This window comes from Cornus florida, unplaced genomic scaffold (genome assembly GCF_030987335.1).
Source record: "Cornus florida cultivar Cherokee Brave unplaced genomic scaffold, ASM3098733v1 CherokeeBrave_3.0.0_Hap2_Chr11, whole genome shotgun sequence".
In the NCBI taxonomy this organism is placed as follows: Eukaryota; Viridiplantae; Streptophyta; class Magnoliopsida; order Cornales; family Cornaceae; genus Cornus; species Cornus florida.
The window spans coordinates 128,844,944-128,989,122 of NW_026775581.1; the positions used below are offsets into that span (position 1 = coordinate 128,844,944).

At 34.5% G+C, this 144,179-nt stretch overlaps 8 protein-coding genes and 1 pseudogene across 8 annotated transcripts; 4 read left to right on the forward strand and 5 right to left on the reverse strand.

Moving 5' to 3' along the window:
• Nucleotides 1-11,049: 11,049 nt before the first annotated feature.
• On the reverse strand, nucleotides 11,050-16,439 carry LOC132285376 (probable prolyl 4-hydroxylase 10). Its single transcript, XM_059787556.1, has 8 exons — nucleotides 16,012-16,439; nucleotides 15,839-15,920; nucleotides 15,058-15,155; nucleotides 14,828-14,925; nucleotides 13,319-13,448; nucleotides 13,033-13,220; nucleotides 12,602-12,690; nucleotides 11,050-11,340 (listed from the first exon to the last, which is right to left on the reverse strand). The coding sequence occupies exons 1-7, from the start codon at nucleotides 16,206-16,208 to the stop codon at nucleotides 12,617-12,619; spliced, it is 867 nt and encodes a 288-aa protein (XP_059643539.1). The 5' UTR covers nucleotides 16,209-16,439; the 3' UTR covers nucleotides 11,050-11,340; nucleotides 12,602-12,616.
• A 3,564-nt stretch (nucleotides 16,440-20,003) lies between these two features.
• LOC132284771 (uncharacterized) lies at nucleotides 20,004-22,080 on the reverse strand. Its single transcript, XM_059786899.1, has 3 exons — nucleotides 21,797-22,080; nucleotides 20,539-20,669; nucleotides 20,004-20,443 (listed from the first exon to the last, which is right to left on the reverse strand). Exons 1-3 carry the CDS (start codon nucleotides 22,004-22,006, stop codon nucleotides 20,299-20,301), a joined length of 486 nt encoding a protein of 161 aa, XP_059642882.1. The 5' UTR covers nucleotides 22,007-22,080; the 3' UTR covers nucleotides 20,004-20,298.
• A 12,362-nt stretch (nucleotides 22,081-34,442) lies between these two features.
• LOC132282116 (uncharacterized) lies at nucleotides 34,443-34,820 on the reverse strand. The gene has a single exon (XM_059783739.1). It carries the CDS (start codon nucleotides 34,818-34,820, stop codon nucleotides 34,443-34,445), a length of 378 nt encoding a protein of 125 aa, XP_059639722.1.
• A 9,008-nt stretch (nucleotides 34,821-43,828) lies between these two features.
• LOC132286217 (phospholipase D delta-like) lies at nucleotides 43,829-54,117 on the forward strand. The gene is made up of 10 exons (XM_059788490.1): nucleotides 43,829-45,160; nucleotides 46,814-46,930; nucleotides 48,819-49,013; nucleotides 50,073-50,372; nucleotides 50,453-50,521; nucleotides 50,748-50,895; nucleotides 51,367-51,515; nucleotides 51,839-52,000; nucleotides 52,891-53,091; nucleotides 53,652-54,117. The coding sequence occupies exons 1-10, from the start codon at nucleotides 44,243-44,245 to the stop codon at nucleotides 53,946-53,948; spliced, it is 2,556 nt and encodes an 851-aa protein (XP_059644473.1). The 5' UTR covers nucleotides 43,829-44,242; the 3' UTR covers nucleotides 53,949-54,117.
• Nucleotides 54,118-68,425: 14,308 nt separating this feature from the next.
• Nucleotides 68,426-68,879, reverse strand: LOC132282118 (uncharacterized). Its single transcript, XM_059783740.1, has 2 exons — nucleotides 68,568-68,879; nucleotides 68,426-68,473 (listed from the first exon to the last, which is right to left on the reverse strand). Exons 1-2 carry the CDS (start codon nucleotides 68,877-68,879, stop codon nucleotides 68,426-68,428), a joined length of 360 nt encoding a protein of 119 aa, XP_059639723.1.
• Nucleotides 68,880-76,258: 7,379 nt separating this feature from the next.
• On the forward strand, nucleotides 76,259-86,465 carry LOC132282478 (phospholipase D delta-like). The gene is made up of 10 exons (XM_059784182.1): nucleotides 76,259-77,526; nucleotides 79,442-79,558; nucleotides 81,151-81,345; nucleotides 82,259-82,558; nucleotides 82,637-82,705; nucleotides 82,915-83,062; nucleotides 83,531-83,679; nucleotides 84,093-84,254; nucleotides 85,163-85,363; nucleotides 85,989-86,465. The coding sequence occupies exons 1-10, from the start codon at nucleotides 76,609-76,611 to the stop codon at nucleotides 86,283-86,285; spliced, it is 2,556 nt and encodes an 851-aa protein (XP_059640165.1). The 5' UTR covers nucleotides 76,259-76,608; the 3' UTR covers nucleotides 86,286-86,465.
• A 1,033-nt stretch (nucleotides 86,466-87,498) lies between these two features.
• Nucleotides 87,499-92,220, forward strand: LOC132283194 (serine/arginine-rich splicing factor SR45a). Its single transcript, XM_059785120.1, has 7 exons — nucleotides 87,499-87,569; nucleotides 87,699-87,718; nucleotides 89,980-90,102; nucleotides 90,221-90,320; nucleotides 90,819-90,968; nucleotides 91,533-91,602; nucleotides 91,706-92,220. Exons 1-7 carry the CDS (start codon nucleotides 87,567-87,569, stop codon nucleotides 91,927-91,929), a joined length of 690 nt encoding a protein of 229 aa, XP_059641103.1. The 5' UTR covers nucleotides 87,499-87,566; the 3' UTR covers nucleotides 91,930-92,220.
• Nucleotides 92,221-93,110: 890 nt separating this feature from the next.
• Nucleotides 93,111-95,583, reverse strand: LOC132282119 (ammonium transporter 2 member 3-like). The gene is made up of 2 exons (XM_059783741.1): nucleotides 94,969-95,583; nucleotides 93,111-93,926 (listed from the first exon to the last, which is right to left on the reverse strand). The coding sequence occupies exons 1-2, from the start codon at nucleotides 95,575-95,577 to the stop codon at nucleotides 93,111-93,113; spliced, it is 1,425 nt and encodes a 474-aa protein (XP_059639724.1). The 5' UTR covers nucleotides 95,578-95,583.
• A 44,168-nt stretch (nucleotides 95,584-139,751) lies between these two features.
• LOC132287375 (small nucleolar RNA R71) lies at nucleotides 139,752-139,850 on the forward strand (annotated as a pseudogene).
• Nucleotides 139,851-144,179: the final 4,329 nt, after the last annotated feature.

The window sequence follows — 144,179 nt, forward strand, 5'->3', positions numbered from 1 at the left end:
GATGCTCTAATGAAAAATAAAATATTAAATATCTTGTCATTATAATCTAGACTCTTTAAATCATGCGTAGGGCCTTATTTTTAAAGATCTAATTACAATGAACATTTAATATTATTATTTTCATGAGACAACCATTCTTGTAATATTAAGACTCTTCAAATCATGCGTGGGGCCTTATTTTTGAGGATCTAATTACAATGGTTTTAATAACGAAGGCCATGGGGTAATGTATAAAAATCCCCGCTCCCACTCAATTTTTAATCATTCATAATTAGGGTTTTCATTTTATTCAAATACATGATATGATGCATGCAAAACGTCTTGATTTTAATCCAATTAAATTTAGAAAATATTTGGACTTTAAACGATTCACTAATATTTAACTTGAGGCACACTTCAAAAATAATTTATAAAAATAATTTTTCGTTTCCCAATAAGTGCCCTCTAATTAATTAGTAATCAAATCCAATTAATTTTCATAATTTAACTAATATAAATCAAGCCATTTAAATAAATATCATGGATCCAATGCATGAATAATAATTAATTAACAATTATATATTCTATGCATTTCATACATCGCATAAATAAATAAATGACAGATAAAGCAAATAAAATGGCCAATGGAATCAGCTTTTAACATTTAATTGCTCTAATCACTGCGCGAAGATCTTCCATCAGCTTGCAAACACCCACATAAGGCTGGTACGCACCAGGAGAAGCAAAACACCGCTTGGAACGCGCCTGGAGGGCCCCACACGAGCTCACAGCGCCTGGGGCATGCTGCAGGTCTTTGCACGCGCTCCCACGCGTCCCCACGCGCCGACACGCGTTTGGGGCGCGTGGGACGCGCCCTCACGCGCTCCCACGCGCCTGGGGCGAGTGGGACGCGCCTCCACGCGCCTTCACACGCGTGGAGGACAAAACCTCCATGGCTGGCGCGTGAGATCCACGCGCCAGCTTGCCCATTGACTAGTCCACTCCTGGCGCGTGTGGAACACGCGCCAGGCTCACCTAACCGCTGCCACACCTGATCCGGGCCACCTCCGACGCCTCTTCTCGCCGCCGGTGAAGCTCCGGCCACCGGAAAAACGCCGAAAAAATTCCAAAAAATCCGGAAAAATCCCAGAAAATTAAATTAAGCCTCAAAAAATTCCAGAAAAATTCCAAAAAATTCGAAAAAATTCCAGAAAATTACTGAAGCCTAATTTAATCCTCTTGAACCTTCTTGAAGCTTCATAACATCATTTGATGAAAATTACATGGCTTTAAAAATATTTACAATTTGAAATACAATGGAAAAAATTAAATTACATCATTGAACTTTCAAACGGCTAAATCAAAACCTTAATTACATTCATCCAAAGATAAAATTACATTCAATATTCCTATAAGCTTCATCCATGGCCCATACATACATCATCATTCATTCACAATTATTTATACATCATCATGTATCAATATATATCAACATATTAAATCATACATCAACATATATCAATAATTTTATATATGTATATATAATTTGGATCCATGAATATGATTTTTATAAACACATGTTCTCTAGTAATGAATCAAACCATGTGCTCTGATACCACTGTTGGGAAACGTGCAAGTTTTAAAAACTTTTCGAGGGATTTTGATTCATAAATCTTGATTCATCACATAGAGACAAGTTTTATGTAAAAATAAAAATATGATGTATCATTCAATTAATGGATTGAATACTTACATCAAAGGTCTGAGTAAACCTTTAAAACTTTCCTCTAAAGTGAATGTTCTCACTTATTGTAGATCCCTTAGCAAGATGCCTTCTCCTTGGATCTCCATCTTCTTGGTAATTATTTTGCCTTTAGGAATCACTCATAAGCCTCCATGAATTACCTTGAAAAACTATGCTTGTGGGAGCCTCTATTAGATGAGACCATAAACCCTAATTTTCTAGAGAGAGAAAATTTATTCCTTTTTCCTTCTCATAAAAATCACCCCCTAAAATATACATAGACCATGTATATTTATAGGCAACATAAAAATAAAGAAAAGGAAACAACAAATCCTTCTCCATCTCTAATTCATATGTCTCAAATCTAATATGATTCCAATATCAAGTTGGGCTATGAGTGAGAATCCATTGGGCCTATTATTTTATTGGCTACAATGAATTAATAATTGGCCCGGTCCATGGACCCAATTCAATTAATTCATAAATTAATTTCTACTCCACTAAAAGAAATTAATTGAACTCCAATTAAATAATAAATAACCTCTAAGTCAATATTGCACTTTGACCCCTCTATGCATAATTAGTTATCGGATAAATATAACCATCAATCCGACTACTTAATTAATATATTTATTTTGGTACCTTTGATTATTTCTGGCTCGATCACAATAAAACATTTGTTTGACAAAAATAATAATTTAAATAAATAAATATATAATAAATCATTTTGTCTAAAAACACACGAAGGCCTTCGAATTTACTTTGTGATCAACCATAATCAATACAAAATAAATACAAGTAGCAATAATGCAAATATTGAAAATATAACCCTCTAACTATTAATTACATAACTACCCAAAGTGTCGGTCTAAGGATCCCGAAGAATCCGTCGAACAAATCAAAGTAATTATTAATTAATAAAAGAGTCTATACTTTTCTCATGCTTAAGAGTCAAATGCCATGACGGTGATAGGGAGTAATTGCATACGACGGCTCTCGCAATATATCTCAACCTAACGCGGATCCAGTTCAAGTCTTTATTAATTATGAGTCCATCCATAATTACCGACTATGAACAATTTATAATTACTATTTATATATCATGCATTGATTGTCATCACATACATATATATAAATATTTCTTGTAATTAAATGGACACTATCAATTTCATAGTGAATCGAAACATAATACATTGAATTCACCAATTATATAAATCATAAATATTTCAGATATGTCAGGAACATATGTCACTACAATCCAGATAGGAATTTGCTATGCCAGGGCATATAAATCCCAACATAAACATGGTGGGTGGTCTACAAGTTGTATGACATGACATGTTTGTAACTGTTGGATTTGGCTCGTTAATGCTTGGAGAGAGAGGCTTGGAGGCAATCAGTTCTGCGTACATATTTGGGTAAAAATTCATAAATCCACTTATTTAATTCCTTTCTTTACCATTTATTAGTCTTAATTCATTTCACAATTACTCATTATGTAAATAGTTGTCTAAAATGGTGGGTTATATAATTGGCTTTTTTTTTTTTTTTTTTTTGGTACATCTAGTCTAAATTTTGATGTAATTTTACATTGAATTTATTTTAATAGATAATTGAGAGTTCTTCGATAAATTTTTTGAAAACTAGCTAAAGGCCCTGCTCTTTTACTAATATATGCATTAGGGTACTTTTGCCGCAAGGACTTGAAATGGAAGGATTGAAATTGATTGATTATTGGTATATATAAGATCAATATATTATATTAAAAAAAATTAGTTACTGTACTTGTATATGCAGTACTTATGCTAATCATCTGTTCTCTTCCTTTATTATTGTACTGAATTTGTATTTTACCTCTAGTCTAATGTTACTTTTTGTATAATTTTATTTTGTATTTGGTTGCTATTCTATGAAGAACTTTACAGTTTCAAAACTTACAGTGTTACTTCTGAAATATAAGTTGCATTTGAAAAAATGCCATCTACATTTTCAAATGTGGACATTTTTAGAGTTGACAAGATTTTTTGCTGATCTTTTGTTGTATTATTTGAAAATTGTTTTAATTACTCTTAAACAACTATATGCTGGAGAACAGTTCTTGACAACTTTTACAAGAAGACTATTTTTAAAATGTTTTTAAACTCTATTTTTGGAGTTTCTCTCTCTCTCTGAGTGTGCGTGTGTCTAATAGCATTCTGGACAATCCTTGCTACCTTTACTGCAAGTGTGTTATGAACTCATTTTAAGTTTACTGCAGGGTTTTTTCTTTTTTTGCTAAATCACTAAACTGCAGGTCTCTCATTGGAAATGCAAAAAGTTTTGTTTTTGTTTTTGTTTTTTAGGACAGACAAACAACTAAGCCAATGATGTGGTACTTCATTGTAATGTATGTTGAACTTATGAGCTCAACCTGTATAGACATCATTGTCAACATCTGAAATTTGTGGAGGTTGCTTGTAAAGTTTGGTGGAATGAATTCCAATTATTTCGTAATTCAACTAAATTGTTGTCAAGATGCTGTCTGGATGTGGTCGGCCAGGCTCAATTATGAAATGAGGTAGGGAAAGTTCAATTTTGAAATGACTCTCCTTTAATTACTTATTTTTGGGGGGGTAAATTCTTTACTTGCAGGTTTATTTAATGAGGTGATTCGGCGTAGTTTGTGCTTATCGCATTATCTTTTTACACAAGCGGTTCCAAAGAGGAGGGTTGTGCTAGGTGTAGTAACTTGACAGGCCGCTTTGAACTTGTCTATATCACTGAAACAGTTTTCTTCCCAACATACTCTTGCAATTCACAGGTATAGGTTTTTGCATGTTGGATGGTTGTTGGTGAGGCGAAGAATAATGATTGTTTCCTTGGGAGGTTGAAATCTTGTAAGAAGCTTCTTATCCTTTTTCTGTTTCTTTTTTTCTTTTTGGATTTGCTGCCAGATTTTTTCCATTGTTTGTAGTTATTTGATAGTGTTTTCCCCCCTCTTTTCCTTTGTGGCATTACGGTATTTGCTTCAACTTTTGACGTTGTTTGCAGTTTGATTACATGTTTACATAAAGAGGCTCAAGTAAAGCTCCTGCATGGATGTTCTATGAACAATAACGGAAACGTTTCGAAATTAATTCTGCATGTTAATCATGGAGGAAAGGTTTGATACTTCTCTGCATTTCCCTCCACCCTAAATGCAATGAAGAAACTTTGAATTAGATTGCAGATAGTTTTGTATGGGCCCCTTCCTATTCAATGACCCCAACACCACTTGAACTTATCCCCCTAAATTTGAGTAATGCTATTTAGGCCTATTTGTCTGGCCGAATATTGTAACTCATGGGGTTTTTATCTACTTGATGTAGTGGATAAGTTCAAGTGTGGGTCCTATCCACTGCATCGAAACCCTTATTATATATAGATCAGAGAAATCGGTCAAAGAATCATTCTCCTTTTAGTATGGTTGATTTAATTCCTCAATTACAATGTCATACCAAGGCAGAGAATACTCAGCAACGTTTGAAATGCCAAATGAGGATCAACCTGAGTCTTTTGTCTTCTTTTCTTCCTTTTCTTTCAACCCCCACCCCACAGACACGCATTTTTCTTTTTCTTTTTTGTTTGTTGATCTCTCATCCATGTATTTGTCTTTTGATCTTCTAGTATCTTGATGTCTTCATGGTGCATTCTTTTGTATATTAGCAATTTGAGGCTACTTTTACTTCTTTATTCTACTTGCGAGGATCTCGGACTATAAACTTCCTTTTCCTGTATTTGCATTCCAATAATGATTTATGGTCCTTGTTTCTTTTGATAAACGGTGGGTGGAGGCCACACAAATTCACTTTGAGTGAAATCACAGTCTTATTGTTTGTTCTCCTTTTCCAACACACTTCAATAAAAAATAAGGGAAAAAAGTGAAGGAGCTAAATGAGATATGTTTACATATATGTATACATATATATTTAAAATAAAGAACTTTAAATATGTGAACGCATGATTATACAGTACTTTTCATTGATGGACTCACTCTCTCTCACACTCTCACACATACACGCGCATGAGGACACTACCACATGCGTAGAACACAAATGAAATACAGTGTACACAAATACTATCCAATGATTATATGTCTTCAATCTTACACGAAGTCAGTATTAAGACTGTCAAATAATTACCTTTCTCAAATCACCTCATTTCTACCTGTACTGCTCCTGATTCTATTGAAGTTGTAGAATGTCACTTTACCAATTGACTGAAAGGGGTGTTCCCAGCAGGGACGGACCTACAAAGGGCACAGTGGGGGCGGATAGCCCTTGGTTATTTACATTACTATTTATGATTTTTGTTAAAAATTTAAAAATGCCCCACTCATTTTTTTAAAATACTCCACTATATATTCTTGTCCCTGCTGATAATTTTGATCCAAAAGGTAGTAATCGTCTCGATCTCTTCTTCACTCTCTACTGCCCTATATCCATACCCCCCGCCCCCCCAACATTTGGAGGAGGTGTTGGCAGTTCTCAAGTTTTATTTGCTGTTTTGATCGCTGGACTCCTAAGGTATTGGCATTCTGGGCTTTCTCAACTCTCTCACTCTCTCGTTTTCTCACTCATAGTAATCCCCCATCCATCCCCCCTCTCTGTCTGGATTTTGTAAATGTAATAAACAAATTATTGTCAATAAAAATTACATTTTTATATTTATTATTTTAGAAGAATAATTTATGGGTACATCACTGGTTGCCACCATAACATCTAAAACGGTATAACAACTATATGTTAACCAATTCTTGGGTCTGTATTATGATCGAAACAGATTACTAAATAGAGAAGGGAAAAAAACGAGACTAAGTGGTCTAGAAAAAGCCATGATGGTCTTACATATCAATTATGACTCATGACTCAAAAATCTAATTTAACTCTATCAATTATGCGCAACTTGGGTGCTTTGCAAAATTTTAATTTATTATATTCTTTTTCTGATTGATTTCTAGCCTTTGTCTGAATTCTCTGCAATTCTGAAAAGGATTTGAATGGTTGGAAGAAAGTCTCAACTTGTTCGTGTTGTTAGTTTCCCCATCTATTTTCTCTTTAGGTGGAATATTATTCAGAGAATTATGTTAAGGATATCCGTTTACTATTTGTGAGAAAACGAGAGAGTGAGAGAAACATGATTTCTTTTGGAGAATTTTGGAGATAAATGCTACTTTCTTCCGTGAATGTAATTAACTTTTCTCTGTGCTCCTGATTCCGTTCATTTCTTGATTTTTGTTTTAGTTTCGGATAACTTGTTTTAATTCTAAGCATACTTGCCATTACAAGTTTTACTTTGCCATTCAGTGTTATGTTTCATTTGTATCGAAATGACCTATGTATCGGTTCTTGCATGATACTTTATACAACTAGATAACACTAGATTTTTGTGGTGTTATCATTTTTAATTATAGAATAATGTCTCTGCTTTATTCCCCCTCTATATGGGTTATTTAATTTAGGGAGCTTTGTTTCGTTCTCACATGGCTGCACTATGTAGAATGCGTTTAATGCCTCATTGTTATTTGGGAATCACGTGGTTTGATATTTTTGAATGTGTATTTTCAGAAAATTTGATTCGTGTTGACGACAAACCCTAGTGATTGAAAGTGAGTGCGGAGGATTAGGATTTAGAAGTTGCAGAACACATGGGAGAGCAGGTGTATGAATGGTTTCCTTATCCTTTTAATGTTTTAGATTAATTAATCTCGGTCATCCAACTAAGGTCATTCATAATTCGGTAACTAAATTCAGGTGGTGACTTACCGTAACGTGGTACCAATGCCTTTGGCCCAGCAGTATTTCCTCTCATTTCAAATTGGAGGGTGGAGGGTTCAAGTATCAATTACCCAAGTGCAGGGATTTTCTTGCTAGGAGGAAAATAAATAAATAAATAAATAAATTAAAGGACTTACTGTAAGGTGGTGAGTTCAACCCTTTCCCAATAGCTCATAGGGTCAATTCCTGCTGTTCTTTTCAATGGATGATGACATGGAGAGTGGTAATTTATTGCCTTACCAAGATTAGCAGTGGACTTTAGTCACTTTACCCCACATGCGTAGTAATTCTTACACCCCTTTGGTAAGAACTACTAAGAACCATATCTGCATCTTCTCATTTTATCTTTGATATGCGTCTTATTTTGCTCTTTGATGCATGCTTTTTGACTCTTATTAAGTACTTCTATGATATTTTTCCCATTCCCGTTGAGGCAAACTTTATAGCCTAATGTTATTATCAACCGTTTCTGATTTAAGTATGGTAGTGGACCCATGTTGCACTAGCTTAATGTGAACTTTAGGACATGGTTTACAATGAATTTTGAAGGACTTACAAATTTCATATGAAACTTTAGGACAGGTTACAATGATTTGTTTGCACCTATAGAATCATTGTAGTATAAAATTACCATGTTTCTAGCGAATAAGAGAGAAATTGGAAACAATGACATGCATTTTTAGCCATACAGGTTGCATCCAGAACATCAATGATATTCTGTACACTGTTAAAAGGGACACCTAAGGCAGAAGAAAGTCTTTCTTTTGCAGTTTTTTTTTTTTATTTATTTTTTTCGTCGTTCCTTCTTTTTTTTTTTTTTTTTTTTTTTTTTTCGTGACTTGGGTGTGGGGCTTTCAGATTTCAGTCTCTTTTCATCTATGAAGATGCCCAAAAGGTAAAGAATTTCAATTTTGATTAGATTTCTCATTATTCATTGGAATGGAGTTGATTTTATTATTCTAGTTTGGCATGGAGAAAAACTATGTAACTACTGTATTATGTTGCCACAAATACCCCAATTTCCATCCCATTGATAGTTTGCTGATATTTTAAGTTTCATGTTCTTGTCCCTCGTAGATGCATATAAGTTATATAACCATCTTTTGTTTGCTTTTTAATAAATAAATAAATAACTAGATACAAATTACATGGTTTATATTAGATGAATAACAATTCTGATTGAGTAATGATATTTTGTCTTACCTAAATGGCCGACTAATTGTTCCAATTCCATATGGCAATGCCATGTCATTGCCTGTGTAGTGTGTATATCTATTTATATCTCTTTGTTTTTTCTTCCCTCTTCATTTCTGACATTGTCAATCTCTATGTATATTTTTAATCTTCTCACAAAATTGATTCAATGCTCAAAACTACATCAAATCGAATGGATTTGATCTTTTACTGAAGATTATAAGAGATTGCAAAGAAGAGAGAAGAGACCTAATTTGATGGTATGATTGTAGATTTATGAAACATCAGATTTTGGGAGTTTTGGTTGAAACTAATTAAGATTCCCAAATTCCTTATAAAATTTTATTTTTCCATTTGATTTTTTATCATCAAAGAAGGAACATAGTAATCTAAGAATTCGCATATCTATATATAAAATCATAAGAAAATATCAATTCAGATTTAGTGAAAGAAAAATTTAGTGATAGAGAAATTCAAATTCTGTTAGAGAATAGTAGAAAGTAGAAACAAAAAATACAATACAGACTAATAGAGGAGAGAGGATTCGTGTTTTAGTTTCTTTAGCCTATGTGGCTGTGTCACGTCAGATTCGGACAAGTATTCGGTCGTTTGGATCGGACTGACAGATATTCGACATTAGACCGAATATCATTACTCATTCTGATTAATGCAATACATGAATGACGTTAAAGAACATGTAGTTTAAGATTAATTAAATGTACATGTGTAAAACGGGTTGGGCAGGACTGGTCGTAAAGTATCTGGGACCAAGGCGTGGACAGTCTCGTTATTATTTGGGTCAGGCGGAGTTATGATGAAATTAAAATCAATCTGTCAAATTGGACTGCCCGCAAAGCCCTGTACACGTAGGGGTGTCCGTTCGTTGTGGAGGCCCCATTTGGATGAACAAAGCAAAACCCTCAATGCAAGGTCACATAAATTAAATATAATAAAAGGATAAAAAATTAGGTAATCTGCTTGCAAAATAAATTAAAAAGCTAGAGTGATAAAGTAAGGTAGTCAAACGGGTGGAGTACAAAAAACACTCCCTTGTAGTTCAAATTCTATTTTTGTGGTATGAAAAATAAACAAAAAAAATGACTCATGATCTCAAAAAGTGACAGGGTCATGTGACTAAAAAATGCTCTTTAATATTAATACTATCCTTTTGGACTTTCCAAACTATCCCTAGTTCATTTCTCCCTCATTTCTATATATAACACTCCAATTTTATTATATCTCTCTATAAATACTCTCTCTCTCTCTCTCTCTCTCTCTCTCTATATATATATATATATATATTTGGCCCTCTCTCACGTATATAAATTCTATTTCTTGGATACTAATAATAAATAAATTAAATTTATCTTTCTTCAAAAATTCTACTTACATCCTAGTGTGTATCAAAGGCTCTTTACGTGTCCGTATGTGATATGTTGTGTCGCGCGTGGAAGGTCTCAAGTTTTGGGCATGGGTGAAATTTGGGCTGGGCTGTTTAAGGAATAAGTAAAAAATAATTATATGGGCTAAATGAAAAAATAAAATAAATTGGGCGGGGCCACTTATCTTCAACCATCGGCTTCAACCAAGAGAAAATATGGGGACTGTACCGAGAATAACTTTTGCAGCACTAAAACTGGGTCAACTGGGAATGGGCTTAGTGTCTGCAGTGGCATTTTTATTCTGAATTTGATCTTTTGATTTATTAATTAATTAAAATAAATATAATAAGTCTTATTGACTATCCAGTTATAGGAGAAGTTTTTCAAAATTGAAATTGATTGATCAAATCTTAGTCGATGATGCCACCAGAGAGAATGAATTAATTGGCTAGCATATCTATTGAAAAAAATACATTGGAAAAACTTGATTGGAGAGCTTTAATTGATTTTTGTGTGTTTTCAACGTTAATATATTTTTTGTGTAATTATATATGTAATTTTTCATTAAATTGATTTAACAAATACTGTAATTGAAAATATTTGATAAAGCTTTACTTTTGTAGTAAGTATTAGATTCGGAACTGGTTAGTCATAAAAATCACAATGACTTTACATGTATATACAAAAAAAAAAATTTATAAAAGTTGGCAATTGTTTTTTCTGCAAAATAGTAACAAAATTGCATCACTGCGGACCTTTGCCCGTGATACAACTGTCCTGGCTTTTTCAGTGCCCTCTGCCGATTAAATTTTTTTATTATTATTTTGGGCCTCTGAATCACACGACAAAACAGGGACTTGGTAGAACTCATGTTAGAAAAGATTCATGACGGCCAAGGGCAATATTGAGCAATGATGCACCAACAGAAAAGAAACCAATTTCTTGGAAAAAAAAAAAAAAATTATGCTTAAATGCATATGAAAACACCCAATCTTTATTGTACGTGGTAATAAGATAGATGAATCATAAATGAGATCACCAACATGTCTATAACATCTCATTTGACTGTAATGAGCAAGAGTATAATTTGGCAGTGAAATAGTTGTACATCAAAATTGATTTGCATGAAGCATGAAAACATGTATAAGTTAGTCATATAGAGGATAGCTCAGGAGCTTCACCCGAGACTCTCGACACCGTTTGCTAAACAATACAGAATGAGCTCATGAAAACTTTTGCCTCAAACCTGCCAATAAAATAAATAAAAGGAAGAAAAATATGTAAAATGAGGAATTTCAGAGGATCGTTAATACGTAACGGTAACAACAATTTTATTATGAAACTATCATGAGTAGACTAAGAAAGAAAATGAATGGTTTCAAGGACACTAAGCATCATCAGCAGGGCTACATAAAAATACATTCACATATTATCTATATGCATAAGCCATAAACATATATCTACACACCCACTGTAGAGGTTTTTCACCCACCATTTACATATATATATATATATATATATTTTTACATTATGGACATGTTAGGAGTGTTGGGACGTGTGTCTAAGGAATGTAGGAGCTGTGCAACACAAACACCATATCTCATTCATAACAGGTCAACAGGCGACGGTATAAAAATTGAGAAATAGGCAGGTTATGAGCACAGTTATAGGCCAATTGTAAAGAATTTAAGAGGAGAGAGAGCTAGAGAAGAAAAAAAGAAAAAGTAAAGAACTAACATGCTGTAAATATAAAGTTGAGTAGGTGATCATCCCTAAACAGCAAAACCCTGGATATGTTAATGGAGACCATATAAAAGGCCAGTTCAGTATTTCATCCTCAATCAATCAGGTGCAGTAAATCATGTTTCAGTTTTCCTTGTATTAAAATTAGATATAATTTAAAATTAAAAGAAAAATAAGAAACAAATCTTCAGTCATATTATTAGCAAATTGTCTAAAAAGAATGAACCCATTAGGTTGTAGCATTCCTCAAATAAAAAAAATAAAATGCATTCCATAATTAAAGAAGAGTTATGCGGAGACATGTTCAGTAACATTGTTCATCAAATTATCACAAGGAACCATTTAGTTTGAGCGTCAATCCCATTACCCACGATAAAAACATGATTACGCTGTGCGAATTGCTTAAGAATATACATCTTAATAAGCATATATGGAATTAACACCCATAGAACTCAAGCAGTTGCCCTGCACTCTCGTTATAACTAGATAGAACTCTCATTTTTAACAGAAACAATTAATGTTGATTTTCAAACTATACTTACCAACAACCTGATAGCTTCATCTTTATTCTATGTCAATATATCCCAAAATATCCAACTCACTATAGTCCCACAACAATAAAGTTGAATTATATAACAGTACTAGGAGATATAAGCAAACAAAATGGGCTTATGTCAATAGAATCAATACTGACAGAGCAATAGTAACAACTCATAGAGGTAAATCATAAAATTTATGTGAACTCATCTAAGTACAGAAATTACCTTTGGCACAGTAAACTACGCATGATACTCATGTATACGTATCCATTTTGTAGACGACCACTTGTTCCCTTTAATAACAGGACAGCCACCTAAAATTAGGAAGAAGCAAAATTCAGCTAAAGAAATATGACACACTGGGGAATGAGCAAGTGAGAAGGGAATAAAGACTGTGTACAAGTTCCTTGGGAAACTCAAACTCAAGTAAATGGTTACATTATCAACATGCCTTTACATCTATGTTAGTTGGCACCTTACTTAAATGTTGCACATCTCAAACTTGATGACAAATGACAATGAACTCAAATGATTCTTTTAAGGCAGATGTGGTAAGCCTACACAACGAGATGGGTTTTGTCCCATGTCTGCATGGTCATTAACAAGACCTTACTACATATTTTTAACAGCCAATCAAACAATAAACTATAACTAACCATGCAAACTTGAAGGATCTGGAGTTGCATCAGGCTTCATGCTCCAGAAAAGCAACGCATCACCCATCTTTGGTTTAACAGAAAGTCCTCCTTTTCCGCATTCAGATAGCTCATTCCACCAAGGCACAGAACTATAATTTCCTTTGGCAACAGGAAATACCGTCTCACCCCCTTCTTCAACATCTGAGCTGTATCATGATAAAAGTGGCAAAAAATATTATATGGGCCTATGCAAATAAAAGAAGCAATATAACTTTAAAAAGAAGTGACTAAATTCATTACTTACAGGTACATTAGAACTGTAGCAATGCGTTGACCCCCATTCTTAGTGTTAAAGTCGTCAAGAAAGTAGTCGTAGTGAGGTTCATATTTTTGGCCCACTTCATAGTGGAGAATTTGAAGTCCTTCCCCATTTTCTGTAGATTACGGCATTGACCCAAATTAAAACCAAAGTTTATCATAACAAATATAAAATTTTAAATGAATCATAAAAATATTCTGGAGAAAGGAAAAAATATATATATAGCATCTTTTAAGGGTGTACTTGTTTGGAAGGAAATGGAATTGGTCTAGAGATCTGGATTCATCTGAATAAACTTCCAAAGAGGGGCAAAAAGAATCTGTTGAATATGAAATTCAGGTTTAAAATAGATATGAATGCAGGGCAAGAGGCAGTTCTGGTGACTCGGTGCCAAAAGAGCCAGAGGTGGTGGTAAAGGAGTTGATAGAGGTGCCAAAGAGAATGGAGATACTGCAAGATAAAAAGGAGTTTTAAGGAACATGTCACAAGGGAACGAGAAAGAGAAGTTATACAAGGACATAAAGGAGATTTTGTCATTCCAACACCACCAATAATAAAGCATTTACACATAAAAAGTAACATAAAACGCAAATATCAAGCATGCAAAGGCAGCCTGTAAATAGTAGTGAATCAGTGATCACCAAGAACTCAATTGCTAATAATTAGAAATGTTCTTAATAAACACCCTTGTAAAGTTAACTAACTTATAAATTGATGGATGTCTTCTTTCTCGAAACCCTTGCAACAAAATTCATGAAGTCAACTAGGAAAAAAAATATTCATGAAGTCCAGCTTAGGAAGTGCATTTATCAAATTAATCAGCAAATAACACAAGTGAAAAACTTGTTGCAAATTATTGTGCCACAGTAGCCATAGCAATGACCAACTAGCTGTCCAAAGGTACTAGCTAAAACATATTAGCAATCCCTTTCCAAAATTTTTATTTCATCAATCCAAGAAGAAAAAGACAATCCATGGGTTAGGTGATCAAATACCTAAGAGATGAATGCACTTTCCCATATAAAAATAAGCCTTATATCCTCCTCGTCCAAACTTGTTCCAAGTCTAGACAAATTTTATATTATTATTCGTTGGTTAAATGAGTTTTAACTTCATAACTATTACAATAAATTTCCCTACCCACCAACTGGCACCAACCAAGGTTCATAGCATGCCATAAGCCTGCCATCAATTGGACTTGACAACGTTGAGCTCCATTTGTAGAGGGATGAGGTCAGGCCGAAAGCCAGGAAAAATAATAATAATAATAATAATCTCAAGCATCCACAGATTACAATTTGATCCAAAATTGTAACACCAAATTAACAATTTGAGGCCTGTTCATTTCTGCTTTCACACATAAGTTTCATGCACACTAACTCTTATACACATGAAATTTAAAAATCAAAATAGAAGCCTGCCAAAAATGAAAAGAATCTTAAAAGGTGAGTTACTAAAATCTAAAGAATTAATAAGCAGTTCTCAACACCATACCTACAGGTATGAAGGTGAAATCTGCAATTCTTTTCTCAATGTTCCGGATTATTTTATCACGTCCTCTAGCCAGAAAAGTTCCAGAGCTAGTACGCACCCTGCATGTAAAAGATATGTCAAAAGTACTTAAATCAAGCACATAAAGAGAGATGAATTTGAAGGAAGAGAGAGTTTCATCTTCCAAATCTAGATTAAATGCAAAAAAGAGATTTTAGGTAAGAATTTCACACCTACTATCTTTACTCTTGCCAGTCTCACTATCAACAACTTCGGACTTTTGCATGTGAGGCTTAGCAAGATTGATCAGATAATCGCATTCAGCCTCAGACTGCAGATTAAAAATAAAAGGACATTCAATGTTTGATTACTTTAGATAACATCAAACTGGGCCTTGGTCGAGCATGAAATATTTTTCAATAGGAAACAAAAAACCATAACATGCTGTCCATTTGATTATAACAAACCAACAGACATACAAACTCGCTCCATAACAAGAATCTAACTGCATTTTATTAACAGATAAATAGCTAACAATCATGATGATAATGGAGTAGAAAAATTCATGATAATTGCAAATATATATATATATATATATAAAATAAAATAAAAAATGGGTGGAAAATCTCATACAAAGCTCATGCCTAAAAGATTAAACTCAGTGCCCCAAATACTAGATTGTTTAAAAGGTCAAAATCTTTCAATTAGAATGCATTTTTGTCCTGGCATCAATCCTAATGAGTCTCCGTAACTAAACGCTTTACATCCTTTTAAAATCCTTTTGCCGCTCAATATACCAAAAGAAGGTTTCTTATTTATAAATTGTTCACAAGATTTGAATGAACTCCAGAATTCGGAAATTTTTTGGGCAATTACACTTCATATAAGCGCAGCAATCAAACATAAAACCTTTCATTTTTGCTAAATTAAACAGTTTTAATAGGAATAATTTACAAGAGCAGGTTATAGGGGGAAAAAAATAGAGACAAAAATAAAAAAATAAATAAAACTAACCAAAAAATTATGATAAATGAAGGCTCTTGGCTCCCAAGAGATGACTTCGACCCATTGATCACCTCTGCCGTCATCTTCTTCACTTCAGACAAAAAAATTCCCACAAATCAAGTCAGATCACAATCGAATTTGACCAAATTACAAAAATTAAATCTCAAATCAACGCAACGTACCTGTCCAGAGTCTTGTGAACGATTGAGCTGAGATCAATGGCTTTCTGAGATTTGCGGGAACTGCTGGGAATGGAGAGGATTCCGAGAGCAAGAAGGATGAGAACAAGGAAGGAGAACATGATCAACATAGCTAAAACAAAGGTAGACGAAGACGATTTCCGAGACGGAGCGCGCGAGTGCCTCCCTTTCACCGGCATTGTTGCTCAGATTCAGAGCTTCGAAGAACAATTCAAATGCCTAGAAATCAACAGTTCAGAAAAGAAGAGAAAGAAGAAGAAGAAGAAGGAGATCTGAAGATTCGGTGAGAGAGAGACACGTAGACGCGCTTTTTAAAATTTCTTCTCACAGTGCATGGGGTTTTGGTAGTGAAACGGATTTTTATACCCACGAAAAATGAAACAAACTGCCGATAACACTGTATCGTCAAAGTTTTCTTTTCTTTATCGGATGTTGTCTTTTATTTTATTTTTTAAATTTTTTATTGAATAAAGAGACCTAGATAAAACTTATCTATTTTTTTTTTTTTTTGGAATAACACGCACTCACTCTTAATAAAATACAAAGACATCTTATAATAATAAATTGATTATATTACCCTTTGGCATAAAATTGACAAATATAACCATTTTATTGACTAAAATACCCCTTTAACAACTATACCAGTTTGGTCTTTCTTGACCAGATTCTCAGTTCATTAACACTTGCGTAGGCAAGGTCTGCAATTAGCTTCCCTTTCACCCTTTGTGTTAATTGTGAATATGCAGTGGATGATGTTGGTTCTCTTCTTCTACTGCAACTTTACTTCTGCTGTTTGGTACTGGTTCAGTCAGTTTCTTAATTGGTCATGGCATTTCTCAGATCCCAGTTGCGAGCTTGCTGATGTTGTGCCTTGATTTGGTCAAAATGTGAAATCAAAAATGAAGAAAACACGGTTGAGTCCGGCGAAGACAAACCCACTCCGGTGACGACGAACTAACATTAGTCTCGCCGGCTTCTATATTTTTCGCAATCTTCTTCCTTTCCCGGCCAAGACTATGTTTTCCATCCCTATACCATTTTTCCTTACAACTTTGCCACATATGTTAAATTACAGTGGGATAGTAAAGTTGGTAATAAAGCAAATGAAATTAACATTTTTTAATTGATACTGTGATAAGTAAGGATTCTATGAATTTCTAGATAAATTACCTAACTGAATGGAATATATGAAAGCACTGGGATGTAAAAAAAGGTTAATCCAAAACAACGGAAACTACGTACTCTGTCTCACCTTTGGCAGAAGAGGTCTTTCATATTGTTCAGCCAGAAGACAGCTTCACCTTCACTCCCTAAAGCCAATTGCAATTGTTACGACATGAACAGATGTTCAATCTATAAAACTTTAGGTTCTCACTTACTGTATGATTTGTGAAAATCGACATTTAAAATGCAGTGATCGATCTCATGTACACTACTTACAAAATGTTGATTCCAATCGCTTGGCTGAAGAATTCCACCCAATATCTGGTGTGATGATGATGCGCGTGAAGAGTGAACCCCGACGGCTGAGGTGTGATGATGATGCGGTGGCGGCGGCACCCTCTTCGATAGCGCAACCATCAATGATGTTGATTTAGATGGGTGGGCGGTGCCTGTGTGGTTATATATAAAGATGAAAAGGGTAATTTGGTCTTTTAATTATTTTGATATTTCATAATTAAAATTAATAAAAAAAATAAAGGATAAAATTGACTCTTCACATGTTTTCTGGGGTTAAGTATTTTATTTAATTTTCATTTATATTTAAGGTCGTAAGTTTTTTGTTTTTTTTTTTTTTTTTTTTTTTTTTTTGGTGAAAAGTAAGGTCGTAAGTTCATAAGCAGAAGTTATTATATCATTCTATACTAATAACCCTACTTGCATTCATTTTTGTCTTCTTTTTCCTTTAAGTATTACGGGAGAAGCACTTAAAAGTCGTCTTTTATTTTAACCCATTTTTTCTTATTTTATTTTTAATTTGTGCTACTTCAACTATTTCATGAATGTGATTATATTAAATTTTATTTTATTTTATTTTATTGCATATCTATCTCAACATTTCCATTTCTTTCACACTCATTTGATACTAAATGGACTCAGTAAAGTAAAAAATGACAATACTCTCACATTATATCATGAAGTTTGAATTTTTATTTCCCCCTTAATTAGTGTTCACACAACCCCTCCAAAAAATTATTTGCATTCAAGAGTTTTTAGTGAAAAATCATTTTATAAAAGACATATTGTTTTTAGTGAAAAATCATTTTATAACATCCATGTTCTTTCTTTTTCATATTCAAACCATTTTAACTGATTTTCTCTTGTTTTATCTTTAATTTGTGCTACTTCAATAACTATCTCCCTGGTGTCAAAATAAAAGGAACTATCTCCCGAATGTGATTGTTTCTATTATTATTATTTTTTTTTTTTGTAATCTTACTACAAATTCATCTCAACATTCACATTTCTGTCACACACTTGAGAAAAATGAAAACTATTATAAAAGACATGCTTTTTTTATTTATTGAAAAGTGAAAACTATTATAAAAGAAATGTTTATAGTTAAAAATTATTTTATAATTCACATAATACTTTGCCTGTTTGGAAAAATAAAAATAAAAATTCCCATAATACAATTTTATGAATTCTTGATAATTGTTTTTGAAAGGCTGAACCAATATAACATTATAAATATTACCAACATCTGATGTACAATATAACATTTTAACTCAACTACAAATTATACTTTTACCATGCTAATAGCCTAATATCAGCCTTTTTTTAATTTTATTTCCACTATTTATAGAAATTGAAAATTAATGGACAATGGGACTCTTTTGAAGGAAAAGCAATTTATAAAGGTGATATTGATTCGGCACACTCAATCAAATGGCAAAAAGCGTATACTCGTGATGAGAGCACTTCATAATAGATATGATTTTAAAATTTCATGAATTTCTAAATCCACGAGGGTCCCATGATTTAATGCTTGAAGAGCTTCAATTACAGAGGATGATTCGGTCATATATTAACAATTAATATCACTTGTTTTGGTAGTGGAGTAGACGTGCATGATGATATAAGATCAGATGATATTGCATAATTGATCCTCATCCAAAAAATGAATTGTATAATTGATCATGACCCTGTCAAAAACTATATATATATATATATATATATATATATATAGGTCAACTACTGCTCAGAGAGTTTGTAAAGTCTTTTTGGAGCTTTGGATAGCAGCAATTGAGCTGGTCTCATGTTATCCATTGCACCCTTCAGTATTAATTATAATGGGTTAAATAGATTGTAACCCTTTCTTTAATTTTATTTTGAATTTTTTATCCACTATCCTATCTGAGGAACACAAAACAACACAATGGCTGTTTTTATATGACAGTCATTGTCATTTTCTTACTCATTTAATATTTTTTTAAAGATAAATATCATGTGCATCACAATCTCGATTTTTTATGGCCGAGTTCCGCTACGTGAGATTCACAAGCTTCAAAATGTGAGATTGTGCAATCGTGATTGCACTTGACATTTCTTTTTAAATAAATTTCACAACAGTACAATTTTAACATTTTTATCTGTAAGCTTCTCAGTTCCGCTATGAGGCCGATACACAAGATTTCATAGATGAGATTGTAGAATGGTGACTGCACTTTACATTTCTCTTTAAATAAAATTCACAACAATACAATCTTAACTTTTTGATATGTGGGGTCCACTATGAGCATCATATATATGTGGACTCCACTGTGAAACTCATACGATCCAAGAACTGAATTTGTAGAATCGCGATTGTGTATAGATCAACTCTTATTTAAAGCATTGAAGTACCAAAGTTCCAACAAAATGAAACATTGGATTTGGTGGCTGGTGAATTGAATTGGCTACTAGGTATGTGGTTGGTAGATTTGGGGCTACCCAGTTAACCATATATAGTAAATGGCATTAAGAAGTGAAAATGATGCAACAAGTTCAAGATTATATATTGGCACCTTACTTCATTATTCATGCTAAAACCCATGTTCACAGCAAGCAGCTAAATTGATAAGCAAATGCCAAATAGGGCACAAGTACACACACACAAAGGCTTCTTAGTTTATACAACCAACCATGAATGTCCCAAACAAGGGTCTGTAAACTATAACATAGGCATCCTTATGACATTGTAAGAGGCCATTTTTGAAGTCCAGTTTGAAGATAAAAGTAGACTTGATGGCTTAAAATTTGAGCAGTTGAATCTGCAGCTTGAATCACTTAAAAAACACCAAATGAGGTGGTCGGCATGGGAGAGGGCTTATAGTTGCAGAAATTGGGAATATAAGTAGAGGTTCGACGTTTGGGTTTGTCCATGGACTGGATGGCTGGTTGGTTTAAATAAGCGTACTTGCTCTTCGTCCACCTGCACATGTTTAATAGAAAAACACATATTAATATATAAGTTGCCACCATAATCATCAGAACTACTGTATAATTTAATCGAGGGATTAAACTAACCAGTCCTTTATTCCCACATGAAGTTCTTCATTGTTCTCATCTGGTCTGATGGATTTATTGGCATTGGCATTGTTATCCTTACTTTCATCGTCCTCTTTCAACCACGCTTCAAAGCGCTTGTAATCATCCTCCTACACACACCATACACCTTCAGCTAGTTAATCAAATGTATACCAAATTCAAAAATGTGAAACGAGTTACAAGTTTTTAGTATGTGGACATGACCTGCACTGGCATGTGAAGCAAATGTGTAACACACACTTTATTAAACCATTATAAAGCTGCATACTGGTTATATACTAATCAATTATGGTAAAGATTCTAATCATCTCAGAGTCCAAACGAACAGGAGAGTGTAGAGATGGCTTCATATGGAGTGGGGTCCACTCTGCCATGAGAGGATCCTAATTCCCATTATAAAACTCATTCTCTTATAATTTGTTGGATCATAATTAGTTTTTATTTGAAACCAAGCCGTTAGAATTTTTTTCATTACAAGAGAGCCGTTGTGTTTTTTATTTATAAAAAGGAAACAAAGAAAAGTGGCTGCCTTTGGGCCCACATTGGGCTTGCTATGAATCTATAAACCATGGCCATCAATATGACTAGCTAAATGGGCTGGCCCACCATTGGCCAGCACCATACCGGATCCTTTGATTATGGTTAAATCAAAACTATTCTTCCTCAAAATTGATTTCACAACAGAAATCTGTAAATGGCTCTACCTCTCTTATGGTAAAACAAAAAACAAAAAACAAAAAACAAAAAAACAGTGTTTCTTGATTGAATGGTGGTTGAATTACCCACAAGGTGACCTATCAGACCAAGTCCACATCAATACAAGTTGGAACACACTTTGTATTTTTCTATACTTTCTTTCTTCACATGGCCCCAACAACACTACTAACATCATAAAGCATATAGCAGAAGAAAAGGAAAAGACAACCCTAAAAGGGAATCAATCATTCTTTCCTATTTCCTATATTTTTTTTATTTATTATTATATCTCTTTATAAATCCTGCAAGTTTCATATAGGTAGCATCAACAGCTCAGAACAAACTACAAAGATAAATTAGGCATACTTTTCAATGTGTATGTACAAATAGTTTCTTATTGTGGCATTGTCAAATTAAAGGGCTTGACTCAAAATGGTGAATTATTTTGGCAAGTTAATAGAATGCTCGTAACATTGAAAAAAAATGCTCAATCAATAAGCTAAAAAAAAAATGTGTTCTTGGTTATAACAATATGACTTACCGTGAGTTTACTTGCCCTAATACGAGCTGCAGCCTTAATAGCAGCTAGGAGATGATCTTCCTCATCGACGCGCTTCTGCCTCCAGAACTTAGCAATTTCCTGATTTGTGAAGCTCACCGGAACAAGCGTCTTTGGCAGCGGTGGTGGAGGTGGTGGTTGAGTGGTCTGTTTCAGCTTAACACTAGTGCTACCTTCTTTTTCCACCCCCATTTGCTTGGTCTTAAGAAACCCCCAATGCAATGTGTATATATATATAAATATACTGTTAGTGTAATTAGTATTAGCAGTGTGAGATTGCAAGATGGTAAGAAATATATAAAGATAAAAGTCTATGGAGCTACCAATCCAACCTAACTTTCACAGATGACTGATGGATTGAAACTCCTAGCACATGACTGTTAGATATGTGTTTCAAAATTAATTTTATTATATACGTAAATAACTTATATTAATTAACTTTTCAACTAGCAAAGTAATTTGATTTTTTTTTTTTTTATTATTTTTCTCATATTTGGTGCAAAATTGGAATACCGACTCGCACAGAACACAAACACAAAAAATAACCCAACCACTCGATCGGCTAACAAATTTTTAATAAGGTCAACTACTTAATATATATAGCTAGAAATGCCACCGCCTTGCATCTGACTGGTAGATGCAAACTGAAATTTCAAGTCATAATCAGAAAAAGGAGGATGTGGATAATACCATTAATCCATCCAAAAACAAAATAGTACTTCAAAGTTTCAAGACCATAACTATCGCACCTCTTTTTTTTTTTTTTTCATAAATGTAGCAATCAGACTTTTGTTTCAGTCTGCATTTTTTTAATTGGCAACCAATGAGCCCATCTACGATATAGTGAAATCGTATCTAGGAAATCTTGATAATCAATATAAGTAAATGATTAGATGCTTGAGTAAGGGTTAATTAATAAACGCTAAAGTGCAAAAAGTGCAAAAAAAAAAAAAAAAAAAAAAAAAAAAACAAACCCTCTGAATTATGTTTGAACATTTTAAATAATTTACTTAAAATATATTTTGTGTACAATACCTTCTGAACTATCATATTTTGTTACAAAATGTCCTTTTCATTAAATGACGATAATTAATGTCATTTTTTATTGAATTACACTTAATTTATTTTTCTTATTAAAATAAATTATGAAAAAAATACATACTAATTTGATGATATATTCTCCATTAAATTTTCATAAATTTAGCTTTAATTTTTGAAATTAATTATTTAAATAAAAATATTACATACAAAATTTTAAAACAATTTAAGTAATTTCTTAATTTTTCAAGAATATATTGCATGAAAATGAAGATATATTTTTTTTTGTTTAAGTAATTTTTAAATTTTTTAAAATTATATTTTACGAAAAATAGTAGTTACAACTCTATTTTCTTTTTCTTTTTTTATTTTATAATAAATTGATACTAATAATAAAATTAAAATAAATGATATAATTAATATTTAGATGAGAGAGTTGACCGAAATTATTTGTAAATGGGCAAGGCTTTGCCATGACTTTCCTTGAGCACCTTCTGATGATCAGATTGCTTTTGAAACAAAAACGGGCCAAACCTTTTTGGTTCAGGCTCCCTAGTGCCTCTTTAACTTTGCTGCTCACAGCTAGCTTTATACGAAGTAGCAAGTTTTGTTCATTATCATAGTGATTTTTATAATAAAAATATTAATATACGAGACCTTTTTTTTTTTCCCTCTCAAATATACGAGACTTTTGACTTGTTCTCCTACATTAGAAATTAACTAAGAGAATTGTTGCATATTAACGTCCTTGAAAATTACTTCAGCATTAAAAACGTTATAACCGTTATTTTCTCGTTTTCAAAAAAAAGGTGGTTGAAGATCTTCTCAAGAATATCATGACTGCGTTTTTTTTACTTAAAATAAATAAATACTCTTGACATTATTTTTTTTGACAAATATAAAAACTAGAACTATTAATCCCACTGAACTATAAATAAAAAAGACTCATTCCTTTCCAACATGAAACGATGGAGATTAAAAACAATAATAAAATAGTAATATCTTCGATTATTGTCAATTGTAAAAAATACTTTTAAAGTGTATATCACATCTCTTACGTGTAAAAAAATACTCCTAAAGTTTCAATTTCATGAAAATAGGTCATTCTGACAAATTTAACCATAAATTGACTAAATTACCCTCACCGAACCATTTTATGAAATATATAAAAATAAATAATTTTGTAAAATTACCGAAAAAGACATTATTGGAGAATGCCCCGTACAGAAAACACCCCAAACGACAGTCGTATCCTTTTTTTGGACCAAGTAATCATCATAAGCTTTGACATCATTAAGGATACAAAGAAAAAGTTCTTGTCGCATCCTGAATCATCTGTGAAAGTACCCTGGTGGATATATGCAACTCTCGTCAAAGTAATCTTTCATTAGCTGATAGTGGCTTCCCTCTCGGTCAAGATGTATGTACCACTTTTTATTATGGACTTGAAATACTTGTTCAACTATCTCTGCCCTCACTAAATTCATAATCTCATAGAATTCTTCTTGATCATGTTGAATCAACGCGGCAATAGAGTTGTTTTCCAAAGAGCATGACGAGGAAGATGAAGAATTAAAGTTAGACAAAGAAAAAACTTGTGATGACGAAGCCAATGGAATTTCAAAATTAAAAGAGAAGGATAATGATATTTTGTTACAATGGAGTGAGATAAATGTAGTAATGATTTTCAGATGACCAAATGAGTATTCATTATATAAGATGAAAAATATAGTCGTTAGAAATATAGCCGTTAGGAATATAGCTGTTAGAAATATAGCCGTTAGGAATATAGCTATTAGAAATATAGCCGTTAGGAAAAAGTTAATATATATATATTTGGAGAGCAAAAATATGGAGAGCCTGATGGAGTGTCTGTTTCTGGAGAGCGAATGATGCTGATATGGTTCTTGTAAATGCTGACGTGGCTCTTAGAAAAGCTTAAGGCTCAGTTTGGTAGAGTGAAAATGGGAGGAAATGGAAGGAAGGTGATGGAGGGTGATTAAAAAATTGTGTTTGGGTAAAATGGGTGGAAGGAAAGGAAATGAGAGGGAAGGGTTTGGAAGGTTATGTATAGCTTTGTACAGTAATTTGCTTGTCTTCCCAAAAATGGGAGGAAATGGAATGAAAGGGAAGGCAATGGTTGAAGCAATATTTGTGATGTCAATTTTACCCTCAAGATTATATATACATACAAGTTAGCAGCTGCAGAGAGAGTGAGAGACGGTAGGCCAACGACTGAAGCTTGTAACCAGCGAACCCGAACTGGAACAGCGGCGATGGAAATTGAAAGATATGAGTTTTGATTTTCTGAACAATCTAAAATGATATACTGATACGGGTTTTGAACTTTTGATTCTTGCAGACAGATAGATAAACTGAAATATATAGGTTTTGAACTTCTGATTCTTGTAGTGCACAGAGAGAGAGAGGGCAAGTTCAGACTGGAGAACGAGAAAGGAGATGGAGGCGAGATTGGGCAGGCTGAAATGAGTTGCCTTAAAACTTTTTTTTTTTCTTTTCTTGTAAGCCTGAGGAGACAATATAAATATATACATATATATATATATATATATATATATATATATATATGGAGGCGAGATTGGGGAGGCTGAAATGAGTTGCCCTAAATTTATTTATTTATTTATTTTCTTATGGGCCTGAGGAGACAATATAAATATAAATACACACACACACACACATATATATATATATATCAGAGTTGAGAACGAGAATATGGAGGCTGAAATGATTTGCCCTAATTTTTTTTTTTTCTTTTCTTGTGGGCCTAGAGACAGTATATATATATTTTAAAATATAATTCCCTTTCTTTTCTTTCCCCTTCTTTTCCCAAACGTGATTATTGTCCTTCCTTTTCTTTTCCTTCATTAATCAACCAAACACAATACCAAATTAAAATAATCCTTCCCTTTCCTTTCCTTGCCTTTCCTTCATAACTAATGTTATCCTTCCCCTTCAAACCCACCCTACCAAATATAGCCTAAGTGGTTTTTGGAAAGCCAAAATTCGAAGAGGTTGGTGCGGATGCTATTAGTTGGCCCACTTTGTCTGACCTTATGGACCACCGAGAGATTATTATAAATTAGGTAGTCTCGGGACCACCACGTCATTTTTGGTCCCGGGCAATCCTCGCCGTTTATTTAAGAAAATTTGCCTAGAAAGATTACACAGTAGCAAAATCTTTACACATCAACTTTTTTCTCTATCTACACCACTGATATATAAAGCGACATCACCGTTCTCTTCTTTACCAAGGCGGGACGAAAAATCTAAGGATTTTGGTATAGTTCAATCAATGATTCTTTACATCAAAGATTCTCCATAAGCATCGACGCCCCAGATCAATGAGCTCCGCCAACGAGCTGTTCTTGAATGGCCGGATATGGCCGATAAAACAACTGAGAAGGATTTTTAAAACAATTGAGGGGGATAGAGGTGTCAGTGAAGGGCAGTATCGACATGTTGACGGAGGAGATGATAGTCAGCTGTTCACCCCAACGTCCAGTCGATAAAGCGCACCTGACGTGAAGAAGGTCAGTGAAGATCAGAGTGGTGGCCGGCAAAGTCATCCTATCGTTGTCGTCAGAGACGTGAAGAAGGCCAGTGAAGATCAGTGGTGTAGAGAGAGAAAGTTGGGAGGAGAAAAAAGATGGAAATGCTAATACGTAAAGGTTTTGCTGATGTGTAATCTTTCTGGATAAATTATTTTAGATGGATGACTAGGATTGCCCGGGACCAGAAATGATGTGGTGGTACCGGAACTACCTAATAATTTCTCAACCCCGTGACATGACATCGAGAAATTATTAAATGGTTCAGGTCCATTTGACACGTGGTGGCCTAGTTAGATCAAGACCATTGTTGAAATTTCTTTATAATAGATTAATACACTTTTGTGGAGTCATTTTTTCAATCGAAGAGTCCTAATTGAATTGGTCCATCAAGTGTCCATGAACCTGGACCATCTATTAATTTTTGACATCCCAACTTCATTTATCATGCTTATCCAAATCCAACCGCTTTGAATTTGCAATTTCTTAGTTAAAGTTCACAAGAAAATACTCATAACGAAAAAGTAGGGCTGCAACTCGGGCGGGTTTAAGGTATAACTTGAGCCCAACCCACCATATGAAATGTTAAACCCTAACCCTATATTCAACTCTAACTACTCAACCAGAGCGTAACCCATCCTTATACTTTTAAATTCGGGCTACTCATTTGGCTAATCTTCACATAGAAAATTTAATATGATCTCGAATTAGTTTTTGATTAAATTACTCTTAAACAAAAAAATAAAGATATATATATTTTTTGTAAATTTTTAATAAATTACAAACAAATTGTTAGAAATTTAATTATCATAAATGTTAACCTACAATAAGTTAAGATTTAACAAAAGGAAGTTAGAAAAAAAAAAAAGAAAAAAAAAAAAAAAAAAAAAAAAAGAGATAATCATAATTTAAATATTATATATAATGTATTTAAAATTAAAAATATATATAAAATAATATTAGAATTCGGGTTCGGGTTAATTCAGGTTGCTAGCACCTCAACCCTAATTGTAAAAATAATTGCCCAAGCTTGCAAAAAATCGAGTTAAGCTCAGATTAAATTGGTTGCCCAACCTAGCAAAGAAGGCTATCTCTTTATCTTCAAAATATCTTCTTCAAATGACATTTCAAATAAATAACCTACAAATCTACAATTTAATTCACCTATGTAATAAATATATGTGTTTAAATATATATAGAGAGTAAGTAATAGTGAGAGCTTGCACAGAGAGAAAGAGAATATATGAGAGAGGAAGTGAAAAGCTTTTTTTATTAAGCACATCTCAAAGCAGTAGATACATGGCCTTTTATAGGCTCAAAAATGAGGCTTTCACAATACGCTGCTGGAAGCTTCCTTCATATGCCAACCAAAGATGTCTTCATGGATTGCATCATCAATTGTTTAATTACATGTGGACACTACACAAAACACATACATACATAACACTCCCCCTTGGGGTCCACAATACTACACTAAGAATATGCCTCATTAAAACCTTACTAAGGAAAACCCAGTGGGACAAAACCCTAGTGAAGGAAAAAAAGTACAGTATTCTTGTGTATGGTATTACATAGATTAAAACTGCCTCATTAAAACCTTGCTAGGAAAACCCAGTGGGAAAAACCATAGCGAAAGAAAAAGAGTACAGTATGCCAATACCTTTTCGATCACTTGCTCCCCCTCATTAGTTCAACCCTGAAGATCCTTTAGTTGATGCATTCCAATGTTGTCCACTAACTTCTTGGATGTTGTAGTTGGAAGTGCTTTAATGAATAAATCTGCTAGATTATCACTCGAGCGTATCTGTTGAACATCAATATCACGGCTTTTCTAGAGCTCGTGTGTGGAAAAGAATTTTGGTGAAATGTGCTTGGTTTTGTCACTTTTTATGTATCCCCCTCTTACCTGTGCAATACATGTTGTATTATCTTCATATAATATTGTAGGACTATCTTTGATTGAGGAAAGTCCACATAATTCTCGAATATGTTGTATAACAGATCTCAACCAAACACACTCTCTACCTGCTTCATGAATTACGAGTATCTCAGAGTGATTTGAGAAAGTTGCAGTCATGGTCTGTTTCATAGATCGCCATGATATAGCAGTATCACCACAAGTAAACAAGTACCCTGTTTGTGATCGAGCTGTATGTGGGTCAAAAAGATAACCTGCATCTGCATATCCGATCAACTGGGGCTTTAATTTTCTTAAATAAAACAACCCCATATCAGTCATTCCCCGAGGGTAACGCATAATGTGTTTGACCCCATTCCAATGTCTTCAAGTTATTGCAGAACTATACCGTGCTAGTAAGTTGACTGCAAATGTTATATCAGGTCTGGTACAATTCGCAAGGTACATTAGAGCACCGAGGGCATTAAGATATGGTACTTCAGGAGCAAGAACTTCATCGCCTTCTTCTTGAGGACGAAAAGGATCTTTCTTAACATCAAGTGATCGGACAATCAGTGGAGAACTCAACGGGTGAGCCTTATCCATATAAAAGCGCTTCAGGACTTTTTCAGTGTATGTTGATTGATAGATAAAAATTCCACTTGGTAAATGTTCAATCTGCAGGCCGAGACAAAAATTTGTTCTACCAAGATCTTTCATTTCGAATTCTTTCTTTAAATAATTAGCAGTCGTAGTGAGATTTTCAAGAGTTCCCACGAGATTTAGATCGTCAACATATACAGCTATAATGGTAAATCCAGATTTTGATTTCTTGATGAAAATGTATGGACAAACTTGATTATTCACATATCCTTCTTTTAGTAAATACTCGCTGAGACGATTGTACCACATGCGTCCGGATTGTTTCAATCCGTACAAGGATCGTTGTAACTTGATTGAATACATGGTACGTGGTTTCAAACTATTTGCTTCAGGCATTTTAAATCCTTCAAGGATTTTCATACATATGTCACTATATAGTGATCCATATAAATATGCTGTAACCACGTCCATCACACGCATATCCAGTACTTCTAAGATTGTCAAACTGATCAAGAAGCGAAATGTGATTGCATCCATCACAGTAGAGTATGTCTCCTCATAATCAATACCAGGTCTCTACAAGAAACCTTGGGCTACAAGTCGGGCTTTATATCTTATAATTTCATTTTTCTCATTATATTTCCTTACAAATACCCATTTGTACCCTACAGGAATGACATCTTCTGGTGTCTAGACCAGGGGCGGAGCCAGGATTCAATGTAAGGGGGGGGCAGAGTATTAACAGTTTTACTAATATAATATAATAATATTTTAAGTCAAAAGTACTTCATGATCGATTAGATGCATACAAAAATATATTTAGACAAAATTTGGCCAATTTGTTTACAAAATAATACTTCGTCTATATCTAGTCAAATATGACATAGATAAATACAAAAAGAAACCTGAAAGACCAAACAACTACTACAAAAGCTGAGCTCGACGATCTTTTAGAGAAGAAAAATCATCTATAATTGAATCTGTACTAAAAGTCTGAGCAATTTCTTTTTCAATACTGACACTCAAGTAATCTGCAAGAAACTCATCCTCCATCCTGTTGCGCAGTTATGTTTTGACAAGTTTCATAGTTGAAAATGCCCTTTCTGTAGTTGCCGTGGAAACGGGAAGAGTCAAGACAAGACAAATCAACCTATCAATCAAAAAGTAGATTTTTGACTTCTTTGTTTCCACTAATCCTCTACATAGTTCAGAAATCGTTGACATATTTTTCAAATATGAATGAACAAGCATTTCAACCTCATAATGTTGCAATTGGAATGTCAACATAATCCTCTCTTGGTCCGTGAAATCTTGAGGATAAAATTCATCTACAAGCGTGCAAATGTCTTTAACGTTAAAGAACTTGTAACCATCTCTAGGATCCAAAGCTGAGCTAAGAGTAACAAGTTTCATTGCCTTTTCACTAAATCTGTTATTCAACTCCTGCAATTGTGAATCAATTGTGCCATAAAATATATCAATCTGATAGTAGTGCTCAAGTGTAATATTCTCTTGTGGGTGACGTGACTGACCCTTAATTTTTTTGGTATAAGGAACACTCAAATCAGGCACATCAATGTTGTGGCACTCACAAAATGATTTAACAATATCAAGTAACTTGTTCCAACCATTTTCTCTCAATTTCAGAATGATTTGTTTTGTACTTGAAACCAATTGCATAACATTTACGATGTCTTGATCTTTTTGTTGTAAAGCTTGACAAAGGATATTAATTATTCCCATGATATCTTTTTATCAAATGCAAAATAAACACAAACTGAAATGATCTAAGAGTATTAAAAGCAGTATCAGCATCTCCCCGGATCTTGTAATTACATCCATCTTCAATGAGGTTGTTAAGAACTGAACATGTTGGACCAAATAACCTTATCAAACTACAAACAGAATCAAAATGGGAGCTCCAACGAGTATCTCCAGGTCATTGCAAGTTAGCAATCTGATTAGCTCCTCGACCGGTTTCAAGTTCATCAAGATATATCAAGTGGGAAATTTCCATAACTTGAGCAGAATGTAATTCATCAGTTCGTTTGCAAGAAGCTCCGATGTTATTGATAATGAAGTTCAAGTTTGAAAAGAATTGATGGACAATGATTACTTCTCTTGATGCGGCAACTAATGCTAGTTGTAGTTAGTGAGCTAAGCAATGCACATAATATGCATAAGGACAATCATTAAGAAATAATGCTTGCAAACCATTCCATTCACCACGCATATTGCTAGCACCATCATAACCTTGACCTCGGAGATTGTGAATATCAAGATTATAGTGAGAAAGAACTGCACAAAGATCCTTTTTAAATTCAATGAAGTTGTATCTTTGACATGCACAAGATCAAAGAAACTTTCTTGTAAAAAACCATCATTATCAACGTATCTTAAAACGAGAGCCATTTGCTCTCTTTTAGATTCATTACGAGCTTCATCAACAAGAATACAAAACTTGGCATCGCCGATATCTTCACGAATCTTATTTCTCACTTTTCTAGAAACAATATGCAAAATCTCTTTTTGAATTTGTGGCAAGGTATACTTGGCATTTTTTGGAGCATTTTCAAGAACAATTCTAGCGACATCATCATTATATGACGCAAAAGCCTTTACCATTTCAATGAAATTGCCTCGATTACTTGATTGAAGGGATTCATCATGCCTTCTAAATGCAGAAGCTTGATAAGTAAGTCATCGGACCACATCAATTGTGACATTCAATCTCAATCGATTATTTGAAACGTGTACGGAAGTTTGTCTAACCATCACTGTATCAATATGACAAGGTTGATTCATTAAGTCCTTACACGTTCTCTCAGCAATGCTATGAGTAGAACATGGACTTCCTCCCACATGATTTAAAAAAGCACACATATTGCCATCATTAACTTTCTTCCAACTTCGAAAGCCTTCACTAGTAAATGCATTGGTTCCAAGACGCCCGGTTGGTTCGCTCCAAAAAGAAAGCAAGGTAAGCAATATTGTGATACCTCTCGGATCCGAGACACGGGTTGATCAGGCCCAGGCCCAAACCCGAGGGAATATCAAACAATTAATATTTTATAATGAGCACGGAATACAAAATAAACTAAGAAATGAAATTAAAGCTGGAAGTAACTAAAAATAGAATCCGCAAAATATTATAATTATTAAAATCCATCAAACCCAAACTCCAAAACTCCATCAGTTTACAACTTGGGAATCCATCTCTAGTGGACCCCTATTAAACATCTAAACGGAAGATAGAACAACTGTAATAAACGTCCAGAAATAAAACTATAGAGAGAGCCCTACATCGTCGGAAGAGTGAAGAGAGACCTCTGCTCAGCACGAACACGTCTAAGCCTGGAACTGTCGTGTACCTGAAAAATAGAAGTGGGTCAGGCCCACGCGCAAGTTCTATACTACTACAATCCAAACAGAGGCCCGATACGCATGTACATCCTAAACAATTCAACAATAGCTGATAGTCCGTAAATATATATATAGTCACACTAAAGGACTCTCACTGGACTACAGGCCGGACTCAACCTGAATAGAGGTAACATGCTAAAACGCACACGAAGTGGGCATATGTACCTATACCTAAACAGGGTACACCTCCAACCATCGTAGCCAGCTACACATCCCGATACATATATGCTCCCTAGCCATCGGTCCTGAGGCTCAAACTCATACCGAGGCACCATAACATTACATATATAAAATCCATCCAAAATCCCTGGTATTGCCGCTTAACAAGTAGTTGCCATGACAATACAAATTCACGGGACTTAACTTTTAGTTAATCCCATCCTTATTCCAAGTAGGTGGATAATGGTATTGTTTTAAAAATCAAACCCATCCTTAGTATGCCACCATCCCATACCGGTGCCTACTTTCCAATCCTCCAGTAGTCAATAATACCAATAAATCAAGTATATATCAACTAAATTCCAACATCCAACATTCAATGTTAGCAGTGATAAAATAAGCATTGATAAACAGGGTCACAACAACAACATATACATGCCCAATTTAAGTTGTTCCCTTTAGTCTGATATAAAGACAGAATTAATTAAAACTTCCATTTAACACCTTACAAATGACATACACATATGTAGGGTATGTATCACAAAATCCTAACCTTCACAATTGATACTAACTGTGATAATGTAAGCATCAAAACAATATTCACAGTATGTATGTAGACATGCTCAAATTGTAGTGTTCCACAAAACCGATCTAGTGTTAAACTTAAATCCTCCTAGTATTTAAGTTCCAACAGTTGCTATTACAGAAGTTAAGATAGCTATCATCTAGACCCATCCTTCCAATAATTTACACTAGCAGTGGTAAGGAAAAACGTGAATCACAGAACCACAATGCATCCACAAACATGCTTAGTCTAGGTTGAACAAGCATACAACACTACTGTAACTATCAGTTTCATAGCAAAACAGATATCATTTTAGTTTGGTTTAATCTTCATTAATCCTGAAATCATGTAAGAGTGCAAAGAGTATGAAGCCTAAGGGAAAGAGTAAGGATAGAATCTTGCCTCAGAAACTTTTGTTCAAAGTTTCAACGTCGTCTTCTTAAAAAAAATCCCGGCGAGTTCCAAAACCCGGTTACTGTTTACGGGTACGAAATACTATTCCTGAACTCAAAATCTGATCTCCACCGTTCAGATTGTGCGACACTGAGTCATGAACCTATCCTCCAAATTTTAGCTCGATCGGACCACGGACGAAGCGGAATCGGATGTTTGATGAAATCTGGGCATAATGGAAAAAACCTGTGCGACCCAGTTACTGTTCACGAGTACGAATCACTGTTCCCGAGGTCAAACTCTGATCTGTACCATTCAGATTGTGCGTCACTGAGTCGTGAACCTCTCTTCCAAAATTCAGCTCGATCGGACCACGGACGAAGCGGGATCGGAGCTTTGATCAAACCTTGGCATAATGTGAAAAATTGCGTTTTTCCTTCTCCACTTCCACAAAATGTGTGCTTTGTTTTAAAAAAAACCCTACACAGACGTCTACCTTATACTTATAGAGTTTTCTTAAACCCTAGATTCATTTAAGTCCAACTCACAATCCTAACCGGCCCATCCAATTAACGTAGAAACCTACGACGGCTATAATATAAAACCCTAATTTATACTGTAATTAAAACCCTAGTTAAATGTATTTACCTAATTACCCTATTCACCATTAAATACTTAACAAATAATCTAGTTGAACAAAATAATAATTAGTAAACCCAATTAAACCAAATAAGACACACATAGAATAATTAAATCAATTACACTTAAACCATTTATGCCAATTAAATAATTAAAACACTAACAAGTAATTCCAATCAAATAACTAAAAATAAATATCATTTAAATAAATTAAATCACCACAAAAGAAAACAATTAAGCACCTAATAAAAAGAATAATGACACATAATCAAATAAAATGCACTTAAATAATAAATTAAATACCATTAAATACCAGGAATATCCTTTTTAAAATTAGGGGTATTACAAATATGCAGCATCCTTTGAAGGAGAATACTCTAACCAGGTAGGAAATAATTTAAACCAAGATGATTGAAATCGACGACGATGCTTTTCCGATCCAGAAAGCGGATATACTGAAAGCACAATTTGATATGGTTTCGCTTTAATATAAGCTCGTCGAACTTCATCACGTTCGTCAACAGGATAATCCCATATTTGACGACGTAATCCTGGATCACGTTCTAAAAAGGTAGGATCAACTTTTGTAAGTTCAACTCTTAGAGATTTTGAAGAACGCTGGTTATCATGAATCGAAACATCGACATTAGAGGCGGAAGCCACAGAATGCACATCATTTTTTTGAAAAAAACAATCAATAGTTCTTTTTGGCTTCACCATCGTCGTATAACACTGTACCTAAAGAGGGTAATTCAAATATAAACTTTTAATACCTAAGGTTTTACATTGTAATTTAAACCACCGATCCTAAATTCCTAATAAGCATAATTGAATAAAAATAATATTGCACCCTCATTGCATATAAAACAACTAATTTAAAATATAAAAAAGTTATCACCCACAATTGTGCACCTGTGCAGTGTCTAAAAAATAAATTGTGCGCCTGTGAAGTGTCTAAAAAATAAATTGTTTGCTTGTGAAGTGAGTTTAGAATTTGTATATATAACAACACTTGCATGACTAATTTCAAGTGAATTTCAGAAAAAATAGGAAAAGATAAGTTTTAGAATAAAAAAATGTGTACCAATTAAGATTTTCAAAGCCTCCGTGTTAGTCCGTGATAGTTTCCCTCAAAATATTATGCAGTTTTACTCCTGAGATGTAGAAAATTATAAACATCAGTACCATTGAGAAATTAGTAAAAGAAATAACAAAATTGCTTCCAAAATTTGTGGACAGTGGACAATAAAGCAAGATTTGTGGGCAGTGAACAATAAAGTTGGTAAGAGAAATAACAAAATTGCTTCCAAAATTTGTGGACAGTGGTCAGTGGACAATAAATTAATAAAGCAAGATTTGTGGACAGTGGACAATAAAGTAATTCAAGACTCAAGTCCAAAACAATCTCAAAGTCCCACAGTGAGTCCGATTAAACATTTAAACTCCTTCATTTTATCTATATATGCTGACATGCTGTCATTTAACTACAAATAAGAGGCAAAATACATGAATTCAACAAAGCAAACATCAAGATTGTGCGCTAAGAACAAGTGAACAATGCCCTAGACTTTGATGAAATAGCTATGCAAAATTTGTATACCGAACAAGATTCGAAAAATATTGAACAAACGGCCAGTAAACGGCTATGTAAAACAGAAACACTATCAAAGTATCAATTGAAAAAGAAAAATAACAGAATAAATTATAATGGATGTGAGTTCTCTGTGGAAATTGGAATTACCAGGTAATCAATCAAGATTCGAGAGTCTGACGAAGAGATAAATCGGAAAATGTGAAGATCAAGAGGCTAAGTAGTGTACCAATTCATCAATTCCTACAAACAGTCTAAGCGGAGGAGAAGGTGAAGAAAAGAGGGTTAGGGCAAGGCAAGAGGGGTGGGGGGGTGTAATACCCCTAATTTCAAAAGGATAGTCCTGGTATTTAATTTATGTTTTAATTGACTTTTTAATTATTTGACTTACTTGACTTATTTGTATTATTTGAATTAATTATTTGGTTTATTTACATTAATTGTGATTATTTGAGTTAATTGTTTTAATTATCCATTTGGCTTTAATTTTCTTTAAATTGTACTATTTGATTTAATTACCTGATAGAATTGTTTATTTTGCTTGTGTATTTGAATGTTTGAATTTATTTGAAATTATTAATTTATTTGCTTGTTATTTAGTTAATTGTATGTTAGTTTATTTAATTGTTTAGTTAATTGTATTTTTGGTATTTTAATTCTTTTAAATGCTTAATTGGTTTAATTTAGGGTTTTGTTTAGAAGTTAAGTCTTGGTAGCCGACGTAGATTTTAATTAGAATTCTCTATAGGACGGTTAGGATTCATTGTAGGGTTTGGCTTGATTTTAGGTTCTGTATAAACCTATAAATATAAGTATTAAGTCTGCTTAGGGTTTTAGAAAAAAAAACTATTCACGACAGTGGAGGCAGAGAGAGAACAGAGGAGGATTTCAGTAGGACGTTGCCGGAGAACGTAAGAAGACGACTGTGCAAGGCTAAAGGCAAAAGGCAAGTTCTATTCCTAACTCTTTCCCTTGGACTTGTGTTATTTACATGTTTAATGCAACTCCAGGACTAATAAAGATTAATATTAAACCAGATGGCTTGTCTGAATGAAAAAACAAAACTGGTCGTGGTTTCATGTTACGTATTGGTTGTTTCGGATTCTTTCTTGCGTAACTCCTGAATTAATTCATGTAAATTAATGTGAACAGAGTTTAGTTAGTCTGTAACACACTGGGAAGTAATAACAAAGATCTGGTTTGTATGGTAGGTTCGTTTGGAACTGTATGTGTTTACATGTTTTAAAATTTCTTGTTATAACTCGTCTTTGCTTATTTCCTGTTCTGATTCAAGTGGATTGAAGATTAAAGAGTTTTAAATTATCTAGAGCATTGGAAACCTAGTTTTAGTCGAGAGAAACCTTTAGAGTTAAGGACAGATCAAACTGGGGGTCGCTGGAGATGGAACTGAAGAAGGAACGCAAGTAGAGAGGGGAACAGGAGGAAGAGGCGGCTCCACACAAGGTGGAGCCAGCTCTAGGGTGTGTGGAGGCGTCTCCACATGGAGTGGAGCCGGCTCCACACAAGGGGGAGGCGGCTCCCCATGTGGGGGAGGCGGCTCCTTCCCCTTTTGATGCAATTTTTGCCGAATTTTGCTTCTGGGCTGAGTTTTTGATCTGTTTGGGACATTCAGGGACTGTGCATGGGAACCTTAATGAGTTTTAAGGTTATATTAAAGCTCCAGAGGGTGTGGGAATGGTTAATAAACCACTTGGGGTTTATAGGTTGAACAATAATCAATTCTAAACAAAGTTGTAAACTGTTAGGGAATGCAAGTGGTTTAAGTTGCTTAATTTGTTGTAGAAACTTTTTGTAAATGTTTATCAAATTCTAATCATGTATTAATGGTATAAAATAAGCATTGTATTTTTACTATGCTTGTTAAGGAGTAATTGATGTTTAAATTTCAGCATCTATCGCATCAATTGTTGGACGGGTGATATAAGCATGATAATTTGTCAATGTTTATTATACTTGCTATGAAATTAATTGAGGTAGACATTTATTCATGTTCTCTCAATAATATGGATTCTGGGATAAATTGATAATCACATATACTGTTGTATTGCCAATTGCTGGATTATGGTTACGTAGTTTAAAAGCAGCATATTAAATTACATAATTTTTGTATGCTCTTTATGGAACAATTGAATGTCTAGTTTAATATTTTTATTTTAAATTGTTGGACTTATGGATCAGTTGATATTTACATGCATGGTCTGTGTTATCAACTACTGGATGGATGAAATGTATGCACCGGTATGGGACGGTGGCATACAAGGGGGATTAGCTCAAAAACCGCTAAGTCCTACCTATTCTGGGATTAAGGAAATGGATTGACTAAAGGTTAAATCCTATGGATTTGTAGTGTCAAGGCAACATATAGTTGAGCGGCACTACTATGAATTCTGGATGGATTTTAAATATATTTTTATGGTACCTCGATATGAGCTTGAGTCTCAGGATCGACGGTTAGGGAGCGTATATGCATTGGGATGCATAGCTGGCTATGATGGTTGGAGGTGTACCCTGTTAGGCTTAGGTACACATGCCCACTTTGTGTGCGTTTTGCATGTTGCCTCTATTCAGGTTGAGACCGGCCTGTAGTCCAGTGAGAGTCCTTTAGTGTAATTATATATACATACGGACTATTAGCTATTGATGAGTTGGTTAGAATGTATATGCGTATCGAGTCTCTGCTTGGATTGTAGTAGGATAGAACTTGCGCGTGGGCCTGACCCACTTCTATTTTTCAGGTACACGACAGTTCCAGGCTTAGACGTGTTCGTGCTGAGCAGAGGTCTCTATTCCCTCTTCCGACGATGTAGGGCTCTCTCCATAGTTTTATTTCTGGATGTTTATTACAGTTGTTTTATCTTCCGTTTGGATGTTTAATAGGGGTCCACTAAAGATGGATTCCCGAGTTGTAAACTGATGGAGTTTTGGAATTTGGGTTTGATGGAATTTAATAATTATAATATTTTGCGGATTCTATTTTTAGTTCTTTTCAGTTTTAATTTCATTTCTTAATTCATTTTATATTCCGTGTTCATTATAAAATATTAATTGTTAGATATTCCCTCGGGTTTGGGGTCTGGGCCTGATCAACCCGTGTCTCGGATCCGAGGGGTATCACAGGGGGGCCAGTGTACTAATATATATATATATATATATATATATATATATATATATATATTTTATGTGTATACTAATAAAAAAAATTTTTTTTTTTTGGGGGGCCAGGCCCCGTTGGCCTACCCCTCCCTCCGCCTCTAGTCTGGACAATAGGTCCAAATACTTCACATTTTGTTAATGACTTTAGCTCTGCCTGTATTGCTTCTTTCCATTTTGGCCAATCATTTCTACATCGATACTCTTCGACATTTTAAGGTTCAAGATCCTTATTATCACCTGCAATATCAAGAGCAACTGCAAAGGAGAATATATCGCTAATAATAACTGTATTTTTATCCCACAATTCTCTATAGTTTATTGAAATCTCATTATTTTCAGGTACCAGTGCCTCTTCAGGGGCTTGTGCCACTTCCAAGACATGCATATCTTCTTGGGCTACTTGCTTATAAAATTTAGATTGATCAATCATTTTCTTTGTTTCTTTTGCAAGTGTGACCTCTTCAGGAGTGTCAATTTCTTTATTTGATTTCTCTTATGCTTTCCTCTTCCGGGGAACAGTATTTTTTGCACCGACTGGTCTACCATGCTTCTGGCGTGTCTTAGATGTATTTGCAATAAGACCGACAGATTGTCCTATAGGGACATTAATTCTTTGTTGGAATGTTTGCAGCTGGTATATGTGATTTCATCACTTTCTTTGTGACAGTGAATGCATCGGGTAATTGATTTACAATAGTTTGTAAATGAATGATCCTTTGAACTTCTAGTTTACATTGATTTGTGCGAGGATCGAAATGAGATAAAGTCGAGACATTCCAATTAATAACTCATTGCTCTTCTGGCTTTTTCTTCCCCCCGCCTAATGGAGGGAAAACAGCCTCATCGAAATGACAGTCAGCAAACCGCGCCTTAAAAACATCATCTGTCATAGGTTCAAGATATCTAATAATAGATGGAGAATGAAAACCTACATAAATACCAAGTCGTCATTGATGACCCATTTTGGTGCGTTGTGGGGGTGCAATGGGAACATATACAGCGCAACCGAAAACTCGTAAGTGAGAGATATTTGGTTGTTGACCAATCACAAGTTGTAGTGGTGAAAAACTATGATATGCAGTTGGTCTAATGCGAACTAGTGATGCTGCATGTAATATCGCATGTCCCCAAGCAAAAACAGGTAGTTTAGCTCTCATAAGTAATGGTCTAGCTATTAACTGAAGACGTTTAATAAAAGATTCTGCAAGACCATTTTGGGTGTGAGTATGTGTAACAGGATATTCAATAAGAATGCCAATTGACATGCAATAGTCATCAAATGATTGAGATGTGAATTCCCCGGCATTATCAAGATGAATAGTCTGGATTAGATAATCCGGAAATTGTGTTTGTAATCGGATTATTTGAGCAAGGAGTCGAACAAATGTAACATTACGAGTAGAAAGTAAACTTACGTGTGACCACCGTGTTGATGCATCAATTAAGACCATAAAATATCGAAATGGTCCTCACGCTGGATGAATTAGTCCACATATATCCCCTTGACTTCGTTGTAAAAATGGTGGGCATTCAATGACGACCTTGGAAGGTGATGGTCTGACTATTAATTTACCTTGTGAACAAGCGGTACAAGGATAATCATTTGCTAAAAGAATCTTCTGGTTCTTTAGTGGATGATCATGTGAATTTTCAATGATTCGGCGCATCATTGTTGACCCAGGATGACCAAGGCGATCATGCCAAAGTATAAAAATATTTGGGTCAGAGCATTTCTGGTGCATCACTGCATATGACTCAATTGCTCTTATATTTGTATAATATAATCCAGAAGATAAATCAGGGAGTTTTTCTAATACATGCTTCTGGCATGTAATACAGAGATATTCAATACCCCCTTCATTTATAGTCTTAATATGATAACCGTTGAGACGTATATCTTTAAAACTTAATAAATTTCTTTTGGATATGGTAGAGTATAGAGTATCACCAATATTCAATTTTGTTCCACATGGTAACACAATGATAGCTCTTTCGGAGCCTTCAATTAGATCTGCTGGACCTGATATTGTATTGACACGAGCTTCAACTAATGTTATACGCGAAAAATATTTTATATCTCGGAGTATAGTGTGTGTTGTTGCACTGTCTGCCAGACATATATCTTCACCATTTATCTTGGGTACAGTTAATGCCTTAGTTAGATCCATACTTTTTCATACACAAAATATATATTTCATTGCTTCAAACTTGAAATACAAACTAGATTTACATACAAAATAGCCAAAAAAAAATATATACTGGTACAACCTAGATAGAGACATATTGATACAATGAAAAGTTAAACATACTGAGACAGATAAGATAAAACACACAAGGGATAACATGATAAAGAAGGACACATTAATTGGTATAGACATTTCCATCACCAATCAAATGATTAATATTACTACTAAGATCAACAAAGAAGTCAGAAATATCAAGGTGAGTAATATCAACTGATAAGTCGTCATCCACAAAATTCATTTCAATTTCCTTCCCTTTTCCCTTATCATTCATTGAGGCACGGTAAATATCAACTAGATGTTTGGGCGTACAACAGGTACGCGATCAATGACCTTTCATTCCACATCTATAGCAAGGCTTATCATCATATATCTCAGGAGCTTTGTTTTGCAAAGCTTTTCCTTTTGCCTGCTTGGTCGCATTTGAATTCCACTTCTGGTGGGATGGTGTGGAGTTCCTTCTGGGAGTCAATGAGGAATTATGACCACCACGATTATTATAATTATTTCTATTGCGACCATATCCACGACCACCACTACGTCCGCGTCCGCATCCACGTCTACGTCCATGGTCGTGAAATGAGGACACATTCGTTTCTGGGAATGGTACAGATCCAGTTGGATAGGACTGGTGGATTTTAATCAAACACTCATTATTTTGTTCAGCCACTAACAAACAAGAAATCAGTTCAGAATATTTAGTAAATCTGCCCTCTATATTGCTGCTGCAGGAGCACATTTGAGGCATGAAATGTGGAGTATGTTTTTTCTAACATATCATCATCAGTAATTTTTTCTCCATATAATTTTAATTGTGAGTTGATTTTAAACAAGGCTGAATTGTACTCACTTACACTTTTAAAATCCTACAATCGCAGGTGGATCCAGTCATAGCGAGCTTTTGGAAGGATCACAGTTTTTTGATGCTCATATCATTCTTTCAAAATTTTTCACAGTGTAAGTGGATCCTTAACCGTGAGATACTCTGTTTTTAATTCCTCATGGAGGTGATAGCGAAGAAAAATCATAGTTTTCGCGCGGTCCTGCAGGGACGCATTATTTTCTTCCTTAATTAGATCTCGGCGCCAAGGATCCATGATAAGTAGTTTTTGCCCGAGATATCAAGTGCCACAAATTCAAGCTTGGTAAGATTTGACATTATGAACTATAAATGATAAAATAACATAATTAGAATTATTTCGCAAAAAGAATAATCAATTTGAGATTATAAAAATACTGCAGTCACTTTAATATGATTTGTCAGTAAATACACTATACAATGTCAAAAAGTTAATCATGTGTTTTAAGTAAACAAAACAATGGCAAAAAGACAAAATATGTTTACACTAAAAGACACATATAATTTATATTTCTACGTTTTCGGGCTCGCAAAGAGTACCAAATATTCTGAAACTTCAAGCTCACAAAGAGTATATTAATATATGCAAAACTTCAAGTTTGTAAATTAAATAATTTAGCATTTGCGAGACTTCGAGCTCAGCAATTTACTTTTCTATAAAGAATAGACAAAAATATTCTAATATAAATAAATAAATAAGTATTTGTGAGACTGTAGGCTCAATAATTTTAATTATATGTGAGACTTGAACAACAAAGTTTAATATAAATACTCATTTTTCTTACCCTTTGAAGTGAGAAAGAAAAATAGAATTTTCTTCTTAGTTGACAGAGTCCCATGCTTACCCTTTGAAGTGAGAAAGAAAAATAGAATTTTCTTCTCAGTTGACAGAGTCCCATGCTGATAACGCGTAATAAATATATGTATTTATATATATATATAGAGAGAGAGAGAGAGAGAGAGAGAGAGAGAGAGAGTACGATAGGAGAGAGGAAGTAAAAAGCTTTTTATTAAGCACATCTCAAAGTAGTAGATACATGGCTTTTTATAGGCTAAAAAATGTGGCTTTCGCAATAGGCTGCTGTAAGCTTCCTTCGTATGCCAACCAAAGATGCCCCCATGGATTGCATAATCAATTGTTTAATTACATGTGGACCTCACATAAAACACGTACATACATAACAACCTACATATATTTATTTTAGCTTTAGTTTGAGGCATTAATCATTTTATTTTTCAGATATTTGGGATCCACCAGATATTTTTCAGATATTTGGGTGCCTACCCCGTGAGCCACACATTTTGCCACACAAAATTTGAATAACTTCTTTAAAAACTCCCATCATTTTGCCACACAAAATTTGAACTAACTTAATCAAATCTAATTTTAAAGTATTATTAATTTCATAATTATTTGCCTGGGCCCTGCATTGTATTTTTACCTCTTATTTTAATTAAATATTTTCTAATCTATTTATAAAATCAACTCAACATGTAACAATTTATTTATTTTAACTATTTAACATTCATTAAATTAATTACTAAAAGTTTATAATTTATATTTTGATTAGGTAAAGATTAACATATTTAATAGAATGTTCGCGCCCGAGCCTCTTATACCATTAGATTAACTAATGGTCATTCATAAAATAATTCCTTATTCCTAGACTTTAATTTAAAATGAAAAAAATTGATTCCAAACTAACGATTTCATGCAATCCAATCTAACTTTATTCTGTGTTGAATATAAAATAAAAATCATAATATATTTGATTATAAGATAATGTCTTAATAATATGCATGACAGAAGAAGGATACTGTAAAATATAAATACAATAGTTTAGCTGGCTTTCCATTACAGGGAAGTTGTCCCCATACCAAAAGCAAATTGATTGTCGGGGACCAAACTTTTTGCAGTAGGTACAACAGCAATTGCTTCTCAAATTTCCACTTTCTCACTCCTCAGCCGTTACACTTCATTTTTCTACATCTCTCGACGTCGATATATATATATATATATAATTATATGCTCACATATAACATTATCTTGAGCAATCCAAGAGGTTGGATCTCTGCAACAAGTAGTCTTTGGAATTATTCGAAACTGTGATCCAACCGAAGAAGCAAACCGAAAGCCCTAATTATGCCTTCCCTCAACTTCTTCTCTGTTTTTGCTTCTCTCTGACGCTACTCTACATTCTCTCAGCTCGGTGTGTTTAAATCTCCGTGTGAACAGTTATTTTTCTGATCGATACAGTGCTCAATTTCAGTTCTAATGGCAGAGAATTCATCAAACCCAGAGGTGTATTTACATGGCGACCTAGATTTGAAGATTGTGAAAGCTCGTAGTTTACCCAACATGGACATGGTGTCCGAACACTTCCGCCGTTGCTTCACCACGTGCGACGCCTGCCGCGTACCTTCCAAATCTGAGTCCAAGCGAATCGAACACCACAAGAAAATCATCACCACCGACGCTTACGTCAAGGTCTGCGTCCCGCAAGCCACCATCGCCCGGACCCGTATCCTCCGCAACTCGCAAAACCCTGAGTGGAACGAACACTTCCACGTTGCATTGGCTCACCCGGTGGTGGAAATGGAGTTTCAGGTGAAGGATGATGACGTGTTCGGCGCTGAGATCATCGGATTTGTCCGTATACCGGCGGTGGATATCGCCACCGGCAAACACATCAGCGATTGGTTTCCGGTTCTTGCTTCAAACGGTACACCGCCGAAGCCGGATACGGCGTTGTACCTCGAAATGAAATTCACGACGTGTGATGAGAATCCGCGGTACAAGATGGGCATTGCCGGCGATCCGGAGAAAAGGGGCGTCCTGAACACCTATTTTCCGCTGAGAAAAGGCAGCTCTGTGACTTTGTACCAAGATGCTCACATTAGCCCTAATGTTAAGCTTCCTGAGATTGAATTGGATGGAGGAAGAGTCTACCAACACGAGAAATGTTGGGAAGATATATGCGATGCTATCTCAGAGGCCCATCATATGATATATATAGTTGGTTGGTCAATCTACCATAAGGTGAAGCTTATCAGAGAGCCAACTCGGCCGTTGCCGCGAGGCGGGGAATTGAATCTCGGTGACTTGCTCAAGTACAAGTCTCAAGAAGGAGTTCGAGTTTTGCTGTTGGTTTGGGATGACAAGACTTCACATGATAAGTTGCTTTTTAAAAAGGTGAGAATTTTCTAACACACCATTTTTTTTTTCTTTCCTTTTTTGACATTGTCTCTTTCGTGCATATCTGCTTTGTTTCTTTTCCTGTCAAATTCTCAGCATTGAAGAAAATATGCCAAGAGGGTTTCAATTTACTTGGTTATCATCTGAACAATTAATGAGATACTACGCATAGAGTATTCACCTATTATTTGAGTTTTACAGTAATCTTGTGGATGCAGTGTTGATTGCTATATAGTTCTGGATATTTTAACAATTTTTGGTTCTGTGCAAACCTGTTTGTTGAAAATGTGATTGTAGGAATGTTCAATTTGCATTGCAATCATACCAATGAAATTTATATTTGGTTTTTATTTCTATTTAAAGTAAAATGAAATTACTTCCTGCCAATCACAAAATTGCAAGGGCCAGACTTGGATTGCAATTTTTTTTATGAACTATCTTTGTATGGACCCTTCTAAATATGTGAAGTAGTTTATTGGACACATGACATCTTGGTATGTGTATGGGATATGTGTTTGGCATGTTTGTGTAGAGGACAATATCCGAAAAGTCGACACCATAAAATTTGTAAATAAAAACCGGGCATTATATTTCTTTTGTTACATTAATACTTCAAAACAAATGAGGTTTATAAGTTAAACACTTTATGATGAATAAAATTCCATTTTGTTGTAAAAATAAAGTAATAATATTAGAAAGCATGAATATTTAGATGTGCCCACATGTCCCTGTATTTGTGATTTTGGTTTGTTCTTAGGCACTTATACACATACCTGTCACGTATCTTGACTCTGACTAACAAAATTATGAAGCAGTTATCAGATGGAATATTTTAAAATATCAAGCTTATGGAATATTTTTATGTTAGCAATTTACGTAGCGACTGTTGTATTGATTACTTGCACAGGATAAATAGTGCAATGCTTTTCTATCAGAATAGTCCTACCATTACTGAAATGACTGTCAGATTCTAACAGGAACGTTTTGGGATAAGGCTCAGATGACAACAAAAGTTACATAACAAGAAAACTCAAATTGTGTTCCAACAAATTGTGTTTACCTTTGAAAGATGAGCCACCATTGACACAATTCTTTTTCATGATAACTGGTTATTAGTGTAACTCTGGAAAATGACGAACCTTATTGTCATTTTGTTTCAATGTTGCGATATTCGCACTCCACACTTGATTTTTATAATAGCAATTTTTGATACAGCTATGAAGTGCGAAAGTTTTTTTGAAGGACAATTGGGTCATTTCCTTTTTAAAGAAAAAGTAAGACCTGAAATGACACCTTTATAACAGGCTTATAGTCCCTAATGATATGTAATTATACTCTGTTCAGTTAACTCCCCACCAACATCCCCTTTTCCCCTCTTTTCATCCAAGGAAAAAAGAGAAGGTAAAGGAAACGTTACATTCAGAAATTTTGTGTACATATGATATGGTGGCGATCACCACTTCAATCGTGACATTCCATGATTTTGGTTCTTAAAATCATTCAAAAAAAATTTAGTCAATGTAACTTTCATGCTTAAGGGGTTACATTACCGATTTCTTTAATTTTGCACTTATGGTGTTCCTGTGCCAGTTACTAAGAAATTATTGTGGATTTGTACTTCAAGTAATTTTGAAATGGTGTATGATGCAGCAAGGACTAATGCAGACACATGATGAAGAGACCAGAAAGTTTTTCAAGCATTCATCTGTAACTTGTGTACTGTCACCTCGTTACGCCAGCAGTAAGCTTAGCTTTATCAAACGACAGGCAGGCTTGTTTTTACTCCCTCAGTAACATTCTTGTGCTAGAGATATATTACTCATCTTTGTTATAATGGACTATTGTTCCCTTTTTAAATTGGTTTGCTCTTTTTGTCTGAATTGTACAATGTCTGTATCAGGTTATGAACAAGGTTTTATGATACTGAAAATGAAGGGCCTGTTTGGCATTGTTGATCTAATGTAAAACATGCTTCTATTAGTAGAGCTGCCATAAAAAATTTCTCAGTAAAAAGCTTGTGTAAAATACTTTTCATAATTAAAGCACTTTTAGTAACAATATTGTTTAAAAAACTTCTACTACTAATTTTACAACAATGCTCTTTAATGGAGTGTTCTTATATTTGAAAAGAAGGGAGAATTTTTTTTAAGAAAAATAGTTATATAAAATATAATTACTCTACTCAGAATGTAGTTTTCAAAGTTAGAAATTTTAGTTTCATTCAAAAGGTGTAGTAAGCTAAAATCCCTACTATTTAAAAGTAGTTTTTTTTGTTTAACAAACACATTTAAAAGCAAAATTTTAAAATAAAAGCACTTTTAAGTGGTTCAACAGAAATCCCAAACAGGCTTGAAACATGGATACTTCTACAGGAGACTTGTATTCAGTATACTGATACTAATCAAATATTCGTGATTATGTGTCGAATAGTTCTTAAATACTTCTTAAATACTTCTTAAATATATCCATATTCATTTTCAATTTTTGAGCACACATCATATGCTCCTTGATAATTAGGTACATGTCTCCGACATATCTTGAACATTGACATGAGGCATTTCTAATGCAGCATAATAGTTAATAACTTTAATTATTGTTAGGAAACTATAACTAGGGTTTCAAATAGTAGGAGTATTTTTTAGAGAAGAAGACTTGTGATTTAGTAAGGTTAAATTGTATCAAATTCGGTCTTAAGTCAACATCCATGCAATTTGATCGTGGGTTGTCTTGTTAGAGCTTTATTATGAGTTAGAATGTTAAAATATTAGTTTATCTTTTAGTATGTATATATATGCTAAACAGTGATTTTTTGTATGTATAGCAACAAGAAACAAAGCCTTTCCCCAGCTACTTGTATCTAAGTTTATAGCCTCAGTCATGCCACATGAATCTTATTTTTAATATTTATGTATACATAAATATATATGTGTATAAAAACAAAGTCGTGTCCTTACCCCACCTGTTTATTACTATTTTAGAATTTGTTGTATAATTGTCTGTATCATGTTTGTTATTAATTCTTTAATCAAAGAATTTGTTCTGTGTGTGTGCGCAAAGGCGGATCCAGGATTTCTAGGTGGGGTGGGCTAACATTAAACATGAATACTAAGGAAGGAATTGGTTTGGGCCTTTATTTTAGTATGGTGGCTGAGTTTACTTGGGCTTCATTGGGTTTTTGGGGTGGGCTAATACTATTAAATTTTTTTTTTTTTGGGCTGGGCTAATATAATTAGTATAGTAAAAAAAAAAAATTTTTTTTTTTGGGGTGGGCTACAGCCCACCTTTGCCTACCCGTGTCCGCCCCTGTGTGTGTGTGATTGATGAATAGGAAAACATACTGGGTTACCGTAATGGTTTGGTGTTGAGTGATGATGATTTGCGTCATTTAACCAGCTCAAACCAGACATAGAGATGTTTATGCATATAATCTCTTTTTGCATATTAAGGATGTCATGTTTGTGTTGATTATGATTAAAAGAAGAATCCAAGCTGTTATGCAATCACTTATTTTCACAATGATCAATGTAAACAAATAAGATTCCTTCAGTGGTTTCCGATTCATCAATCATCTATACAATGTTGAGAACTTTTTGACTTTATGTAAATATACATGTGTTATTTTCAACTGAAGTTTCTTTTTGATAATTTTGTCCAGGTTGTTGGAAACGTCTTTACACACCATCAGAAATGTGTGCTTGTAGATACACAAGCATGGGGTAATAATAGAAAGATTACAGCTTTTTTAGGTGGCATTGATCTCTGTGATGGTCGCTATGATACACCTGAGCATCGATTATTTCGTGATCTTGACACTGTATTTAATGATGATTTTCATAACCCTACATTTCCTGTGAGTGGCGTATCCATTTTGATCCCCTATTTTTAGCAAGAGCAATTTTTTGAACATACTGTTTTTATTTATACATAGATTGACATAAGAATATATTCAGAATAGGTGCTGCTAATATTTTCCATATCATGTGTTGGACTCTGAAGTGAATTGGTCTTGTGCTAGTGTATATTTTTCTATGGTGGTTCATATGTAACCTTAACCGGCACCATCATCTACTCTTAAGGATATCTCCCTTTTGTCTTAGAACTAATTTCACTTGTGAATTTGCTTAGGTTTTAAATCCATAATGGTTTTTTTTTTTTTTTTTTTCCTGAATTTGCAACACAGGAAGTCCTTCCTGACCCATAAACACCTGCAACCTCATCTCTGATCTCCCTCTATCAGGGGTACCTGAACTAGATAGTCGGTGGTTGCTTATATTTAGAATTTCTAACATTTTGCGAATCCTTTTCTTAAATAGTAGTCAGTCATGATGAATCTATCAGCTTACTGTTTAAAATGTCTGTCCATAAAGGGCTCCAAAGATAAGATTCTATGTTATGCACATGTCAATTTGATTTGTTGAAAAAGAAAATATTACTGAGTGGTCTGTATTGCCAAAGATGAAATGACAAGTTTTGGGAAAGAGTTTTGCACGCCATGAAATTGCATCATAATTTTTTTTTTGATAAGTAGAAATTTGAAATTAGATGATTTAAATCAGATACTGATCTATGAGGCCTTGTTCACATAACGCTGTCTAAGAGAGTTGTTATTGACATGTCCTTGGAAGTCACTTTTTACTTGATTTACTTGTTGCTTGTACCACTGGAAGTGGGTATACCATTTTGAGATATCAAAACTTTTGTTATCGTATGTCATATCTAATTTGATGTTTCTATGTTGTATTATGTGGTCCACAATGGTAAAAACAATGTGTTTCTTGACTGTATTGTGAGTTAGTAAACTGACTTGCTACATTTTTATTCTTTTCCAAATATATTTATACTATACAAGTGGTTTTGACGCTTTTGTGCATGTTTGTTCTTTTTTATTTTTCTTCCTTGCTTATATTAGGCAGTAACCAAGGCTCCAAGGCAACCATGGCATGACTGGCACTGCAGAATTGAAGGTCCTGCTGCATATGATGTCCTCATAAACTTTGAACAGCGTTGGAGAAAAGCAACAAAGTGGTCAGAGTTTCTTAGGAGGAGAACTCACTGGCATGATGATTCTTTGATAAAAATCGAACGTATCTCATGGATACTTAGTCCTACCTTTGATGTTTCAAAGAAAGGAGTTTACAGATCTATTCCACAGGATGATCCCCAATTATATGTCTCCACTGAAGATAATCCTGAAAACTGGCATGTTCAGGTTTTATCTTGCTCTCTCTCTCTCTCTTGTAAATTCCCCTGTTTTGCCAAAACTTAACAAGTGTCTGTGATTTTTTACAGTTTTTTCGGTCCATCGATTCAGGATCTCTGAAGGGCTTTCCCAAAACTGTTGAACTTTCTGTGGCCCAGGTTGATTAAATAACTCTTTTTATTTTCATTTTATCTTTTTCTGTGTGTATGTATCTGTACGTGCCTGTTCATTTTTTTTCATAGATATCACAGTTTTTATGGGATGAAATTGCCAATGCTTCAAAGTAATAACAGGACTTTTGATTGATACTTTAGTTTATCTTAATACTCTGTATTTCTTTGTACGCTGATGTTCCCTGTTTTCTATGACATGGTTTTACTGTAGAACCTTGTCTGTTCAAAAAATTTGGTGATAGACCAAAGCATTCAAACAGCATATATCCAGGCAATCAGATCTGCTCAACATTTCATATACATTGAGAACCAGTATTTTATCGGATCATCATATGCATGGCCAGACTATAAATATGCAGGTCAGAATCACATTTTCCCAATATAATGCCACATTTGCATTACTCAAAATTTACAATAAATTATTGTGCAAGAGGAACATCGACTGCTTACAAATTAATGCATGCTTGGGATCTCTGTTTGAAGAAATTTATGTATGGAACTAGAATTTTCTGTTTTTGTTCAACTTATGGTTGGACCAGAAAATGACTCTGTTCCATGATTTTTCTTTTTCTTCATGTTTTTGTAATTAGACCAATGCTTATTCAACTGCATATAGCTCCCTAAGCTCAATAAAGATCATCACATAAAAGTTACAGCTTGTTCCTTTTTCCTTGTATTTTTGCCTTTTTGCCTTTTTCTCTTTTCTTTTTCCATTTGGGATCGCTGAGAACTTTTCTGTGCACCTATTTTTAGAAGAAACTATTCCAATAATGCTTTTTCCCCCCTTTTTTGGGGTTTTCTGAGGTTAATTGCTTCCATGTTGTGATTAGGTGCTGATAATCTTGTCCCAATGGAGTTGGCACTCAAAATCGCTAGTAAAATTAGAGCTAAGGAGAGATTTGCTGTGTATGTTGTCTTACCAATGTGGCCTGAGGGAGATCCAGCTTCTGCTCCCATGCAAGAAATTCTCTTTTGGCAGGTAGCGTGGCTTTGTATTCATGAACTAAATAAATTTGAAACAAATTAATTTTTTCAGAATCATATAGATATGGGTTTTTTTTATTATTATTATTTATTTATTTATAATAAATGATAACTCCGAATAGACATTTTACTTGTCTTGTTATTCACCCTCTCTCTAGCAGCTTATAATGTTCTCTTTACCACTTTTAACAAACAGTGCTGTGTTAATTGATACTCATCTGCTCAATTGGCTTAATTTGTTTATATTGATCACAAGTCCATAACATAGACAAGACATGAAGTTATTGTTAATGACTTGACTGTTGGCTTTTTTAACAGGGCCAAACGATACGAATGATGTATTCAGTTGTTGCACGGGAGCTTAAAGCGTTGCAGCTTGAGGACTCTCATCCTCTGGACTACCTAAATTTTTATTGCCTCGGAAATCGAGAAAAATTGCCTGAGGAAAAGTTGAGCGAAGTTAATCAATCTTCTGCTAATGTAAATCTCTTTTCAATGGATTTTAGTCTATTACAATATGAAATACAAACAGAACTAAAATATAAATATAAATCTCTTTTCAGTATATAATGCCCTTTTAAAAATATAAATCCGTAACAGCAGTAATGCTCTAACAAAGGAATCAGTAATAATATGTTCTTTTTTTCATATTCTTATTCCACTTGTTTTAGGTTTAATATGATTATTATTTATTTCCTTTGTAGCTTAAGGCATGGCACAATTTACTCTGTAAATAGTAAAAGTATATATATATATACATATATATATTATTTATGCACTTAGTTGTTTGTAGTTTATTATATCTTTGCTGGTCGTAAAAGCGCAAAAGAAGAGAGGTCATCGACTTTTCTTGTTGATATCTAATATTGGCAAACATCACATTATCTTATTTCATGCCGAACTCCCATAAGGTGCTGAGTTTAGTTATGTACTCCCTTAACCAAGGTATTTGAGGCCTGTAGATCCTTTATATTTGATTCTGCCACTATTTTGAAAGGGACATATAATTATTCAGTGGCTAAAGTAGTTGGGAAATTAACCCAAATACAGTTTTTGACATAATATTTTACAATAAGAAGCCACATCTGTATATTTTCTTTCTTCCACTCTGTGGCCATTTCTGCAGATGGAAAGGTATTTTCTATAGATATATGTTACAGATTGTTTATATTAACTTTCCTTTTATTGTGTAAATGTTGTTAATATATACATGTCCATGTTACTGGGTTCTTACCATTCATGCTATGGATGCAGTATAGTACTATAATCATAATTTTCTATGCGTGGAAGAGTTTATATATGTAGCATGAGTTCTGATTATAATATGCTAGAAATTTATGCAGTTGGTATTAACTCAAATGTACTACCAGGTCTCAAATTCATGGAAATTTCAGCGGTTTATGATTTACGTGCATGCTAAAGGAATGATAGTTGATGATGAATACACAATAATAGGATCAGCCAACATCAATCAAAGATCTTTAGCTGGTACAAAAGACACAGAAATAGCAATGGGTGCGTATCAGCCCCATCATACTTGGGCTGAAAAGAAGCGACACCCACGTGGCCAGGTTTGGTTACTTGTTCTCCTATGGCATGTCTTCTTTGTTTTAGAAAATTTGGAATTTTGTTTGGCTTCTTTATTTACTGTTGACCACGAAGAGGTTATTGATACAAATGTTCACCCTTTTAAATTTGTAATTCGCAAAAAACCATAGTGGGTTATAATTGACGTTTTCTTAAACATTTTTCTCTACCTTGCATGGCTAGAATTGGCAATGCATGTTAATGGAGCCCATAGTTTTTCCTATTTTTTTTCTCTTTTAAATTAAGAAAGCCTACTAGAATTCCTGTTAGGAAGTCCAGACTTGTAACAAAACCGATTTCTGCACTCGTTGAGGATTATAATTTGCTTACTATAGTTGAAATATGCTTTTATACAATTTTCTATCTTAACTTCAGATCATTTATTAAGATAGTACATTTGAAATAACTGTTTTAACTAGTACATGTTTTCTATAACACCATTCTTTAATTTTGATATGATTAGAAACCTCAAATAATCATTGACTTGTATTCTACTGAAAAGTTTCCTTTTTTATGTGGTAAGGATTTACATTCGTGTGTGCAGATCTATGGATATAGAAGGTCATTGTGGGCTGAGAACCTTGGGATGGTAGACGAATGCTACGAGGAGCCAGGGTCACTGGAGTGTGTGAAGAGAGTAAATGAGGTGGCTGTTAAGAACTGGGAGAGATACACAACCGAGACTTTTACACCATTGGAAGGCCATCTTCTCAAGTACCCTATACAGGTAGATGCTGATGGGAAGGTAGGTCCTTCACCTGGACACGAGACTTTCCCAGATGTTGGAGGTAAAGTACTAGGATCTTATTCGACCACTATTCCTGATATTTTAACAACATAGTCTCCCACCCGTTTTGTGTTCACAAGTGATGGACTTGGTCAAAATGGTTTTGTGTATCTTTCAGGTAATTAGGATTTTTTTGTTGTTTTGTTATTTTGGATTGTATGCCAGTTTGTACATATGTAATAAAATTACAATAATATTGAAATCGAATGATATTTTGTAAGTATTTTGGTTTGAATTGATACATGTTTCATATGTGCTTCTCAACTGGGAGAAGTGGTTGCACCAGTCTGTAGACCATTTGCGGATAAAAAAAAATATGCCGGTGTAAATCTATACATGTTTAATTAGCTCAATCACTGTGTAGTAAAGTAAGCGCATATTTCATTATAGTCTAGAGATCACTCCAAGTTCAATAACTGTGAAGCTTCTGGACTTATTTCATTAGCTTCTCTCCTTTCCAATTGCATTTGTACTCACACACACACATGCCTCCGTCAAAGTTTGAACTCTTTACCTTCTTTTAAAAGTAGGGGTTTGGTACTGTTAGGTCCGTTGATTCCTTTCCAATTGCATTTCTAAGCGGTTACTACTCCAACTAGCAGACTTGGCTGGATATGGAACCAAATTTTTTTTTTTTTTTAATTTAATGCGGATAATAGAGTTAGTAATATATATATATATAGATATAGATATAGATATATATTTAATAGCATGTGAATTGACCGAGACTATGATTTTAAATAAATAAAATATTTATACATAAATGCAGCAGCAAGACTTGGATCTGGGTCGGTTGCATAACATCATTATCATATGAAGTCTTTCTGGCCAATGGTCCGGAAGGATCCGGGAAACCCGATTAAGCAAGCTATCCGGCCCAACTTAATAACTAAAAAGAACGTGAAATCGGATTTCTCAACCCCCAAAACGCTCAATTTGCAAAGCCTTTATTCCTCTGCTCGCAGTCTAGGGTTCTTTCTGGCCAATGGGGATGTGGTAATTAGAACAAGAAATTAACTTTGGAAGGCGAGAGTAATTTTTTGACGTTCCGAGATGTATAGTAGGAACACTTAAATTGTATTTAGTGATATACAATAATCATTAAGCCATACATTATACTAATTAGAAGAATGATGGAGTCGAGTCATCAATCATCATTATAGCAAAAAGAAAGGAGCTTGCAATGGCAAATACTGCTTGTTAATCTTGTTGTTAACTTAATTCTTGTTAATTTTCTTGTCTTGGTTCCTTACATACCCAAAATTGAAACTTTTGGAGTTAAAGTGGCCGCGTGCAATGAACGTGACACATGTGCTGATTGTTTTCATAAAAATATCTTATGAATGCAACAAACGCCTTTAGTTTCACGTTGGTAAAATCAACTGTAAAGGAAAAAATGGATTGTGTAATGGTATTTTTGTCAAAACAATCCGCCCATGTGTCACGTGTGTTGCACCTAATGAAAATTTCAGATTTTTTTTTTTTTGGGTGTAAATTGAAGGTGTTTGTTGCCACAAAGAAGTGTAGAGGGGGGATTTAGCAAACTTTTTTATAGAACAGGGGTAATCAGGGTTTAGTGCAATTTGACCTAAAAAAATATATTAGTATGAATTTTTATTTTGTATTGTTGCAGAGAGACATAATAGGAGGTGAGGATTGGGTGTTGAAATACATATATGGTGAATCTTGGATAGTGGTGGTTAAAAAATGCTTATTGGGGATGTGGTATAAGGATTGGGTAATGATTGATGAGACACATTGCATAAACATTTAAATTGTAGTGATATACAATAATCATTGAGTCATCATTATACTAGTTAAAAGAATGATTCAATCATCAATCATCATTATAAGAAAAGAACGGAGCTTGTTAGCTTAATCCTTGTGAACTTTCATGATGCGGTTCCTTGTAGGAGGGATGGAAGGCTGGAAAGAAGAAAAATTAGGAGTGATGGAAAAGTATCTCTAGAGAAAGGAAAAGGGTGTTAATAAAAGGCCTTACATATCAAGAAATTTTCCTTTTTTCTCTTTTGAAAAACGAAAATGTGCACAAGTATGTGGAGCCCTCACCTACCTTTCGTCCCACACTATGAAAGGAAAGTTTTTGGTGGCTCAGTCTTTTCTTCTCCACAATAAAAAGTATATCCATCTCTCCGCGTTTATCTCTTCTATTTCCTTCCACTCTTCTCATTCCAAGTGGTCCATCAGTTATAGAGTTAAATACATTGAAATAATATATTTTATTTTCGTTTGTATTTAAGGTCATAAGTAAATAAGTTCATAAGTAGAAGTCAATTAATGTGCTATTATATTGCTACTATTCTGTACTAACTCTACCTAGATTAGCTTTGGTCTTCTTCTTCCTTTAGTTTTACGGACTATTACAATTTCGTAACTAAAACACTAAAAATATCTTTTAATACAAATCACTTTAATCGATTTTTTTATTTTTTTTTATTTTTAATCTTATCACATATCCATCTAAACATACGCATTTCTGTCATACTCATTTAATACTAAATGGACTCATTAAAATAAAGAATGACAAAACTTTTCCGTTATATCTTGAAGTTTGAATTTTTTGATTTTCATTTTTTTTTTTCTAATTGGTGAATTATTTGCACCCAAGAGTTTGAAAATCTATTGAAAAGTGAAAACTTTCATAAAAGGCATATTGTTTTTAGTGAAAAAATATTTTTATAACAGGCATGTTCTTTCTTTTCCATATCCAAACTATTTTAACTGATTTTTTCTTGTTTTATCTTTAGTTTGTGCTATTTCAACTATTTTTCGAATGTGATCATTTTAAATTTTTAAATTTTTTTAATCTTATTACAAATTTATCTCAACAATCATTTTTCTACCACAGGCACTTGATACCAACCGAACATGGAAAGAATGACAACTTTTGTATGAGATCTTGTAGTTTGTATTTTCTTACTCATATAATATTTTTTTAAAAGAGAAATACCAAGTGCATCACAGTCTCAGTTTTTTAATATGTGAGTTGCACCACGTGAGATTCACAAAATCTAAATAGATGAGATTATACAGTTGTGACTGCACTTAACATTTATCCTTAAATAAACTTCATAACTGGACAATCTTAACTTTTTTATATGTGAGCACCGCAGTTTCGCTGTAAATCGATTCACAAGATTCACGATATGAGAATGTGTAGTCGTGACTAGGGATGGCAATAGGGCGGGGTGGGGCGGGGATCTCATTTCTCATCCCCATCCCCGGTCAAATTTTTTACCCTCATCCCCGCCCTCATACCCATTTAATTTTCAACCCCCTCCCCCATCCTCGTCCCGCCCCGCCACATTAGCCCCCATCCCCGCCCTGCCTCACCCCGCATAACATTTTTTAAATTCTAATTCACCTTCAACAAAATCAACACGGTCATAATATTTTTCAACCTAATAATTTAATAAATCTTTAGCACAATTATAACAATTTAAAACATGATCAGATGTTTGATACACAACGACTATGTTTTTTCTTTATGCTGCGAGGGAATTGATATAGGGTTTCACTTTCAGAAGTGAATATATTATATATATAGTTATGTAATTTAGTAATATTTTATAACATATAAGAGCAATTTGGTTAAAATGCACTATAAATGGGGCGGGGCGGGGTTACCCTCCCCCGTCCCCTCCCCATTTCCTGTCGGGGTTTCAAATACAATAAACGGGTCCCCAAACCCACCATAAACAAGGCGGGATGGGGCGGAAACCCGCTGGGTATGGAGATTTGTCATCCCTAGTCGTGACTGCATTTGACATTTCTCTTTAAATAAATTTTACAACCGTATAATTTTAACTTTTTTATATGTGGGCACTGCAGTTTTGTTATAAGACCGACTCACAAGATCCAAAAGATGGGATTGTGAAATTATGACTGCACTTGACATTTCTCTTTCAACAAACTTTACAACCGCACCATCTTAGCTTTTTGATATGTGACCTCCACCGTCAGATTTACATATATGTGGGCAGTGGGCTCCACTGTAGGACTCACACCATCTAAGAACTAAATTTGTACAATTCGGTTGTCCATAGAGCAACTCTCATTTGAAGCATTGAAGTACCAAAGTTCCAACAAAATGAAACATGGGATTTGGTGGCTGGTGAATTGAATTGGCTACTAGGTATGTGTTTGGTAGATTTGGGGGCTACCCAGTTAACCATTTATAGTGAATGGCACTAAGAAGTGAAAATGATGCAACAAGTTCCAGATTATATATTGGCACTTTACTTCATTATTCATGCTAAAACCCATGTTCACAGCAAGCAGCTAAATTGATAAGTAAATGCCAAATAGGGCACAAGTACACACACACAAAGGCTTCTTAGTTTATACAACCAACCATGAATGTCCCGAACAAGGGTCTGTAAACTATAATATTGGCATCCTTATGACATTTACGAAGTCCGGTATGAAGATAAAAGTAGACTCGATAGCTTAAAATTTGAGCAGTTGAATCTGCAGCGTGAATCACCTAAAAAAACCAAATGAGGTGGTCAACATGGGAGAGGAGTTGCAAAAATTGGGAATATAAGTGGAGGCTCGACGTTTGGGTTCGTCCATGGACTCGATGGCTGGTCAGTTGGCGGCGCCTTGTAGATGCAGTCTTGGAATTGTTGCCTTACTTGTTGTCTGGTTCTCATGACGATGGTCATGTCTTAGCTTGTTGTCTGGTTCTCATGACGATGGTCATGTCTTAGCTTAATGATAAGTTTCTTTGAAGTAGTCTGGTTTGATGTGTATGTGGTTTTTAATGCTTTTGTTATGTTCGTATTTTGTTTGTTGGGTGATCCTGCTTTTTGTTTGTCAGGACAAAAAAAAATAAAAATTAAATAAAAATAAATAAAAATAAAAATTTCATTGCAGAAGAGCCAGTTGTGTTTTTTATTTATAAAAAGGAAACAAAGAAAGTGGCTGCCTTTGGGCCCACATTGGACTGTCTATGAATCTATTAACCATGGCCATCAATATAAATATCTAAATGGGCTGGCCCACCATTGGCCAGCACCATACCGGATCCTTTGATTATGGTTAAATCAAAACTATTCTTCCTCAAAATTGATTTCAGAATAGAAATCTGTAAATGGCCAGACCAAGTCCACATCAATAAAAGTTGGAGCACACTTTGTATTTTTCTATACCATCTTTCTTTAAATAGCCCCCCACAACACTTTTAACACCATAAAGCATGTAGCAAAGAAAAGAAAAAGACAACCCTAAAGGGAATTTTAAATTTTACAAATAAATTATTTTTTCAGTTTACAATTCTAATAATTTTTTTAGACATTTTCAATTTCCAGTTTTTATTTAAGCAAGAAAGAATTATATCAAATAAGTTGTTTTCCTTTTCTTTACCTTCTCCATCCTAAGTTTAAAAATTAATACAGAGCCTGTATTATATCTCTATATAAATCCATAAAGTTTCATATAGGAAAGGCCAGCTCAAGCCTTAGGCGAGTTAGACAGTTACCTAAGGCTAATAAGAAGGCTTCATAATTTTTTATTTCTCTATATATTATAATTTTCCTAAAACAATTATAGTATTTTCTTTAATTATTAAACTTCAACATATAGAGAAATTTGACAATTGACTTAAAAGATTTCTATTATTTATTTTTTGAGTGCACCCAAATTTTTTTTTTTCTTTATACATTATAACTTATCTAAATATTTTATTTTCTTATATCATTAGACCACAACAAATACAAAATTTAATAGTGTGCGCAAAATATATTTTTCCTAATATTATCTTTTTTATTTTTTTTTTTTATTTTTTCCTCTCTCTCATCCTCATTACATTAGCATATATACACACACATTAAAATTAAATACTAAATATATATTTAAGTGAAAATTGGTGAAACTTTCTATATTTTTCTAAGATTCCTATTAATTTTTATTTTCTCTTTTTTTATTTTATTCCTCACATATTTTTTCTCCTCTCTCAATATATATATATATATATATATATATATATATATATTTTCATTTTCCCCACAGTTACAATTTACAATCTCACTCCAGAACAAGATTTTGAATATACTTATATTCTATTAAAGAATTTATTGGAGCATTAGACCAAATTGTTCAAAATCAGCTTTTATTATTCTATAACTTAAGTTAGTTTATAGTTTTATTAATTTTTGTTATCATAAAATTATAGATTTTGTTTATAATTTTTATTTACATTGTTAAATATGACTATTAGAAAGCGCATGCCAATTAATTAACGATAGAACTAGAGTTTGGAAAAAATTTAGTGATAGCTTTAAAAATCACTAAACAAATAATTAGCTGGCATAAATATATAAATATATTTAATTAAAAGGTTACTTTATTTTTTTCGCCTAAGACCTCATATTGTATTGGGCCGCCCCGCATATAGGCAGTGAACATCAGCTCAGAACAAACTACAATATATGTGTGTGTGTACAAATTTCTTCTTATCGTGGCATTGTCAAATTAAAGGTCTGTTTCAGCCGTGGTGGAGTGGTGGTGGTTGAGTGGTCTGTTTCAGCTTTACATTAGTGCTTCCTTCTTTTTCCACCCCCATTTGCTTTGTCTGAAGAAACCTCCAATGCAATGTGTGGGTATATATATACTGTTAGTGTAATTAGTATTAGCAGTATGAAATTGCAAGATGGTAAGAAATATATAAAAGATCAAAGTATATGGAGCTACCAATCCAACCTAACTTTTCACAGATGACTGATGGATTGAAACTCCTAGCACATGACTGTTAGATATGTGTTTCAAAATTAATTTTAATAAATAAATGTAAATAACTTATATTAATTAACTTTTCAACTAGTACAGTAATTTGATTTTTTTTTTTTTTTTTTTCATGTTTGGTGCAAAACTTACTACCGAACACGAACACGAATAATAACACAATCAGAAATGCCACCGCCTTACATCTGACTGGTATATGTGTAGACACTAAAATTTTAGTAGACTTTTATTTTGACAAATGGGCCCCATTAAATATGGGCCTAATGTTTAATTAAGTTATTTAATTGGCCTAAGTTTGGTCCACTTAAATTATTTAATTAAGCCCAGTCCAGATGGTTAAATAAAAAGAATAATTATTCCTAATAAAATATATTTGAAATAATTATTTTTAAAAATAATTATCATAATATATTCGGCCCGACCCAGTTATGATATTTTCCTTATCAGAGAGAACACGTGTCATCATCCTATGAATCCAAGAAGCCTATAAATAGAGGCCTGAAGGAAGGGAGAAGGGACACAAAGTCAGAATTCAGAAATCTAGAATTCCAGAGAGAAATACAGAAACTCTCATCCCCAATATCCAAACCCAAAAGCGAAGAACACCAAGCACATCAAATAGTGTCGTTCTTCATCAAATTCCACAGTGATCAACAACAAGCATAGCCAAAGACGTGCCATTCTTCATCAAATTCCACGGTGATTCAAGATCAAGCATGTGCAGTCCTTGGATCCAACCAACCAACAAAAAAAAAGGCATTTTAATCAGAGGACCAGTTCTTTCTTTTGTAAAGAATATTACAGAGGATTGTACCTCAATTTCTCAAATTAATAAAATTATATTATTTGCTCCATATTTTATTTCTATTGCAGACTTACAAAGGATGTCTTCGCTTGGACATACAAAGAGATACCCAGTCTTGATCCTAAAATTGTAGTGCACAATCTTGCTGTCAAACATAGGACGCGTCCGATTAAACAGTCTCAATGTTTCTTCCGTCCAGAGCTAGTTCCGAGGTTAGAGGAAGAACTCAACAAATTGATTGAAGTAAGGTTCATTCGTGAGGTCAAATATCCAATCCAATCTAACTTTTCACAGATGACTGATGGATTGAAACTCCTAGCACATGACTGTTAGATATGTGTTTCAAAATTAATTTTAATAAATAAATGTAAATAACTTATATTAATTAACTTTTCAACTAGTACAGTAATTTGATTTTTTTTTTTTTTTTTTCATGTTTGGTGCAAAACTTACTACCGAACACGAACACGAATAATAACACAATCAGAAATGCCACCGCCTTACATCTGACTGGTATATGTGTAGACACTAAAATTTTAGTAGACTTTTATTTTGACAAATGGGCCCATTAAATATGGGCCTAATGTTTAATTAAGTTATTTAATTGGCCTAAGTTTGGTCCACTTAAATTATTTAATTAAGCCCAGTCCAGATGGTTAAATAAAAAGAATAATTATTCCTAATAAAATATATTTGAAATAATTATTTTTAAAAATAATTATCATAATATATTCGGCCCGACCCAGTTATGATATTTTCCTTATCAGAGAGAACACGTGTCATCATCCTATGAATCCAAGAAGCCTATAAATAGAGGCCTGAAGGAAGGGAGAAGGGACACAAAGTCAGAATTCAGAAATCTAGAATTCCAGAGAGAAATACAGAAACTCTCATCCCCAATATCCAAACCCAAAAGCGAAGAACACCAAGCACATCAAATAGTGTCGTTCTTCATCAAATTCCACAGTGATCAACAATAAGCATAGCCAAAGACGTGCCATTCTTCATCAAATTCCACGGTGATTCAAGATCAAGCATGTGCAGTCCTTGGATCTAACCAACCAACAAAAAAAAAGGCATTTTAATCAGAGGACCAGTTCTTTCTTTTGTAAAGAATATTACAGAGGATTGTACCTCAATTTCTCAAATTAATAAAATTATATTATTTGCTCCATATTTTATTTCTATTGCAGACTTACAAAGGATGTCTTCGCTTGGACATACAAAGAGATACCCAGTCTTGATCCTAAAATTGTAGTGCACAATCTTGCTGTCAAACATAGGACGCGTCCGATTAAACAGTCTCAATGTTTCTTCCGTCCAGAGCTAGTTCCGAGGTTAGAGGAAGAACTCAACAAATTGATTGAAGTAAGGTTCATTCGTGAGGTCAAATATCCAACATGGATTTCGAGCATTGTTCCAATGAAGAAAAAAAATGTACAGATTCGAATTTGTGTGGATTTTCATGATTTAATGAGGCATGCCCAAAAGATGATTTTCCTCTTCCCATCCCCGAACTCACTGTAGATGCAACCACAGGGCATGAAACTCTCTCGTTCATGGATTGTTACTCCGGGTACAATCAGATAAGAATGACTCCGAAAGATAAGGAACTAACTGCCTTTCGCACTCCTAAAGACATATATTGCTACAAAGTTATGCCCTTCGGACTCAAAAATGCGGGAGCAACATATTAGCGCGCCATGTAAAGGATCTTCGACGACATACTCCACAAGATTGTTGAATGTTATGTTGATGACTTGGTGGTTAAGACGAAAGAACGAAGGAATCATTTATAGGATCTACGTACAGTTTTTAATCGCCTCTGAAAATTTCAACTTAAGATGAGTGACTTCAGGGAAATTCCTGGGATACGTTATACGTCATCGTGGTATTGAGATTGATCCTAATAAAGTGGAGGCCATTCAAAAGATGCCGTTACCAAAGAATTTACACGAGCTTCGAAGTTTACAAGGTCAACTTGCGTTCATTCGTAGGTTCATCTCAAATTTGGCTGGCCGTTATTAGCCTTTTAACCGACTCATGAAAAAAGACGCCCCATTCATCTAGGACCAATCTTGCCAAAATACTTTTGATAGCATCAAAAAGTACCTTCTCAATTCTCATATATTGGGAGCACTTGTACCTGGAAAGCCGCTCATATTTTACATTGCTGCACAAGAAGAATCGTTGGGTGCCTTACTTGTTCAGAATAATGAAGAATATAAAGAAAATGCATTATATTACTTAAGTCGCAAACTCACCTCAACGGAACGAAATTATCCTCCAATTGAAAAAACATGCCTCGCATTTGTCTTCGCCTCTAAGAAATTGAGGCATTATTTCTTGGCTCATACGATACATCTTGTTGCAAGGGCTGATCCTCTCAAATATGTCATGTCTAAACCGGTCCTTTCCGAACGTTTGGCGAGGTGGGTCAATTTTGTTTAACGAATTTGAAATTGTTTATGTGCCACGAAAAGCAGTAAAATGACAAGTCCTGGTAGATTTCTTAGCTGACCATCCTATTCCAGTCAATTGGGAAATTTCTGAAGATTTTCCTGATGAAGAAATCTTCCTTATGGACATCCTCCCTCCATGGATGATGTTTTTCGATGGGGCAGCACGAGTAGACGGGGTCGGAGCTAGAGTAGTGTTTGTCTCTCCAAAAAGACATGTTATTCCGTACTCTTTTGCACTCGCTGAAAACTGCTCAAATAATGTAGCTGAATATCAAGCCTTGATTATTGGCCTTCAAATGGCAAATGAGATGAAGATCATGGATCTCGAAATATATGGAGACTCTAAGCTGGTGATTAACCAACTTCTTCAAGAATATGAGGTTAAAAAAGATGATCTAGTGCCGTACTATCGTTATGCCTCTCATTTGTTGGAACGATTTGATAGCGTCATGCTAAAACACATTCCGAGGAAAGAAAATCGGATAGCTGATGCTTTGGCAAATTTAGCTACAACATTGGCATTAATTGCTGAGGACTTGGTTGATGTTCCTGTATGTCAACGATGGGTCTTGCCACAAGTCTTGGAAGATAAATTTGAAGAAAGTAATTTGGTTTCTTGTTGGACACAAGAGGAAGAAGACTGGAGACTCCCTATCATTGATTATCTGGAATATGGAAAGCTTCCTGAAGATTAACGCCATAAGACTGAAATACGAAGACAAGCACCTCGATTCATCTATTACAATGATATGTTGTATAGGCGTTCATATGAGGGCCTTTTCCTTTGCTGCCTCGCAAATAATGAAGCCACCTATGCAATGAAAGAAGCACATTCTGGAATTTGTAGAGCCCATCAGTCTGGACCAAAACTTCACTTTCGTGTCAAAAGAATGGGTTATTATTGGCCCACCATGGTCAAGGATTGCATGGAGTATGCGAAAAGGTGTCAAGCCTGTCAATTCTATGCTAACTTCATACACCAACCACCGGAACCATTGCACCCTATTATGACGTCATGGCCATTTGATGCATGGGGTTTAGATGTAGTTGGTCCTCTAGACAAGTCTTCAAAGGGCCACTTATATATCTTGGCTGCCACTGATTATTTTTCTAAATGGGCAGAAGCTGCACCATATAAACATGTAAAAAAAGAAACAGTGATTGATTTCATCAAGTCTAACATTATCTATCGATATGGTGTCCCTTGATACATTATCACTGATAATGGGACGAATTTCAAAAATAGTTGGATAACTGACCTTTGTGAGAAATTTGGTTTCAAACAACGTAAGTCCTCCATGTACATTGCCCCTGCCAATGGTCTCGTAGAAGCATTCAATAAAACTCTTTATGAGTTATTGAAGAAAGTAGTCAACCAGACAAAAAGAGATTGGCATGAGCGAATGGAAGAAGCATTGTGGGCATACCGCACTACGCATCGTACACCTACTCAAGCAACTCTGTATTCTTTGGTCTATGACGTATAAGCGGTTCTTCCATTGGAACAACAGATCCCTTCGTTAAGGATTGTCATACAAGAAGGTCTTACAAGTGAAGAAAATACCATCTTACGTCTTCAAGAACTGAAAGCATTGGAGAGAGAAAAAAAAAAAAAAAAAAGTTTCTCCAGTGAGACGAGAGGAAAAAAATAATAATAATAATAAAATAAAAATAAAAATTTGTTTCTCTAGCAAGCGTGGAGGAGGAGGAAAAAAAAAAAAAAAGGAAAGTTGGATACTTCAAGTCCCACTTGAAAAAGGAGACAAGTCCTGTCAAGCTTGGGACTCGAAGTGAGGGCATTTTGTAGATACTAAAATTTTAGTGGACTTTGGTTTTGACAAATAGGCCCATTAAATATGGGCCTAATGTTTAATTAAGTTATTTAATTGGCCCAAGTTTGGTCCACTTAAATTATTTAATTAAGCCCAGTCCAGATGGTTAAATAAAAAGAATAATTATTCCTAATAAAATATATTTGGAATAATTATTTTTAAGGATAATTATCATAATATATCCGACCCGGCCCAGTTATGATATTTTCCTTATCAGAGAGAACACGTGTCATCATCCTATGAATCCAAGAAGCCTATAAATAGAGGCCTGGAGGAAGGGAGAAGGGACACAAAGTCAGAATTCAGAAATCTAGAATTTCAGAGAGAAATACAGAAACTTTCATCCCTAACATCCAAACCCAAAAGCGAATAACACTAAGCACATCAAATAGTGTTGTTCTTCATCAAATTCCACGGTGATCAACAACAAGCACAGCCAAAGACGTGTCGTTCTTCATCAAATTCCATGGTGATTCAAGATCAAGCCCGTGCAGCCCTTGGATCCAACCAACCAACAAAAAAAAAAAAGAGATTTAATCAAAGGACCAGTTCTTTCTTTTGTAAATAATATTACAGAGGATTGTACCTCAATTTCTCAAATTAATAAAATTATATTATTTGCTCCATATTTTGTTTCTATTGTAGACTTACAAAATTTGTGTGTACAAGATGCAAACTGAAATTTTAAGTCATAATTAGAAAAAAGAGGAGGTGGATAATACCATCAATCCATTCAAAAAACAAAATAGTACATTAATAAATGCTTTGCCATGACTTTCCTTCAGTGCTTTTGATAATCGTATTGCTTTTGAAACAAAAAGGGGCCTAAACCTTTTTCCTTCAGATTCTCTAGAGCCTCTTGACTTTGCTGCTTTATACTCACAGCTAGCTTTATAGCAAGTATTGTTCATTATCATAGTGATTTTAAAAAATAAAAATAATTTTTTTTATTATACGAGACTTTTGATTTGTGCTCCTACATTAGAAATGAACTTGGATATAATTGATGCATATTCAGGTTCTTGAAAATTACTCAAGCGTTAAAAACGTTGTAGCCGTTACTTTCTTGCTTTTAATAAAAGGTGGTCGAGAATCTTCACAAGAATATCGTAGGTGTGTCTTTTTACTTAAAATAAATAAATAGCCTTTTTACTTAAATAGCTTGACATTGTTTTTTGACAAATATAAAAACAATCAATCCTACTTGAGTATATAGGAAAAACACTCTTCTTTTGGTACATGAAGCAAGAGAGATTAAAAACAATAATTAAAGAATAATATCTTCAATTATTAATAACATTTGTCGGTCTTGTACATGAAAAGCAATTTCCTTTCCTTTGTACTAAACCAAACGTAAATGGCATTGTATTTTCTCAACTCACTGGATAACGTGGAATAGTTTAAAGTGAGCATGTTAATTATGATATTATTATTATTATGCTCATAGTGGATTACAGGATGGAGTATACCTATTCTCTATGTTTTAAACTTATTGGAGAATCATGTATCGGTAGTACAGAACAAGCATGTCATATACAGATTCCTATCATACTTGTGATGGATTCTTGTTATATTTGTTATGGACTAGTTGGTATTTACATTCGTTATTAGTATTATCAACTGCTGGATGGTATGGAATGTATGCACCGGTATGGGACGCTGGCGTATTAGGTTTGGACTAGCTTGAAACGCTAAGTCCTACCTATATCGGAATAAGGGAACGGATTATATAAATAAAATTCTACTTATATTTAAGTCAAAGAAGCTGCATAAGTTGAATGACTAATTGGATTACTTGCTATATATGTTAAGTTAAAGAAGCTGCACAAGCTGAATGACTAACTGGACTTACTTTGGATAGATAGGACGGACTTTAAATATATGTTTATGGTACCGTGATCTGAGCTTGAGCCTCAGATTCGTCGATTAGGGAGCGTATATGCAGTAGGATGCGTAGCTGGATACGAGAGATTGAGGTATACCCTGTTAGGTCTAGGTACTCATGCACACCTTTGGGTGCGTTTTCGCATGTTGCTTTCTATTCAGGTTGAGACCCTCTCATAGTCTAGTGAGAGTTCTGTAGTGTGGATATACTTACGTACGGGCTATTAGCTATTGTTGAGTTGCTTAGGATGTATATGCGTATCGAGTCTCTGCTTGGATTGTAGTAGGTTAGAACTTGTTTGTGGGTCTGACCCACTTCTATTTTTCAGGTACTCGTCAGTTCTAAATTTAGACTTAATCGTGCTGAGCAGAGACTACTACTCACTCTTCCGACGACGTAGGATTTCTCTCCATAGTTTACTCTGGATGTTCTTTGAGTAGTTTCATTTTAGTTTGGATTTTTATTAGAGGTCCACTAGAGATGGATTCTCTAGTTGTATAAACTACTGAAGGTTGGATTACCGAATTTAAGTATTTATTTTTAAATGATTTTATTTTAGTTTCTTCCAACTGTTAATTATTTCTTATTTCATTTTGTATTCCATGTTCGTTTTTAAATATTAATTGTTTGATATTCTCTCGAGTTTGGGCCTGGACCTGATCAACCCGTGTCTCAGATTTGAGGGGTATCACACCATGCCACTCCACTGGGCAATTATTCTACTCCCAGTGCACACAGTTGATAAAACCAAGCATACCCAAGAATCTTTTATGCTCTCCTTCTTAAAGTAATCGTACTACGTCGGCTTCGTTGGGTGGGCGCATATTTATCTGCATACATAACAATAATAGCATTATAAAATGCCTTCAAACATTTAATGGCAGTGCTCTTACCGATTTTAATATACTCATCATAATGATTTACTGCACAACCATATACGAGTATACGAACAACAATTTTCATCTTATTTATAGAAGACAACCCCAAACGACCAGTCGCATCCTTTTTTTGGACAAAGTAATCATCATAAGCTTTGACATCATTAAGGATACGAAGAAAAAGTTCTTGTTGCATCCTGAATCGTTTGTGAAAGTACTCTGGTGGATATGTGCAACTCTCGTCGAAGTAGTCTTTGATTAGCTGATAGTGGCTTCCCTTTTGGTTACGATGAATGTAACGCTTCTTATTAAGGACTTGAAATACTTGCTCAACTATCTCTAGCCTCACTGAATTCATAGTCTCATAGAATTCGTCTTGATCATGTTGAATCAACGCTGCAATAGAGTCATCTTTCGAAGAGTGTGATGAGGAAGATGAAGAATTATAGTATGCCAAAGGAAAAAGGTTGTGATGTAGAAGCCATTGGAATTTCAAAATTGAAAAAGAATGTTAATGATATTTTGTTACAATGGAGAGAGATAAATGTAGTGATGATTTTTCAGATGAGCAAATGAGTATAAATTATATAAGATAAAAAAAAATATAGGCTTTTGGAATATAACAGTTAGAAATATACTCGTTAGGAAAAAGTTTTTTTTAAAAAAAAATAATAATAATATATATGTTTTTTAGAGAGCGAAAATCCGGAGAGCTTGTGCCTGTTTCTGGAAAGTAAAAGTTGTTGATTTGGCTCTTGAAAAAGCTGAAGTGGCATTTTTGGAAAGCCAAAATTCGGAGAGGCTGGTGCGGATGCTCATAGTCGGACCACTTTGTCTGACCCCATGGATGTGATACCCCTCGGATTTCCGAATGCGGGTTGGCCAGGCCCACGCCCGAATACCCGAGGATATCAAAACAAATTGATAATAAACAAACACAGAGTACAAAAGAATAAAGAAGAATAAATAAAATGCTGACAAGAAACTAAAATGATAATCTAATAATAAACCTCATAATATATTTCCATTAATTAATAAACTCTTCTGATACAACTGATCTTCCAAAATACAACTCGGGAATCCATACTGTGTGGACCCATAGAAAATCCAAACTAAACAAATGACAGTAATCTAAAACAGGAAACTGAATCATAAAGGAACTCCTATGTAGCATCGGAAGAATGAAGTAGACTGATCCCCGCTCAGCACGAACAACCTCTACTCGTGACGAACACCTGAAAAATAATGGTGGGTCAGGCCCACAAACAAGTTTTACTGTACTACAGTCCAAGCAGAGATTCGATACACGTATACATCCTAGTCAATCTAACAATAACTAGTAGTCCGTATATATATATACACACACTAAATGAACCTCACTAGACTATAGGGTTGTCTCAACCTGAATAGTAGGCAACATGCAAAACGCACATATAGTGGGCATAAGTACCTAGACCTACCAGGGTACACAACTACACTATATCTAGCTACACATCCCTGACGATATACGAGCCCTAATCATTGATCCTGAGACTTAAGCTCATATCATGGCACCATACTTATATATATAAAATCTAGTAACCATCCTATCTAGTATAAATTAATCCTCCATAAGTCATTCAACTTGTTCAGCTGACCTGACTTGAATATAAGTAGGACTTAACATTTTAGTTAATCCATTCCCTTATATAATAAATTAATCCTCCATAAGTCATTCAACTTGTTCAGCTGACCTGACTTAAATATAAGTAGGACTTAACATTTTAGTTAATCCATTCCCTTATATAAAATAGGTAGGACTTAACTGATAAGTTAATCCATCCCTAGAATGCCACCGTCCCATACCGGTGCATTAAACCACACAATCCAACAATTGATGTAACAATTAAGGAAATATATCAAACATTCTATAAATAACTATGATAAATATGATATCAAGTTATCACATAATAGGAATGACTTATTATTTCTTTAAACTTCCTATATCATATGTGCTACACAAATTGAATCTTATACATGATGATATTTTATTATACCGTTAAATAAGAATTCTCTATATCCAATTCATCCTACACATTTAATCTCAATTGCTAAAATATTTTAAAAGATTAAATCCATTCGTTTGTTTAAAACATTCAAATAGCAAGCATCATTATGATTGAGTCTATTTAAATTTATTAAAACCCAAACCTAGTCCCTATTTAATGTTCAGGAATCCTAGGCATGTTTCTACGTTCCATCATTACACAGATATGAAAAATACATAATTTAAACATGTAAAAATTCACATAAGAAATTAAATCAAAATAATGCATTTTATCAACTCATAACACAAGAACAGATATGAACCAATTTCATAAAACTTATGTTCTAACCCAATTAAACATGTATAATTATTTAATTTTATGTGTTTAATAAATCCTGAAATTTCCTAGGCATGTACAGAAACACGAATCAAAGGGAAAGAGATAGAAGAAGCACTTGCCTTAAACTTTTGGATCGAAAGTTAAACTTCTTCTTCCTTGATCTTCTCTCTACAGGATTTTTCTCCTTATTCCTTCCTTTTCCTCCTTCCCTCTCTAACACTATCTCTCTAGTATATATCACGTGAATATTTCTAACCTCCTTTTACAACATATAGCTATATATTTATAGGCTAAATAAAATAACCCTAACCCTTTTCCCAATCCAAGTCAACTAAAAAAAAATTAAAAATAAAAATATTAAAAAGGTAAGCAAAATATGTTACGTATATAATTTATGTATATGTTTATTAAATAAATAAATTATACACATTCCATTATTTATTAATGGATTATCCAATAATATTTAAGTTACCATAATATTATAAAGTAACTTAAAACATAACACGTATCAAATCTATGTATTTTTTTTATTATTTAAATAAACATATACATCAGATTAAATATTACTACCCAAATTACCATAAAAGTAATTAATAAATTACTTTTTCTTTTATATATATATTAAAAAAGGTAAGTAAAATATGTTACGTATATAATTTATGTATATGTTTATTAAATAAATAAATTATACATATTCCATTATTTATTAATGGATTATCCCATAATACTTAAGTTACCATAATATTATAAAGTAACTTAAAATATAACACGTATCAAATCTATGTATATTTTTATTATTTAAATATAAAACATATACATCAGATTAAATATTACTACCCAAGTTACCATAAAAATAATTAATAAATTACTTTCCTTTTTATATATGTATATAATATATATCTATATGTATACATACATTATCCATGGGTAATAATTCATACACATTCAACCTCTTATCCAAGTAGTCTATGGGACCCAATTGGTTGGCCCATTACTACTAACTATAACCATAAAAGAAAAATAAAATAAAATAATAAAAGAAAAGAAAACGTTTAATTTACAATTTATCAAAACACCATTTAAGCACATAATCTAATTAAACAATTAACACATAGACAAATACAAATAATACATAGACACATAATCAAATAATCAAGTAATACCTAATTCAATTAAACACATAAGCAATTAGTCAAATGATTAATTAAATAATTAAAAAATATAATTAAAACAAATAAATAAATACCGAGACTATCATTTTAAAATTAGGGGTATTACAATGGACCACCAAGAAATTATAATAAATTAGGTAGTCTCGGGACTATCATGTCATTTTTGGTCCTGGGCAATCTTAGCCGTCCATCTAAAAAAATTTGCCCAAAAAGATTACACTTTAGCAAAACCTTTACACATCAACCTTTTTCTCTATCTACACCGCTGATATATGAAGCGACACCACCATCCTTTTCCTTACCAAGGCGAGACGAGAATCTAAGGATTTTAGTATAGTTCAATCGACAATTCTCTGCATCAAAGATTCTCTATGGGAATTGACGCCCTGTATCGTTGAGCTCCGTCGACGAGCTGTTCTTGAACGGGCGAATATGGCCGATAAAACAGTTGAGGAGATCTTTAAAACAATTGAGGGGTTCTTGGAGGATGGAGGTGTCGGTGAAAGGCGGCGTCGATATGTCGACGACGGAGGAGATGGTGTTTGGTTGTTCGCCCCGGCGTTCGGTTGATAAAACGCACTTGATGTGAAGAAGGCAAGTGAAGATCAGTGGTGTGGCTGGCAAAGACATCCTATCGTTGTCGTTGGTGACGTGAAGAAGGCCGGTGAAGATAAGTTAGGAGGAGAAAGAAGATGGAAAGGCTGATGTGTAAAGGTTTTGTTGGTGTGTAATATTTTCGATTTTTTTTTTTAGATGGACGGCTAGGATTGCTTAGGACCATAAATGATGTAGTGGTACAGTGACTACCTAATAATTTCTTAACCCCATGACATTGAGAAATTATTAGATGTTTCAGGTCCATTTGACATGTGGTGACCTAGTTAAATCAAGATCATTGTTGAGATTTCTTTGTAATAGATTAATATACTTTTGTTGGGTCATTTTTTCAATCGAAGAGCCTGAATTGAATTGGTCCACCAAGTGTCTATAGACCTGGACCATCCAATAATTTTTGACATCCTAACTTCATTTATCATGCTTATCTAAATCCAACCGCTTTGAATTTGCAATTTCTCAATTAAAGTTAGCAAGAAAATTCTCAAGACGAAGAAATAGGGCTGCAACTCGGGTAGGTTGGGCGGGTTTGAGGTATAACTTGAATCTAACCCACCATATGAAATGTAACCTTATCTTTAACTCTAACTACTTAACCCGAGCGTAGCCTATCCTTCTACTTTTAAATTCGGGCTTACAACTCGGGCTTATATTTTGGGTTAATTCGGATTACTCATATGGCTAATCTTCACACCAAAATTTTAATATGATATTGAATTAGTTTTTGATTAAATTACTCTCTTAAAAAAAAAAAAAAAAAAAAAAACTTTTTGTAAATTTTTAATAAATTACAAACAAATTCTTAGAAAATTAATTATCCTAAATGTTAACCTACAATAAGTTAAGATTTAACAAAGGAAGTTGGAAAAAAGAAGAAGGTAATCATAGTTTAAGTATTATATATAATGTATTTAAAATTAAAAATATATATGAAAATAATATTAGAATTCAGGTTCGGGTTTACTCGAGTTGCTAGCATCTCAACCCAAGTCCAATCCTAATTGTAAAAATAATTGCCCAAGCTTGGAAAAAATTGAGCTGAGCTCGGGTTGTCCAACCCAAGTTGCATCTCTACAAAGAAAGCTATCTCTCTATGATCACTATATCTTCTTCAAATGCCATTCATGACCTTTAAATAAATAACCTACAAATCGACAATTTAATTCACCAACAAATGAAAAGAACAGTTTGAACCGAGACTTTTAACTTGTGCTCCTACGTTGGAAATTAACTTAATTGATATATTCACGTTCTTGAAAACGTTAAAAAAAAAAAAAAATAAAAAAAAAAAAAAATAAAAAGCAGCGTTGTGTATAATGATATATTTTCACTTAAAAAAAAAGGGGGCTTTGGAGGATCTTCATGGCGTGTCTTTTGCTTAAAAAAAAAAAATACTCACAAATTTTTTTTTTAAACAACTAACTCACTCACTCGTTTAGCTATTAAAAACAATTTTTTTTAAAAAAAGAATAATAATAAAAGAATAATATCTTCAATTATTAATAATAATGTTGTATATGAAATACAATTTCCTTTTCTTTATAGTAAAACCAAACAAAAATGACATTTTCTAATTATTAATGATGTAGAGCACTTCATAATTTATAATTAGACAATAAAGTCACCGTTCCTGTATGGGCAACATATTTATTTTAGCTTTAGTTTGAGGCATTAATCATTTCATTTTTGGTGGCGCACTTTGTCGTATATGAAATACAATTTCCTTTTCTTTCTACTAAACCAAACAAAAATGACATTTTCTAATTATTAATGATGAGAGGGTCCCCTCAAGCTCCCCTTCTCTTAGTGGTTCTCGAGGATATTTCTCATCTGCTTCGTGTCTCTCGGGTTTTTGTCTTGTTTGGATTCCCAGGTCTTGTAATGATGTTGCACATGCTTTGGGTAAACATGCTCTTAAAACTAAATCTTCTGATTTCTGTTGGGAGGTGTGGCCTCAGATTTCCTTTCTCTTTCTGGTTGAGGCTGGTAGTTTTTGTTTTGTTGTTTTGGTTTCTCTCGTTGCTTTTGGTTAAAAAAAAAAAAAAAAAAAAAAATTAATGATGTAGAGCACTTCATAATTTATAATTGGACAATAAAGTCCTCGTTCCTGTACGGGTAACATATTTATTTTAGCTTTAGCTTGAGGCATTAGTCATCTTATTTTTAAGATATTTGGATGCACTAGATATTTTTCAGATATTTGGGTGCCTACCCCGTGAGTCACAACCTCTTCTATTATTTATGGGTTTTAGTGGCGCACTTTGTATGACCCATATGACATCCCAAAGTCATTTATCACGTTTATCCATCTAACCGCTTTGAATTTGCAATTTCTCAATTAAAGCTCCCAAGAAAAATGCTCATGACGAAGGAAGAAGGGTTCTCTCTCTGTCTTCACTGTATCTTCTTCAAATGCCATTCATAACCTTCAAATAAATAACCTACAATTTAATTCACCAACAAATGAAAAGAACAATCGTTTTTAGTAAAACTTTGTTTGAATTGAGGAACTTTGAGAGAAAAAAAAAAGGGAATGATAGTGTATATTGTGTTTGGATGAGAAAAATTGGGTAGAAAAAAAAAAAAAAAGATTGGGAAGGATTTGGCGGATAACTATCTCTTCAAATTTCTCAAATTGTATCCCTCCAAAATTAATAAGATTTGAAGGGAAAGGAAACTAAATTAAGTGACATTTTTATTACGGCAAAAGTAACCTTCAAAATTAGATACACAAAATTTTTATTATATTTAAGTCTTAATAACATAACAATATCTAAGGCTACTTGGTCCATGCAGGTCGCTATTTCATCTGTTCTTCCCAATACGGATGAGAAACACATAATCTTCCTAGCTGGAAGCAAGGGGCTTCCGTTATCTGTACCAAGTTCACTGCGGTTCATTTTCCGAAAAAACAAGTTCACTGCAGTTCCAAATCTTCACACCTTTTATACCCAAGTTCACTGCAGTTCCCACCCAACCTTCACACCTTTTATGTGTGACCCTATTGTTCATATTAACCAACTGTTAAAGGTAAAATATTTAAGGGCAAACACAACCAAAAATGTAAAAGGCTAGAATTTCTTTTAAGACAATATCCTAAAATCAATGTATAAAAGGGTAAAATATTAATTTAATTATTATATTTTTTTTTCTTTTCTCTCCTCATTTTATCCACAAAAATATTATTCATTTTTTTCTTGTGGCTCCTACCTATCCAAACATGAATATAAATTATAACTATATTTACTTATTTATTATTATTTTTTTTTCCTAATGTTATGCTTTCTTTTGTATCCAAACAAAGCCTAACTTCTTTAATAACTCCCATCATTTGCCACACAAAATATAATTGGTGTGTTACAATTTGAACTATTTTCATCAAATCTAATTTTAAAGTATTCATTTCATAATTATTTGCCTGCATTGCATTTTTACCTCATATTTTAATAAAATATTTATAGTCTATTTACAAAATCAACTCAACATATAACAATTTATTTTTTTAACTATTTAAAATCCATTAAATTAATTTAAATTTTATAATTGAAATTTTAATTAGGTAAAGATTAACATATTTAAATTTTTTGTAGTTGGTACAACAGCAATCGCTTCTCAAATTTCCACTTTCTCAATCCTCAAGCCGGTTACACTTCATTTTTCTCCATCTCTCGACGTCGATATATATAATTATATATATACTCACATATAACATTATCTCGAGCAATCCAAGAGGTTGGATCTCTGCAACAAGAAATCTTTCGAAACTGTGATCCAACCAAAGAAGCAAACCGAAAGCCCTAATTATGCCTTCCCTCAACTTCTTCTCTGTTTTTGCTTCTCTCTGACACTACTATACTTCTCTCTGCTCGGTGTGTATAAATCTCAGTGTGAATAGTGATTTTTCTGATCTATACAGTGCTCAATTTCAGTTCTAATGGCGGAGAATTCATCATACCCAGAGGTGTATTTACACGGCGACCTAGATTTGAAGATCGTGAAATCTCGTAGTTTACCCAACATGGACTTGGTGTCCGATCACTTCCGCCGTTGCTTCACCACGTGCGACGCCTGCCGCGCACCTTCCAAATCTGAGTCCAAGCGAATCGAACACCGCAAGAAAATCATCACCACCGACGCTTACGTCAAGGTCTACGTCCCGCAAGCCACCATCGCCCGGACGCGTATCCTCCGCAACTCGCAAAACCCTGAGTGGAACGAACACTTCCACGTTGCATTGGCTCACCCGGTGGTGGAAATGGAGTTTCAGGTGAAGGATGATGACGTGTTCGGCGCTGAGATCATCGGAGTTGTCCGTATACCGGCGGTGGATATCGCCACCGGCAAACACATCAGCGATTGGTTTCCGGTTCTTGCTTCAAACGGTACGCCGCCGAAGCCGGACACGGCGTTGTACCTCGAAATGAAATTCACGCCGTGTGATGAGAATCCGCGGTACATGGTGGGCATCGCCGGCGATCCGGAGAGAAGGGGCGTCCTGAACACCTATTTTCCGCTGAGAAAAGGCAGCTCTGCGACTTTGTACCAAGATGCTCACTTTAGCCGTAATGTTAAGCTTCCTGAGATTGAATTGGACGGAGGAAGAGTGTACCAACACGAGAATTGTTGGGAAGATATATGTTATGCTATCTCAGAGGCTCATCATTTGATATATATAGTTGGTTGGTCAGTCTACCATAAGGTGAAGCTTATCAGAGAGCCAACTCGGCCGTTGCCGCGAGGCGGGGATTTGAATCTCGGTGACTTGCTCAAGTACAAGTCTCAAGAAGGAGTTCGAGTTTTGCTGTTGGTTTGGGATGACAAGACTTCACGTGATAATCCGCTGTTTAAAAAGGTGAGAATCTTTCTAACACACCATTTTTTTTGTTTTTTTTCTTTCCAAAAAGACAACTTTACTCTCATTTTTTAAATCTATTTTGATTCAAAATATCAACAAATTTAAAAGACAAATTTGCCCTCATTATATATATATATATGTGTGTGTGTTTGTGTGCGTGTGTATGAGAGAAAGGACACCAATTAATGGTGAACAAAAAGCTTCAAGTTCAACTGTAGACCTACATATATATATATATATATATAATATAGATCACACATAATGAATAAATCTTTAGATCATACACATTATATATGTAGAAGACTATGATGATTCCTAGGGCCTGGATTTGAAAACTTACCATCACTCAGTGGAGATTTTATTCACTAATGATTTGCATACAAATCTCTCACTCTCTAACTCCGAATATGACCAGAAGCCTTTAGATACAAATAGTGTATGTTAATAAGGAATTGATAGAAGGTTAATGGTGTATAAGCCAAAGGTATTATAATAATATATTATTATTGATCGGTAATGGTGTATATTTACTTTATATTCGGTCTTTTTCAATTTATTTCTTAATACAGAAATATTTGCTATAAAAATTCAATTTTGCGATACAAAGCAAAAAAACATTAATTTTATTTGTTTCAATTCATTATCTTTGTTGAATCTTAAAAAAAAAAAAAGTTGAGTTTTACATACGGGTGTTCATTCTTCAGACAGAGAAAGAGGGATAACATATAAATATACATGTGTGTGTAAAAAGAGAGACATGTTAGAGAGAAAAAGAAAATATGGAGGAAATGGGTCTAATGGGGGTAGAAATGTCATTTTATACAGGAAACAATCTTTTTGTATGACATAACTAAAAAGTAACTTTTGGGGTGTGAGTGAAAAACGGATCAAACATTTATAACGTGGGTGATAGTAATTTTCGAAAAGTATTTATTTGGCCAAACCCGAGGGAGTGTAAGTAAAATTAACCCTTAACAATGTTTAGTTCTATGCAAACCTGTTTGTTGAAGGAATGTTCAATTTGCATTGCAATCATAACAATGAAATTTATATTTGGTTTTTATTTCTTTTTAAAGTAAAATGGAGTTTCTTCCTGCCAATCACAAAATTGCAAGGGCCAGACTTGGAATGCAATTTTTTTTTTTGTTTTTGAACTATCTTTGTATGGATCCTTCTAAATATGTGAAGTAGATTATTGGACACATGACATCTTGGTATGTGTATGGGATATGTGTTTGGCATGTTTGTGTCGAGGACAATATCCGAAAAGTCAACACCATAAAATTTGTAAATAAAAACTGGGCATTATAAGATACGTTAAACACTTTATGATGAATAAAATTCCATTTTGTTGTAAAAATAAAGTAACAATATTAGAAAGCATGAATATTTAGATGTGCTCACATGTCCCTGTATTCGTGATTTTGGTAATCATGTTCTTAGGCATGAATATACACACACCTGACACGTATCTTGACTCTGAGTAACAAAATTATGAAGCAGTTATCAGATGGAATATTTTAAAAAATCAAACTTATGGAATATTTTTATGTTAGCAATTTACGTGTAACACTGTTGTATTGATTACTTGCACAGGATAAATAGTGCAATGCTTTTCTATCAGAATAGTCCTACCATTACTGAAATGACTATCAGATTCTAACAGGAACGTTTTGGGATAAGGCCCAGATGACAACAACAGTTACATAACAAGAAAACTCAAATTGGGTCATTTCCTTTTTTGAAAAAAGTAAGACCCGAGATGACATCTGTATAACAGGCTTAAGTAGTTACATTACTGGTTTCTTTAATTTTGCACTTATGTTGTTCATGTGCCAGTTACTTAGAAATTATTGTTTGAAGTTATTGTGGATTTATACTTCAAGTAATTTTGAAATGGTTTATGATGCAGCAAGGACTAATGCAGACACATGACGAAGAGACCAAAAAGTTTTTCAAGCATTCATCCGTCACTTGTGTGCTGTCACCTCGTTACGCCAGCAGTAAGCTTAGCTTTATCAAACGACAGGCAGGCTTTTTTCTACTCCCCCAGTAACATTCTTGTGCTAGAGATGTATTACTTATCTTTGTTATAATGTACTATTGTTCCCTTTTTAAATTGGTTTGCTCTTGTTGTCTTAATTGTACAATGCCTAGAGATATATGATACTGAAAATGAAGGACCTGTTTGGCATTTTTGATCTAAAGCTTGAATAAAATACTTTTAATAATTAAAGTACTTTTTAGTAACAATATTGTTTAAAACACTTTTACTACTAATTTTACAACAATGCTCTTTAATGGAGTGTTCTTATATTTGACAAGTGTATGACTTAAAAAAAGAAGGGAGAATTTTTTTAAAGAAAAATAGTTATATAAAATGTAATTACTCTACTTAGAATATAGTTTTAAAAGTTAGAAATTTTAGTTTCATTCAAAAGGTCTAGTAAGCTAAAATCTCTATCATTTAAAAGTAGTTTTTTTGTTTAACAAACACATTTAAAGGCGAAATTTTAAAATAAAAGCACTTTTAAGTGGTTCATCAGAAATCCCAAACAGGCTTGAAACATGGATACCTCTACAGGAGACTCGTATTCAGTATACTGATACGAATCAAATATTCGTGATTATGTGTCGAATACTTCTTAAATATATCCATATTCATTTTCAATTTTTGAGCGCACATCATATACTCCTTGATAATTAGGTACATGTCTCCGACATGTCTTGAACATTGGCATGAGGCATTTCTAATGCAGCATAATAGTTAATAACTTTAATTGCTGTTAGGAAACTATAACAAGGGTTTCGAATAGTAGGAGTATTTTTTAGAGAAGAAAGACTTGTGATTTAGTAAGGGTAAATTGTATCAAATTCAGTCTCAAGTCAACATCCATGCAATTTGATCCTGGGTTGTCTTGTTAGAGCTTTATTATGAGTTAGAATGTTAAAATATTAGTGTATCTTTTAGTATGTATATATATGCTAAACAGTGATTTTTTGTTTGTATAGCAACAACAAACAAAGCCTTTTCCCAGCTACTTGGGGTTGTCTACGTGAATCCTAGTTTTCTATCTTACTCTATCTAAGGTTATAGCCTCAGTCATGCCACATGAATCCATTTTTTAATATTTATGTGTACATAAATATGTGTGTATAAAAACAACTTCATTTCCTTACCCCACCTGTTTATTACTATTTTAGAATTAGTTGTATAATTGTCTGTATCATGTTTGTTATTAATTCTTTAATCAAAGAATTTGTTCTGTGTGTGTGTGTCTGATTGATGAATAGAAAAATATACTGGGTTACTGTAATGGTTTGGTGTTGAATGATGATGATTTGCGTCATCTAACAAGCTCAAACCAGACAAAGAGATGTTTATGCATATAATCTCTTTTTGCATATTAAGGATGCCGTGTTTATGTTGATTATGATCAAAAGAAGAATCCATGCTGTTATGCAATCACTTATTTTCACAATGATCAATGTAAACAAATAAGATTCCTTTAGTGGTTTTCGATTCATCAATCATCTATACAATGTTGAGAACTTTTTGACTTTATGTAAATATACATGTTTTATTTTCAACTGAAGTTTCTTTTTGATAATTTTGTCCAGGTTGTTGGAAATGCCTTTACACACCATCAGAAATGTGTGCTTGTAGATACACAAGCATGGGGTAATAATAGAAAGATTACAGCTTTTTTGGGTGGCCTTGATCTCTGTGATGGTCGCTATGATACACCTGAGCATCGATTATTTCGTGATCTTGACACTGCATTTAAAGATGATTTTCATAACGTTACATTTCCTGTGAGTGACGTTTCCATTTTGATCCCCTATGTTTAGCAAGAGCAATTTTTTGAACATACTGTTTTTATTTATATGTACATGTATATAAGAATATATCCAGAATAGGTGCTACTAATATTTTCCATATCATGTGTTGGACTCTGAAGTGAATTGGTCTTGTGCTAGTGTATATTTTTCAATGGTGTTTCATTTGTAGCCTTAACCGGCACCATTATCTACTTTAAGGATATCTCCCTTTCGTCTTAGAACTAATTTCACTTGTGAATTTGCTTAGGTTTTAAATCCATAATGGTTCTTTTTTTCTTTTCCTGAATTTGCAACAGGGGAAGTCCTTCCTGACCCATAAACACCCACAACCTCATCTCTGTAGCTTACTGTTTAAAACGTCCATCAAGGGCTCCAAATATAAGATTATGTTATGCACATGTCAATTTGATTTGTTGAAAAAGAAAATATTACTGAGTGGTCTGTATTGCCAAAGATGAAATGACAAGTTTTGGGAAAGAGTTTTGCACGCCATGAAATCACATCATAAATTTGAAATTAGATGATTTAAATCAGATACTGATCTACGAGGCCTTGTTCACATAACGCTGTTTAAGAGAGTTGTTATTGACATGTCTTTGGAAGTCACTTTTTACTTGATTGAGTTGTTGCTTGTACCACTGGAAGAGGGTATACCATTTTGAGATATCAAAAACTTTTGTTATCGTATGTCATATCTAATTTGATGTTTCTATGTTGTATTATGTGGTCCACAATGGTAAAAACAATGTTTCTGGACTGTATTGTGAGTTAGTAAACTGACTTGCTGCATTTTTATTTTTTTCCAAATATATTTATACTATACAAGTGGTTTTGATGCTTTTGTGCATGTTTGTTCTTTTTTATTTTTCTTCCTTGCTTATATTAGGCAGGAACCAAGGCTCCAAGGCAACCATGGCATGACTTGCACTGCAGAATTGAAGGTCCTGCTGCATATGATGTCCTCGTAAACTTTGAGCAGCGTTGGAGAAAAGCAACAAAGTGGTCAGAGTTTTTTAGGAGGAGAACTCACTGGCAAGATGATTCTTTGATAAAGATAGAACGTATCTCATGGATACTTAGTCCTACCTTTGATGTTTCAAAGGATAGAATTTACAGATCTATTCCACAGGATGATCCCCAATTATATGTCTCCACTGAAGATAATCCTGAAAACTGGCATGTTCAGGTTGTATCTTGCTCTCTCTCTCTCTTGTAAATTCCCTTGTTTTGCCAAAACTTAACAAGTGTCTGTGATTTTTTACAGTTTTTTCGGTCCATCGATTCAGGATCTCTGAAGGGCTTTCCCAAAACCGTTGAACTTGCTGTGGCCCAGGTTGATTAAATAACTCTTTTTATTTTCATTTTATCTTTTTCTATGTGTATGTTTCTGTGCGTGCCTGTTCATTTTTTTTCATACATATCACAGTTTTTATGGGATGAAATTGCCAATGCTTCAAAGTAATAACAGGACTTTTGATTGATACTTTAGTTTATCTTAATACTCTGTATTTCTTTGTACACTGACATGGTTTTTTACTGTAGAACCTTGTCTGTTCAAAAAATTTGATGACAGATCAAAGCATTCAAACAGCATATATCCAGGCAATCAGATCTGCTCAACATTTCATATACATTGAGAACCAGTATTTTATCGGATCATCATATGCATGGCCAGACTATAAATATGCAGGTCAGAATCACATTCTCCCAATACAATGCCACATTTGCAGTACTCAAAATTTACAATAAATTATTGTGCAAGAGGAACATTGACTGCTTACAAATGAATGTATGCTTGGGATCTCTGTTTGAAGAAATTTATGTATGGAACTAGGCTAGCTTCTAGAAATTTTCTGTTTTTGTTCAATAAATGGTTGGACCAGAGAACGGATCTTTTCCATGATTTTTCTTTTTCTTCATGTTTTTGTAATTAGACCAATGCTTATTCAACTGCATATAGCTCCCTAAGCTTAATTAAGATCCTCACATAAAAGTTACAGCTTGTTCCTTTTCCATGATTTTTCTTTTTCTTCATGTTTTAGGATCGTTGAGAACTTTTCTGTGCACCTATTTTTAGAAAAAACTAATCCAATAATGCTTTTTTCCCCCTTTTTTGGGGGTTTTCTGAGGTTAATTGCTTCCATGTTGTTGTGATTAGGTGCTGATAATCTTGTCCCAATGGAGTTGGCACTCAAAATCGCTAGTAAAATTAGAGCTAAGGAGAGATTTGCTGTGTATGTTGTCTTACCAATGTGGCCTGAGGGTCATCCGGCTTTTGCTACCATGCAAGAAATTCTCTTTTGGCAGGTAGCGTGGCTTTGTATTCATGAACTAAATAAATTTGAAACAAATTAATTTTTTCAGAATCATATAGATATGGGTTTTTATTTTATTTTTTATTTTTTATTTTATTTTTTATAATAAATGATAACTCCGAATAGACATTTTACTTGTCTTGTGATTCACCCTCTCTCTAGCAGCTTATAATGTTCTCTTTACCACTTTTAACAAACAGTGCTGTGTTAATTGATACTTTTCTGCTCAATTGGCTTAATTTGTTTATACCGATCACAAGTCTACAATTTGAATTGATAATATATTATCATATCATAAATAATTGGTTAGATATTTGGAAATATTTTAAAGAAAGATACAAGAAACATAACATAGACAAGACACGAAGTTATTGTTAATGACTCGACTGTTGGCTTTTTTCACAGGGCCAAACGATACGAATGATGTATTCAGTTGTTGCACGGGAGCTTAAAGCGTTGCAGCTTGAGGACTCTCATCCTCTGGACTACCTAAATTTTTATTGCCTTGGAAATCGAGAGAAATTGCCCGAGGAAAAGTTGAGCGAAGTTAATCAATCTTCCGCTAACGTAAATCTCTTTTCAACTGATTTTAGTCTATTACAATATGAAATACAAACAGAACTAAAAACAATTGTCCTTTATTGGTGCACCTGACAGTATATAATGTCCTTTTAAAGGTACAAATCCGTAACAGCAGTAATGCTCTAACAAAGGAATCAGCAATAATATGTTTTTATTTTCATATTCTTATTCCACATGTTTTAGGTTTAATATGATTATTATTTCTTTCCTTTTTTGCTTAAGGCATGGCACAATTTACTCTGTAAATAGTAAAAGTATACTTTTATATATATATATATATATATAGATATAGTATTTATGCACTTAGTTGTTTGTAGTTTATTATATCTTTGCTGGTCGTAAAAGCGCAAAAGAAGAGAGGTCATCGACTTTTCTTGTTGGTATCTAATATTGGCAAACACCACATTATCTTATTTCATGCCCAACTCCCATAAGGTGCTGAGTTTAGTTACGTACTCGCTTAACTAAGGTATTTGAGGCCTGTAGATCCTTTATATTTGATTCTGCCACTATTTTGAAATGGACATATAATTATTCAGTGGCTAAAGTAGTTGGAAAATTAACTAAATACAGTTTCTGACATAATATTTTACATTAAGAAGCCACATCTGTCTATTTTCTTTCCGCCACTATGAGGCCATTTCTGCAGATGGAAAGGTATTTTCTATAGATATATGTTACAGATTGTTTGTATTAACTTTCCTTTTATTGTGTAAATGTCGTTAATATATACATGTCCATGTTGCCGGGTTCTTACCATTCATGCTATGGACGCAGTATAGTACTTTAATCATACTTTTCAATGAGTGGAAGAGTTTATATATGTAGCATGAGTTCTGATTATAATATGCTAGAAATTTATGCAGTTGGTATTAACTCAAATGTACTATCAGGTCTCAAATTCATGGAAATTTCAGCGGTTTATGATTTACGTGCATGCTAAAGGAATGATAGTTGATGATGAATACACAATAATAGGATCAGCCAACATTAATCAAAGATCTTTAGCTGGTACAAAAGACACAGAAATAGCAATGGGTGCATATCAGCCCCATCACACTTGGGCTGAAAAGAAGCGACACCCTCGTGGCCAGGTTTGGTTACTTGTTCTCCTTTGGCATGTCTTCTTTGTTTTAGAAAATCTGTAATTTTGTTTGGCTTCTTTATGTACCGCTGACCATGAAGAGGTTATTGATACAAATGTTCACTCTTTTAAATTTGTAATTTGCAAAAAACCATAGTGGGTTATAATTGAAGTTTTCTTAAACATTTTTCTCTACCTTGCATGGCTAGAAGTGGCAATGCATATTAAATGGATCCCATAGTTTACCCCATCCCTTTTTTATTTTTATTTTTATTATTATTATTTTTTAAATTAAGAAAGCCTACTAGAATTCCTGTTAGGAAGTCCAGACTTGTAACAAAACCGATTTCTGCACTTATTGAAGATTATAATTTGCTTACTATATTTGAAATATGCTTTTATACAATTTTCTATCTTAACTTCAGATCAATTACTCAGATAGTACATTTGAAATAACTGCTTTAACAATTACATGCTTTCTATAACACCATTCTTTAATTTTGATATGATTATAAAACTCAAGTAATCATTTCAACTTTATTTTGGATTCTATCACTTAAAAGATCTTGTTTGGCTTGTATTCTACTGAAAAGCTTCCTTCATTATGTGGTAAGCATTTACATTCGTGTGTGCAGATCTATGGACATAGAAGGTCATTGTGGGCTGTGAACCTTGGGATGGTAGACGAATGCTTCGAGGAGCCAGGGACACTGGAGTGTGTGAAGAGAGTAAATGAGGTGGCTGTTAAGAACTGGGAGAGATACACGACCGAGACTTTTACACCATTGGAAGGCCATCTTCTCAAGTACCCTATACAGGTAGATGCTGATGGGAAGGTAGGTCCTTTACCTGGACACGAGACTTTCCCAGATGTTGGAGGTAAAGTATTAGGATCTCATTCGGCCAGAATTCCTGATATTTTAACAACATAGTCTCCACCCGTTTTGTGTTCACAAGTGATGGACAGAGTGAAAATGGTTTTGTGTATCTTTCACGTAATTAGGTCTTTTTTGTTGTTTTGTTATTTTGGATTGTATGCCAGTTGGTACATATGTAATAAAATTACAATAATATTGAAATCGAATGATATTTTGTAAGTATTTTGGTTTGAATTGATACATGTTTTATATTGTGCTTCTCAACTGGAAGAAGTGGTTGCACCAGTCTGCAGACTATGCATTTGCAGATAAAAAAAATGTGCCGATGTAAATCCATACATGTTTAATTAACTCAATCACTGTGTAGTAAAGTAAGCGCTTCCCAATTTTCTCTCTCTTAATATGGGAGAAGACAAATGTGAAAAAGGATAATAGGATTAATAGGAGATCTCCTTTATAAATTTTTATCTCTCTTAATATGGGAGAAGACAAATGTGACTATTAGGTAAGTTTTTAACTATAATAATATGAAGGTGAAGGTTAATAATAATATATACAATTAGGTGGACCAAATTTGCTCTATAAATTAAAATACTATAAATGGTAAGGGGTATAATGAAAAAAATAATTTAAAATTCTCTATTCCTTTTTTCCCTTAACAAACACAATAAATTGTGTTCCATCAGAATAAATCAAGATCCTCTTAATGGTGTGATCTCTCTCCTCTCTTCAAATGAGAGGTTGAGAGTTTGAATCTCACTAACAACATATTATGGATAATTGATGTGTATTTGTTTTAACTTAAATAAGAAAAAAAAAAAATTTCTAATAATCCTCTCAAACACAAAGATTTGTACTGGACTTTGAATTGCATTTTAAATAGAAAAAACAAATGAATGAAACACAATTACAATCAAGGGTGTACGTAATACCTCTATATAATTGATGCAAAACCTTTGTATAACACATTTAATTTAAGATTAATAATAAATTATATTGAGATGCAAAAATACAATAATTGTACTCCAAAAAATATAACACCTTTGTATTGATATTATATATTTTTAATGTAATGTGTTGCATACTCCATTTAAAAGGAGCAAAATTTGCTAATTTACTTGCCAAAAAAAAAAAAAAAAAAAGAAGAAAAAAAAGAAGGCATTCAGCATGCTATCCGGCCCAACTTAATAACTCTAAAGAACGTGAAATCGGATTTCCCATTATACCCTTTAGGTCGTGACAAGAATATAAGCCCCACCACACCCACCGAAACGCTCAATTTGCAAAGCCTTTATTCCTCTGCTCGCGTCTAGGGTTCTTCGTGTTTGCGAAACAATGGTAAGCTCTCTCTTTCATTTTTCATATATCTATGTATAAATAAATGTATATGTTTCACTGCGATTTCTTTGCGCAATGTGTTTTAGATCTAGAAATCATTTTGTTCTAATGCGTTATCATTCTTCGCAGGCTGATTCCCCTCGCAAAAGGTAAACCCTAATAATTTATGTGCGCATATTTGCATTTATTTTATACAATTTGTTAGGGGTTTCAATTGTTATACTATATGATATTTTCCCTCTTGGATTGAAATCTTTAGATTCGCTTTGTTATTCTCATCCGAATAGTAATAAAAAAAAACCCTAACCGTCCCAATGGATGGCGCATAAGGGTTTGAGCTGGTCTTATTTGTTCATTCAGGGATTGGAGTTGTTAATAATTGCGTGATTGGAGGGATTAGGAGAAGAAATTCTCTACCGTCTCACCTGTTTTTGTTATTAAAAAAAATTAGAATCGAGTTTTTATTTGGAAATTTTAATTGATCTTATTTTGAATAGGGTTGAACTTTGGATGTAGTATAACATTAGAACTCAAGGATACAGACACGAATGCTTTGCTTGTAGACTGACAAAGTTGTCAGATAGACAAAATAGGAGGGTGAGGACTGACTTTTGAAATACATGTGGTGAATCTTGGACAACAGTGGTTAAAAAATTGCTTAATGGGGATGTGGTAATTAGAACAAGAAATTAACTTTGGGAGGCTGGAGTAATTTTTTGACGTTCTTAGACATATCCAAGAAACATTTAAATTGTATTTAGTGATATATAATAATCATTAAGCCTTCATCATACTAATTAGAAGAATGATTGGAGTCATCAGTCATCATTATAACAAAAAGAAAGGAGCTTGTAATGGCAAATACTGCTTGTTAATCTTGTTGTTTAACTTAATCCTTGTTAATTTTCTTATCTTGGTTCCTTTCATATGAAAATTGAAATTTTTGGTGTTGAAGTGGTCGGGTGCAACGAACGTGATACATGGGCTGATTGTTTTCACAAAAATATCCCTACGAATGCAACAAACATCTTTAATTTCACATTTTTAAAATCAATTGTAAAGGGTAAAATGGGCTGTGTAATGATATTTTAGTCCAAACAATTAGCTCATGTGTCACGTGTGTTGCACCTGACCACTTTTAACACCAAAAATTTCAATTGGAATTGGGTGGGAATCATGCTTGCTTAGAATGAAAAAGTTCAAATTTGGAAATTTTCACTTTTTTTTTTGGTGTAAATTGAGGGTGTTTGGTGCCACAAAAAATTGTAGAGGGGGTATTTTGCAAACTTTTTGATAGCACAGAGGTAATCGGGGTTTAGTGCAATTTGACCTAAAAAAAATATTAGTATGAATTTTTATTTTGTATTCTCATAGAGAGACATAATAGGAGGTGAGGATTGGGTGTTGAAATACATATATGGTGAATCTTGGACAGTGGTGGTTAAAAAATGCTTATTGGGGATGTGGTAATTGTGAAATTAACTTTGGGAGGCGGGAGTAATTTTTTGATGTATCGATCATGACCGAGATATGTTGCAGAAACATATAAATTGCAGTGATATACAATAATCAGTGAGTCATCATTATACTAGTTAAAAGAATGATTCAATCATCTGTCGTCATTATAAGAAAATAAGAAAAGAAAGGAGCTTGTAGAGACAAATACTGATTAATTTAATCTCCTTGTTAGCTAAATCCTTGTGAATTTTCATGTTGCGGTTCCTTGTAGGAGGGATGGAAGGCTGGAAAGAAGGAAAATTAGGAGTGATGGAAAAGTGTCTCTAGAGAAATGAAACTATTTTAGCACTATGCCTTTCATATCAAGAAATTTTCCTTTTTTCTCGCATGAAAAGCGAAAATGTGCAAAAGTATGTGGATCCCTCACCTACCTTTCGTCCCACATTATGGAAGGAAAGTTTTTGGTGGCTGTGGAGGGAAAGGTCTCAGTCTTTTCTTCTCCACAATAAAAAGCACATCGATCTCTCCACATTTGCCTCTTCTATTTCCTTCCACTCTTCTCATTCCCAATGGTCCATCAGTTCTAGAGGGTAGGAGTTAGAATTGATGGAATGCATTGTGAGGATATCTTTAATGTGAAGTGACTCTAAAGAGATTTTGAGAGGTCTTCCATAAGATCTATCTTGAGAAGTTAATATAGTGAAATAATATAGTGAGCTTTTACTGAAAGAAACAAATAGCAGTGAAATTGAAAAGAAAGATTTATGTCCTAGGTTTTGGTTCAGCAGATGCTGGAAATTACAATTATGTAGGGTACTTTTCTTTTTTAAAGTATAAACATTTTTTTATGGTTTGCCTACGGCATTTGTTGATTCTTTGTGGTTGAATAATTTTATCAACACTGTTGGACTCTTAATTCTGTTTTTGTTTTTTACCTTCCATTATATATCAGGTATTCACTGTCTCCATCCCCTTATAGAGAACAATCCCGATCCAGATCTAGATCCAGATCCAGATCCTGGTCAAAACCCAGGGGAAGGTCGCGCTCTAGATCAAGGTCCAGAAGCCGTGGCAGGTTTGTTGTTTATTTTTTTTTTTTAACTATAGCAGGATGATAACAGTGACTCTTCCATATTGCTTCATGGATAATGTGGTTTGGATTCTTTTGTCAAATCCTTTGATTGATGTGGCAGGCCTGAGGTTATTAATCCTGGGAATACACTATATGTGACTGGCCTATCTACAAGGGTTACTGAAAGAGATCTTCAAGATCACTTCTCCAGGGAGGGAAAGGTAGGATGATCTATTATCATGCGTTAATGTGGGATTTGCTGGAAATTGCACAGTATTGTGTATCTTTGCTCTTTGCATTACAGACGTAGTATTATATGATTGCAACGATGTGGGTTCTAATCGTTGTCATCATTGAAATAATAATAGTTTGGGATGAGTGAAGCACATATAATCACTTCCTATAAAAGATAATGGATAGATTTCTCCAGGGAGGGAAAGGTAAGATTATCTATAGTCTTGCGTTAATGGGGGCTTTTGTGTAAATTACAAAGCATAGTATATCTTTGCTGTTGCATTAGACACATATTATATGATTAACGACTTCTTATAAAAGATATGGATAGTCCTCATTCATTTTTTTACCCCAAATGCTAATAATATTGGGCAGTTATAGAATGCGTCTTCACCAAATTTTCTATAACTGTTTTTGATCTTCTTTTGGTGTTAAAAATAGGTATAATTGATTGCCGCGCATAATGCTGCTTCTTTTTCTTATAGGTAGCTTCATGTTTTCTGGTTGTGGAGCCTCGTACGCGCATCTCTCGTGGTTTTGCTTTTGTTACGATGGACAATGTTGATGATGCAAATCGTTGTGTTAAACATCTCAATCAGTCTGTTCTAGAAGGCCGATACATAACAGTGGAGAAGGTAAGTGATTGTGCCTTCGGTGATATAGAATAACTATTTTGGTTGGTTATCTTTCTTCTTGACTTGGAGGTTTCTGGTTATATTCAGAAGATATTGTGTCAGCTATGTTGGCAGCAATCAAAGATGAGTTCATCCATGTCAACACTTAAGTGAAACAGCTTGATCAATGGCCAGCTAAAACAGCTTATCACATGCATCTGATCAACTAAACATAGCAACTATATTGCCCAACAACTATACAACCTCAGCAAATACTTTCAACTCTCAACTAATCAACGGACATTACCAACAACAATCTAATCAAGCATTTATGGTACCTCATACCTAGCATTCATTAAATGGATACTAGTCATATGTATGCCTCAATATGTTGTACTTTTTTCTCATAGCCACTTGTTTCATTGTTATTGAGGTTTGCTCACACAAAGTTTCCATAATATCTAGAATTTGTAGTAGTGTTGTCTCATGGGATATATGCCATTCATAAATTGTATCTGCTACTTTTTGAAGCTGAATAATATATTCAGAATTGGTAGAATTTGAGTCTTTTAATTTATTTTTCAGTCCCGGAGGAAACGCCCGAGGACTCCCACACCTGGTCACTATCTTGGGCTGAAAAGCACTAGGGACCATGGTAAGTTTGCACATGATTGTTTCCTTTGTATGGGTTGTTTTGTTTATACTTCATTGGCATTTTGCAATTTAATTAATTGTATATTATTTTGATTTGGCGAAAGGTTATCGCGGTGACCGTGGTGACCGTGGTAGATATCGTGGAGGTTATGGCCGTGAAGATTATGGGTACCGCAGGTCTCCTAGGCGTTCACCTTATCGGGGTAGTCGTGATTACTCTCCCAGGCGTTCCCCTTATGGTGGGAGATCAAGAAGGGACCGGTCAAGGTCACTTCCATATTCTCCTTATGGTAGTCCAGAGAGGAGCTATGCTCATCGTTCTAGGTAAGGCTCTGTTTAAGTGGGATGTAGACAATATGTGAAGTTCTGTTTAGGTAATATGATGATCTTTGGTTTGGACTAGACATTATTGAGTGGTGTCATCTTGTTTACGGTAAGACACTTGTGTAGGCTGTCCATCCTGTTAAATGTAATGTGTGCTGCACGTTATGTTTTGCAGTTGCTTACGAACAAAGAATTATTGGTTTGAGTGGATTGGCTTTTTTATATTTTGTAGTTGGTGTGAGACTCCCATCTGACTGAACCTTATTCAATTACATATCTATTTATTGTTGCTACAGTTCCATTCTTCTACTGCTGAACCTTTAGGAATTGAACCTAAAGGTTCCAGTTTCCACCGTCTGGGTTGATGGTTCAAAGCCGAACTGTCGTAGCAATTCTGAAGCTTTACTGTTTCTGCATGCAAGTAGAAGATAGAAATACTGCATCTATAATGAACTTGCAAACTGATATGCTTGTCTTGTGGACACACAAGTTTACTGGTGTGCGCGTCTTGTGGACACGAGTTTACTGGTGTGCGCCACAAGTTTGATGTGCCCTTGCAACTTTAGTCAAGTTATACGTGGTTGAATTTGTTGGCTGTTTCTCTAAATCAATTTTTCAGCATACACAATGTATCATTTTCTTTCATTTCAATTATAAATCCTCTTATGCGAATCTCCATGGAATATTGTGAAATGAAAAAAGGAGGAAATTTTAGACCTTTTTTCAAAAGAAATTTCTTCAAGTAGCTCATGTCTTGTTTGTTCTGATACAGAAGCCACTGCCACTTTATTGAAATCCTATAAACACGTCTAATGTTTGGAGTTGTATATGATTTGAAGATTAGAAGTAGGAACAGTACTTGTCGGTTGAACCAAAACAATCTTGACATATCCTTCTTGTTTTCACGTAATTTTGTCATTAACACGCATTCCAACAGATCTGTTGAAAACAAATTAGAGCCATAACGCAGCTCTGCTCTTCACCATCACCACCGTTTGCATTCCGGTAGCAAAAGGGTTTGTACCCGAATGCGTGCTCATGTACCCGAATACCTGCTCAACCTTGGATCCGACACACATCCGAAATAAATACCTGCAAACAGAGAGTTTAATGGAAAATAGCGTAGCGTTGTATTTACTCGCAATAAAACTTATTGCTAAGCTATGTTAACAATGCCAAACACATTCAGTGAAGGCTGCAGAAGGAACGGAGTTTTGGGGTGCTGAGGGTGCTAAAACGTAAGAGAGGATGATGCCTCTCTCCATCTCCCCATAATGCATAGGCTTCCTCGCCGTGGACTGCATCATCGCCGATCTTAAGATCATCTTCGTTCATCCTGAGGTCAACTATGCGGTTGATAAAAATGCAGATAAAGCTCGTCACTATAACATTCCATGCAGTGATAAAAACAGCTCCCAAGAGCTGTTTTTTCATTTGGTTGAGACCGCGTGGGATGTCATTGTGGATTAGGCCGTAAAAAAGCCCTGGACCATACTTCTCTGAGCCGTAAAACAACGTCAGTAGCTTGGGTTTGGCAAAGATGCCGGAAAGCATTCCCCCCAAAAAGCCAGCAACGGCGTGGGTATGGAAGACACCCAACGTGTCGTCGACCTTCTGGAAGAATGCTGATCTCCTGTGCAGAACCATCATGGTGTACCAAGGTATGGTGCCAGAAGCTATTCCCATTAAGATTGCAGCCCATGGCTCCACCACCCCTGCACCGGGTGTAATGCAGACGAGTCCGGTGATCATTCCTTGTACAGCGCCAATGACAGAGCTTCTCTTGTAGAAGATCATGTCCATAGAAAGCCAGACCAAGAGGCTTGTGGCAGTGCAGAGATGGGTGTTGAGAATGGCTAGTGATGTGATTAAGCCGGCTGAATATGGAGATCCACCGTTGAAGCCTGTCCAACCCAGCCACAGAAACCCTGCACCTGCCAACATGTGAATTATGTTGTTTGGAGGGAACTTCAGCCTATCCTCTGAAAGCCTCGGTCCCACCTACTCATATATAAGAAAACATCGTCACATCTCTCTCAATCTGATTAGGTTAAATTCAAGTTAAACTGGATTCAAGTATGGGACAAGATTTGGGATTTCATGCCCTACAACATGGATATTGTACAGTAATCTACAACGCACAACAATGTACAACATCCATACTATACAACAGAGGACCCTGATAGATCAAACATAGTTCAAAGTCTAAACTGAAGTGGTGCATCAGAATCAAATCAATTCTAACCTAAGTTTATATATACACATGGGATTAATATAAGCTTTAATTTATATACTTTTACACTTTCAAACTACATGGAATTTCCACATTTTATTCATATTTTAATATCTTGAAAATTGAGGTGCAGAGGTTGCACAAGTAATCCAAGCCTATCCTGAACTAAACCCGAGTTTAAAGATCCGAATGTGATTTGGATTCAAGTTGGATTGACCTTTGAGTAGAAGGTTTTATTTATAAAAAATTATACTTAGGCGAAACCTTTGTACCTGCACGATGTTAAGTGCTTGGATTCAGTCTGAGTCCCACCACATGGATTCCGAGGATGCTAAGTTATAAGTTTATATAGTTTACATGCTCTTTGTCCCAAAATGAATGTATGTCTTTTTTTTTTTTTTTTTTTTAGAGAATTGTGACTCTCTCAAATTGAAGAGTTACAATTTTTCAAAAGAGATACTCTTTTTTGTTTTTAATGGAGAGTATATATTTTATTGGGTCGTAAATTTCACATGAATTATGCTACTACTACCATAGACGTTCATGGTGGGATCTAGATAGCGGGTCCAACCACTGTGCTCAACCACAAGAAAAATTATTCATTTTAAATGTAGCAATTGAACCTAAATTATACGCACCATTTAAGTTCAGAACTCACCTAATTAGATTACTAAGAAAAGTATATCCAAAGTTCAACCCGTTAAGTTGTCAGAGGCTGGTATTATTTTTTTTTCCCCTCTAAGTTAATCAACAATTTAAATGGTGGTGATTTAAGACTTACAAAAGGATTAGGTGAACGTATCAAATTACCCAATAAGCAGCGGTGAAACCAGCCACCCCAGAAGAAAGATGAATCACATAACCACCGGAGAAGTCAATGATTCCAAGTTCTTCAAGAAATCCAGAGCCCCAGATCGTGTAGGCCCCAACGGTGTACGATAAGGTCAGCCACAGGGGAACAAACAGTATCCAAGCATAAAAATTCATCCTCCCAAGCACTGAACCACCCAGCAATATCACAGTTATTGCTGCAAATGCGAATTGGTAAAACACAAAGTTGGCCTGTGGCATGTAATACTCATGTTCTCCCAGCATAAGTTGGCCCAGCAGAAATTTCTGGGTCAGGGCATCATCGGGCTTGCCCAATATTGGAGCAAGCTTGGACCCGAACGACATTTGGTGGGCCCAAAGGACCCAGCATATCAGGACCGCCGCAAAGGCGTAGAGGGCCATGAAGGCCGAATTGACGGCCCATTTCTTCTTCACCATGCTACCGTAAAGAATCACAAGCCCAGGAACACTCTGCAGGCCCACCATAGTCGCCGCCGTCAATTCCCATGCATTGTCTGCTTTGTTCAGCCATGGAGGTGATGATTCGTCCGGCAGGAGTCCCGGCGGCAAGGCGGGATTCAGATTCATCTCTAGGGAGAGAAAGAAAGAAAGAAAGAGAGAGAGAGAGGAAGTTTTTAAGAAAACTTAGTGGGCTTTGCAATATAATGAGGAACAATGGTTTGGAGTTTAGTAAGGTTAAGCATTGAAATAATCTACCAATAGTTTGGCTGCTATATATCTATAGCAGCTGGACTACTTATTTTAAAAAGATTCATATGAGAATCCGGAAATGTTTAGTTGTACATTTGGATGGTATATGTTATAATATCATATATGCACTCTCCATCTTTGATTCTTTGGCCAAAAATTGTACATTTTTTTATGTTGCACAATGTCTGTTCCAACCTTTTAGATAAGACCTTATTCCAAACACACGTCCCCAAATTTATTTATTTATTTATTATTATTATTATTTCTTTGGAGAGCCAGTTTCCAGAGAGGAAACAGCACACCAAAAATAGGCCTAAAGAAAGCGTGGAAAATAGTTCGCTTTGTACTCCTCAAACATCTTGGCGTAATTCCCACCTTTTAAGAATAATTATATTTTGACTATTAATTAGTGATTTAGTTGGCAAAGTCCCAATTTTTTTTAGTAAATGTGCTCATGTTCGAGTCTTAAAAAAAAAAAAAAAAAAAAATTTGATATCCAAGAAAAATGAGAAGTAATTCGAGAGTCCAGACTCTTTTATGTGAATGGAAGATGATGATGCCATGATAGATTTACCCTTTCATACAAACGTAGTAAGATGTGATTTTGTAAAATTATTTTTAATTATTTTATGGTAAATGTGTTATTGAGCTTTACCTAGAGGTTTGGTCAACTGTGCGACGGAGAATTTAGAAGCTGAAGAGGATGTAAAACTTATTTGGCTATATGACAAATGGCTTCAAATTTGACATGTATAAATTCTTACGCCTATTTGGATACTTTTAACTCATATATACCTTTTCTTTAAAAAAAAAAAAAAAAAAAAAAAAAAAAAAGATCAATTTTTTTTTTACTAGTCATAACACACCTTCTTAATATAAAATTTTGAGTTCTCAATGAAATTGATTTTAATCTTATCAAAAATACTGTTAGCTATTTTATTCATAAAGTAACATTTCTACTGGACCTCCAAACGCCAACAGACTAAAAAATAGCTCTTGGATTATCGTGGGACGGAAAATTTAGAAGCTGACGAGGACGCAAGAGAGTAAAACTTATTTGGCATGGAGTACTTTGTCAAATAATTTATACATGACGAATGGCTTCAAATTTGTTATATATAAATTCTTACAGCTATTTGGATCCTTTTAACTCATATATACCTTTTCTGTTTTTGAAAAAAAAAAATCAACTACTACTAGTCATAACACACCTTCTTAATTTAAAATTTTGAGTTCTCAATGAAATTGATTTAAATCTTATCAAAAATAATATTAGCTGTTTTATTAATAAAGTCAACACTTTTATTATAACTCAGACACCAAGAGACTAAAAGTAGTTTGGTTAAGACTTAAGATATCAAATTTTTTTTTTTTCCTCAAACCTATCAAGAGATCAAAGTCGAGAAGTGAATATCAACATAAGCCCACTTTAGAACTCCACTCCATGACATTTATTTACAAAAATCATGATATATCACAAGTCAATGTATCTTTACAAGCAGCAACAATCAATAATCATAACACATAAAAGAATAAATAAATGAAAAATATAAAATATACTCACACGCTCATGCATGTATATGCGTGTATAAATGCAACGCTACCAAATATTTATTATGATTTTCAAAACACGGCATTATTTTTAAGAGTAAATATCAAAAAATTCCCCTCGACCTACTCAATTGCAAAAACACCCCTTATAAATATTTTTAGCAAAAAATTCCCCTCAAGTATCATGAGGGGTCATTTTAACTATGATACCCCCGAATTTTCACGTGTAGGCTGGCCAGGTCCACACCTGAAAACACGGGAATATCAAAACAATTTAGTATTTAAACGAACACAGAATACAAGAAAAATAAAAAGAATGAATAAATCGCTGAACGAAGTTCTATTAATAAAATAAAACCTCCTTAACAAAAATAAATTCCATGAATTTAAAATTCTAAAATACAACTCGAGAATCCTATAAGTCAAGGACCCCTAAACCATAAACTATTAATTCACCAGATATCTAACAATAAATAACAATACTAAAAAGTAAACAAGATGAGTAGATGAATGACAATCTCTCAGTTGCGGATCCTCAACCTCGAGACTGGAACTTCTAATAACCTGAAAAATAAATCGTGGGTTAGACTCACGAGCAAGTTCTCTCTACCAAGCCTCTGAAAACCAATAAATAAAACATCTCTAATCAAAATCATTCTAAGTAAAGTTTTAACCTTTAATATAAGATGATACATATATAATATATAAAGAACATGTTCATTCATATATTTCTTGAAATCCAAGATCATAAATAATGATAAGATTACCTCCATATTTAAACTAACCATCAAGTACATTCCACTTTTAAGAAAAAACTCTTTTAAACCTAAATTTCATATTTAAACAGTTATTTAATCATTTAAATAATAAATAATAATCCAAGAAATATTTTCCTTTAATCCAAATCCCAATATCCACCAATGTATAATTTTATTTATAAAGATTATGTAGCAAAGATCTATACTTTGGCAACTCCTCCATGCCTTCGCTAATATTATTTTATTAATATTATAAAATAATATATTATCTTTTAAACATTAGTTTATTCTAATATAAGAATAATTATCACTTTCAACTTATAAACACAATATCCATAGATGTATATTTAATCATCTGACTTACCTAACAATTTATTTATAATTTGACAACTCATCCATACCTCCACAAATATTTATTTATGTTTTGGCAAATCAACCATGCCCCTAGAAGTATGTTTATTTATACTATAACAACTCAACCATGCCTCCACAAGTAATTTATTTATACTTTGGTAAATCAACCATGCCTGTTAAATGACAATCTGTTTATGTCTTGGTAATTCATTCATGCCTCCAAAAGTATGTTTTTATCCATACTATTAATTAACAATTCATCCATGCTTCCTATGTATCTATTTTATTCATACAATTAATAAGACAATTTATTTATACTTTTAGCAACTCATCCATGCCTCCAATTTAACCATGTACCAAACTTTACAATTAACTATGAAATGAATCATACATTGTAATACCCCTAGTTTTCAAAAGGACAAAATGGGAATTTAATTTTGCATTTTGGTTTTTATTTTATTTTTTATTTGATTATATAACTTAGGTGTTTAAATTGATTGTTTTATATGGGAACTTTATTTTATGTGTATTTGCTAGGTTGCTTGATTATAAGTTGTGTGTATTTAATTTAAATTGCATAATTATTATTTATGTGTTTAATTTAATTATTGAATTGAAATTGTTTTAATTTAAATTATCTGATAGTTTGTGGTTTTAACTGTAATTGTTTTATTTGTGAGTTAATTTAATTATTTGATTAATTTATGGTTTAAATGGATTATTTTGTTTTTGGTTTTATATAGAGTGTAAATTTAGGGTTTTCTTTTGTGAGTTTTAGCCGTCCTATGTTAGGATTGGAAATAGGGTTTGGGTGTTATAGATGGCTATATATATGTGTGTTCTTTTACGTCTGTTAGAAAAAAAAAAAAAAAAAAAAAATCCTATTCACGAAATAGTATTTTTAGAAGAAAACAGAGAGAGTTTCGGAATATAATCTGGGAGGCTAAAGGAGGAAGACCGGAGGAAGAACAGAGGGGTTGCTTATGGATGGAACGGTGAGTAGAGCAGAGGGAAACAGACTTGGAGAATCCTGAAACTTAAACTTAGAGACGACGCTTAAGGTTTCAGACCGAAATCTCAAGGCAAGTTTCAGTCTATCTCTTTCCTGTAAACTTGTGTTCTGTACATTCTAAATAGACTCCAGGACATTAATTAAACATTAAAAATGGACGTGTTATGCATAATTTAATCACACTGTAATCCGTTGTTTGCCTTTGTTTAAACTGTAACCGGTTTGGTCTTAAAACTGTTCCGAGTGTGTTACGTTTTTGTTAATCAATTCATAAGGGTTTTAAAGAGTTTCTAGGACTATTTGGATTTAAAGTAGACCCTAAGAAGTTTAAAAACAATTCGGACAGAGACTTGAAATTTTGCCGGTTTTAAATAACTGAAATCGGTTCACGCATAAACTATTTTGGTTATGTATTGAACTTCTATAATTTAATTCCTAATGGAATGTGAGGAGTTTTTAGGACTGTTTAGATTTAAATTAGACCCTAAGGATGTTAAAAGTGTTGGGACAGGGACTGGAAGCTTCGCCGGAAGCGCAGAAAGCAACCGGACGAAGTAGAGAAGACGCATGGAGTAGAGACGGCTCTCAGGGGGAGAGAGCCGGCTCCCTAAGTGAGGGAGCTGGCTCCCATTAAAGTAGAGCCAGCTCTCCATGAGGGAGAGCCGGCTCTGGAAGATAAAGAGCCGGCTCCCATGGGGGGGAGCCGGTTCCCTTGAACAGATACCCTTCGGGGGTATTTTCGGTATTTATTTTGACCTTGGGGCCTTAAACAGAGTTTCTGGAAAATAAAGGGGGTTCTAAATACTTAAAAATTTACCTATTGGAACCTTTAAACAGTTGGTTTATGCTAGGGTTTAATTCTAAGGGGCATCATGAACATAAACATTATTAATGTGTATGTTGTCCGGAAGGAAAGGAAGGGAGACGGAAAGGCCAGTTATTTTTGCAAATTCAATGAACTGATATAACGGATATTGTTGGGATTTTATAGCAATGATATCTAGGATATATATGAGTCTCAAGAGGGTTGGTTGGGTTGTGGTTGTGGTTGACATGTAATTTTAAATATATATAGTTGCATGCTGTAAGGAGTGGAGGAAGTTCTAACTACTGGGTTGTTTTCACCAATTAAATGGGCTAGTATATTGTACCACTGGGGACTTATATGAGGTACAGTTTGACTTCTCTGTGTTATACTATATCAAGCATAGGTTTTAAGTTGGAAGATTAAAAGGACGTCATATGATGCAAACATAAATTTTTATGCCGTCAGAGGGTTAAGGAGGTTTGCATTACTAGTCTTTGTTTTAATGATTTAAATGAACTAGTATGAGGGTATGGTTTGGGTTGAATGGTATATTGTGCTCAGTTCATAAGTCTGATAATCATTATACCCTGCTATGGTTGTTAATTGATGAACTGATTTAGTTTCTGTTTTGTCAATTGGATGGATGTGGATAATTTAAATTGTTTAACAGTACTATAACAATTTAACAGGAGTTTTATGATTATAATCATATACTGGATGCATAATAGGATCTTAATAATACCTGTTTTCTATTATGCTGGTTTATGGATATACTTGATGTTCTAATGAATGTGCATCACTAGTGGATCATTTGCATTATATGTACCGGTATGGTACGGTGACATCTCAGGGATGGATTAGATCAAAAAGCTAAGTCCTACCCCTTCATACATACGGAATGGATTAACTAAAACAGTTAAATCCTACATGGATGCATGTCCTGTCAACTAAAATAGTTGAACGACATAATGGATGTTTGTTTTATCTTTCTGCATTAGGAAGGAATTTATATATATATTTATGGTACCGTGATACGAGCTTGAGTCTCCTGATCACGGTTAGGGTGCGTATATTGCAAAGGTTGAGTAGTTAGATATAGCTAATGTTCCCTGGTAGGTTTAGGTACTTGGCCGTTGAAAAGCGTGTTTTATATGTCACATTCTACCCAGGCTGAACTATGTTATAGGCTAATGAGCATCATATAGTGTGTGTATATATATATATATATATATATATATATATATATATATATATATATAGACTATTGTAGATATTGTCGGGTTATCAAGGATGTATCTGCGTATCGGGTTTATGTACGGATTGTAATAGATTGGAACTTGCATGTGGGCCTGACCCACTTTTATTTTTCAGGTATTCGCCAGTACCAGGCTTAGAGTTTGATCGTGTTGATGCAGATACAGACACTCACTCTTCTGGTGACATAGGAGTTCCTTTCTATTTTGGTTTTGGATTTTAATTCTGTAAATTTATTTAAAGTTTTGGAATTAGGGGTCCACTAGGTGGATTCCCGAGTTGTACGGATTTAAATTATATTAATTTATTATTTAAGGTTCGAGGATTTTCATTTTAGTTTTCTTTTAGCGCATTATTATCTTATTCTTAATTCAGTTTTATTCTTACTTGTTTACATATTAATTGTTTGATATCTCTCGGATCTGTGCTCGGACTTGATCACCCGTAGTTCTAGAATCGAGAGGTATCACAGTTGGTATCAGAGCACTCCAGGTTCTAGTGTCCTTAGGAGTGTCTTTCGTTAGAAGTCTTCCGCGTTGCGTCTCTTAAAAACTTTGAGCCATATTAGGATTCGTTGTACTCTTTTACGGTTTGTTAGGAGGAGCAGCTGATGCCAATTATATTCCATAATTATGGAATGGTTGACACTAGAAGGAGGATGGGGTCCGTAGCGATAGCGATTCAGACCCAAAGGAGTAAAGGAGTACGTTATCGAGTTCTCTATCAAAAGCAGAACTTGGGATTGAAGGTTTAGTTTCGGTTGGCGCTACCTTTAGACGTATAAGCCAAGGAAGAATTTAGGAGTGTGTTTTTGGTCACCATATAAAGGGACCAACACGATTTCAGTTGTTCTTATAAAGGAGACAACCGATGAAAGGAGTCCAAAGAGGATTCTAGTGGAGGAGATTTCAACATACCCAAGAAAGAGGGTATTGAATCTTGGAAATCAAGGATCACACGAGAGTGATCTTGTTCGCTAATAGTATTGTGAACGATACTTATAGAGTTGGTGTGGATCGACCTACATATAGTTAGACTTTCGTTTTACCTTTAAAAAAGGTAGATAAAAGAGAACTCCTCGGGAGCTTAGGATCGGATGGAGTTCTTCTTAGAACGAAGCAATGATTTGATGTCATATTTCGGGAAGTATGGGAAGTAAGTTGTGACGTTCTAAATTGCCTTATAAAGCTATATTAGACGGTTTACATTCCGCGTATAAGGAGGATGAAGGTTAAGCCTTTGTAATTTGCTGAGGCAAATGGATTTAGTTTTGAGCTATGGTTGGAGCTTATGTTTTGAGGTTGGTTGATTACCTCTGAAACTGGAAAAGGAGATTGTGAACCAATCAGGCACAGTTGATTTCTAAAAGAGATTTTCTTTGCAAGGAGGAACGATGTTTTACATAGATTTTCTTGTGTTTTATTGTGTGTGCATTATGTGTTTCCTTTTTGTTAAATGTTCAGGAGGGGGAATGTGGTTTAGTTGGGGACACGCGTATGTGATCAACCAACTATCATTTTGGAGGAATAACGATAACTATGCTAGGATTCTGAGCATGTGGACATAGGATTTGGTAGATATACTTTATTCTAGCTAATCTATTGAACCTGGACATGCGTAATTATGGTATGTTTTCAAGAAGGGATAAATAAACCCCGCAGTATGAGTCAAATAATCTAAATTCATTTGATATATTTTAACGCAATGATGAATTATCGGGGGTACTGACTTGCTGAACATCTTCTTGAAAATTTCAAGAGTTGTTCCCAGTCAGCAGGAGGATTTAGTAATGGTTTAAGTACTTATAGGAATGACACAGATTGAGGATAGTAGACGGACTAACTATTCATCAGTTGATTCTTAATCAAGAATCTGATTCATGAGGGGGTGTCATTAGGAGGAGGTGCTGGAGTTGCATATCAAGGAGAAGGCAGAGTCACTCATTTGCATAAATAATATGGAAATTTTTTTTAGGTTACCGTTCGCAACGCGTAGTTGTTGCTCGAAAATTGTTGACTATTTGGAGGATAAAAAGATTTCTATATGCGGTTGCAGTTAGACGGGATGTCTAATAGACACTTACTTATGTTAGAAAAGTAAGATGTCAAAGACTTGAAGATGAGACTTGAACATCTGATATCTGTCTCAAAGTCTGATATCTGGTAAATAATCTAGATGGATCGTCAGAGATCATTAGATCCTTACGGCCACTTCTTATGCTAGAGCGGGACGGACAGAGTAGTTTCCACGGATCTAGATGAGAGATTTCTGATTATACACAAGGGTCAGGATTATGGTTGGGATATCGTTGACTGATAAAATTAAATCAGTTTCACTTTGTTTATTTTGGAACTGGTAAGGTATCAGTTCCTACGAATAGCACGGATCACGAGACGGCTTAGATGGATCGATGTGGTGATTCACATTTTGCATTAAGCTTCATCTGTTGAAAGTAACAGGGAGGAGAATGATCTTATTAACTAATATGGTAATTGAACCTTCGGTGGTTATTGCGCAATCCGTTGTGGTTTAGTATGTGAAAATAATACCATTTGCTTTTACCAGGGAAATAGAAGTGGTCAACTTTGAATATTTGAGTTGACCCCACAGGAGGTAGTATCTTACTCAGTTGAGTTTAGGGTACTGAAGGAGGATGACAGGTTGGTCTTAATAATGTTCGAAAAGTGGGAATGATTGAAATGTAAAATTAATAAAATTTTACGATACAATCAAATGGTGAGGAGTTGTAGCACGACATACAAGGTTCGTTTTAGTGAGCCTGTACGGATCGAGACATGTATATCGCTGTCTCCAAGGGTATCACCTATTCACAACGGTGGATAATTGATACTTGGATATTATTGGAGGTTGTAGCCACTTTTTATATCATCATGGAAGTAAAACTACACAGGAGTGGATGGTTGGTAGAAAGTACCGACATTGGGTGGAAGTTTACATCTCTCTGGATTAAAAGTCGTGGATATGCAAGTTCGAGGGTGGACATCACTGTTAGTGGTGTTTGTTTTGGCGTGTTGTGTCAATTCTACATAGCACTGATAACGGAGTTATAGTATGTGGTTATCTCTTATAGGAGGTAAACACTGCTATGTCAACAGAGTTTTTGAAGATGTGGGAGTAACAACTGTGCTTCGCATCTCTAGACGGGACATTTGGTCGAAATATAATATTTGATCATGGCAAATATGCTTAGGATATACCTCCTAAGTGGGCATGGGTAATTAAAAGCATTATGTAGCTTTTCAGATATTATCTGTGTTATTGTTGGCACAAGGAGATTCGTGCGATAATGTTTGGGATTTTGGATAGTATGTTGTACAGATCTCTCATTGGTTGGTCTAGCGTGGAAGCGAGGTTATATAATAAGACCTTGTCTTCTTTAAGGATACATTGGAGAAAAATACTCTCTTTTGGTAAGGATTGCGCGCGGGTTGGGGGCGGCAGTCGGAGACAGTAGATAGTTGAACTCGTACATATAAGTTTTCTATCAGGAAATGGTTATTTGGGAGGATGTCTATATAGGAAGTAATGTGTTTCGGAGGAAGGTCGGTTTTACGTATTACACTGACTTTTCACGGATTTTGTTAATCGAGTTAAGCAGTTACCTATATTATAGCGTTACCAATTTGTTAAGTGCTGGATGCATCGAACTTTTGTGCGTCTGTTCTGTTGAACATGGAGGAACCGGGATCGCTACCCTTCGCTTCATTTTGGGTACGATTGGAGTGTTGATAGATATAACCTAGGAGTTATACATTTGTACTATTTTGTTTCTTTTCCATAGAAACTTAGTATGTTGTTGGTTATGTTAGGAATTTGGTGGAGCTCATCTAAACGGCTATGCCACACAAAAATGGAAATGAATTTTGCACAGTAATTAATTCAGAGTTTCGTGAAATCCGAGGACGGAATTCCTTTTGTTATGGGGAAAGAATGTAATACCCCAAGTTTTCAAAAGGACAAAATGGGAATTTAATTTTGCATTTTGGTTTTTATTTTATTTTTTATTTGATTATATGACTTAGGTGTTTAAATTGATTGTTTTATGTGGGAACTTTATTTTATGTGTATTTGCTAGGTTGCTTGATTATTAGTTATGTGTATTTAATTTAAATTGCTTAATTATTATTTATGTGTTTAATTTAATTATTGAATTGAAATTGTTTTAATTTAAATTATCTGATTAGTTTGTGGTTTTAACTGTAATTGTTTTATTTGTGAGTTAATTTAATTATTTGATTAATTTACGGTTTAAATGGATTATTTTGTTTTTGGTTTTATATAGAGTGTAAATTTAGGGTTTTCTTTTGTGAGTTTTAGCCGTCATATGTTAGGATTGGAAATAGGGTTAGGGTGTTATAGACGGCTATATATATGTGTGTTCTTTTACGTTTGTTAGAAAAAAAAAAAAATTCACGAAATAGTATTTTTAGAGGAAAACAGAGAGAGTTTCGGAATATAATCTAGGAGGCTAAAGGAGGAAGACCGGAGGAAGAACAGAGGGGTTGCTTCTGGATGGAATGGTGAGTAGAGCAGAGGGGAAACAGACTTGGAGAATCCTGAAACTTAAACTTAGAGACGACGCTTAAGGTTTAAGACCGAAATCTCAAGGCAAGTTTCAGTCTATCTCTTTCCTGTAAACTTGTGTTCTGTGCATTCTAAATAGACTCCAGGACGTTAATTAAACATTAAAAATGGACGTGTTATGCATAATTAAATCAAACGGTAATCCGTTGTTTGCCTTTGTTTAAACTGTAACTGGTTTGGTCTTAAAACTGTTCCGAGTGTGTTAAGTTTTTGTTAATCAATTCATAAGGGTTTTAAAGAGTTTCTAGGACTATTTGGATTTAAAGTAGACCCTAGGAAGTTCAAAAACAATTCGGACAGAGACTTGGAATTTTGCCGGTTTTAAATAACTGAAATCGGTTCACGCATAAACTATTTTGGTTATGTATTGAACTTCTGTAATTTAATTCCTAATGGAATGTGGGGAGTTTCTAGGACTGTTTAGATTTAAATTAGACCCTAAGGATGTTAAAAGTGTTGGGACAGGGACTGGAAGCTTCGCCGGAAGCGCAGAAGGCAACTGGACGAAGTAGAGAAGACGCATGGAGTAGAGACGGCTCTCAGGGGGAGAGAGCCGGCTCCCTAAGTGAGGGAGCCGGCTCCCATTAAAGTAGAGCCGGCCCCATGGGGGGGAGCCAGTTCCCTTGAACAGATACCCTTCGGGGTTATTTTCAGTATTTATTTTGACCTTGGGGCCTTAAACAGAGTTTCTAGAAAATAAAGAGGGTTCTAAATACTTAAAAATTTACCTATTGGAACCTTTAAACAGTTGGTTTATGCTAGGGTTTAATTCTAAAGGGCATCATGAACATAAACATTAGTAATGTGTATGCTGTCCGGAAGGAAAGGAAGGGTGATGGAAAAGCTAGTTGTTTTCGTAAATTCAATGAACTGATATAACGGATATTGTTGGGATTTTATAGCAATGATATCTAGGATATGTATGAGTCTCAAGAGGGTTGGTTGGGTTGTGGTTGTGGTTGATATGTAATTTTAACTATATATAGTTGCATACTGTAAGGAGTGGAGGAAGTTCTAACTACTGGGTTGTTTTCACCAGTTAAATGGGCTAGTATATTGTACCATTGGGGACTTATATGAGGTACAGTTTGACTTCTCTGTGTTATACTATATCAAGCACATGTTTTAAGTTGGAGGATTAAAAGGATGTCATATGATGTAAACATAAATTTTTATGTCGTCAGAGGGTTAAGGAGGTTTGCATTACTAGTCTTTGTTTTAATGATTTAAATGAACTAGTATGAGGGTATGGTTTGGGTTGAATGGTATATTGTGCTCAGTTCATAAGTCTGATAATTATTATACCCTGCTATGGTTGTTAATTGATGAACTGATTTAGTTTCTGTTTTGTCAATTGGATGGATGTGGATAATTTAAATTGTTTAACAGTACTATAACAATTTAACAGGAGTTTTATGATTATAATCATATACTGGATGCATAATAAGATCTTAATAATACTTGTTTTTTATATGCTGGTTCATAGATATACTTGATGTTCTAATGAATGTGCATCACTGGTGGATCATTTGCATTATGTACCGGTATGGGACGGTGACATATCAGGGATGAATTAGATCAAAAAGCTAAGTCCTACCCCTTCATACATACGGAATGGATTAACTAAAACAGTTAAATCCTACATGGATGCATGTCCTGTCAATTAAAACAGTTGAACGACATAACGGATGTTTGTTTTATCTTTTTGCATTAGGAAGGAATTTATATATATATTTATGGTACCGTGATACGAGCTTGAGTCTCCTGATCACAGTTAGGGTGCGTATATTGCAAAGGTTGAGTAGCTAGATATAGTTAATGTTCCCTGATAGGTCTAGGTACTTGGCCACGGAAAAACATGTTTTATATGTCACCTTCTACCCAGGCTGAACTATGTTATAGGCTAGTGAGCATCCTATAGTGTGTATATATATATATATATGGACTATTGTAGATATTGCCGGGCTATCAATGATGTATCTGCTTATCGGGTTTATGTACAGATTGTAGTAGATTGGAACTTGCATATGGGCCTGACCCACTTCTATTTTTCAGGTATTCGTCAGTACCAGGCTTAAAGTTTGATCGTGTTGATGCAGATACAGACACTCACTCTTCCGGTTACATAGGATTTCCTTCCATTTTGGTTTTTGATTTTAATTCTGTAAATTTATCTAAAGTTTTGGAATTAGGGGTCCACTAGGTGGATTCCCGAGTTGTACGGATTTAAATTATATTAATTTATTATTTAAGATTCGAGGATTTTCATTTTAGTTTTCTTTCAGCGCATTATTATCTTATTCTTAATTCAATTTTATTCTTACTTGTTTACATATTAATTGTTTGATATCTCTCGGATCTGTGTTCGGACTTGATCACCCGTGGTTCTAGAATCGAGGGGTATCACATACATAGGCATTCCATGCAAGTTATGAGCATATAATTAATTTAAATAAACAACCTATTATAATTTTATCAATACCACCATCACATATATAAACATGTTAAATATCAATGAACAACTTACTAGTTGATTATGTTATATTTATTTATTTATGTGTGGCAGTATAACATGTAGGCGTATATAACACGTTGGTTACACAATCTAGCAATGTCAAAATAACACATTACACATTAAATATAAATATTACGAATTATTTGGTCAATACCCAACCAATACAAATTATCTAAATTGGTTAAAACAATTATGGGATAAGATATACACATATATAAAATTCGTACTGTCTTCCAACTCAATTTTGACAAGGTAAACATCCGTTTCACGAAATTTTCGTGAAATACAAAATTTTAGATAATCGAATTTCTATTTAACTACGTTGGATTTAAGCCATTTTGACACTCAAGGAAAGAGATACAGTCAGAATATTAAAACGGGAATTGGAGAAAGTTTCCTAATTAAATAAGGATTCTTCCTTTTCTTCTAATCAATTTCTTCACATGCATTTATCCTATGTGTAGGTGATTAATATGCTAATTTAATGTATAGATTTTGATACCCAAGGTGATAAACTTATGGGTTCTAAGAGGAGAGTTAGAAAAGAACTTGCCTGAAGGTTTCGAAACGAAATCGATGCTTCAACCTTGGTTGTCTCTTCCAAATCCGACGTCCTCTTTTTCTGATTCGGTCTTTTCTTTGTCAGCCTTCCCTTCTTCTTTTTCTCTGCTTCTTTTATTTTTTTAACGTGAAAAACCTTTTAACAATATAACCTTATGTGTATATTTAAACATATGAATACCCTAATCCTATTCCTAGTATGACTATCCAAATAAAAATAATAATAATCTTAAATAAAATACATACACATATATTATATTATATATATATTCCTCACCCAATAAAAATAAATAATATATATTGCCAATCCTCCTCCACGTAGGACTCTAACTATATTAATATACATAAAACATATAAATATAAATATATATATTATGTAATATATATCTATAAATCCTTTTTAACTATATTTACCATATATATGCATATAGTCCTATACATATATACTTACTATAAATATATAATTCTCTATATAATTATATATATAAAATCCATTTAATATGCATAATATATATATATATATATATATATATATATATATATATATATATATACTCATGCATAAATCCATGGGTCTTTAAACCATCCAAAATCCTTTGAGGCTTCCTTCTCCAGCCCAAGACCCAAATCATTTGGTCCAAATAATCGAAACCCAATCCATTAAATTTAAACAAATAAATAACTACTTAATATTAAAACAACTAAATACATGTAGCACATAATCTAATAAGAATTAACAACCAAGTCATACCATACAAATAAAAATCAATACGCCAACAAATCAATCAACAATCAAGCACATCATCATACCAATAAATCAAATAAATAAGTAAACAAATAATTAATTTAAAACAAATAAATTCATTAAATTCATTTAAAGGTAATTAATTTAATTAAATAATTCTTTAAAATATAGGGGTATTACATTAACTGTCTCCTGTATGAGTGATTGTGTAAGGAAAATTTTCAGACTAAATTACCCTTTAACATACTATTCTTCAAACAATTTATTAATTTCTCTCCCTTCCCTCTTTCCGTCAAGCAAAGCTTCTCAAAATTTAGACAATTTATAGTCAATGTTTTTGGAAGTCCGGTACTGTCACAACGGATGAGAGCACAAACCAGAAAACACTTATCGAAGGTTTTTCTTATTTGCAAGTATGTTAGACATATAATATATGTGTGTGTGTGTGTGTGTGTGTGTATAGTATGTTGCTGATGCACATGATAAATATTTCAAAAATTGCAGAATAATAGGTTTGTCTTATTGTAAGTATTTAATTATTTTAGAGCTTCAGACTTGGTATTTTTAAACCGACTCTGATTCAAAACAAAATAATCAATCATACTATGTCAGTGTTTTAATTCAGAATTGTTATGATTATTAGGGTATTAATAATGATAGGGAAAAATAAACCTGACTTACCTTGACCTAACGATAGAGGTAACTAAGTGTTGACCAACCGCTAGACCTCTTCGACTTTCGAATGATGATATTTTCATTGGATAAGAATGATAATATTTCATTATCAAGGATAATGAAATATGGTGTGGTTCAACAAGGTAAGGACAACCTTGGCACAATTTGAGGAAGTCAAAATGGTTAAATCATATCCCCGACAAATCTGGCAACAAACGGATCTCCTCAGATCTTGCATAAGCGGATCTCCTTTGATCTCGCACAAACGGATCTCTTTTGATCCCACAAATGAATCGAGGGAGAGTGACTATAAGAATGAGATCCTACTAGTCAATAAAGGTACGACAAAAAACTCCTACTAAAGGGATTACGATTGAAATTCTTTCTCTAGAAACCCCTACTAACTTGATCGTCTGAGGGTCAACGACCGGCACCACACTGGTGTTTGATTTTGCCGTCTTTGTTTTGCAGGAAAACGGTGTCGTATCGGACTGCGTGAATTTCACCCTCAACAGTTGGCGTCGTCTGTGAGAAACAACAATTCCATTAAATCAATTACTCGGTTGGGTATATGCACTTGTGGTTCGGTATGGTAACTGGAACAAAAACATCGTTGCAGGGATCCAGTCAAAGAGAAGGGTCAGGTGAACACCCAAACGTCCCGAATGACCAGGAACGGCTTGCAGCATTAGAACTACAGGTCCAAACTCTGAATCAAGGTATAGACCAGTTGATCTAACAAAATGCAGAGATCCTGCAGCATCTTATCCCAGCGGGACTACCACTTCAACAAGAATTGTCCGACCCATATCCTCCCTATCTGAATGATGGGGGATAACACGAGGATGACCGAGAAAACAATCCTTCTTACAAGTTCGAGGCAAAACAAAGCCAAGTCAAAAACTGATATAGAGAACCTCCTTTCCCGCCTCCGCGGAATTCCCAGTCTCAAATAGGCACAACCTTCTGTGTCAAGGAAAAGATAGAGAAAGTTACCTATTTTGACCTACAGATCAAGGATCTCAAGGCAAAAATGGAAGATGTAATGCAGCCTATGAAAGGGAAAGGTTAGTGCAGAGGACGAACTTGCCATTCAGCCCCGTCGTTATGAAATACCCCCTGCCTAAGAAGTTTAGGATGCCCTCGTTCGAGAGCTTCGATGGGACCAAAGATCCCCTCGATCACCTGGAGACCTTTCAAGCTCTTATACATTTACACGTTGTGCCAGATGAAATCATGTGCCGAGCTTTTCCTACTACACTTAAGGGATCAGTAAGAGTTTGGTTCAATAAGCTGAAGCCAACAATTTGTGAGCCACTTCATTGCAGGTCAGAGGCATAGGAGGTCGGCCACCTACCTGCTTACTGTGAAGCAATAGAAGGGAGAGTCGATCTGGGAATACATCACCCGATTCAACGCAGAGATATTGCAGGTAGAAGAGGTGGACGACAAAGTGGCTTTGACCGCTTTCATATGAGGACTCCAAACCTCCAGATTCTTGTTCGCCTTATCTAAAGAACCTCCCACCAGCATGGCAGATTTATTGATCAGAGGGCAGAAACACATGAACACTGAAGACGCCATGAATGCACGGAAGTGAAAGGAAGGAGAGGACAAAAAGAGGTCAACCACTCTCACCAGGGATGAAAAGGATACCAGCTATAAGAGATCATTATTCAGCCAAAACGGTAGGACATATCGTGAGGAGGACTCAGATAAGTATACTGACTAACAATTGTCTCACAGCTGGAATTAGCCTTATCAATTCATTTAGAATAAAGACTGCGAGCATCTCAGTTCATCATTTCACATGTAATTTTATTTTCCAATAAACTCACCATCACCAATGAGATGGATGATACTCAATTTCTACGCAATAAAATATTACGTTTTCAGTTACCTACTTATGTGGTAATATTAAGCTCATAATAATCTATTTATCTCATTAAAGGGACCAAGGGCCAACAACACATTCTTTTCTTATTAAAGGGACAAGAAACCGACTACTCAATCTGCACAGAAGGATGAGATAATTAAAACTTCCTTCATTTACTAGAGATACGAGACGACTACCTCCCGTATTACAAGGGATAATAATGAGTATCCTGTATTAAAATGACCCGGGCTGAATGAATCCCATAATCAATATCCCCGTACTATAAGGGATAGTAAATAAATGTCATGTACTAAAAAGATCCGGGCTGAATGAATCTCGTAATCAATATCCCCGTATTATAAGAGATAGTAAATACATGTCCTGTACTAAAAGGATCCGGGCTGAATGAATCCCGTAATCGATATCCTGTACTATAAGGGATAATAAATAAATGTCATGTACTAAAAGCATCCGTGCTTAATGAATCCCGTAATCAATATCCCCATACTATAAGGAATAGTAAATAAATATCCTGTATTAAAAAGATGAGCTGAGTGAATGTCGTAAAAACTAATTCCCTTATTAAAGGGACAACGAGCTGAGTGAAGCTCGTAAAATTTATTCCCTTGCCAAAGGGATAGGCTGACTGAAGCTTGTAAAAAAAAAAAAACTTGCCCGCGGGAATAATATCCAAGGGTACCAAAAATGGTACCCAAGGGAAGACTACCCAAGGGAAGAGTACCCAAGGGATGGGCTGACTGAAACCCATGAAGTTTACAACTAGTATATCGGATTGTTAAAAGAAAAATCCAGTTTTACATCACTAAGAGTCATTGACCATGGATTTGAATCCATGCCCTTCTAAAACAGAACATTGATTTGGTATCTGTATTAATTCCACCATTGAGAAGATTACCCAAGGGAGGAGTACCCAAGGGAAGGGCACCCACGAGAACATTACCCAAGGGAAGGGTACCTACGGGAACATTACCTAAAGGAAGAGTACTCAAGCAAAAAATAAATAAAAAAATACTGTTTATGTGAACAATAACTCGCGGGCACTATTTTCGAGGGAACAGTGCCCAGGGCCAAAAAAAAAAAAAAAGTCTACTGTTCATGTGAATAGTAACTCGCGGGCACTGCTAAAAAAAAAGGTATTCTACTGTTCATGTGAATAGTAACCCACAGGCACTCTTCCCGAGGGAATAGTGCCCAGGGCAAAAAAAAAAAAAAAGTCTATTGTTTCATGTGAATAGTAACCCCTGCGGGCACTATTCTCGAGGGAATAGTGCCCGGGGCAAAAAATAAAAAATTCACATTCTCAAAGCTAGACGAGCAAGCTTGGGAATGGGGGGCAACTGATATGGAAAAATAAACTTGACTTACCTTGATCTAACGAAAGAGGCAATTAAGTGTTGATCAGCCACCAGACCTCTTCCACTTTCGAACGATGATAATATTTTATTATCAAGGATAATGAAAAATGACGTGGTTCAATAAGGTAAGAATAACCTTAGCACAATTTGAGGAAGTCAGAAGGGTTAAATCATATCCCCGACAAATTTGGCAACAAACGGATCTCCTATGATCTCGCATAAACGGATCTCCTCTGATCTCGCAAGCGGATCTCCTCTGATCGATCTCGCAAGTGAATCTCTTCTGATCCCGCAAATGAACTGAGGGAGCGCAACTATAAGAATGAGATACTACCAGTCAATAAAGGTACGACAAAAAACTCCCACTAGAGGGATTACGATTGAAATTCTTTCTCTAGAAACCCCTACTAACTTGATCGTCGGAGGGTCAATGACCGGCACCACAACGGTGTTTGACTTTGCCGTCTTTGTTTTGCAAGAAAACGGTATCGTATCGGATCGTGTGAATTTCACCCTCAACAAATAATATTGGGTTGATACTGATGGCTACTTGGTTTTGGCTTAAAATTTTGATGAAAAGCTACTTTGTTCTTCGTGTAATTTGAAAATTATTATGAGCTTGTGGAGCCGACTGCGAAATAGACTCGTGTCACTTTTAGTTTTAATACAATGATAGAATTGCCTTTGTGTATATTGCAGGACATATGAGGTGGTCAAAAATGTCATTCGTGATGCTGCAACTATGTTCCCAAAACCATGTTACCATGCAAGGAGTGATGAGATCATCCCTGGATGTTGGAAAGCTGATCCATCTGTTCAGGAAAATGGAACCCGGAGTCGATCATTTCCATCATTGAGCCCTAGGCGAACTGAGTTATTGAATACTTGAGTCTCAGTCGAAACCTTCGTGATCTGGGTGAATGAATTGCAAGAGGAAGACGTATGACACTAAGGTGGATGATCAACCTGGTGGTGTAAGTCGAAGCCCTAAGTTCACAGTCTAAGCAAGAACAACGGGAAAGAAAAAGAGAGTGCAGTCAACAAAGAGAGAAAAAAGCACAAAGTCTGGCTACTTCAGTAATAATGATTTTGATGTTATGGGTAATTTGGTCTGAAAAATTTTCTCCCACAATTACTCAAACAGAAAATGACCCTTTCATGATATTTGGAGGGTTTCTTTGCCAAAAATATTCATAAAACGATATTTTTTTTTGCAGTTAATTGATAATCCAAGGAAGTTTTATGCCATTCGCTTATGGATTATTGCACAAAAGCTACAAATACAGTATTAGTTGGTTGCTCTTTTTCTTCTGTGACAGCTCCTTCATTTATTGGTTCGGTTAAGGACTAGTCCACTTCCATGCCCTTTAAAGTAATTTGCATATACTATATGTTCGCCTTTAAAATCACTTTTCATACTATATTAATGGTTCTTAAACAAAAATTTGAAAGTGGATTCAAGGTCTATTGGTTCATTTTTTGCAAAGTTTATTTGGTTGCATTTTTTAAAAAATTGTTCCTTGAAAATTCAATCAGTTTTAAAATGTCTATTTCTGAAAATAGTCTTTATAATTCTCAAACAATAATTTTATTTTTTGAAAAATTTAAAATTATTTTTTAAAAAAACTGAAGCAAGCCCGCCCCTATAAAAGTTTCAATAACAATGAATAGTTCAAAAATTGTTCTACATAAAATGAATAAATGTCCTCCAATTGTGAGAGAAAGAGTTTGTGGAGTTCTGTGGTCCGACATACTTATGAAGTTAAATGTATTCAACTTCAAATTTCAGATTTTATATTTTAATTTTTAGGTTCCATTTGGTTAGATGGAAATTAATGAAAAAGAATGAGAAGAAAATCAATCTTTCATTATCAATATGTTTAGCATGAAATTTTTTTAAAAAAAATTATGAAAAATTATCTTTTTATGATTTAAATAGCATGACAATTGCCATAAAAAGGATATTATTGTAAATTAATAAAACTTTCATGAGAAATCAAAATTTTGTTATATCCTTTTTAGAAAAAGTTTATGGAAAAGATCATAAGTTGTTATGAAAAATAAATTTTCATCAAAAATTTTCTCTTTCTATTAACCAAATTACTTAAGTATTCACAAAATTTCCATTCCCTTTCTTTTCTTGCAATTTAATTTGATCAAACCAAACCTAACAAAACCAAACAATCTATTAAATAATGAGCTATATATATATATATATCATGCGTAGTAATTAAGCTTCACCAGCAACCTCATTTATTCAACTTCTCGGAGGAGAGAGAGATATGAATGCCATGGATTTGATTCCCATATTAATGTTCTCATGACCTATCTGCTCTTTGCATGTCGAGAATAATTAATATATATATATACACAGAGAGAGAGAGAGAGAGGGATTCCCTCATGCATTAATGGCCTCGCCTTGCCGGTTGGGTAGCACAGTGAGTATCACCATCGCGGGCAATCCGTTTGTTTTAGCAATTATAATTCTCAACCTTGGGGAGAGGTTACCATATCTCCAAAAAGACAATTCTCTCCCTACAACATAGAGTGTTTTACTTTTTATTATTATTGAGTATTTGGCACATTTCAACGTGATTGGTTTAGAACGAGCTACAATCCATGTTCTCTTCATTAAACTCTAAGAATAACATCGTAGTGTAATTTGACTCATTACATCGGGTCAACATCATTTACACCAAGACGCTGCAATATAATTTAAAGAGCTTGAGCGACTGTGCATCCAGTCGCACATCTAATTAGTTGAAAAATTTAATTATAAAAGTTTTAATTAATGACTCTTTCCTATTTTATTAAAACTATAAAATTTTAACTTTTAAGACCAAATTATCTTTTTATATTTCTTCTTTATTTTCTATCCTGCTGTAGATCCATCATTCTTCTATGCTTACCTACCTTATTCTTTTCTTTCTCTCTTTTTTTTTTTTTTTTAATTGTTTTTAACTATATATATTATATATATATATATATATATGTTCACTGTGAGAATGGTTTCTCACTCTTCTTTAGATAAAGAGGGAATTTTTTTTATGTGAATTGATTGCTTTTTCCCCCCCTTTTTTTTTTTTTTTTTCAATTCTTCCATTCTCTATATATAGTAGTTAACCATACTGTGAATAAATTGAAAACCATACTTATCTTATTTTATATATTTACTAAAATTCAAATTTTATAATATTACTTCAATTAAAACTCAATCTCATATTGTTTTTTCAATTAAATTACATAAAATCAAATAAAAAACCCATCAAGGTGGAATATATATATATATATATATATATATATATATATATATAAAAGACAAGTGAACAAAAAAAGAAAGAAAGTAAAGAATGAAGTATAGCCATATATATCCAATAAGAAGAAAGAAAAAAAGAAGACAATTGTTAAAAATAAAGAAAAAAAATAAAGTTAAATATACATGTAACAAAGGAAAGAAAAAAGGTTATTTGATATAAAGAAAGAGAAAATAATTTAAAAGGGGTAATTTGGTCTCAAAGTTGAAGTTTTATAATTCCAACAAATAAGACATTAATTACAACTTATTTTTCAACTAATCAAATTTGCGTCATATAATTTTATATCAAATTATAACACTGTAATACTATTAAATCGATAATATAACATCTTTGGTTGTATTCTTTATTTAATATTATTTCATGGGGCTTAAACATAAGGAAGTTGGACTCAAATGTGTTCTAATTTTTATAATGATACATATTTTATTTTATTTATTTAAAATCTACTGAATTGGGACAAATTTAATAAATAAATAAAAATCCAATCTCTAATGCGATTAAAATACACTGAAATTGAGAGGACAAGATGGTCCATCCAGCAGGTAAAATGGGTGATTCCTAGTTTAGTCCTCCAAAGTAGGCACGCCTACTAGAGTTAAATGCAGTGGCCCTGTCTCTCTGCTTCGGTAGCCGTGGTTTTAAATGCTATTTACACCCCTTCTCTCTCTCTCTCCACCCTCTTAAATTCCTCCCATCCACACTTTCTCTCTCTTAATTCTCTGGTTATTTTTTGAGCTTCTAATTTCTCTATTTAACTTCTTTGTCTTGGCAAGTCCTTTGGGTTCTATCATTTTCAGTCTCTAGCTATCTAGCTAATATCTCTTCTTGTTTGATTCTGAAAACGATATATATATATATATATATGGTTGATCATGTATGTATCTATATATATAGGTCTAGTGCTCTCATTCAAACAAATGATCACAAACAAGAAAACTGAAGCAAAGAGTGTTTCAAGGAAGCTGGGTACCATTTTACGTAGAGCGCGCATATACACATGGTGAAATACTAACTCTGATATTGGCCCGGTTCACTCAGACAATATATCTATATATATATATATATATATATATATATATATATACATACTTAAGTCAGAAACCCAAAATTAAAGAAAAGAAATAATGAGGTATTTTGATCTGATTGAGCCGTGCCAATATCTCAGTTTTATTTCGTTCCTTCTCTTCTTCCTCGTCCATCATCATGAATATCAATATCAGAAAGGTTTGTATTCGTTCTACTTATCATAGAGTTATTTGTTGTCTTTTTTTGGATATATATGTTTTAGCTAATGTCAGGAAATTAAATTTTCATCATGTGGTGTATAAAATATGTAATTTGAATTCAGCCCCACCTTAAAGATTGTGTTTGGAAATGAAAGCGGAAAAATAAGAAGTCCAAACAGAATTTTACTTACATAGATAGTATTATAGTGAACAAAACAAAGGAAGCATTATTTATGATATGCCATAAAAAAATAAATAAATAAATAAATAAATAAATGCATTGGCCGACTATGTGTGGGTTATTTGATCATGATTCATGTGAGAATATATACATGTACAATTTTTTTTTTTTTTTTGGGTAAATAATACATGTATAGATTTTTAAGAGAAATGTAACGAAAAAGTGGAGAAGATACTTACGATTGAGAAATGGGGGAGGAAATTACTTTGGAAGTAATTAATATCATCCTTGGGGAGAATAACATCTTCATCTTCAGGTTCAGAGCCACCACAGAGGTTGATAATGTTCTATCTCATGGCCCATAGACACTTGTTGGGCACCCCTTTCCATAATGAAATGGAACTAACTGAACCAAACTCAACCAACTCAGTTAGGTTGTCTACCAATCTGGACCAAGCTTTACAACATTCCACTAAACTACTGGACAGCCAAAGGATTGAGCCACATTGCAAGTGTGGTAGGTGAGCCTCTATATGCAGATGAAGCCACATAAACAAGAACAAAGCTGAAGTTTGCTAGGATTTGTATCAACCTTGACCTTAACAAACCACTACAGCATGAAGTGCAGCTCAAAATAAAAGATTTGTCCTTCGTGGATGTTGGAGTCGAGTACCAATGGTTACCCAAAATTTGTGGCAAATGCAGACTTCTCAACCACACAGAAGCCAACTGTCCACTCAATTACATTAATCCAGCTCATGGGAAGCACACAGCAAGCAATCCATCTACCTCCCACACCCCTCTCAAGGATCATAGTCCTGCAGTTCAACCAACCACTGAATGGGTCACAGTCAGGAAAAAGAAACACAAAATTGTTATTAAACCCTCCACCCCAGCTACTACCAAGCCATCTATTTCTAATCATTTCTCCCCACTTAATCATCAAGCCCCTGATACCAACAACACAATTACTCCAAACCACCTTACCTCACCATCAACATCACAGCAAAACCCATCCTCAAATAACACAATGGTCAGTAACTCAATCTCTAACTCAGAGTCTTACTCACTTCACCTCTAACACCACATTCCCCCCTATACATTAGGAAACTCAACTTCAACTCACCATCATCCAAATTGTCCACCTCTCACAGGCAATCCGACTCCTCCTTACCACCACACCACTGCCAATCATTCACCCCCAACCAAAAATCTCTTACACCTACCACATTTCCCCTCCAGAAGAAACACAAGGTAATTAAATATTCCAAAACCACTTACAAAGGAGACATCACTTTTACTCCAGTAGCAGATTCCTATGATGGATGCCAACAAGACCATCTCCAGCTCCATTCAGGCATTCTCATCACTGAGCTACCCTCAAAGCAGTACTACACCAGCTTAGGAAGGGAAAATGATAGCCAGAAACATGAAGAAAATAGCAAGGATGAAAGATATTTCCATCTCAGGGTTGATGCCAAAGGGGTTTTCAGCAAGCCCAAAGCATCTTGGAGGTTACTTCTCTCGACCCTTCTTATGATACCTCTCCTTATATGGAATATTAGAGGGTTGAATCAACCCTCTAAATAATTAGAGATTAAGAAATTAATCTCTGAGAAGAAATTGGTTCTAGTCTCCATAGTGGAGACAAAAATGGCTCAGATGAATATGGCAGCTGTTCATAGAAACATAGCTCCCAATTGGTCTATTACAGACAACTATGCTTTTTCAGAATTTGGAAGAATTGGATTATTTGGAACCCCCACATCATCAACCTCTCAATCATTGATTGTAATAGACAAGCAATTCACTGCTCTATCTCAATCATTGGACAAAATGTCTCATTCTTTTCTTCATTTATCTATGTTGCTAACTGTGTTCTTGAAAAACAAACACTTTGGGATGATATCACACACCATTCAGCCATCTCTGATCACTTACCTTGGCTGTTAATGGGGGACTTCAATGTCATCCCAAACATAGGTGAAAAACATGGAGGTTCCAGGAAATGCTGCAATGGTGTGATACCCTCAGATTTTCGGATGCGGGTTGGCCAGGCCTACGCCCGATTACCCGAGGATATCAAACCAATTAGTAATAAACGAACACAGAATACAATTAAGGAAATAGGAATAAATAAAAATTTGCTGAAAAAAAACTAGAATGATAATCCAAATATTGAAACCTCAGAATAAAATTAAATTAATAAAGAATTATTCGGATACATCCAAATTCTCCATTTCTAATACAACTCGGGAATCTATCTGGTGGACCCCTAAAAACTCCAACACTGAAATCATCAACTGAAGAACTCCACTGCTAAATCATCAAGAAGCTCCTACGTCGTCGAAAGAATGAGAAGCCGTCTCTGCTCAGCACGAACAAGATCTAAGACCTGGAACTATCCGTTACCTGAAAAATAATAGTGGGTTAGGCTCACGAACAAGTTCTATCATAACTACAATCCAAACAGAGACCCGATACGCAGATACATCATAGATGTCTCAACCATAACTATATAGTCCGTAGTAGATAAATATATATATCCACACTACAGGACTCTCACTAAACTATGCTGAGGGTCTCAACCTGAATAGAAGGCAACATGCAATACACACCTGAGTGGGCATGACTACCTAAGCCTAACAGGGTATACCTCAACCAACATAGCTAGCTACGTATCCTACTATATATACGCACCCTAACCGTCGACTATGAGACTCAAGCTCAGATCGCGGTACCATAATTTATATATATAAATTCCCATCCAAACTAATGTAGTGCCGCTCAACTGTTCGTTGCCATGATACAACATAAAATTAAGATTTAAATGTTTTAATTAAATCCCTATCCCAATTATATATATAAGTTCCCTCCAAGACAATGTTGTGCCGATCAACAGTTCATTGCTCAAGACAACACAACATGTAAACAGGATTTAAACGTTTTAGTTAAAACCCTATCCTTCCTAATACAAAAATATAAACAATCATCCAGTATGTCGTTCAATTGTTTTAGTTGACAGGATATGAAACCATGTAGGATTTAACTGTTTTAGTTAATCCATTCCGTATGTATGAATTGGTAGGAATTAGCGTTGTGACCTAATCCATCCCCCCGTATGACACCGTCCCATACCGGTGCATACATGCAAATGATTCATAAATTATGCAACATTATAAGCAGTACATCAAATAAAGTCCACATTATCCATGTAGTTGATAAACACCAAATTTAAATAAGTCACCAACTAAAAATCCATAATCCATCCATGTAATTAAACGAGACAAGGTTTATTAATTCGTCAAGTTATATTCCAGCATCCATCCAGGTAATTGACAGAACATATATATTTAATTCTTCAATTAATTCCAAGCCAACGTCCAATTAGATTGACAGAACCTAAGTACTAGTTCAACAATTTAAGTCCAAACTCTAATCCAAATAATTGCAGTGTAGTGCTTAAAATTACCGCAACTAAAGTTCCAAGCTTAAATCCATGCATTGCAGAAAAGTATTATATATTTCAACAATTAACATTTAGGATATGCGTAGATCACACTTGTTAATTAAATGATACTAGCATGCACCTACAACCAGATTTATAAATATACACATACTCCATTAAATTGCTAAAACTAAATTAAGCAACAAAACCTCTTTCATCCGTTAACAACCTGCACTGATATATACCTTCCTACGGTTAAATCCCTGAGTACAAAGACATTAATTTATTAAAAATGGCTCTAGTATTGCATGATATAATGTTTGGAATCCATATTCTAACTCTTTTTAATTTATAGACCCAGTTTGCACAATTAAATCCTTTCGGTCCGCTAAGTCCGTAAACTGCCTGCGACTTGCTTCAGATTTTCCCACGGTTTAAACCATTAGCATATAAATAAATTAATACACCATAGGCCTTTAACACTCCATGAATTAATGTTTTAAACCATCACATTAACCCAAACACAATGGAGCAGAACACAATTTGAACCAACAACGCACAAACAAGCTTCAATACACATTTAGGATTACAGAGGCTTCTCCAAAATAAGTGGAGAAGGCTCAATCTGCCTAGTGCCGGCTCTCTCCCCTTTGAGAGCCTCGGCTTTGTTCCTTCTTCGTTTACGACGATCTACTCCATCTCCGACCCTTTTCTACCCCTCTGTTGCTTCTTAAATTTGATCTTAAGAGTCCTAGAACCATCCAATAATATCCTAATGCCTTGTACATAATAGTTCAATTCAATTATAGTATTTAAAACCTTAACCGATTAACCATGCTTTTAACGCAGACTAAAACACAGAAAAACTAGAACTATAACAGAACAATTTCATGCATATAGATATCTGAATTGGCATATAACAAGCATGTAAACTTTAATTAGTAATCCATTAAAACCCTATAGACAGTCTAAGGATGCATAGAACACATGCAACGGGAGAGAGTAAAGAAAGAACTTGCTTCTATAAGTTTGGTTTGCCATCCTCTGTCCAGACTTTCCGGCGACTTCTTGACTGTCGTCCACTCCATTGCTACCCTAAGTTCAATCCCATGAGCAACACCCCTTCCTCCTCTCCTTGGTTCAGCCTTAACTCATGACCAAAACCCCCATTTCCTTCTCTGTTTTCCTCACCATCTCTCTCTGTTCCCTCTCTGTTCTTTCTATATTATACTATACATATATAGGGTTCTAAACCCTTTGAAGACACATAACAGTATATATATAGGCACTAAGAAACCCTAACCCCAATCCTAATCCCCGATGGAAAAACCCTAATTCTAGTCGGCTTTAGTTAACGTAAATTTTAAAACTATTTAACGTAATTAAATAATTAAAACAAAGTAAAAAAAAAACAAAACATACATTTAAATCATTACCACAAATCAATTAAATAAAGGAATGCAATTAAATTAAATACTACTGATTCAAATTAAATTAAATACTACCAATTAAATCATATAAATAAAGTAAATCAAGGAATGCAATTAAATTAAATAACCAAACAACAACCCCAATAAAAACAATTCAGTTAAATAAAGCAATGAATTAAAATAATTTGACACATAAGCACATAGAATAAAATTTAAATTTCAATCTTATCCTTTTGAAAATTAGGGGTATTACAAATGGTATGACTGATTTCAAATAATGTTTACAAAATGCTGAACTAGAAGACCTGAAATTCTGTGGTATTCTCTACTCCTGGTCCAATAAAAGCATGGGAGATACTTACATTGCAAAGAAGCTTGATAGGGCATTAGTGAATCAAAAGTGGACATCCTTGTTTCCAATCTCATAATGCAATTTCCTCACCCCAGGCATCTCTGACCACAGCCCTATACTGGTTACAATTGACATCAACTTACCAAAAAGGCACACTCCCTTTAGATTCTACAATGCTTGGTCCTCACACCACAACTTCACCTCTTCAGTTCAAGGAGTTTAGAGTACCTACATCAAAGGCACGGCAATGTTCTAAGAAGTCCAAAAGCTCAAAATATTAAAACTTGTCTTCAGAAACTCCTGTGCCAATGAAACCTCAAAGATTGATTCAAAGCTACATGTTGTGCAACTAGAACTCAAAGCTTACCAGATGGATCTTGACTCAGCTCCTAGTAATATTACACTCAGAGAATTGGAAAAGGCCCTCACATCCGAATTTTTGAGACTAAGAAGAATTGACGGGAGCGAATGGCCGTTCCTACACGTCAAAATTGATGTAGTGAATGTGCGGTTCAAGAAAAGCCTTTTGGGTCAAGTTTAAATTTATAAAAACCACTACCAACACTACTACTAAAGTAGCAAGAGTGAGTAGGGATCGTCCCAAGGGATTATAGGGATTAAGCAATTTCGTGGAATCACAATTAGGGCTAGTAGGTCAAGTGATCAAACCATTGGTTGGTTGGTTGATTAAAGAGCAACTAAATTAAACTAAGTAATAGCAAAAGAGTGCAATTAAGATTAAGTAAGAGAGAGAGAGAGATCTTGGGGTTTAGAGATCACCACCAAGTAATGCATTTCTATATCATCGACAAGTGATTAATGAGGGCAAATAGTGGGTTACAATATTAGTGTGTGTGTATTTGGTTGATTCAACAAGTAAGGATGACTAGTTAAACATGTATTGTCTAAACATCATGTGAAAGGCACAATATATCTAAGCAATGAAGCATATATTGTCTAAACAACATGTGAAAGGTACAATAAATCAAAACAAGTCATTAATCCTTTCATTAAGCTCACAATCCAAATACAACACAAGGATAGAGACATATGCTAATTGCATTCAAAAGCTTGGATTATCAAACAACAAGTATAGATTATCCTCCAATTTAACACTACACTACAACTACACTACATCTACACTACTAGCATGAAAATAAACTAGGGGAGAGGCACAATCCATCAAGAGATAAGCATGAACCATCAAGAGAATCACAAAAGCATTCTTTTAAGCACAATGTTTTGACAATTTCCAAATCTATAGCATCAATACACATAGACATGCATCAATAACACAAATTTAGAGATAAGCACATGAACATCTATTCTAGCATGCATAGACATATGGATAGAATGAAATGACCAATTGGAGGCATTAAACCACATAAATCATTGAATAAACAAGATCTTATATATCAAAGTGTCAAAACATCAATTACAACACTAATCCCTCAATGATACACAAGATTAAGATATAGAAAGCATGCTTGGGGCTAACTCTAGCCCCAAGAGAATGTCTAGCCACTCATGGTGATGATGCTCCAACCCTCAAGGGCTAATTCCATGGTTGAAATCTGTTCCTTGTTGATGAAGAGTCTCCAATAGTGTCTCTAGCCTCCTCCTCCTCTAAACTTCCTCTCCAAGAGATGATATGAAAATTAAATTGGCTCCCTTTTGTAAAAGTAATCCATATCCTTATATAGGTAGGTTAAAATGACACCCAAAATGAGCTGGGGTCGTGCACACAATATTCCCTAATGATTGGATAAAGGACAACTTTCAATGAGATGGAATTTTAACTTTTTCGCACTGGAGGAAGTTCGATCGATCGAACCTTGAACTTGGATCGATCGAAGGTAAGTGATGTGATACCCCCGGATTCCCGAATGAAGGTTGGCCAGGCCCATGCCCGAATACCCGAGGATATCAAAACAAATTGATAATAAACGAACACAGAGTACAAAAGAATAAAGAGGAATAAATAAAATGCTGACAAGAAACTAAAATGATAATCTAATAATAAACCTCAGAATATATTTTCATTAATTAATAAACTCTTCTGATACAACTGATCCTCTAAAGTACAACTCGGGAATCCATACTGTGTGGACCCCTAAAAAATCCAAACTAAACAAATGACAGCAATAACTGTCTAAATCAGGAAACTGAATCATAAAGGAACTCTTATGTAGCATCGGAATAATGAAGTAGACTGATCCCCGCTTAGCACGAACAACCTTTACTCCTGACAAACACCTGAAAAATAATGGTGGGTCAGGCCCACAAACAAGTTCTACTCTACTACAGTCCAAGCAGAGATCCGATACCCGTATACATCCTAGTCAATCCAACAGTAATTAGTAGTCCGTATATATATATACACACACTAAAGGAACCTCACTAGGTTATAGGGTTGTCTCAACCTGAATAGTAGGCAACATGCAAAACGCACATATAGTGGGCATGAGTACCTAGACCTACCAGGGTACACAACTACACTATATCTAGTTACACATCCCTGGCGATATACGCACCCTAACCACTAATCCTGAGACTCAAGCTCATATTATGGCACCATACTTATATATATAAAATCTAGTAACCATCCTATTCAGTATAAATTAATCCTCCATAAGTCATTCAACTTGTTTAGCTGACCTGACTTGAATATAAGTAGGACTTAACATTTTAGTTAATCCATTCTCTTATATAATAAATTAATCCTCCATAAGTCATTCAACTTGTTCAGCTGACCTGACTTGAATATAAGTATGACTTAACATTTTAGTTAATCCATTCCCTTATATAAAATAGGTTGGACTTAACTGATAAGTTAATTCGTCTCTAGAATGCCACCGTCCCATACCGGTGCATTAAACCACACAATCCAACAATTAATGTAACGATTAAGGAAATACATTAAACAATCCAGAAATAACTATGATAATATGATATCAAGTTATCACAAAATAGGAATGACTTATTATTTATTTAAGCTTCCTATATCATATGTCTTACATTAACTGATTCTTATACATATGATGATATTTTATTATACCGTCAAATAAGCATTTTCCATATCCAATTCATCCTACACATTTAATCTCAATTGCTAAAATATATTAAAAGATTAAATTCATTCGTTTGTTTAAAACATTCAAATAGCAAGCATCATTATGATTGAGTCTATTTAAATTTATTTAAACCCAAACTTAGTTCCTATTTAATGTTCAGGAATCCTAGGCATGTTTCTACGTTCCATCATTCCACAGATATGAAAAATACATAATTTAAACATGTAAAAATTCACACCGGAAATCAAATCAAAATCATGCATTTATCAATTCATAACACAAGAACAGATTTGAACAAAATTCATAAAACATATGTTCTAATCGAATTAAACATGCATAATTATTTAATTTTATGTGTTTAATAAATCCTGGAATTTCCTAGGCATGTACAGAAACACGAATCAAAGGGAAAGAGATAGAAGAAGAACTTGCCTTAAACTTTTGGATCGAAAGTTAAACTTCTTCTTCTTTGATCTTCTCTCTACAGGGTTTTTCTCCTCCTTCCTTCTTAACTCTCTCTCTCTAGAATATATCACGTGAATATTTCTAACCCCCTTTTACAACTTATAGCTATATATTTATAGGCTAAATAAAATAACCCTAACCCTTTTCCCAATCCACGTCAACTTAAAAAAAATAAATATTAAAATATTAAAAAGGTAAGTAAAATATGTTACGTATATAATTTATGTATATCTTTATTAAATAAATAAATTATATACATTCCATTATTTATTAATGGATTATCCAATAATACTGAAGTTATCATAATATTATAAAGTAACTTAAAACATAATACGTATCAAATCTATGTATATTTTTATTAGTTAAATATAAAACATATACATCAGATAAAATATTACTACCCAGGTTACCATAAAAGTAATTAATCAATTAATTTCCTTTTTATATATATTAAAAAGGTAAATAAAATATGTTACGTATATAATTTATGTATATCTTTATTAAATAAATAAATTATACACATTTCATTATTTATTAATGGATTATCAAATAATACTTAAGTTACCATAATATTATAAAGTAACTTAAAACATAACACGTATCAAATCTACATATATTTTTATTATTTAAATATAAAACATATACATCAGATTAAATATTACCATCCAAGTTACCATAAAAGTAATTAATAAATTACTTTCCTTTTTATATATATATAATATATATATCTATATATATACATACACAACTATCCATGGGTAATAATCCATACACATCCAACCTCCTATCCAAGTAGTCCATGGGACCCAATTGGTTGGCCTATTACTACTAACCATAACCATAAAAGAAAAATAAAAGAAAATAATAATAAAAAAAATATTTAATTTACAATTAATCAAAATACCATTTAAGCACATAATCTAATTAAACAATTAACACATAGACAAATACCAATAATACATAGACACGTAATCAAATAATCAAGTAATACCTAATTCAATTAAACACATAAGTAATTAGTCAAATAATCAATTAAATAATTAAAAATACAATTAAAATAAATAAATAAATATCGAGACTATTCTTTTAAAATTAGGGATATTACAAGTGAGATTGGTCGAACTTAGGCTAGATCGATCCAACTGGCTGAGCTTTTTGGAAAAAGACAAATCAGAGATATTTATGGGAAATATTTATGAGAAAATGACAAAAGTGATTAGTGGGTAGTACAGCTGTGGATAGGATCAATCATTTGAATAAGGACAAAAGTGTTCGATCGATCGAAGAATGGTGTTGGATCAATCGAACTTTTGGAACTTTATGCTTTTGGGTCAAGGTTTGGATCTATCTTGAAGTGCTGAGATCGATCATTGTTCGATCGATCGAACCTTGAACTTGGATCGATCAAACTTTGCTGCTTGCCACATTTGGCTTCATTTGCTTCATTCTTTCTCCACTTTGCTCCTTTCTTTGATTAATCCCAGAATTGCTTCAATTAAGCTCTTATTTGGCTGAGTTAGCTTATTTTCGGGATAAGTGCCTGAAAAAGGAAATAATACGAAATCAATCTAAAACGGTAAAGTAAGATAGATAAAGGTACTAGAATGTCTAAGCTTAAGGGGTTTTAATACGTACTTTTCAATACTCATCACACCCCCAAACTTAAATATTACTAGTCCCTAGTAATGAACTAGAAAGAAAAAGAATGAAATAAACAACTATACAAGTATAAATCTAGAAAACAATAAATGGATAATGCCACTTTCGTAAGGAACACGATTGCATTTAACATATGCAACAAGCCTTTTAAACCCCTAGGTTACCCCTTGTGGACGAGTGAAGTCTCGTGAAGACTTCCAGAAATGGTACCCACAAACATTAAGCTCATTCTTTCAAAAGAGGCACCAATATTGCAAAAAAATATTGGGAGAAAACTACCTCAAGTATGCAATTTTTCAAATATTTCCAAGCAATTTCTCAAAATTTCAACATCAAGCAAGCAAGTATGGTCCTCTACACATCAAGAAAATGATCATGCAAATCAAAACAACTCTAGAATCCTTTTGATTGGACCGACATCAAATGTATTGCTATCTAAGTCAACTAAAGAATTAATCACATCCTTACCCTCAAACTAGCACACAAATCTAGTACCGATCATCAAGACAAAAAGTAGACCTTTTATTAAAGTTTTATTCATCTAGGTGCGCTTATTATTTTCACTCAATTTTATTATTATTATTATTATTATTTTTATTGAGGATCAAAGATGGAAGTATAGTGCAATGTGTTGATCTATTAAGTTTTCTAGCGATTCATGAGATCGAGCGTTATGTCAATGACTCCCAAACTAGACAGCTTTAGGGCATTAGGCATTCAAATACCCCTACGGACTTACAAGCTCAAATCAACTAGGCTACAAATCAAGATAACAACCATCTAATTATTTCCTACTTCTCACATTTTTGGGAGAAGTCCTCACTTTTTATTGTTATTTTTTATTTTTTTTTTTTTTTTTTGTATTCAATTATTAACCTAGAGTTTGGGCCCTCCACCTTTCAGCGCGAGAAATTCAGTGCTTGATGAGGCTAGAATCCCGGCTACTTAGTGAAAAGGGGTTGTTATCCACCTTTATCAAAAATGAAAGCTTTCAATACACTACTAGCTCAATTGGGATATAACCAATTCAATAATTAACAAAGCATGTACCCCACAAATGAATGCTAGTGTGCGCCTGTGCTAGTGTAGAATACTAGAGTAAATTTCAAAACAATCACAAAATCAAGATGATGTGGACCACAAATGCAAGCAAGCTATCAATTTTTCGAAAAATTTACTTCTAAATGGCTTCCACAAGGCATACAAGGAATATTGGCCTATCAAGTCAAGCAATTTTTAAATTTTAAGTAATATAGTCCTCAAAAAATCAAAATCATAGCTAGATGTGGACCAATCATAAAAATATCCCTCAAATACACAAGTCATGCTAAAAATTTGAATTCAAAACTAACACTGTAGAGCACCATTCCCCCCAAACTTAAATTGCACAATGTCCTCAATATGCAAAGAGAACAAAAGAAAGAGTATACCAGTGCAACTAAACAAGAATGATCGGGACTGAAGTATCCAAAGTGGGTGGCATTGCCCCCCCTCCCAAACTTGGGATGAACTGTGGTCCTGAAAATTGGCACTTGGATAAACTTCTCAGATAACAAAATGGGATAATCAGTGCACAGTGGTCATGCAAGTGTAAATGGGATAAACAGATAACGAAATGAGAGAGGTATAAGGGTGGTCCTGGAAATTGGGTAGCACTCTCTCACTGAAGTCACTGTGATGCACTTGATGGAGTCAAACATACAAATATGAAAATACAATCATATGACATCCATAGCATAGAGATATAAAATAGAGAAAGTGCAGGTACAACAAAAATATCAAAACCGACAGACCGGCTGTAAAAATAATACAGTGACAATAATAAAGTATCAAAAGGAGAGAGGGATCATATGATAGAAAGGACTAGGAGCTCAGGAAGATGAGGTAGGATGGGCAGGTCTAGTTCTACGGATGTCTCGGGATAGATCTCTGAACATAGCTGTGACATCCGTGTGGAAGGTAGCGAACTCCGCTCTGTGGGCCGTGAGGTCAGCTCTGATGGTAACAACAGCGTCCTCGAGCGTCTGCAGACGCACTCTGAAGCTGGGGGTCATATATGGAGTCTCAGGCATAGATGAATTAGAAGAAAGCTCCTGAGTTTGCTCCTACTCATGAATGGGCGACCTGGCTGGAGAGTCCTGCTCTGCATCATTTGTAGGGCACTCTAAGTTGATGTCTAAATGCTCGGCAGCTGGATCGACTGGTGCGTCGTCCGTTGCGGGATGTGCTGCTTCTGCCTCTGGCAGTGCCTCTGCCTGGGCCTGTGCCTGTGCCTTTACCTATGCCTCCTCTAGCTCCAACTCTGCTGTAGCCAGTACCGCGTGGTCCTGTAACCTGGTAATAAGGGAGCGGTAGGTCTTATTCCAGTCCTTCCTGAGGAAGTGACAGGAACCTCTCTCGGGGAGATCCCGAGGATGGATGGGATAGTGCTAGTCAATGAGAATCTGGGTGATGAGGTGGCTGAAAGGAAGAGACTTAGCCCTTCTGGGTGCCTCCTTGCTGACGTACTCGTCATACAGCTTCCTCATCATGCTCTAGATGAGCGCGGGAATGGACACCCAGTGCCCGGTGTAGAAGAGTAAAGGGCTGTCAGATAATCGCCCCTCATCTGAATCTTGTGCCCTGCCATGTAGATATTCCGGTAAAGGACGGAATCAGTAAACCATAGGTCGTCTGGAAGGTATGTCCGGGTGGTGAAAGTCTCGCCACTGGCATGGTGACCTATAAGGGAAACTACCATGTTGGCATATAAAGGCCTGTGGAACCTGGGATATGTCTCCTGTAGCTCGGGCGGGCACCGATGTGGACAGCGAGTCGAACGGGCCAGAGTATCCACTGTAATGGTGATCTCATGGCCATCGATAGAGGTGATGAGATTGGCTATAGGGCGCGGTGACGGTTGAAGGTTCTGGTAGAACAATAGAACCAGCCGTAGGTAGACCGGCTCTATAATGGGGGCAAGAATAGCGGCTAGGCCTGTAATACCCCGATAATTTAAAGGATTTATTAATTGGGATTAATGAATTTTATTTTATTTTTTAATGATTTATTTTATTTAATTGAGTGTTTAGATTAATTATCTCATTTTAGTTAGATTTTATTTTGTGATTATATATTTATTGAATTGATATGATGATAGATGTGTGTGTATTTAATTATTGATTGAATTGTGGCGTATTGATATGATGTGACTTAGTTGTAAATTTTTATTTGTTTATGTGTTTTATGTAATTAGTATTTTAATCTAAGTATTTATTTAATTATTTTATTTATTTAGATTAATTGGTTTGGGCTTAAGGAATGTTGGACCAAAGGATATGGTCTTGGGCTTGGATGAAGCCTTGATGGGTTAATTAATAAAGGCCAATGGGTATTTGATTATTTAAATAATCATTTTTATTGATTTAATTATATATAAATATAATTAAATCAATAAGTGTTACAGAAGGATATAGGTTTATGGATATATATATATAGGATTTAGGATTTAATTAACCGATGGTTAATTATGGGAGATATATATATGCATAAGTAATATAATATATGTTTATATATATATTATTATTTAAATAATATTGGTTTATTATTTTATTTTGTAATCCTACTAGGAATAAGATTTAGGATTTAATGTGTATAAATATACACATAAGGTTTAGGGTTAAGAAGTTTTCACGTTAGAAAAATAAAAGAGACAAAGAGGGAAGAAGAAGAGAGAACGGACAAGGAGTAGGCCGGATCTGAGAAAGCGGATACCGGAATTGGAAGAGACAATCAAAGGTTAAAGTTTCGATTTCGTTTCGAAATCTTCAGGCAAGCTGTCTCTAACTCTTCTCTTAGGACCCATAAATTTATCACCTTGGGTGCCATAATTTAGTTTAAAATCATTAATTAAATCATGTTAGATCGAAATAATTAAAAAAAAAAACATAAATTAATATATTTAATTTGTGGATTCGTTGGATTTTAATTATGTATATAGGTGTGCATATTGTTTAAAATTAAGTATAGGTTTGATTTGAACACCAAGAGGGTTAATTATAATTTCTGGAATTTTTCTAGGATTTCTGGAAATTTTTCTATATTTTTCTAGATTTTATTTATATTTTTATGATATTTTAGAAATTATATATATATTTATTTATGTGTATTATTATATATATATATACACTGTATACACTGGAGGCGGCATCTATAGAATCAACGCCTCAAAAGAGGGTGTGATCCAGTGCGGCGCGGTCCAAGGAACTATGGTGTGCCGCGGATCTGACCCTTGGATGCGGTTTGATCATAGGGAGAGGGATCTGGTGTGATGCGGTATAAAGAACTTCAGTGCGCCTCAAATAAAGTCCATGGGATAGTCATGATGACTAGCGAATAATCCAATGTTAGCGTATACATGGGAAAGGTTGCAATCGCTGATCTGGGCTGTTGATTAAAGTAGATGGGTGTGGGATGATTCAGTGTGGTACAGTTTATAGGAAGATGGTACACATGCGGATCTGGCGGTTAGATTTAGCTGAAGAAGGGCGGCCGATCCTGTGCATCGCGCTGCATAAAGAAGAATGCATCCAGCGAATGCAGGTGTGCCACATCAGTCAGAGAGAAGTAAGAGGCGTGTGGGAGCGCGTGAAGGAAGCTGCCAGCTAGTGGTTGCACGTGGGATGTGTTTAGGAGCTTGTGGTGGCGCGTGAGATACTGTTTAGGGTTCCATTAAGGTCCTGTGAGGTCCGATGAATTTTCAGAATTTGTTTTAAGCTTATTGGGGTTGAAAACAACCACTAGAGGAGGTGTCTTGGTATTCTGAAAACCACAGAGTGTTACTACGAGGATTAGTAGCATTTCTTTTGAGTAAATATAATAATTTATTATATTATTATGGAAGGATGTGTACATATGTATATATAAGTATATATATATTTACCTATATGTGTGTATAAAAGGGATTTTATTAAGTTATGTTTAGTAAGGAAGGAAGGATGTATATATATATATATATATATATATAGGATTTAAATAACCAAGGGTTATTAGGGAAAGATCATACACATATATATTATATTAAATATGTGTATATATATGTATGTGAATTAAGATTATTAGTATTATTCTTTCTTATTTGATATATTTGGATAGACTGGTTATTAAATTAGGTATGTGCTTATAATCAGTAGGGGATATCTATGTATAAATTAGTTATTGTTAAACTTACAATTTGTACATGGATGAGTTGCCATAGGCGTAATTATATTGCCTAGGTATTTGTATGAATAAAAATATATACATCAGAAGCATGGATGAGTTGCTAGGTTATTAGTATAAATATATATACTTAGAGGAGGCATGGTTGAATTGCCACATGTATAAATAAATATACTTAAAGGAGGCATTGGTGATTTGCCAAAGGTATAAATAAATATACTTAAAGGAGGCATGGTTGAATTGTCAATATATAAATAAATATATTTTTAATGGCATGGTTGATTTGCCAAAGTTTAATTATTGCTATGTGTTAGATGATTAAAATATATCATCTATGGTTACTGCATGTATAGGTTGGATTATGATTAATTAGATATTCTTAAATTAGAATAGCCTAATATTTTCAGGATGGTATATTATTTTATACATGTTAACAAAATATTACTGGTGGTGACATAGATGATTTGTCAAAGCCTAGTTGTGTGATTTAAATACTTATAAATGATGGTTTTGGTCTAGGGATGATTAAGAATTTATCGTTGGTGAATGGTTTAATCAAATTAGTGAACCTATTAATTGATAGGATTACTGTTTTATATAAAAGTTTTTATAGATGTTTGTAACATCTTATATTAAAGGTTAAAACTTTAATTAGGATGATTTTGGTTAGAGATGCTTTATTTATTGGTTTTCAGAAGCTTGGTAGAGGGAACTTGCTTGTGGGTCTAACCCACGATTTATTTTTCAGGATATTAGAAGTTCCAGTCTCGAGGTTGAGGATCCGCAGCTGGGAGACTGTCATTTCATCTACTCATCTTGTTTACCTTTAATTAGTATAGTTAATTAATGTTAAATGTTTTGTATAAACTGGTGGTTTATAAGATTTTGGTTTAGGGGTCCTTAACTTATGGGATTCCCGAGTTGTATAATATTTTCAGAATTTGAAACTCATAGAAATATTTTTGTAAAAGAGATTTAATTTTATTAATAGAATTCCATTCAGCGATTTAATCATTTTTTTTTTTATTCCTCTTGTATTCTGTGTTCGTTTAAGTACTATATTGTTTTGATATTCTCGCATTTTCGGGTGTGGGCCTGGCCAGCCTACATGTGGAAATGTGGGGGTTATCACAAGGCCCCTCTGAATAATATCCTGGTAGGCAGATCGGGTTAGCACCGATCGAGAGAAGAAGGCCGTGTCAAACTCTGACTCATGGTCGAGTGTCATGTGTGCATATCGAGGCGTGGGCCTATCACGCCGCAGATGAGCTGGCTGAGGTGGTATATGTGAATGTTCAACTCCAGTCTACGGTGGAGATGGTGATGGAGTGAAAGCAGGATGAACCGTAGAAGTGGATGGTATGTGATCATCCTCAAGCTCATGAGATGGTGACTGAGGCGGGGTAGCCTGTGCTGGCTCCCGCTGTTTATAAGAGGGCTCTGCGGGCTCCTCTGTCCGTGGCCTAGTATGGCGGGTGGGCCCGTGTTACTTGTTGGCAACGGTCTTCCTCTTTACCATGGCCTGCAAAAAAAAAAAAAAAAACTTGCAATAGGAGTTAGTGCCAGATTAAGGAATTTAAAAGCACGAAATAGAATCATGTATGTCAAGTAAAATAGACAAAACAAATATGACATGAATCTATGCAAGTGGTAGAACATGAAACATGCTAAGCAATGTAAGTATGAAATGCATCCAATGTGGAATATCACAGGCATTGGGCATAGATATGATAGCATGGACATAGGATATGATGAATGAAGTGTGTGTGTGAGATCTGTGAAGTTCGATCGATTAAAAAAAGAAATGAGATCGATCACAAAAGTTGGATCGATCGAAAGTAAGTGAGATCGATCTCACTACTTCGATCGATCGAATACATGAGTTCGATCGATCTCTCGAGATCGATCGGAGATACTAGTTCGATCGATCGAACTGTGCGACGATGTAAACCCAAAGGTCACAAATCTGTGACCTTGGAAGCATGGGGCCCACACAAACGTGTTCGTGGGCCCTCCAACAACACAACTCAAGCCTAAATGCACTCCAAACGTGGCCCAAACACCCAAATCTAACAAAATCTTCAAAATCTATGCACATATATATATAGACATGGATGCTAAAGCTTTGGGAATGGAAGATTCAATATGAGAGCAACATGATTACGACATGTGAAACAAGTATTGATGCAAGAGAGTTCAAATCTAGGGAAGGATGTCTCGGATCTTACCTCAAGAGAGCGAGAGAATGGAGAATGAACTGAGATGAAGATGATGGAGATGAACTGAGATTCAAGATGCTTGGATCTCGCCGGAGAAGTTGCCGAAGCTTGGAGAGATGATTCACAGTGAAGAGGGACGAGAGGCTAGGGTTTGGTAAGTGAGATCGATCCAAATTATCAATCTCAAGACCCTTGGATCTATTTTTAAAAATATTTCCCGACTAGTTCGATCGATCGAAGATGAGTTGTGATCAATCGAACTTTGATGAACTCCTTTCAAAGTATTTTTGGATTTTTGGATTTTTTTTTTTTTTTGAAATTTGCAAAAATAAAATTAAAAATTAAAAATTAAAAATTGGAAAATAAAGTAAAACAAAATATTTTTGATTTGATTTGAATTTTTTTTAAAAAAAAAATTTAATTAATTAAAAACTAAATAAATTAAAATATTTTTGAATTTTTGAAAACTTGTTGAAAATTAAAACAAAATAAAATGAGAGTGAAAATAGAATAAAATGAAAATGAAAATATTTTTGAATTTTTGAAAAGTTGAAAAGTCAAATTAAAGTTAAAATAATGAAATGAAGATTGAGATCGATCGAAACAAGAGTTCGATCGATCAGACAGAGAGCAAAAATTATGCAGGTTTTTGGTTCAAAAATTTGGCTAAGTGTTGGAACATGAGATCGATCGAATTGGGAAGTTGGATCGATCGAAGAACTTTCAGATCGATCTTGGAATGTTTCGAACGATCAGATAGAGAGCTGAAATATGTAGGTTGATGCAGGCTCAAAATTTTTCTAAGTGTTGAGTCATGAGATCGATCGAACTTGGAAGTTGGATCGATCGAAGGTCTCTTGATCGATCTTGGAGTTGGTTCGAACGATTAGACAGAGAGGTGATTTGGATGCAGGTTTCTGCAGGTCGAAAAATTTTCTAAGTGTTGGATGCAGAGAAGAGTTCGATCGATCGAACTCAAGTTTGAAATCGATCGAACTTTGCAGAATGCTCAATAATGACATGAAAGCTTATGCAATTCTCACCAAAGTTCCTTTCAATGCATGTGAACCTAAAACAAGTATCTAAACTTCGCAAGAAATGAAATGAAAGACAGAAATGGGGGAGGAATAGGGTTTTGACACCCTACGAATGCTTTTGCTAGTCTTTAACGTCTCTAGCAAGACATTGGAATCTTTTACCCCGGATCAAAGATCTTATAATGCATCTCCTCCTTGTTGGGGTGATAGATGCTTTGAACTCCACCCAACAAATGGTTCTTTGAAGAACTTGTTGGATTAAGCTCAAAGGAAGTTTTTGGTCCCTTGTCTATGCAATTACAACCTTTGGGCTTCTATGCCCTTTCAAAGCAAGAGTTTGAAACAAGACTTTTAGAATGCAAGGTTGAAGATGATCCTTTGGAAGTTTTGGTTTTACACAAAAGCTCATTTCCTTGGCATTGAAGATCATGACATTCATCTACAATATTGACTTCTCCTTCATATTTGTCAAATGAATTGGGTGTGGGATTAAAGATATTCAACTTCACCTTTATGTGGCCAAATGAAATCTTCATTATCCCCGTCCTACAATTGATGTTAGCATTAGCGGTTGCCAAGAAAGGACGGCCAAGGATAACGGGAATTTGGCTCTTAGGATTGGGAACTGGTTCCGTATCTATGACAATGAAATCAATCGGGAAGAAGAATTTGTCAATCCTTATCAAAACATCCTCAATTATACCCTTAGGCTTCTTAATGGATCGGTCGGCAAGTTGTAAAACTACCGACGTCAGTTTCAATTCACCTAAGCCCAATTTGATATAAACCGAGTATGGAAGAAGATTAACACTTGCTCCTAAGTCAAGAAGCGCCCGACTAATGATATGATCACCAATAATGAATGATGTAGTGGGTGAATCGGGGTCCTTAAACTTTGGAAGAGTGTTATGTTACAAAATTGAGCTTACTTGCTCAGTCAAAACCATTTTTCTTTGTGCTTGACTTTTGTTCTTCCGCTTTTGGGTGCACAAATCTTTCAAGAATTTGGCATAAGGCGGAATTTGCTTGATTGCATCCAAAAGTGGAAGATTAACTTTCACTTGCCTAAACATTTCCATGATTTCATTGGTTTTTGCCTTTTGCTTGTCTTTTGAAATGGACCCTTTTAAGGCATCCGGAAATGGAATTTTTGGTTCGAACACTTTTTCAAAATTTTCTTTTGAACTCTCTTCAACACAAGAAGTTTTCGAATCATTTTGTTTCAAATCATTTATCAACAAAACTTCTTTCTCAACATCATTTTTCAAGACTTCTTTTTCAAACACATTTTTCAAAACTTTCTCATTTGCAAGATCATGTGTATGCAATGAAGGAGGAATGGGATGTGAAACGGGACAGGTGACAACTTGAGGTTGCACTGGTTCACTCTCTTCATTAGACATTCTAACTTGATTGTTCACAATCCTACCACTCCGCAAGGTAGTCACCGCATTTACATGTTCAATGGCGTGGCCTTCTGATGAGGAATGGGTTTCTAAAACACATTGTTGCTTAGGTGGGGCATTTATAGGCATTTTTCCCTTCTCTCTTGCATTGAGAGTGCTTGCTATTTGCCCTACTTGGGTTTCTAGCTTTGCAATAGATTGAGAGTGAGAATGAAGCAATTGAGTGTTAGCCTCTAAAGTGCCCAAAGCATTCAAAACTTTCTCTTCAAATGTGGGACTTCTAGTGCTTCCTTGGGAATAAGATTAGTTGGGAAAATGAGAATTAGCAAATTGATTCCCTTGTGATTGATAAGGTCTATAACCTTGGGATCCTTGGTTTTGAAGTGGAGGTGGAATGTATTTCTCTTGGAAACCGCCTTGAGAAGGGTTTGAGCCTTCTCCTTGGTTTTTCCAAGAGAAATTCGAATGATTCCTCCAACTTGGATTGTAGTGAGTACCATAAGGATTATTCCCTTGGTTCATAAAAGTTGCATTGACTTATTCATTAGGTTCATTTTGCACTTGTCCATGAGGACAAAGAACACTAGAACAAGTCATACAAGTTTCATTTGATGTATGATGAGAATGGTTAGGGAAGGAAGATACTTGGTTCGCCGAGTTTTGGTTAATCAAGAATTGATCAAACCTTTAAGCTAAAGACTCACTTCGGCGGCTATTTCATTTGAATGGTCGACTTGATGTAAGCCAACACTTTTCCTACCTTGTGAATTTCTACCATTCTTGGATGATAATGTTCTATGCAAAGAATTTTCACTCATGCTTTCATAAAGATGTCACACGTCATCCTCATGCCTATCAATGTAAGAGCCACCCATGGAAGCATCAACCATACCCTTATGGTTGTCCGATGAGCTCTCAAAGAAGTATTGAACTAATTCCCATTTGGGCATGTCATGATGTGGACACTTTCTAAGCAATTCTTTGAAGCGTTCCCATGCCTCATGAAACGTTTCTCCATCCCCATGTGAAAATTCTCGAATTGAGGTCCTCATGGCATTGGTCTTAGAAACCGGATAGTACTTCTTCAAGAACTCTTGTTGCATTTCTGCTCAAGAAGTGATTGAAAAAGGCCTAAGATTGTTAAACCAATACTTTGCCTTGTCTTTTAAGGTGAATGGAAAAAGTTTGAGTCTTAAAACCTCTTCCAGCATGTCCGTATATTTTACGGTGGAACATACTTCAAGAAACTCATCCAAATGCTTGTAAGGTTCTTCACTTGGAAATCCATGATAGTTAGGAAGCATTTGAATGGTTTGTGGCATAATTTCATAATGATGTGCTCTAAATGGAGGCAATTGGATGCATGTAGGTGCATTATACTCATTAGGCACATAATGGTCTCTTAAAGTAAGAGGTGGATTAGCTACTTGAGGTGCAACATGAACACCTTGGTTTTGAATTCCTTGATTGTTGATGAGAGGTTGTGGAGCATACATTGGCCTTGGCATTCCATATGGAACTTGGCCTTGTTGTTGTGGAGGTTGGTGAATGAATGGCTTAGGCATGCCTAATAGTACTTGTATGTTCTCATTGTGCACATTGGGATAAAGGATACCTTGTTGGTCTATCTGACCAATGTCCTCAACATGATTATCATTATGGTCATCCATTGAAAGATTGGCTTTTTTTGAACTTCCTCTTCCCCTAGGATTTCTAACGATAGATTCAAGATGCAAATCAAGAGGGGCAAGAGTTGGTCTCAATGAACGACGTTCATGCATGCACGATACAAAACACAACAAATACAAAGAATGACAAACACTATGCCTTCACAACAATGCAATTAGACTTCTTCCATAAACATTTAATTCATACTCCTATACTCTAACAACAATGATGCAAGACAATAAAAAATAAGCCTCTACGCAGGCCGACGATTTAACTAAGGGATTGAGTAAAGAAAATCTCACAAATGTCCTTTAGCATTTCAACTCCAAATTTTAAAGCTTGGCTTAGCAATTTTAGAATTTTTAGCTTTTTGCTTTCTTTGCTTGCTTGAATTAAATGCTCAATTGCTCCTTTAATTGCTTCCTCTCCAACAATGCACCTAGTTAAGTAAGAACAACACAATAAGTAACCAAAAAGAAAAATTAAAATAAAGTAAAGACATGATCAAAAGAGTACAAATCCTAAACAATTCCACAAATCCGACGTTGCCAAATCTAATCAACAAATCCCCGGCAACAGCGCCAAAATTTGACGGGAGCGAATGGCCGTTCCTACACGCCAAAATTGATGTAGTGAATGTGCGGTTCAAGAAAATCCTTTTGGATCAAGTTTAAATTTATAAAAACCACTACCAACACTACTACTAAAGTAGCAAAAGTGAGTAAGGATCGTCCCAATGGATTATGGGGATTGAGCAATGTCGTGGAATCACAATTAGGGCTAGTAGGTCGAGTGATCAAACAATTGGTTGGTTGGTTGATTAAAGAACAACTAAATTAAACTAAGTAATAGCAAAAGAGTGCAATTAAGAGTAAGTAAGAGAGAGAGAGAGACATCTTGGGGTTTAGAGATCACCACCAAACAATGCATTTCTATATCATCGACAAGTGATTAATGAGGGCAAATAGTGGGTTACAATATTAGTGTGTGTGTATTTGGTTGATTCAACAAGCAAGGATGACTAGTTAAGCATGTATTGTCTAAACATCATGTGAAAGGCACAATATATCTAAGCAATGAAGTATATATTGTCCAAACAACATGTGAAATGCACAATAAATTAAAACAAGTCATTAATCATTTCATTAAGCTCACAATTCAAATACAACACAAGGATAGAGACATATGCTAATTGCATTCAAAAGCTTGGATCATCAAACAACAAGCATAGATTGTCCTCCAATTTAATACTACACTACAACTACACTGCATCTATACTACTAGCATGAAAATAAACTAGGGGAGAGGCACAATCCATCAAGAAATAAGCATGAACCATCAAGAAAATCATAAAAGCATTCTTTTAAGCACAATGTTTTGACAATCTCTAAATCTATAGCATCAATACATATAGACATGCATCAATAATACAAAATCTAAAGATAAGCACATGAACATCTATTCTAGCATACATAAACATATGGATAGAATGAAATAACCAATTGGAAGCATTAAACCACATAAATCATTGAATAAACAAGATCTATATATATCAAAGTGTCAAAACATCAATTACAACACTAATCCCTCAATGATACACAAGATTAAGATATAGAAAGCATGCTTGGGGCTAACTCTAGCCCCAAGAGGATGTCTAGCCACTCATGGTGATGATGCTCCAACCCTCAAGGGCTAATTCCATGGTTGAAATCTGCTCCTTGTTGATGAAGAGTCTCCAATGGTGTCTCTAACCTCTTCCTCTAAACTTCCTCTCCAAGAGATGATATGAAAATTAAATTGGCTCCCCTTCGTAAAAGCAATCCTTATCCTTATATAGGTAGGTTAAAATGACACCCAAAATGAGCTAGGGTTGTGCACACAATATTCCCTAATGATTGGATAAAGGACAACTTTCAATGAGATGGAATTTTAACTTTTTCGCACTAGAGGAAGTTCGATCGATCGAACCTTGAACTTGGATCGATCGAAGGTAAGTGAGATCGATCGAACTTAGGCTAGATCGATCCAACTGGCTGAGATTTTTAGAAAAAGACAAATTCGATATATTTATGGGAGATATTTATGAGAAAAGGACAAAAGTGGTTAGTGGGTGGTATAGCTGTGGATAGGATCAATCATTTGAATAAGGACAAAAGTGTTCGATCAATCGAATGATGGTGTTGGATCGATCAAACTTTTAGAACTTTATGTTTTTGGGTCAAGGCTTGGATCTATCTTGAAGTGTTTAGATCGATCATTGTTCGATCGATCGAACCTTGAACTTAGATCGATCGAACTTTGTTGCTTACCACCTTTGGTTTTATTTGTTTCCTTCTTTCTCCACTTTGCTCATTTCTTTGATTAATCCCAGAATTGCTTCAATTAAGCTCTTATTTGGCTGAGTTAGCTTATTTTCGAGATAAGTGCCTGAAAAAAGAAATAATACGAAATTAATCTAAAACGGTAAAGTAAGATAGATAAAGGTACTAGAATACCTAAGCTTAAGGGGTTTAAATACGCACTTTTCAGTACTCATCAAGAATCTAAGAAGATGTTCTCAGACAGAAATCAAGAATGACCTAGCTTAAACTTGGGGATTGTAATTCAGCCTACTTCCATAGATCACTCACCTCTAGAAATAATAGAAAAAAGATTGTCTCCCTCACCTTAGCTGATGTACAAACCATTCATGATTTGGAGGATATAAAATTTCAAGTTGTTCACCATTTCCAGTCCTTATTAAGAGAGTCAACCCCCTCTACACACCACATTTCTGACTTAGCCCCTTTCATTACCAAGGAAGTTCCATCCAACCTTCTTCCTTACCTTGAAGATATGCTAACACAAATGAAGATCCAAAACTGCATGCTGAAACTAAACAGAGATAGGGCTCTAGGTCCAGATGGTTATAATGCTTCATTTTTCCAAAAAACTTGGAGTATTGTGGGCAGATCAGTGACAAAAGTAATTTCAGAGTTTTTCAGGAATGGCAAATGTCAAAACCCAACCACACTCCATGACTACAGGCTTATCTCTTGTGTCAATACCCTATACAAATATATCTCCAAATTGTTTGCTACAAGACTTCAATCAACACTGCCCTACTTAATTGATCAATCCTAATCTGCATTTGTTTATGGTAGGAAAATCACAGATCCCATTCTCTTGGCTCATGAGTTGCTAAGAGGGTATCACAAACATGGTAGACCAGCAAGATGTGCAATAAAGGTGGACCTCAAGAAAGCCTTTGACTCAGTAAAGTGGGATTTCATCATTAGTTGCCTATCCTTACATAAATATCCTCCTAAATTTATCTATCTCATCAAAGCTTGCATCACTTCCCCATCATTCACTATTGCTTTGAATGGTGAATTTCAGGGGTTCTTCAAGGGTCAAAGAGGTCTTAGGCAGGGAGATTCAATCTCTCCCTTCCTCTTCATCATTGTAATAGATGTTTTCTCATCAATAATAAATAATTATGTGGGAAGGGTGTCCTCGATCTTTGAAATACCACTGGAGGTGCAATCTTCATAAAATCACTCATTTATCCTATACTGATGACTTGTTACTATTTTGTCATGGAGACATATGCTTAGTTTCAGTCCTCAAGTCTGCTTTAGATCTCTTTTGCTCAATGTCTGGCTTGGACATCAATCTATCAAAAAGTGAAGTTTACTTCTCTAGAATAAATGAGCAAACTCAATATGA

Excerpts from the sequence above, each read along its gene's own strand:
- LOC132285376 (XM_059787556.1), bottom strand. The coding sequence starts at position 16,208 with ATGCCGGTGAAAGGGAGGCACTCGCGCGCTCCGTCTCGGAAATCGTCT. Across the intron at positions 15,921-16,011 it reads GTTCACAAGACTCTGGACAG|TGAAGAAGATGACGGCAGAG; the intron begins GTACGTTGCGTT and ends TTTTGTCTGAAG. Across the intron at positions 13,221-13,318 it reads GCTACAGTTCTAATGTACCT|CTCAGATGTTGAAGAAGGGG; the intron begins GTAAGTAATGAA and ends ATCATGATACAG.
- LOC132284771 (XM_059786899.1), bottom strand. The coding sequence starts at position 22,006 with ATGGGGGTGGAAAAAGAAGGTAGCACTAGTGTTAAGCTGAAACAGACC. Across the intron at positions 20,670-21,796 it reads TTAGGGCAAGTAAACTCACG|GAGGATGATTACAAGCGCTT; the intron begins GTAAGTCATATT and ends TGGTGTGTGTAG. Across the intron at positions 20,444-20,538 it reads CATGTGGGAATAAAGGACTG|GTGGACGAAGAGCAAGTACG; the intron begins GTTAGTTTAATC and ends AAACATGTGCAG.
- LOC132282116 (XM_059783739.1), bottom strand. The coding sequence starts at position 34,820 with ATGGTGAAGCCAAAAAGAACTATTGATTGTTTTTTTCAAAAAAATGAT.
- LOC132286217 (XM_059788490.1), top strand. The coding sequence starts at position 44,243 with ATGGCAGAGAATTCATCAAACCCAGAGGTGTATTTACATGGCGACCTA. Across the intron at positions 50,522-50,747 it reads TTGAACTTTCTGTGGCCCAG|AACCTTGTCTGTTCAAAAAA; the intron begins GTTGATTAAATA and ends GTTTTACTGTAG. Across the intron at positions 52,001-52,890 it reads TTAATCAATCTTCTGCTAAT|GTCTCAAATTCATGGAAATT; the intron begins GTAAATCTCTTT and ends ATGTACTACCAG.
- LOC132282118 (XM_059783740.1), bottom strand. The coding sequence starts at position 68,879 with ATGAATTCAGTGAGGCTAGAGATAGTTGAGCAAGTATTTCAAGTCCTT. Across the intron at positions 68,474-68,567 it reads TACTCGTATATGGTTGTGCA|ATAAATATGCGCCCACCCAA; the intron begins GTAAATCATTAT and ends TTATGTATGCAG.
- LOC132282478 (XM_059784182.1), top strand. The coding sequence starts at position 76,609 with ATGGCGGAGAATTCATCATACCCAGAGGTGTATTTACACGGCGACCTA. Across the intron at positions 81,346-82,258 it reads TTCATAACGTTACATTTCCT|GCAGGAACCAAGGCTCCAAG; the intron begins GTGAGTGACGTT and ends TGCTTATATTAG. Across the intron at positions 84,255-85,162 it reads TTAATCAATCTTCCGCTAAC|GTCTCAAATTCATGGAAATT; the intron begins GTAAATCTCTTT and ends ATGTACTATCAG.
- LOC132283194 (XM_059785120.1), top strand. Across the intron at positions 90,103-90,220 it reads AGGTCCAGAAGCCGTGGCAG|GCCTGAGGTTATTAATCCTG; the intron begins GTTTGTTGTTTA and ends TTGATGTGGCAG. Across the intron at positions 90,321-90,818 it reads ACTTCTCCAGGGAGGGAAAG|GTAGCTTCATGTTTTCTGGT; the intron begins GTAGGATGATCT and ends TTTTTCTTATAG.
- LOC132282119 (XM_059783741.1), bottom strand. The coding sequence starts at position 95,577 with ATGAATCTGAATCCCGCCTTGCCGCCGGGACTCCTGCCGGACGAATCA. Across the intron at positions 93,927-94,968 it reads GTTTCACCGCTGCTTATTGG|GTGGGACCGAGGCTTTCAGA; the intron begins GTAATTTGATAC and ends ATATATGAGTAG.